The sequence below is a fragment of the Hermetia illucens genome, chromosome 4, assembly GCF_905115235.1.
Source record: "Hermetia illucens chromosome 4, iHerIll2.2.curated.20191125, whole genome shotgun sequence".
Taxonomy (NCBI): domain Eukaryota; kingdom Metazoa; phylum Arthropoda; class Insecta; order Diptera; family Stratiomyidae; genus Hermetia; species Hermetia illucens.
Window position 1 is genome coordinate 160475405 of NC_051852.1, and position 132125 is coordinate 160607529.

At 45.1% G+C, this 132125-nt stretch overlaps 3 protein-coding genes across 4 annotated transcripts; 1 reads left to right on the top strand and 2 right to left on the bottom strand.

Annotated features, from left to right (window-relative positions):
- The first annotated feature begins 820 nt into the window (after window positions 1-820).
- Window positions 821-9217, top strand: LOC119655797 (splicing factor YJU2). The gene is made up of 3 exons (XM_038061892.1): window positions 821-942; window positions 1000-1568; window positions 8693-9217. The coding sequence occupies exons 1-3, from the start codon at window positions 919-921 to the stop codon at window positions 9150-9152; spliced, it is 1053 nt and encodes a 350-aa protein (XP_037917820.1). The 5' UTR covers window positions 821-918; the 3' UTR covers window positions 9153-9217.
- Window positions 9218-9575: 358 nt separating this feature from the next.
- LOC119654141 (early endosome antigen 1-like) lies at window positions 9576-33805 on the bottom strand. The gene is made up of 17 exons (XM_038059305.1): window positions 33568-33805; window positions 33341-33480; window positions 33158-33196; window positions 28244-28526; window positions 28003-28175; window positions 27727-27946; window positions 27238-27356; window positions 26937-27179; window positions 26729-26869; window positions 22078-22214; window positions 21797-22023; window positions 21620-21741; window positions 21450-21556; window positions 16511-16613; window positions 16213-16452; window positions 15523-15725; window positions 9576-9973 (listed from the first exon to the last, which is right to left on the bottom strand). Exons 1-17 carry the CDS (start codon window positions 33599-33601, stop codon window positions 9781-9783), a joined length of 2724 nt encoding a protein of 907 aa, XP_037915233.1. The 5' UTR covers window positions 33602-33805; the 3' UTR covers window positions 9576-9780.
- A 14633-nt stretch (window positions 33806-48438) lies between these two features.
- LOC119654714 (phosphatidylinositol phosphatase PTPRQ) lies at window positions 48439-120498 on the bottom strand. Of its 2 annotated transcripts, none has more exons than XM_038060233.1 (22): window positions 119885-120498; window positions 94719-94860; window positions 94521-94656; window positions 87403-87506; window positions 87063-87332; window positions 86854-86994; window positions 86639-86794; window positions 82496-82765; window positions 68306-68736; window positions 68073-68235; window positions 67661-67984; window positions 67256-67600; window positions 67041-67192; window positions 61977-62121; window positions 61785-61895; window positions 61639-61716; window positions 61476-61581; window positions 60737-60942; window positions 60587-60657; window positions 54038-54172; window positions 53686-53966; window positions 48439-48844 (listed from the first exon to the last, which is right to left on the bottom strand). In XM_038060233.1, the coding sequence occupies exons 2-22, from the start codon at window positions 94837-94839 to the stop codon at window positions 48529-48531; spliced, it is 4062 nt and encodes a 1353-aa protein (XP_037916161.1). In that variant the 5' UTR covers window positions 94840-94860; window positions 119885-120498; the 3' UTR covers window positions 48439-48528. The 2 variants fall into 2 exon arrangements, with proteins under 2 accessions (XP_037916161.1, XP_037916160.1); XM_038060232.1 differs by having other exon boundaries at window positions 61785-61901.
- Window positions 120499-132125: the final 11627 nt, after the last annotated feature.

Sequence of the window (132125 nt, forward strand, 5' to 3'; positions counted from 1 at the left end):
AGGTTCTGAGTTGGATTCTGGGCGAGAATAACTTTGTGGTCGGACAGAAAATCCAAATAAATCTCTCAAATCTTTTGCCATGCCGCCTCAAACCTTTCCCCGCAGTCTTTTTTCTTGTCTGAGCTTGCACAGAGATTCTCGAATATCCTCGATTTTTAAAGCCCGAACGTCTTTAATCTTTTCCACCGTCTCCCTGATTTTTACTTTTTTTTTAATCTTTAGAAAAGAAGGAAACACGTGGTTGCTAATTTTTTAAAACGGTATATTTTCTATGCACTCCTTACATTCCACTACTATTACCTCCTACACTACCGAACTCCAACTGCTCCAATTCTGTATGGGAAGCCCCCATTACAGCTTGCTGACAACAAGGACGGCGCAGCACGCACCATCAACGACCTTGACTACATAAATTAATGACCTCAGGACCACGGAACTCGAATTAATAAATCAACTACCGTTAATCATAGAGCGATGGTGTTCCTCGAAACATTCAATTTTGCAGTTTGCATCATGACGGCATTGCGACATTCGACGCAATTATGTCATTAGCAATGTCGATGATGCACCGTCGGCATTAAATGTTGAGTGCTATTGGTGTCGATGCGGAAATCATCCGAAAATGATGCATCAATCACATAAGTGATATGAAGTCATTTAAACACCCTTTCAGGCTCTAGCGTGATTTAATTCTTCAATTTAGATAACATTGCCAATATATACTAACGAGCGGGGAACTCCCAAATCTTACCGGGTAGAGTCTCCGGTTCCTGTCTTTGCTAATATATTCACAATAGTTTTGGATAATGGAAGGGTTGGTTGTGTCAAATCAAAGCATTGGAAAACTTGACAGTCAGATGTCTGGCAGTTTTGTGGTTTCGTGGGTCACTTGCCAGTCGGTAAACAAACTTTGCGGAAATGTCGGAAAGAAAAGTCTTGAATGTAAGTATTTTCACTTAATTTTTCATGGTATCTATTCTGACTGTATTCTTCTTATAGAAATACTACCCCCCGGATTTCGATCCGTCGAAAATTCCCCGCATGAAACTGGCCAAAAATCGTCAATACACTGTACGTTTGATGGCTCCGTTCAACATGCGATGTGTAACTTGCGGCGAATATATCTACAAAGGGAAGAAATTCAATGCTCGAAAGGAGGATGTGGAGAATGAAACGTATCTAGGGATCCGTATCTACCGATTCTACATCAAATGCACTCGGTGCTTGCAGGAAATTTCATTCAAAACCGACCCGAAAAATACAGATTATGAGATCGAAGCGGGTGCTACGCGGAATTTTATGGCGTTGAAATTGGCTGAGGAGCAGGCTCGCAAGGAAGAGGAAGAGTTGAGGGAGGAGGAAGCTAACAATCCAATGAAACTTTTGGAGAATCGAACTCTGCAGTCTAGGAATGAAATAGAATTGCTTGAATCTTTGGAAGAGCTGAGGGATCTTAATAGAAGGCATCAAAGCGTGGATTATGAGACTATGTTGCAGCAATTTGATACAACAGAAACAGAGAGACAACGGGAGGAGCGATTGGAGAAAATGGATGAGGAGTATGTGAAGTAAGTTTCAATTGAATTTTTATACCATTAACAATAGAGTAGAAGATGGTCACTTTTCTACCGCATTTCTTAGACTTTCCTGATGCATTCCCAGCAAAATGCCGTAAAATTTCTTCCCCCTTAGCCTTTGCTCGTTCGGTAGCGGCGAAGGTTCATCTGGGTCGGTTTCGCCATTCCTCTCTGTTGTCGGTGTGTAGCCAAGACGTTTTCATATCACCACCTACGATTCCCATCAATTTCGTTTTTCAAATCGATCTTGGCGAGTTATAAATACCAGAGATATCATTACGCGAGCGAAAACCTCCCCCTCGGAACAATAGATAAACCCCCATCGTCCGCGGATGTCCTCATTTCGGATATGATCACATCGCGGTATGCCCTTGGTCAAGCCCAGTATCTTCGCATTCATAAAGGTACGACCCCATATACGCGATGCGACACCACATTCAGCCAAACTGCCGCGAAGTGCCATGTCTATATTGCACTAGCGCGGCAGCCAACTACAAACAAATGCATGTTTTGACATTTTAACAACTGGATACAAACCAAAACCGAAAAATCGTAGCAGTCAACTGAGTTCACTCTATGGAAATGACACGCGACCCTTCAAAATATTCTATGCCAGGCAACTCGGCCGCGTCGTGACGCTTTGCTGAATGTCACGTCGCGCAGTGTCGATTAGATATTTTGACGGACAGTGCAGTTTGTAGCCGCGTCGCATAATGTAGCGTAGATGGGGTAGTTCCTTAACGGCGAGGGAATGTTCATTATCTTTGATGACTGGCGAGCGACAGAACGAATGACGGGGCAGACGCTTTTGGATTGGAGACATTTATCGATGCCGTGATCGCAAAAAACTGGTTTTGGGGCACAACTTTGTACAGATTGCTCTGATACATGGAGAATTCGATATATTAGTTCCCTTTTTGCTAAGAACACTGATCTTAAGAGCTTCAATCACTCGGTCCTGACCAGGCCCCTATTTTTGATCATGATAGGTTCAGTTTCATTAGGATCGGTCGTCAAAACTCCTTTTTTTATCCAGATGTAGCCGCAGATCGCTGTACATGAGGCACCAAGTGGCCAAGGGGAACCTCCATAGTGGTGGCATCGGGAGACGCTGTAGTCACTTTGGTTTGCCGGCCGTGAGGCAGTAGGCGAATGCTCCAAAGGCCTAATTAGGGCGATCAGACCAGAGTCTACACGGGGACTCATCTGAAGTGGCAAATTGGTCAGAAAACCTTACCAGGGGTATACTGGTACCATGGGAACCGGGATAGCTCCTGGGCTCTCATACTTCGGGTGAACTCCCGTTGTATGTAAGTAAAGTTCGGTTATTTGCGGTTGGTCCCCCTAGCGGGAGTTTCATGGTGGTTATGGTTATGCTCAAGCGAGAAGAGACCTTCGGGCCTCGGCGTGGTGTTGCGTTTCAACTCCTTAGTGCGGTAGAGATTTAGGTAGGTCTTGCATCCACCAGTATGAATGCTAAGCCATGCACTTGGTATAGACTGGTACTGTTGTTGCTTGTCTCAGGGGGGCTCTGATTGTGGTCACAAAATCAATCCGTGTCTTAAGAAGACCGTGGGATTAAGTCGCAAGACAGGTGCTCACGTTAAACCCTCAAGGACTTAACTGCCTGGCATACACTGAACTCTGTTCTATGAATTGCGATAGAGCAGTTAAACTTTGTGTACGAGTTAATTTGACACTAGTTTAGTTCGTGCTTAAAGGGGGGAGCGTTTAAGTAGATTCGCGGTTTGTAGGTCGTGGGCCGGTACCGTTCTTATCATTAACACACCAAAAGTGTTCGTTTTTTTAATGTGCTTGTGTGGGCCTTTGATAAGTTTTGTTGTCGCGAGGATCTAGTGTATCTTAAACATCTTTGGGCGGTTTGAGCAAGAGTTCTCGTCTCGTTCCAAATTCGATAATCTTCACACGGCATTTACCAATCATCCTCTATCGATAAAAGGAAGAGGGAGAAGTTTGAGCAATTTTCGACGGCATTGCAATACCGAGTTTCACCATTGCATCATATTCCTTTCTAAGTAGGTCGGTATCAGTGGCCACGCCGGGAAGCTGCTTCGTTTTGATGTGTCGAATTTCTAAAACCGTGACTGTTAAAAAGAAGGGACATGAAAAGCAGAATCCAGCCGGCTGATATCTTCAGAGTCAGCCCGTAGCATTTACAAAGGATAGCAGCTCTCCTACCCTACAATCAATTTTTGAGGTTCCTAAAGGAGGCCAATTTCGCGTGCAAATCATCGCAATCTCGCGATCGGGATTTGTTAGAAAAGGAGCAGATCCTTGTTGAACTAGTCCGTGGTGAGCCTTACGCCTTCTAAAGTCAGGGGCTGATAAAGTGCATAGTGTAGTAGTGAGAATAGATTCCACCTTTCACAGTTGCCAGCGTGACGCCGCTAACTAAGCCCATTGAAAAACAGTCTGCTCATTCCTCTCTTATGGGTGACTTTCAGCGTGCCGTCCAGGTTGTTCGTCTAGGATGTTACCATGACTTTAGCACATTGTTGCCCAGCATATGGACGAAGTCTGACAGCACCGTATGATACAGCGTATTTAATATGCATACCCAGAGGGGAGTAGATTGGTGCATCGGGCTAATATCATCACGTCGTTGACATACGTTACCATCTTTACTCTACCTCCGTCAATACACTGTTCGCCTCCGCTAACAGCTCTGGTCGACTGGTTTATTGAGTTATCCTGGTTCTTGGCATGGATACTAACCATTGCATAAAAGACTTCTATAATCCTATTCTGGTTAGTCTTCTTAAATGCCTCGCTACGAACGTCGTTGAGATTGGTGTGCTGAGATTTGGAGAAGGGCAACCTCTCCATGATTGTCCTTGTGTCCATGTCCCGGACAGGTTCTACAGGTAAAGTATACTACCCTTTCTTGCTGTTTCTGGGCAGGACACGTGAAATGTTGACAAATGTTGCGTAAGAGGCGAGGGTCCTCAGAATGCTTACTTTTTCCAACTCGAGCGCAATTTCAATGATATAAGCTACACATTTTAAGACAAGTGAAGTGAGATGTTGGAACTATGGAGAGTACTCCTCTCCCTCTTGCCATACTAATGGCAATATGGTTTTGTATTCTGGAGGATCGAGTGGTAGCAGACGCAAATCTGGCGTCGGGTTGTTTCTGACGGCTACCGCAAGGCGCGTTTTGTTGACCTAGGTGCCGACTTCTGACAGGCTTCTGATTGCAAGGTCCCGGTCCAGATTAGGGAGCATTACAATTGTATAGTGCTGCGTACCAACGGAGACTTCCTATATAGTCGAGAAGGATGCTTTCTACTAATAATTATTTGCAGTGCAGAAAACGCTTCCTAAAAGTGATATTGTGATCGTAATGGGTGATCTGAATGCCAAGGTGGGCTCTGACAACACCCTGCTCGGACATGTGTTGGGGAAACGCGGTCTTGACGACCGTGGCGATAATGGTGAGAGGTTTGTTGTTTTCTGTAGTTTTTACTACCTCGTCTCATTGGTGAAACATTGTCCGGGCACAGAGCCTACCATAAGGATCGGATTGACCACTTAAGGGACGTGACGTGCTCGAACTCCAAAACCAAACGAAATCCCAGGAAGTTCAGTGTAGTGTGTGTGGTGGCAAAAGGAAATTTGCTATTGCGCTGATCAGGAAAGCGGAAGATGCAGAATGCAATGATTTCTTAAATGTAAACATGAAAGAGTTTGTATTTGGTCTCAAGTCATTCGATGGTGCTGTGAAAAACGCAGAGCCACAGATCTACTACTTCCACTTATATGGAAATCTTGGGAATCCGAGAACGATATTATTTCTTTTTGTTATTGGTGACTTTTGTGTTAACTTGTTCGGAGGACGTGCAGGAGTTCAGTGCACTATGACATTTTTCCTCAAACACATCGACTATGCTGATGTTTGCTCTGGTGTCATGGACTTCGGCAAATGGTTCTGAATTTGGAAAGAGAGGCAAGTATAGTTGGACTTAAGATGAACACCAACAAAACCAAGGTTCTCAATCTGAAGGATCATCGCACTCTCCCTGACTGCATTAATGGGCAGAGCGTCGAAGGGGATGCCTTACGAATTTGTATATCTAGGAAGCCTGTTTTCTTCCAACGATGATGGCACCGAACTGGATGTTGCCAGACGCATTAACAGCACTAGATTCCCTTTCGCTGTTTTGTCTAAAATCTGGAAATGTGGTTATCTTAACCACAATGTTCTGTGCTAGTATTCTTTCTGCGTCGCTATATCGGAGTAGCTAGGAAATGGAAAGTGACCCCCGCTGTTACTCAAAAGCTCCATGCCTTCGCCAACACCTGTCTGCCTCGTATCTTCGGAAGATACGAAGAACTTGGTCGGTGCACAGGCTTGGTACGCGTTGTGATCGGAAGGCAGAAGTGGCAGTGGCACTCTCCCAGGATTACCGACAAGTGAGGCGCTCCAATTGCAGTTGGCGTAGAATAGTAGAAAAGGAATACAGGCATCTCAGGATATCGTGAGGGTGGCTAAAATGTATTTCAGGCAACTAAGAGCGATGGTGCATAGATGTAGTTAACGCACTATACGCCACCATGGGTAGACGGCAACCATATATATAAGTATATATTAAAATGGCAAAATGCAGTTTACTATCGACTTCGATGTTCAGATTAATCTTGGCGAGTGAATTTTCATTAGCGCGGATTACGTGGCCTTATCATCTAAGACGTCTCTCTCGCAATTTTTCCACGATCGGTGCAACCCCATATCGATCGCGGATATCCTCATTTCAGATGTGATCAAAGCGTGCCATCCCGCTAATCCAACGCAACATCATCGTTTTCATTTCCGCAAGAGGCGGTTCATTACCTTTTACAGTCGGCCAACACTCAAAACCATAGAGGGCAACAGGGCGGACGACATTGGGATATATTTTAGATATAGTTGTGAATCGCCACTTCATCCAAGTTGCGCTAATGCATGAAGCAATAGTTTTCCATTAGCTGATAGCATGGACCCGGGATATTTAAATCGCTCAGTTCTGGGAAGGTCACTGCCACTGACAGTGATAGTGCCTGTTTCATTGGGATCGTTCGTCAGAAATTCAGTTTTATTCAGATTTAATCTGAGGTCGTCTTGCATGAGGCGATCATTCCATTTTTGGACAAGTTGCTCGAGATCATTTTTGCTTTTGGACGCTAGGAAAACATCATCTGTATAAAGCAGTGTGTAGGACGTTCCATAACAAGAATAAAGAGGAGTGGTGAGAGGGCGCTTCCTGGGTGAACATCAGCCAGAGACACGAAGCGGTTTTGATACACCCGCCACCCTTCGAACTATATTTTTCGGATCCTGGTAGAGTAATTGAACTCAGCGTAGGAGTTCTCCTGGCACTAAGTGTTATCGTAGATTATACTAGGTGAGTTTGCGTGGCACAGAGTCAAACGTTTTCTCTAGATGCAGAAATGCAATGTAAAGAGGGCGACCGTGAGAATCGGTTTTTCTCCATGAGTAATCACGTAGCGTGTGTTGCTTGACAAAACCGGCTTGGTTCACAGTTTTGAACAATTTCGCGGATACGGTTTACGAGAATGCTTTCATAAATCTTTATTGTATGGGAAAGTAACCGGATCGTGCGGTAATTTGAGCATTCTGGTGGACTATTTTCTTTTTCCATATTGGAACTGTAGTACTTTCTTGCCAGTCGGATGGTGTTCTACCTTCCCCAATAACTCGATTGAAGAATTTACTGAGCTACAGTGTTGGGTCCCAGCTCTTCGCTTTCCAGAGCTCAGATGCGATGTCATCAGATCCTGTGGCTTTCCCGGATTTCATTGGTTTTATTCCTTCCTCGATTTCAGTTGCGCTGACAAGTGGAATTGCTCCAATACCGGCAATGTATGTGGAAGTGGAGGATGAACAAATTCTTCAGTTGAAATTTGCTCGAAATATTCTAGCCATCTACCTCTTGCGGCTCGACGGTCGGTAAGCAAAGTGGTCGAAAGCCTGTACATTCGTGTCGGCTTTTGGCAAGTCGATACAGACCTCTCTTGCCATCCTGAAAGTCCAGTTTACCGTCAAGATCTTCGTAATAGAACGTTCGGGTAGCTGCGATCGCTTTCTTTGCTTCCTGGTTGGCATTCTTGTAAATTTGTAGTAGAGGAGGTCTTTCTTTTCACTTGGTTGATGAACCGCTTATTCGGTTTGGTGCCCCAAGAACTGCATAGGCCGCTTTGTGGATCACGTTTTCAATTTGGTTCCACAATTCTTCCACATTCATAATGGTTGGTAATCGTGTGAAATCATTTGATTATTCTCACGAAATCGCCACCATTCAATGTGTGGCGGACCAGTGCGTTCTTTACGCTGTTTTTTCGGTGACTTAATTTGCAGGACGGCAATGAACACGTCTTATGAGAATATACTCGATTTGCGTTTTACTCATTCCATTACAAAATGTAGGAAGATGAGACAATCGTTTGAAGAACCATGTGTTCATAAGTAGATGGTCATAGGTGCCTGCAAAATCCATTATACGCTCGGTACCCTCATTACGCGCTCCAAATCCCTTTCCCCCATGGCACCTGTTATTGTCTGTCCTTTCGCCCACATAACCATTAAGGTCCCCTGCAATGATGATATAGTTATCAGCAGCACGTTGCAGGTCTGCATCGAAAAGTTGCCAGAAGGAATCTTTCGTCGGCGCGGTGAAGAAGTGAATAGTGGGATCAGCTGATCTAATAGTGAGTTTCATAAGCCGGTCATCAAATCGCTCGACTTCTTTAATGGCTTTACGGAAACCCTGTGAGACGGCAATACCAACACCGTATTAAGGGGCGGGCTACCAAAATAGAGAAGTTTATAGCCATTTTTCCCGCGTTCGCGTTCTATGTAGCAGTTTTTGGCACCAAACCATCGGGTTTCTTGTAGAGCGCAAATATCAATGCGCTTTTTTCGAAGGACTTTTGCGAGTTCGTCGATGGTGAGTGATGGTGCAAATATTTAGCGTGCAGACACGTATTTCTTTTACTCGGATTAACTTACGTTCTGACGCCGTTAACGCGTATGATTAAGGTTTTTCTAGTTTTAATTTTTCATTCAATGCCTTAAATATTTTTTGTATATTCCACAGGACAATTGTGTTCAAAAATCCCGGCAACAGAGCAGCAAAACGAATTGTAGCCGAAGAAATAATAGAAGACGCTGATAATACCAAGGAAAAAGCAGAGCCCGAACCAAAAAAGCTCCTCCTCGGCCCGCCTCCTGCGCCAACGACAAAGAATTCCCTGAGTGTTGGAAGTTTCACGAGCAGTAAAAATTCGTTAAAAAACATCGTCCGAAAAAAGCCCAGTCAAACGCAGTCAATTCCAGCACAACAGAATGCCCTGAATGGGGCTTCAAGCAGCGGAGAAGTCCCAAACACGACTTCTGTCAGCCACGAAACATCTGCTTCATCCAGCTCGTGCTCAACCGAAAGTCAACATAAAGGTGCCGAAGAACCTAAAAGCGCATTGGTTACATCAAAACCAGCAGTGAATGGGGGCTTGCAACTCCTGGCTAATTATTCTGGTAGTTCAGATGACTCGGATTAGGTGATATTCGGGGTTTGTGTATTCGTAGCTTAGGTGTATGTAAATAAAATGCTTTCCAATGTGAATTTTTGCTCTTTTATTTCGAAACTAACAAGCCATAACTGATAAAGATTGTGTCAAGCTTCACAATAATTTCGCCTATAGCATGCTCATCGAATTACAGGAATCGAAGCAAGATTACAAAAGAAATATATACGAAAATATATAAGAACCGACACTTAACTACTTCAATAAGCTTCGAAATGACGACACGCACTCCTTTACCGCTCATCTACTTTCCACGTTAAATGTTTGTTAAAAATAAATAATTTCAAGACAATGTACTCAAAGCCAAATGGTTATAAAAGTGATCTGGGTTATTCTAAAATTTCATTTTCTCCATATTCGAGACTTTTCTGAAATGGAAAAAGGAAAGGCGCAGCATTAGAATGATTCCATTATGCATTTATTGTTTATAATATTGAAGTATAGTTTTCTTGTTGTACAAAACAGGGGAGTATAAATGTGCTACAAAATAACAAAGTATCTATAACTGACATCAGAATGCATACAAAGCAGAAATGTATCTTTTCTTTGGGTGGTGGGAAAATCACGCTGGGCAAATATTTATCAAGGATTCTAAGAAAGTTCACTTTCGAATTTTTTTCACTTCAATTTCTGTTCGTCGTTTTTTCCTGCGCTCAAAATCGTACAAGTCTCGTGTGGAGACGTTCTCTTCCTCCTTCGAAGCTTTTGGCGAATATCTAGCGCTAGCTGGACGAGTACTTTTCTCCGAGGTAGATGATTGCAGCTCTTCATCTAATCCAGCATCGTATTTACATCTGAAATAATTTCAGGCAGAGATTGACCGATAAGTTTGGTTTTTCCTTTTTCAATTTGACTCTCATTGCCGATTGGAAGAATTATTTGTTTTTGATATAAACAAGATTAGATAAGTTGCAAAGTTTGTAGGATTTGGTAATAAAATAGGGGATGACTTGCACCTTGCTCAGATGAGTAAAGATGCAAAAATAGAAGAGGAGAGTTCAAACTAGCCCAGAAAACCCCACCGTCATTATGAAGCTAATAAAAAGTAGTTTCCAAGGTGACTTTCTATTATAGTACTGTATTATTTGTATTGTCTAGTATTTTGAGAAAATTACTTTTTATTACCTTTATAGCGACGTATTCAGTCCGTATGCAAGAATCAATTCAATGATGCAAATATCAGGAAAATCAGTCAGAATTTATAGATAAATTACTGCGGAAGCTAGGATTCCAAGTTTGCTCGTAAACAAAGTGTTCGCTGGCTCTCGAATAGTCTTTAGACAGCTCGGGCTCGTCAATATTTTTGGGATTTAGATCTGTAAGAAATCTTCATGTTTTTATTATTTGGAATTCTAATTGATAGAAATGAGTTTAAGTAGAAAATAGTCACAATAAATTTGGATTCGAAAAATTAGGAGAGCTGTTTCATCTCTACCCTGAGAGCATTGTTGCCGGAAGTGGTTACCAAGTATTGTTTGGGCAGTGCACTGCAGGATAGACTGACGCGGAACATAGCTCCCTGAGGCCAACCTATCTCTCTCTTTGAGGATGAGCTGTCTCTCCTCTGGGACGGTGCGTGGCTTTTCAGGGGCCAAGCCTCTCGTCTACCAAGACCGTTAGTGAGTGGTGATAGCCACACCCTGTACGAGGTGACCCTACTATTAACAAAAGGCTACGGACTGGGGAATCGAAAAACACCTCCTCCAATCCAGGGTGTTATGCGAACCGTGCCCATTGGATAGTTTGCAGTCGGAGGTAACTGACTGTATTCGAACGGAGCCTCACTCATATCTGGTCGCCTCAGTGAGTAAGTTAAACCTAGGACTCCTAGAGCACAGGGTGGACAGCGATGCGCAGGAAAGCGCCATGTCGGAGGAGGAGGGTGACACTCCGACAGTGGAGAAAAGCTCCAAACAATAGCGGAGCCAATGGCCAGCACTAACATAGCCCAGATAAACCTCCACCATGCGAGAGCTGCATCTGCAGTGATTGCAAGGGCAAGTTCCAAGGAGAACATTGGAATAGTGCTGGCTTAGGAGCCCTGGGTGTACCGGGGGCAGATTCGCGGTCTGCAAGGAGGAGGCATGCAGGTAATTTGGAACTCCTCTTGTGAAAAACCAAGAGCTTGCATAATTCTTAAACGTAATTTAAAATACATATGTCTTTCAGAGTTCTCAACCGGGGACCTTGTGGCTATCCAAGTCTCATTGGAAGCCGGGAGGAGCACTCAAGAGGCAGTTGTAGCATCGGGATACTTCCCAGGAGACGAAATTCAGGCTCCACCGGAACAAGTCGCAAAACTGACGAAATATTGCGAGAAGAGGGCGTTACCACTTCTTCTCGGCTGCGATGCCAACGCTCACCACGAAGTCTGGGGAAGCAGCGACACCAATCGTAGAGGTGAGTACCTTTTTGAATTTATTCTTAGCAATAAGTTAGAAATATACAACGTAGGGAACACTCCAACATTTGTGACCAGCACCAGACAGGAGGTACTAGATATAACTCTAGGAAATACCCTAATGAACGGGATGGTCAGGAATTGGAGGGTCTCGGATGAACCGTCTATGTCTGATCACAGGATAATCAGATTCGACATTGAGGGTAACTCCGAAATAGAAAGAATAATAAGGAATTCCAGGAGAACGGATTGGGAATCCTACGCAACGCACTTGAGCAACAACATTGCCCACCTTCAAGGGGGCGGTGACATCAGGAGCGAACTGGAATTAGAAACGGTGGTGGAAAACCTCAACACAATCGTCATTGATGCATATGAGGCCAGCTCTCCGGCTAAGACAGTCAAGTCATCAAGGGATGTACCATGGTGGAACAAGAACCTAGCCAGAACGGGAACAGAGGCATGAAAACTCTTTAACCGGGCAAAACAAACCGGAGGCTGGCAGAGGTATAAGAATGCACTGACTGCTTATAGCAACGCGATCAGGGAAGCGAAATGGAACAGCTTCAGAGAATTCTGTGAAGGGATCGAACAGATCATAGAAGCAACCAGGCTGTACAAGGCTGTAGCCAAAGACGGGGGAATATCCTCTGTCTGCTAGACCAAAAATTACTCTGGAAGACGCATGTCGGAAACACTTGTTGGAAAGCCACGAGGGTTCTGATGACTTGTAGATCCGTATCAGGAAAAAAATGGGGTTGCAGTCCGAAGATACTACTTTGGATATATACTGCAGTAGCTAATCATTACCTTTGGTAAGCCAGGGAATCACATACGCTCCAAATACTGGCTTGCGTGTGTATCAGTGGGGCAATGCGGTCATGCCCAACGGCATCTCTGGAGGTCCTTCAGGGATCAACCCCTATCCATTTGCACATACAGATGCTGGCAAGGAGGGCAATATTCAGGATGGCCGGTAGTATCAGTGAGGCGAGGAGCTGCCTAATCGAAGGAAGATTGATATTCTTTCTAGGCGGTATCCCGAATTACTGATACCAAGGGATAACATGACAACGAGGTTTCACTTCGATAAGAAGTTTGAAACACGTTGGAGTAACAAGGCAAACTGGGAGCGTGGCTGCGACATACGGCTTAAACCAGCAACTCACTACTTGGTACACTGACGGATCCCTCAGAGCAGAAGGAGCGGGTGCCGGTGTCATTGGTCCAAGGAAAATGTACTTTGAGCCAGTGGGCAGGTACACTAGTATATTCCAGGCGGAAATATACGCCATAAACAAATGTGCCTCCTTTAATCTGCAAAGGAACTATAGGGGGCAGAACCTAGATATTCTCACCGATAGCCAAACAGCGATCAAGGTACTTAGGTCCAACCAGGTAAACTCTAAATTGGTATGGGAATGCCTTGAGAGACTGAATACACTCGGCTCGTCCAACAAGGTCTGAATACTTTGGGTTCCAGGCCATGCTGGATTGAAAGACAACGAGGCAGCGGACGAACTAGCCAAGAAGGGACCAGGGACGGAACCCTTCTGTGGAATCGAAAACGGTTTCATGACTATGAATCTAAGAAATGAAGAGGAATGGTTAAGGGAACTATACTGGGCGGGCCTACCAGGGATGGAGCAGTCCAGTGTGCTTATTGGGGGATACGAACCCATGTGCACAAAGGATTGCTTAAACCTCACCAAAAAGAACCTCCGAATCATAGTGGGAGTTCTCACTGATCATTGTCGGCTGAACTATCACCTAGGGAAGCTAGGGATATCTACGGACACTGCCTGCAGGTTCTGTGAGGAGGAGGACGAAACCTCTATGCATGTCTTGGGACAGTGTCCGGCACTTGTGCAAAGTAGGTCGATACATCTGGGAGAACACTTAATACCAGATGCAAAGCTGAATGATCTGGAAGTAGGGATCATACTAAAGTTCCTGATGGTTATAGGCCTGCTTGAGATACTACCATCAATAGGTACGCTATAACTAGTAAAAGGGGCACAATAGTTCTTTCAGGACGCGGTGCGACTTTCCTTTAACAGAATAATAATAATAGGGCAATCATCAGAGCTGCTTCACCTTAGCCCTGGGAGCATCTTGATCGAAAGGGCGTCCCATATATTGTACTTCCTTACATCCCTCAATCCTAAAATAAAATTAATTCTCCCTCATCTGACTTAAATCAGAACTAGACTGTTTTTATCCTGAACACAATCGACACTATTCGGTCACGCTGCTCCCAGAGTACAGGGTGGCCCAAGTCTGCTGAGTTGTCTCTGTCCTGGACCAACTCATCAGATTTCGCCCTAAACGAACTCATCAGTCCATATTTTGGAAAAATTGATTCCTGATCTGATCTGTAGGATCAAAGTATCACCAACGTGAGGGGGGGAGGGAGGGAGTCGTTAGTTCAGGGAACTCCTTCCCATTCGGTCTCCCACCCGATCGAGCTCAATTTTCTTCGTAATAAGAACAGCCCGAACATAATGGGCAACAGGAGATCGCGTCTTCCCAATCTTGTGCAGGTAGGACTGAAAACCTCCATGCCCGTTTAGAAGTTGGGTAAGGAAGTAATCAATCTCATTATGCGTTCGATTTAGCCGCGGGTCTAAATTGTTGATGAGCCACGCAGTCCATCTGCCACTTGGCTCATTTTGCCAAGGGAGTGGCCATTCGGTAAGGTTGCGTTCACGTTCTTCACGGGCAATAACCTCTTTTTATTTTTCGCCCTTAGGACTGTAGATAACATTATGCTCCTTAGCAAGGAGGACAACGAGGATCACTCTCCCGTGAACACCATTACGGCCGGTCCTGAGACAATACGATAAGCAGACGCCACTAGCAAAGCTCTCCATCTCTGCATTTGAACAAGACGCTTAGGAAGCACGTCTTTGTCAAGCAGAGCAGAATGGACTGCGTTGCTCCTACAAGAAGATGTCTCCTAGTAGATATAGGGCCCCCAACATTCGCCATTAGCAGACTCTAAGTCGAGACTCCAGTTGTAGCCCTGCCAGCTGCTGCTTTGATATGCCCGAAGAAGCTTATCTTCGAGTCGAGCATTAAAGATATTTAACAGCTGGTTTTGACTCTATAGCCAATTTGCCAATCGATATGGGACGCAGGGTCGGCATTTCGTTTCTGATCAAGATGACTACTTCGTTTTTTTTTCAGCGCAAGGCTGAAACCATGGGTAGTCATCCTTCCGCCTATCCGTCGCATCAATATGCCAAGTTTGCTTTGCGCCTGGTTCAACTGTGCGTCCGGCAACAAATGCCGCAATGTAATTCGCATAACCGACCAGGCGCGACTCTTCTGGCATGGGAGCGTTCCAGAGGTCCGTATGGAGCATTCCATAGGTCCGGGCTCTAGGATGGACCCCTGTGCCCTGAGCTTATAACACTCCCTCCATTGGTCGGCAATTTCTGCCGTCCACCAGTACATAGGAGGCTTGTCACAGCTGGGGCTTCTCCGGGGCATGGAAGCCACACGCGCTGCCGTTCTCAGGTTCACCACTGAGTTTATAACCCAAGGTGCGACTCTGCCTGTCCCAAGAGTTTCGACGTACTTCCCGACAATCCACACGCAGGGGGATCACCGGGTTGGTGCATGCCGACAAGTAGCGTCAATCACTTTGAAAGCGATGTACTGGTGATCACTAGCCAATAAGTCTTCTAGGACTTGCGACTCGTCTACCGATGGTGCCAGAGATTCCGACGCAAAAGTGAAGTCAGGGATACTTCCTTCACAGCCTGGGCCGCCGAAACATTGGCGTAGATCCGGTGCTTAAAGCTATGAACCCGGCTCTCGTCGTCATTTCCAGGATTCATTTTCCTTTGGAGTCTGGCTGAGACATGCCTCATATATCAAAATAGGAAAGGAGTACATAATAGAAAGGTTTAAATAAGTGCTTCATCAAATACTCACAGTAAATGCTTCAACTCAGCATTCTCATTTTCAAGTCTGGCTATCCGGTCTTCCTGCTTGACACGCAGTCGTTGATTTCGTTCATTGTTTTCCTCGAGCATTTTAATAATGTGCTCTTGCCGGTTGACCTCCAACTGCTTTGTGCCTAGAGTTGAGAACAGATTTTGTAGTTCCTCAGCTTTAGCTGATATTTCGTGGTTCATCTGAAAATAAGTCTACTTGATTTAAGAAGCCACTCTTCAACTTTACTCTCATCCTAAAGTTAATGGTTAATGCTATGTCAAAGGAAGTATCATCGAGAGTTTAACATAGCAAGTTGGAATCCTCTAAATAGGATCCAAGGTTTTCCGGCATATAATAACACCGGGCCGTCTTTATCATTAAGACGAACTAGGAATCCGGTTAGGGTACCGAATCTAGAGGGGTACCAACTTCTAGAAAAGCTTATCTGAATTAAAGTAGTTCTTGTCATCAACTATGACTAAAATCTTATCCATGGAGTAGGAAATAGCTAAAAAAAATAGAACTGGGTAAGGATTCACTATAACTGAAAATATATTTGAATAATTTGGTCAAATAATGTATATCAAGAATTTATTATATAAAAATATAAATATGACAGGACATTAAGTTCTTGAATGCTTTGCCATAGCATTAACCACTTCATTCAAAACTGTGTAGTCCATTTACCTGATTAACAAGAGAAGTTTTCTTGCTAATTTCCGAATAGAGATCATCCATTCGACAGCGGTTCGACGCTTCCTTCTCTTGGAGTGAATTTATCAATTCGCTTCGAATCCGAAGGAGTCGTTGGTTCATACAAATGGTCTCCTCTTGTTGCTTAATCTCGACATGGGCCTTCGCAAGCTCGGATTTCAGAGCATCGATTTCACGTTTTTTCTCACATTCCGATTCACGAAGGTTATTTATCTGTAATGGACGGCTTCCGTTATGCTCAGAAAACTAAAGAGGTCGAGGTTCACCTTACCTCATTTTGTAATTCCTTTGATGCATTTACCAAGTATTGCCCATTTGCGATTTTTCTTTCGAGCTCGTTGATAATTGCAACTTTTTTTGCTATGGCATTCTCCCTGAAAATATCATACGAAAAATATGAAATTTTCTTCTCTCAACAAATTTTGTGAATAAAAGGATCATTACGTATCTATCCACCCTGAAAAGGACGATGGTCTCTTTGCAAATCAGTTCCGACTTTGAAAGAGGCCGCAATTAATTCGGAGGCTACCATAATTAAAGACGCATTCGCACAATAATAACGTGCCTGGGCCGACGTGCCTAATGCGTATCGTAAGGCCCACCCTTGTGGATAATTATGTATAGCGGCTCCCCCTTGAAAACCATCTTGTCGTGGTGCGAGACCATATGGTAGTTTACTACTACACTAAGGGTGTCCAAAAACACATGAAGAATCCTCCACCAGATTCATGTTCCCCCACTGAGAAATCTGTGCTAAACAGGCCCTTCACTGCAGTGGAAAACCTGCACCCCGCGTCTACAGCGCGCCCAGCCAGAAAGGATAGTACAGCAACTCCCTTAAAAAGAGGACCTGGAACCAAAACCGCGAGAAGAAGGCTCGGCAGAAGGACACTTCAGCCGCAAAGAAGACGGGCCTACAGTTTTGCCTGTCAGAACCTTCTGCTCTGTCTCTACCTGGAAAAGCGGAAGAAAGGGAAGGGGGGTGGTGATGTGGACGCAACTGGTCTAATTCTGATATGTGGAAATAGGCGAAGTTTCTTTGGAATGAGGACATGGGTGTCGCTACACAGCCAAGTGTCGTGATATCCAGAGAAATCGGACGCAGGAAAGTTGAACTTCCGGCGGAAGGTGAGGATAAGCTGGTAACCCAGGTGGGATCCACACTGAATGACAACATAAATTTCAGTTGGCGTCGGTTTTCATCTAATATAACTACACTTATATCTACAAACCGAGATGGTTAGTCAAATCGCCCTGCAACATACCAAAGTATCTTCCTATCTACTGGCAAGAACTCAGGCAAAGTTGCAGGATTGACCTTATATATTTCTGGTTGAAGAGCCATGGGTTCGTTTTTACAAAATCTGTGGCATTGGATCAGTCAAAGGGACAAGGATCTTCTTCGATGGGAGTTCTTCGAGACAGAGGACCTGTGTTCTGATGTCATGGGGTAGGTAGGTAGGTATCAGTGGCCGTTCCGCTTTGGTGCGCCGTTTTGATGCCACAAACTCCTAAGACCGTGACTGTTGTTATAGGAACAGGGAAGCGGAGTCCAGCTGGCTCGGATCTTCAGAGCCAGCCCGTAGCATTCACGAAGGAAAGCAGCTCTCCGACCCTGCAGCTAGAAATCTCACTGAGGTCCCCAAAGAATGGTTTACCCAGTGTCCGCAGCCTGACTCGAGCCATGTCATAATTTTTAGAAGCAACCATGCTGAGACAAGGACCTTGTTGCGGTCAACTTACACTACAAGGTTAATGGTAAGAAGAGAAACGTCCCAGTTGCCTCTGCTTGGTTTCCCTGTGATTCTTTTTTTCCTCTACCGACGCAAGGACTAAGGGATCTAGTAGTGTATGCATAATCAAGTGGCCTTCAACTCTTAATAGGTTGTGATTCGAAAGCTCAGCATATTTGTTGGCGCAGTACCCAAAAGGAATTCTAGAGGAGGTCTGCTGTTCTGATGACCGCGAACGCAGGGTGCGCCCCCACGTTCGTGGACGAAGTTACTATGGATGGAAGTTACTTTGGATGTCCGCCCATCTAGAAAGCTAGGAGTTAGCTCACAGAAGCGTGGATGGAAATTGAGGATCTCGGAAAGTTTATATGCTAATATGTATCGCCATACGGAGTAGAAAGCTTTTCTTAGGTCAAGGAGATAGGCTATGGTGGGTGTCCTCTGGTTAATACCTAGAAGGATATCGGTCTTGAGGACAAAAAGTGTATGTTCAACCGAGTGCTTAGCTCGGTTGATGAATTGGAACTCGAGAAGAGTCTTGTTGGAATCACAGTGTTCGTCGATGAGGGATTTAATGATCCGTTCGAAAATGTTGGTGGAGTAAGATAAGATTGAGATAGACCTGTAGCTATCAGGAAGATGCAGTGGTGCGCTTGAAGATTGTGATTGGCTAGGATGTTCACCTTTTCGGAAGTGAAAATATTTTGCGGAAGGATAGTGGTTTGTTGGGTCGATTTGCCTAGACTAGGGCAAGTTTTCCTGGGTTCCCTGAAGGTATCAGGGTTCAGTTCTATGCTGGAGAGGCGTTTGTAGAGGTGATTGGTATAAAGGGTTAAGATTCTATCGCGGATTGACCTGTCAAGGGAAAGAATTTCGTCACGGAGAAGAGAGGATTGTGGAGAGAAACTATTTCCAAATAGTCTATTTCCAATAGCAGAAGGATATGCCTTAAAATACATTTATATTTCTTATCCTCAAGGATATCACTAAAGAGGAAAATTAGGTTACGGTAGTTTCGGGAACCAAATGGTATGAGTTCGTCACATATTTATTGAATTACTTTAGTGTATTGACGAACTGCCCAATCTATGGTATCGTTGGAAACTGTTTGTTGGAAGGGAGGAGGAGCGGTTCAAGTTTGATGAGCTCGGTTGATGAGTTTCCAGTTCGCCTTCCGGAAGTCGGATTGCTCTGTCGGCGAGTGAGGCATCTAAGACTATGGCATCGTAGTCACTGATACCGAGGAGTTTTTCTAAGAAGGGATAAGTATTGGGATTGGGATTGAGGGCTAGGTTGTTTCCGATTAGGAAGTGGTCAAGGTAGGAATGGTTGTGTTGTGGCGCAGCGGGGTTAACAACATTCGATTGACGGTGGCCACCACCATCGGTGTGAAGAGTTTCCCCGTTCTTGTTCAATCGTACTTCGAACCAGGACGGGTGCTTGGCGTTGAGGGCTCCACCTATAATTACGAAACAGGACTTGCCTGATTTCAGTTGTGCGGCGCAGGAGGATATGACGGATATCATGGGTACCAAAGGATTGTTCGGGGCAGTAGACGGTAGCAACGAAGGCCAAGGGCTATTGGGTTTCTAAGAATATAAGGGTAATCTCAATAGACTTGAAGCTACTGGGTGGAGGCAACAATTGTCTGGAAAATAATTTGTCAGAAATGAGGATGGCCGTACCACCGTAGGAGTTTCGGCCTTGAGGATTGGGCTGAGGATGTTCAGTTCGGAAAAAGTTGAAATTTGGCAAATTGGGCCTATGCTGATAGTGCAACCTGGTTTCATACAGGAGCACTATGTGAGAATTATGCTCGCCAAGAAATGGCTCGGCCGATGAGCGAGTTGATGTTCAACTCAATGATCCTAAATTCCATAGTTGGATGTTAAGATACCGACCATTGCGTTGAACATCTGCAGGAATTCCTGCGATTTCCTGGTGAACTCAAGGAAATCGGGGTTGAAGATGTTCGAGGAATTTATCTGTAGGGACGATGAGGAAGTTGCGTTTTTACTCCGCGCGGCATCTGCAAAGGACACGGGATTTGTGATCGTTCTGGGAGTTAGTGTAGGATGGGAAGGTGGTGCTCGTTTCTGAGCATTCCTTTTGGCCACAATTCGGACGAACATTGGGCAGTAACGGCAGTTTGCGGGGTGATCGTTGCCCCCGCAGTTCACGCACTTTGGTGCTTGCTCAGGCGTTTTGGAGCATTTGCTCGGACCATGAACCTGGTCACATTTCACACAGCAGTAAGAAAGGTGACAGTTCGTTGCCGCCTGACCCACTCGTTGGCAGCTTTTACACTGCAACATATGTTTGTTATTGAGTCTTTCGAATCGCACCAAGATATGTTGAATAGCCTTAATGCCGGTGATGTGCTGTTCAAAGAACGACGAGTCAAAACTGACCAACCGCAAATCCAGCTGGACGTTAATGGTCTTCGCCTAAGTCGTAACGATGACGATGGAGGCTCCTTGTGCCTTCAGGTCTTCTGGAATCTCAGCAGGTGAGAAGGAAGCATCAAGGCACCGCTGGTCGTCTCTTTTCATTACCGAGGAAGTTGGAAAATAATTTGCTTGTTCCTAGTTACCTCTTGCAGATATTGAGGGGCTGCCCAAGGAGCAACACCCTATTTTATGAGACCCGGGCAAGGCAACGGAGAAGGAAGGTCATATCGGTGGTGGCTAATTTTGTTCCGGATTTCTGGAACTGAATCATTAAATGAATACTTGAACACAGACTCCGTCATTCCTTCTTAACTAAATTGATTAGATCAAGATCGAATCCACCTTGTCGCATGATAGACTTAGAGATGAATTTTCTTTGAACAGCTTCGAAGCATTGCTAGCAAAGTTGTAATAAAATTTCAACGATTAGTCAGTTGATAGCCAATGTCGAAGGCCACGTACTAATTAGGAATCTGTAACCGTAGCGCAACCTCGCTTTTCTTAACGATTGTGAAGTGTGAACTGCGGGCAATAAGCAGATATATCGGAATATAGGTAAAGAAGACAGTTAAACGGCCATTCGTTAAGAGGAGGGTCGCACTCTCAATACACAGCAGCTATCCAGTCCTAGGAGGAACGTAGCGAGAGGTTGATGGACAGAGACATGCGACCGTGGTTTAGTAGAAGGCATGGTGACAGGATTGCTTTATACATAAACCCAGCTACACATTGGGAAGGCTATTTTAGTTCTCAACAGCACAAAAAGGAAAATCACGATCACCCTGATGTATTTACTGCCAAAGCGGGAAAGCCTGTCGGCAACGCTTCTTTGCTAGAGGGTGTTAACTATTTCCGGACATTAATTAAGACTATGAGCCGAAGTATAGCTAAATCATCTTGAATTACGGGTTATATGCTCCTAACCTGAATAGGTCTAGCCTGATGTAATGTGTCAAACGTCCTAGAACCAAAAGGGTGGTTTCAATCGACAGGTTATCTCAGAACAGATTTTTCAAAACATACTTACAGCCGACTCACATTATCCCTTAGGCAAGCATTTGTCGTATTCAAATGATTAATCTCATCACCTGCCTTCGCTAGCTCTAATTTCATGTCGTCTCTGCCGTAGGTCAACTGTAAACATTTAAGGTCCACGAGCTCATTTTAGTAAAAATACTCATTTAATTAAAGACATACCAAAGTTTTCGACATATCTTCCTTTTCCTTCTCTAGTGAGACTTTTTCCTTATTCAGTCGTTCAATAGTAGCTTTAAGGGTCTGAACTTCATTGTAAAGTTTAGTTTCGTAAGTCGTGCGATCTAGGGATAGTTTTAATTAGGGATCAGACCTGACTGAGAGAGTAAGTTCCAATACCTCCTCCACCTAACACTGTGGTTTCCTTATCAGCCATAGACTTCTTACTGAGCTCCCTCAACTTCATTATGATATTCTCCTTGTCAGCAAGATCTGATTCTAACTTTCTGCGTATTTCACATTCTTTGTCGTAAAGTTTCCTGGATTCCTGCTCCTTCCGAATAACGTCCAGAATGCCTTCTTTCTGTCGTTTGACTTCATCGATGATTGTTTCGTAACCTTTGTTTCTGATTGAATCGTGAAATGAGGTAAAAACTGAGTATGGGAATACGTTCACTTACCGCTTCCTCAACTCTTCCAAATCAATCTCAAGCTTATGCAAAATAGATTCTTTAGCAAGAAGATCATTCGATATGGCTAACGACTTCTTCTCTTCTTTACGATAGTGATCTTCCGTCCTTTTAAGATTGTCTTGAATCTACGGTAGTGTTAAGGGTAGTTAAATATTTATGGACTCGCTAGCTGTCAGTCAAATTCTTATTCATGTCCTTAAAAACGCATCTTCCCAAAGACTACAGAGTCTAGACTAGGTCCTATCACGAATTCTTCTATTATATTGTACGCCTCTGTGAGTTGGAGGTTGGGGGTTGTCAAATTCAATCAAAGTGTTCCCGTATTCTCATAAAAGGCGATTAAAGGGATTAAGGGGATAGCGACGCCTAGCATGCTTCAAACTCGTCCTGACTTTTCGATCACAACCTCTTGCGTTCGTCAACGGTTTATGAATAGATTTTGGAATGTGCAAACACTTCTCGACGACGGTGTCGAGGTTCCTCCAGAATTCCGGTTCAGGATGAGGAATATCTCAATAGTGCACAGTTACCCACAAACAGAAACTTCCGATGCAAAGGAAAAGGTAACTTCCTATAAGCAACTCAATGCAGTCGAGAAGAGATTTCTTAAAGGGGAGATTAGGAGCGTGATGGGAGATCTTAACGTCAGAGTGGGCTCCGATAACACCTTGCTCAAACATGTGATGGAAAACATAATTTTGGGGACCGGAATAATGATGGTAAGAGTTTCGTAGCTTTCTGCAGCTTCCAGTGCTGCATCATTGCCGTCTCGAGCGACATTATCACTTGATGATCGCCTGTCTTTGCTTGCGTATCGCGTCCGCATCTTCTCGGAGGGAGGGAGCTTTGATCTTCGAATATGAATACAGTTGGCTTACGAGACCCGGCTATCATTTAACAGTGTGAAAATTATCTCGGATGACAGACATATTGCACAGCTCGCCGGAGGGTGAGTAAGACGCCGCCGTCAAAATTGTTCTTCTCTCCGGTGAAAATGAGGTTGTTGGCCACATCCCGAAGAGATAAGATCTGGCTGACGATTAGAAACGGATCGAAGAGCGTAGGGAACTGAAGACTGTTATTGCCACTACGAGTGGTAGGAGAATTCATTATTATACTAATAAGCAAGCAGAAGTTGTCGCAATCAACTACGATTTCGTTACCGTATACCGCATTGCTGGTGGTCACACGCCACTCGATGATCGTGGGGAAGACCTCAGGAATAGTATCGACGGCAGAATGCAACTTTGTCGAACTCCGCTTTGGACCTCTAATTCCTCCATATGTCACTCTGAAAGCAACTGAGTAGTAGTTTCTCCGCAATGCATCTCCTACCTAGAGCACTTAGTTGACACTGCCAAAAGCATTCCTGAAATCCATGAAGAGCAAGTGAGGCGAAGATGCTATGTCTATGTCTATTCAGATGGAATTTTGCGAAGTTTAGGAGGTCACCAAAGGCGTAATACGGTTTCTGTTATAACATTCTTCAGTAATGCAGAAACTTTTATGACCCCCCCTCCATATTTAGGAAATGATAACCTCCGTTGTCATTATGCTCCGATCTCACCTTTCCCCGGGCTTCCACATTCTCTTTGTGAGATCCAATCACTTTCCCTAGAATTTCGGCTATGTGAGTTTCGCCGGCCATTCTTATCACCTGCTTCACTTCTTTGTGAGTTCAGTCCTCTTTTCTCTTGGGGGGTTTGCTGTCCTATCGATTCGTTTATTCATTCGCACAGCCTGCTTGGGAGTTGCTCCTTTTTCGTACTTTCAATGAATGCCATTTGTGTTGCTGGCCCACTTTTTTGGCTAATGCCTTCAGTTCTCTTTCATTCTGGACCATACATAAGCCAACCTGATGTTTCTTATCATGGCCCTTTTGTTCTGATCAACATTCTAGCGTTCCTTGATGAATTCACAGAGTTCCATGACATTGTAAATCCAGTGCGCTAAAAGCAGCATCTCACATCGCTCGTACCGTTAAGCGTCTTCTCAGTGAGGAATTTGCTACTCCCAAAAACCTCTCTTCAACCTCTTCTCAACTGTATTCGGTTTTACTTCTGGGGTATCCTTCTCATAAATACACAGGATACCTCTTTACATAACATTCTGGCCTGGTAGCCTTGTCTGGGATGAAATCTTTCCCTAAAGGCTCAGATGAGAAATATCAGGGCTTTTCCTCAGTCAAAACTTTCGTAAGGGTTTCCATTTGGTAACCCTTTGGCGACGCATCGATTTCTAATGTAATACACGGTAGCTACGACTTCTACCCAGTATTCGATAAGTTATCCGAAATACCCACTTTTTCAAAAAAATGTTGGCTGTTTCGTTGTCCAGCCAGGGAGAACCAACAGGTCTGTAAATTGGAAAAGTACAGGGAGCAACCGCACCAGGCGCGCAAGTTTTACCAACAAGCCAGCAGGATGAAGCCTTACACACCTCGATGCTCATTCTGCCGAGACAAAGAGGGAAATCTGATTTCCAACAGAAAGGACATATTAGGGTGATGGGTTGATGAAATGCTGAGCAATCAGCTCGTCGGGGAGTTTGAGGCCCCGCCAACTGAAGACGACGGACAAACACTGCTACCATCAAGTATAGAAGAAACAGTCCATGCAATTCATTGACTTAAAAATGAGCCTACGCCCAGGAGGCTTCACTCCAGGCATATCAGCAGATGGAACGATACGATCCCCTTTAAGTCCAATCAACTACTGGTCTATGCTGACGATATCGACATATCGACATCGATATCCGAAACGTACAAACTGCCTTCATCCAGATCGATCAGACGACGCGAGATCTTGGGCTGCACATCAATGAAGGCAAGACAAAATATATGGTGGCAATGTCAGCACCAAAAACCAACCAATTAACAATATCAAACCGCACTGGTCACAAGGAAGAATAAAGATAGGAGACTACAATTTTGAGACCGATAACAGCTACGACGATGAAATCCGCGCACGGTCGTTGGCAGCCAACAGAGCCTATTTCAGCTTAGAAGAACACTTCCGCTTGAAACGTCTCACCATAGGATCAAAGCTCCTACTGTACAAAACAATGATCTTGTGTCAGTCCTCATGTATTCCTCTTGATAACAAAAAATTGCGAACACATGACCGCGTTCGAGATAAAAATCCTCCGAAGAATTTTTGGCCCCCTACATGAGAATGGACGATTCCGTAGTCTACATAACGACGAAATCTACGAGTGATACCATGACCGTCAGGTGGATAAAATCGGGCTCAATAGGTTACGGTGGGCGGGTCACTTAATCCGTATGGATGTGGATGATCCAGCCCGAAAAGTCTATAAGACCAATATCTATGGTAGAAGAGAAGATGAGGCAGACCCTGCCTGAGATGAAGCGATGGCGTTGGCCAGGACGCCAGACAGGTTTTAGAATTGGTGATCCTCGGCGCAAAACCCGGTTGTCTGCTGTTCCTTATTAAGACAGGCCAAGCCCGGATACTGGTTGTTGAGCCGTTGATGATAATATGTAGTTCATACTCATGTTAGTTTTTTCAATAAAAATATTCGGAGCTAACAATACCTGTAACCTCTTTTGGTCATTTTGAGGTATGTTGAGCACCTTGTCGTATTGGGAGAGCCTGCAAAAAGACTGGGTTCAACAGACCCTTCGGTCCGTGGTAATGCGCGCAAAAAGGCTAAGATCAACACATCTGTAGTGGCAACCTTCGTTGTGTACTAGACTTGGTATAATGGCAGATGGCCAAAGCAGCGAGAGAGATTTCAACCAAGCCAATCCTTTCCATAGGTATACAATCACGAAAGCGGAAGAGAGGAGAACGTATGCAAAAGCTCCAGTCTCATTTTTGACTGATTACAATTTACCTCCGAATTCTTTCGGTTAAGCCCGATTGGCATGAAATTTGGGGTAGGAGTCGAAGGTGCAAAAAAGAAATAATTAGGTAGCGCTGATGTGCGCTTCCCCTGGGGAAGAGTGGCCCTTCTCATGGGCGGATTTCCGTCGTTTTTTTTTTTCGTCAAAGGTAGACTTCTCATCCACGGCAACGAGCCACTTAAAAGGTAACCTTTCGTCACGATACTAAGCCGCATAACATCTGGTGAAGTTCCCCTTTTGTGGATGAAATGGCTGGTCAGCGTAATATGCAAATACGAACTGTTGTCCCAAATAAAAGAGAAATTATCTCAGCCATCAATGCGCTCAAGCTGGCAAGGCGGCCAGTGAATGGAAGAAGAGGATTGCCATTAAAGTTTGGAAGAAGGGAACCCGTTTTAAGTGTGATAGTTAGAGGGGTATGTAGTTGCTTCATGCTTTCGGAAAGATGGTAACTAAAATTATTCTGGAACGCATTAAACATCTTAAAAGCTTAACCGATGGAGAACTGGCTGATTCCCACTCTAAATCCTCTTGCATTGACCACTTCAACACGCTGCGGATCACGTTGGAACAATGCGTGTAATTCTGAATCTGTATAGAAATATCAGGGGAGGCTACAATAGATCTGAGTTTTGGAATTACTGTCCCCTCCTATTTCTCTCTAACCAAGGCTACACAAAAAGGATAGACTAAAAGAATAGGTTACTGCTTTTGCCTTTTCAAGTCCCAATATGAAGGACTTTTATGTATAAAAAGTACAATATTTCTTACCCGCATGATCTCCCTTTCCTTCTCTGTAATCAGAGATTCTTTCTCAGCTAACTGCACTTTAAGAGCCTTAATCGTACTCGATTCCATCACCGCAATGTCTTTCAACTTCGAATCGGAAATCTCCAACTTTAGTTTGTGATCCTAGGGGAGGATTTGAAAAAGGAAATAGGTAATTTCCTAAATTTACAAAGGTTCTGCATTTACAAACCTCCAATTGTTTCTTCAAATTGGAAATTTCCAAGTCTTTCTCTTTCAGAGCCCGAAGTTGATCCTCTGTGGGAATGATCTCGCTATCACCACCATCGCTATGCTTCTTAGAAATAGCAGTCTGCAACTCCAAGATCACTTCAGTGAGAAGCTTTTTCTGTTCGTTCTCTTCATTGACGATCTTCTCTTCCATTGATTTTAAAATCAACAAAATTTGCTTTTGCAATGTAGTGCCGTCACCCACCTGGTGAGCAATTAAGGTAAAATTGTCGTAGCAACTAGAACATCTATAGTTTACTCACTTCTGGAACATCGGTGTTTTCAGATTGGATTTTATCAAAGTTGTCGACGAATTCTTGACATAATTTAAATCCGGCCTCATGAATAAGTAATAATTTAGGTCGAATTTGTTCTATGTCTACTGTCAAATAATATTTGAATTTATTAGTGAATGACACGCTACATTTGCAGGCCTAAGTTAATCAATGGTGCGACAATTCAATTTAGATCTAGGTATTGAAACGGGTTAGAGCCCTTAATTCGAGAGCGTAAAGGTACACTAGGACGCAATGTGGTCAATATTGGGCTCTCCCGTGATTATTACCCTGATTTGACTCAGGTACTTATTCACAGTTGAGTCGACTGGTATTCCTCATTCAGTCACGATACAAGTCCCTCTGATGCCAATGAGATTTGAACCCACGGCCTTCCGCTCCGACAGTTTAGTGCTCTAACCGCTAAGATCTTACCGAGTACTTAACAAAAAAAAAACAGTAAATTATACTACGAACCAGTAAGTGTCGACCCCTTCATCGGACTTGGAGAACGTCTCCTTTTAGCAGATCCAACAACTTGTAAAGTCTTTTCTCCATCTCGGATCAGAAGTTCACCAGCTTCTCCATCGACAAGGGCAATTAATTTGACTTCCTCAATCTTGTCATTCTTACCAGCACATTTGTTATATTTACTTTGTAAGTCTTGCAGCGCTTTATAATTTGTAAGAAAATCGGTCTGCAAATCGCTGGTATCACCTAAGTTGTCACGATTGGGAGAACATAAATACTCACTTGAAGATCAGTAAGTTTCTTCTTCTGCGAATTGAAGGCACGTTTCTTAGTGTTAAGTGTGGCTTCAGTAACGGTTTTCTCATTCTTCTTCAAGTAGGAAGGTAGTTCTCCAACACGATGATTTAAATGGCTCACATTACCTATGGTGGACACTGAAGGATGTTTCGGTGATCCTGGGGGTTGGTTGTGAAGTCAAAATAAAAAGTCAACACCAAACCGAACGTAATTTATGCAAACTTACTTAGTGGTTTCGGGGTAGTTGGTGTACTACTCACTGTACGGGGGGTATGGCGTGCTGGAGACACAGTAGATGCACTTGATGGACGTGGGGATTGTGTTCGCGAAGGCACTATTCGTGGAGTTTGGTTTTGCGTTCGAGCTGGGGTGCTCGGTGAAATTGAAGTCTTCTGTCGTGAAACTACACGTGATCCAACTTCCAGGCTTGTTTTCGACTTTTTCCGCAAGGAGAATCGCTTCTCCGGTGGTGGAGCCTTCACCGCATTTCGGCTTGATAAAGTACTTTTCTGTGAGGGTTGTGAAGGTAACATATCTCCTTCTTGAAAATGAGTCTTTGGATGTGGCAGATATGTGATGAGGTACCTTAGCTTCTTCCCTTTCCTACCCAAATAAGGAACTAACACTATATATTGACCCGAATATTGCCTGAACAGAAAATTTCTCCAGGGTAAAAAATTCGCACTAATTCAGGTCAAACTCCTAAGCAATGATCAAGAGGCTTCGAAGTCGACTTAGGGTTTCATACCAGGGCAGTAGTAACTCATCGGACGCTATACCTAAATGAAAATTTCTAGATCCACCCAAGCTTTGAACTGAAATATGGGCGGATCATGTTTTACGAATTCAATAATGGAGCGTTTACCGAACCGCGAAATGCTTGGGACACGCCTCTTTCAGAGCAGAGGTGATGCCGCATTTGATGAAATGTAACTGGCCTGGTGCGAAACTGTAATCCCCTTCGACGTCCCCTAATTATTAATACTTTGTGCTAAGCCCGAAAGGAGGAGTCTGCGGACAAAAAAGGTCAGGACGCCAGACAGCTTTTAAGAATATCGAATTGGTGGACCTCGTCGCAAAACTGGGTTGTCTGGAGTTGCTATCCCTTTTGAATCTGGAATATCACTGTACAATGATAGCAATCTTCCAAGGCTGCCAGTAATTGTAATACCACACTTTAGCGGTGATTAAACGCAATGGAAGTATTTTATTGACTTGTTCAAGGCTCTAGCAATCCTAGGATAGGACCGATACAGAAAATGCAGTATCTGCTGAGGTATTTGAAAAGAAATGGACTTTGGATGCGTTGAATTATGAAACAGCTATTTCTAGACTAGAGGAACGCATGTTCGAGGAAAGTGCAAAAGAATTGTCTAACCTTGAGGAATTATACGATTTTCTTTTGAAGAGGCATCAAGAACTGGCACGGTAAAATTACTAGCCGAACTGATGCATCAAGCAAATGCATCATTGGACACTAAAGAATCCTCTTCATTGGATACATGTGACGCTAATAGGCTACCCAAGATCCAGAAAAAAGGCAGAAATTGGAAATGGAGTCACGTCAGATCTAAGGATCGTGTAGCTGATTGCGCCTCAAGAAGCAACCCCCCATGGGAATTGCAAAACCATAAACTTTGGTGGACTGGCCCAGAATGGTTGACACAAACAATAGATGTCTCACCGATAGTAACAAGACCGTCAGTCACTATAGAAATCGTCAACACTCCTGCCACCTCCATAGCTGAGCCACAGATTTTAGAACACTACTCAGACTCTACTAATACCTGTGCCTCACTTTGGTGGCTTGTGGGAGGCCGGAGCCAAATCTACAAAGGGACACCTAAAACGGGTTTGTGACTAGGTGAATATATTTTCAACCTTCAAGGAGATTTCTACCATTGCCAACTCGAGGCATGCCTGAATTCGCGATCATTAACGCCGATTTCTAGCGACCCAACCGATTCTTGCACTTCCAGAGCCTGACAAGACGTCGCGGATTATACATGAGCGCTGGTAAATGCTCGCAGCGTATTCAAGATATTCACACCGGATCAGATGGACGAGTTCGAGCCGCAACAGTAAGGTACCGCGGTAGTCTACTCAAACAAACTGCCGTAACCAACCTGTGCCAATACCCGGTAGATATCCCTCCCGAAAACAATACAACAACAAAACTGGAAGTTACTTCGCACATCTCGAGAATTGTGAAGCAACCTTTCATAAGGAATTTCCCGGATTCGAAACCAGCAAGTTCATAAGGGCCGCAAGACATAAAACGAGAAGTGGATCCACCTACGAAGAATCAGTCCAAAAAAAGAATAATTGCTCCCTGTACCTGGGCTGCAGGTGACAACTTCAAAATTTTTAGACCACGCGGTAGTTTTCACGTTTAAAAACTGGAATTTCAAGTTAGAAGTGAATCTTCCTATGAAGGACATTCTGGAAGATGGAAACAATATACTCAATATGGGCATACGACCGACAAACCATACAATGTACTAGGGGTCAGGCAGCCAGTGGCTTTGTGTGAGCGGAAATAAACAACTGTTACACCCCACCAAGTCTGACACTGTTTGAATTCAAAGCAATGCTTGACAGTCTTGTTATCGACGCAAGGGGTCGTAGTCTAAGGGTAATTACCGCTAACTTCAATGCTTGGGCCCTCAAGTGGGATAGCAGAGAGACAAATGCAAGGAGTCGTAGTCTATTACAATTGAATACAATTCTGACTAACGAAGGTTATGTAAACACCTTTCAGAAAGGGGGGTCTACCTCAATCGTAGACCTCACTTTTGTCAGCTCTGCACTGGCGAGTGGTATGTCCTGTACTTCAGCGAGAATTACACCCACAGCGATCACCAGGCAATCTTCCTTGAGCTATGGGTGGAGCCACAGTGTGGGAAGAATGCTAGCATGTCAACAATACTGGGAAGCGATCAACTGCGTGTTCGTGGAGACGTGGAAAGTGCGGTTACGTACGCCATGTAGAGACGAAAGGTGAACGAGCTAAAGTGAGCTGACTTCACCCAGTGAAGGGGGGAGGGGTGTTTTTTTCTGGCTAGGAATTCCACAGGCTGGCGTGAGCAGGCTAGTGTCTTGCAACGATTCAACCTACCTCGCGTATTTTAAAGGTGATAGCAAGTAGAAACTGATACTAAAAGAACCCTTTGATTAATCGAACTTAACTCTCTCCAGCTTCGCATGAAATAAAGATTCTAGTGGGACTGGTCATGCCCTCCGCCGAAAACAGAAGTCATCAAGGACTTTCACGTTGTTCATTGTTGTCCATTTACGGTAGCATAATACACATAACTAAGCAACGGCCTACTCATAAGCCTACCCAGGAATGTAAAGTTGAAGTTGAAACTCGAGAAGGACCAAGCCTTCCATCTGGTTTCATAATGGTAGGGCCAGACCTAGCATTTTGCAATAGGTCACCACTGTCAGGTCTAATTTGGAGCATGAAGTTGCAAAGATTTACGCAGTCGAATCTCGAAAATCTTTTTGAGAGAACCTGGGCCAGTAGAGCGGCATTTTAATTGTCCCTTAAGAAGGGAGATTTGGAAATCCTAATAGGCTTTTAATGGGACAGTGCTTCCCAAATTAATGAATGGAAAATATTGAAGTGGTTTCCCCGCTATACTATAAGTAGTCGATGCGAAGAAGGGGAGGAGGGACCTTTCATTCTATATGCACCTCAGAGCTTAGAAGGAGACACTATTGCAAGTTTGGCCATTTTCTACTTTTGGAAGATGTTTCCACATTCGTAAAAGCCTCTCAAAAAAGTCCGCGAAGGACGCAGTCAGAGGAGTGTTAAGTAGGCGATTTTAGTGGATAGTACAGTGGAGTAAATCAACACAACTATGTGTTTATGTATATGGGGTGTGGGAGACCCATCGTTTTTGAGCGCTCATGCCGCAGTGGTCAGTGCACATGACGCATTGATATATCTTAGGATTTTCACTAAAGTTGAAGTATCTATCTCTGATGCGTTCGCAACATTCCGGTTCTTCATCCAGGTTAAGCACGTATCATCTTGTAGAATTCCTGTTCTGAAAATGTGCCTAGCTACAATCCCGTCATCGGCGCCTTTGAAAAGACGCCCCTACTTGAAAGCCAAAACTTAGAGAAAGGCAGTCATGCTTCTTGCAGGGTCGAAGGAATTTAGCCGGATCCAGTGGGGGCACCACCGTCCTAAAAACATTATTTATAGAACTATCGGAGTATGTGCTTTGTCTGCTCACCATGTTTGTTAAGGATACTGATTTGGACAAGTTAGCGAAGACTGCGGACTAAATTGCAGAAATAAACATCCATCTATCACCGCGACGGTGTACAACCTCCCACAGCGGCAGAGGTGGGTTATTCTAGTCGGAACTCTTACAACAGGTGATGAACCAGTTAAATGGATTAAGTATAGAGCGACTTCCGAGATGAACCTATGTTCAGTTCAACCGAAGAAAGCCCACTCTAAATTCCTTGGTTGGAAAGGGTGTACAGGATCAGCTGTAGTATCTAAATCGGCGATATTCTGGTAGATTCCTGGCATTCCTGATTATGAACACCAATCAAGGTCGCTGCCGAAAATGGTAAAACTAATTCATGCCTACGAACAGCAGGCATAGTTAGATCAGCTGAAAATATTTCGTGATGGTTTATTTTTATAGGTGCCACTTAAGTAGAGCAGCTAACGTCCAGGCGCCCCTACATCAACAATTAACTAGGCTGAAGAAAAAAGAAAAAAAAAAAGCCTTCACGGAAATGAAATACCAGCTAGTCGACTCGACGTTGCTGATGTACCCGTGTGGAGAGGCAATTCTCATGGTGATGCGTCAGATACGGCAAGGGATGGAGCTAAGTGAATGGCAAGGAGTGGGAACCATTAGATTCCCTCTCGAGAAAATTCACCCTTACATCCCTGCCGGTTTAAGAGAGCCGATATGACCCAGACGTTGCAGATCCGAGTGGTCGCTCTACAAAGAAACATCTTTTATAGAGAAACTATTAGGGTCATACCGTTCACTCTGAGAGCAAGATCGAAACTAAGGTCTACCTTCCCAAAACAAAGTTTATCCGACTTTGTGACTACTTTAGGTTCACCATTTATCTGCCACATCCGCCTGATTTTGAATCATACTTCTCTTGTTGGAATTTTGGAAGATTTTGACGCAGGACTCTGTGAAAAGTTGAATAATATATTAAAAAGATATCGATTCTAGTCTCTTGATGAGAAGCTGCAACTGAATATCAAAATAATTTCGAAATAAAAGGAAAATCAAGGGAAGGACATTTAAGGATAGGCAACTTGCAGGAACCTTACAGAATGTGGTGCTGGTGTAGAGGAAATTGTGGATGAGCCAATCGCAGAGTTTGATTGTTTCAACGATCCTGCCAAAGGTCTGGACTTCCAAGATGGTATTCCTTTGACTGGGCTCGACTTCTTAACATCACTGGGTTTGGCTGAGAATTGAAGAACGAATTACATATATATACAGGCACACATCCTTTGAAAATAATCCTTTTTTAAATCTAATAAAAGTATCTTACGATCTGAATTTGCTGCAGTAGATTTTTCTTCCATCTTTGTGCTTCACTCACAATTTTTTCACGAAAGGAAATGTATTGAAATACGTATCTAAAATACAATAGTTATTTTCGAAGCACAACAGAATTTGCACAAAAACAAAAAATATCGCATGGACGACAGAAAATTATTGTAATTATTTCGGTTCGATCAAAATGAAAATTTTGCAAAATATGCCTGCTATAATTTCGAGAGCTTATTGAGAAATACATTGAGAAAACGAGACTAGAGTGCTTTGAACACCAATTAAAATAAAATTTAAGTGGGCTTTGGAAAGATTCCAATTGCGATGTGTATATATTTATCCTTTCAAACTCTATTGAAATTAACCCTAGGTAACGAGGTAGGTACCAATGACCGCTCCAAGGAACCCAATTAGCGCTGTGATGCGCCGTTTTGATGCCCCAAACTCCTAAGACCGTGACTGCTATTATGAGAGCAGAGAGGTAAAGTCTAGCCGGCTCGGATGTTCAGAGCCAGTCCGTAGCATTCACAAAGGAAAGTAGGTCTCCCACCTTGCAGTCAGAAATCTCTCTGAGGTCCCCAAAGAATGGTTTGCCCAGTGTCCGTAGCCGGACTCTAGCTAGAACTGGGCAATCGCAGAGAAAGTGCATCAGGGTTTCCCTTCCTCCGCAGCTTCGGCAATGCGATTGTAGGGTATGCCGAGCCTAGCGGCATGGTCCCCTATGGACCAGTGCCCCGTGCAGACCGCCGTAATCTTGAATGCATTTGCACGCGTCTGGCACGGGAGCTCTTGTGATCGGGCTATATTATAAGCGGGCCAAATTCTCCTTGACTTGGCACAACTCGTAAGTCTTCGCCATCTATCTTTTGGCACTTCATCCATCCATACCAGTGTCCCCAAGCTAAAGGTGGCGTCCCCACCTAAACAGCTCTTCATCTCCAGGCTAGCGTTCACAACTTCTACGGACGATGTTCTAGAGTATATAAGGAGCAAAGTTGGTTTACTTTCTCCTCTGTCCTGCATTAAACTCACAAAAGACAACAACACCGACCGGATGATTGCATCTTTCAAGGTTACTTATCCACACGAAGTTGACGTCTTCGGCAACCCTTCTTTCTGGCCTGAAGGTGTATTCATCAAGCCATATAATCGCCCCAATTCGCGCGTAAATTTCAGGACAACCAGCCTGCCTCGCCGAGCTATATAACTGGATCCATGTTCATTGTCTGTTTGTTTTATCAGAACGTCAGGGGTTTAAGAACCAAGCTGGGGGCCTTCAATTTATCCGCGCTAGCTCAGCCACCATGCCATCTGTATCTCCGAAACCTGGCTGGACGATGCCATATTAAACTCCGAGCTCCCCGAAGGTTACTCCACTTTCCGCTGTGACAGGGACCGGCATGCTTCTCGTAAGTCCACCGACGGTGGGGTCCTAATTGCTATAAAAGATACGCCGAACTCGTCTTCTCTTCCGCTGGCTTTCCTTTTGATTGTGTTGCTCTTCGTGTCTCCCGGCCCAACTTTCTCCCGTTCATTGTTTCTTGTGTATATGTCCCCTGTGCTACCCCTTCTCACCTGTATAAAGAATTGTTTGACAGTTTGTCTGAACTCCTTACTGTCAGATTCCCTTCCCTCCCTTTCTTTCTTTGTGGAGATTTCAACCTCCCCATGCTGAACTGGCCTAATCATCCTAGCCTTCTAATTCCTTCCAACAACCTCTCTCATTCTTCCCTCCCACTTTCTTCCTTTATGTACACTTGCTCTGCCCTGAATTTCAAAACCCCAAAAACTCCTTGGGCCGCACTCTCGATCTCTTCCTTTCCAACCTACCCGAGCGCCACCTCTCTTTATTTTCTTGCACATCCCCGTATGTCAAAACCGACGCTCACCAACCCGCGGTTGAATTTGAAGCGGAGCTCCCTCGTTCAAAACCCAAAACCAAGCGTAAACCCACTAAGTTCAACTTTCGCAAAGCCAATTTTGACGGTCTGAACTCAGCTTCAGCGTCTGTCAACTGGGTACATATATTAAGCAATTCATTGTATGATCAAGCTCTTAACACCTTCTACAATATCCTCTCTGATCTCCTCTGCTGTTATGTCCATTCTTCCCCTCCCTACCTACGTTCGTACCAAACTTGGTTCACAACGGAACTTGATATTAACATTCGCTTGGAACAGACACTGCGGAAGAAGTTTCGGGCTTCTAAGAATGACGCCGACCTTGCTCACTTTAAGGCTATACGCTGTGAAGTCATTGGTCAGAAAAGCGCTTAAAAGGTACTTATTGATCGTTGAAACCGCCCTTGCCCGCGGTAACTTAAAACCCTTTTGGTCTCACGCTCGCAATTCTCGCAATCCAACTCAATCTCTCCCTTCTTCTATCAGCTTCGCTGACTCCACTGCCAACTCCCCACAACAATCCTGCGACCTTCTCTGCACCTACTTCTCTTCAGTGTTTTCTCCCTCGAGCCCTTCACCCTCTACACCTTTCATAACCACAGACTCCTCCGAATCTCTAGCCATTCCTCTCCTTACGCCTTCCTTGGTTGAGTTCGTCATTGGTAACCTTCACCCCAATGTCGGACCTGGCCCCGATGGGCTTCCTAATATCTTCCTCCTTAACTGTAGAAAATGCATTTCCCTCCCCCTGTGTATAATCTACAACAAAAGTCTAGATTAATGCTACTTTCCCCCTCTCTGGAAAGAGGCCCTTATCATTCCTATCCTCCCTTTCACTACTGACCTCCTTCAAACACCTGGGTGTAATATTCGACGACAAACTTCGTTTCAACTCCCATTTCGTTGACATCATCAATAGAGCTTCCAAAATGTCTGGTTTTATCCTACGTTCCTCCTCCAACTTTACCTCAATCTAGTCTTCCGTAACACTCTTCAATTCCCTTGTCAGAAACATCCTTGAATTTTGCTGTGTAGTCTGGTCCCCCTACCGCATCTGTGACTGCCGCGCTCTTGAAGCTGTATAACGCAAATTCACCTGGACCCTCTTTTACAAAAAGAACCTTCCACGGGTTGATTATCCGTCACGACTCCGAACCCTCAATCTCCCCTCCGTACAGCAACGCCGTACCTTCCTTGATATGTGTACTCTTTTCAAACTCTGCAATGGTCTGATGGACTGCTCCGCCAACTCGGATATTACTTCCCGTATCGCCTCGTCTCATAACACACGTAGTGCGGACATTTTTGATGTACCCTTCGCGTAGCTTTCAGCTACTTTCACTCTCCGATCCCGAGGTTTTGCTGGTCCTACAATGTCCTACAGCTTGGGTCCTTTGACTCTATGTCCCTCTCTAGCTTTAAGCGTAAAATATGCTATTTACTTGCTCCTCCCTCTGAAGATAAAATGTAGTAAAATGTAATAAGAAATTTGCTTTCTGTGTATTGTCCTCATTAAATAAATAAATAAATAAATCTAAGGCCCGCGGCTGCCAGGTAGACTCCGCCTCTGACAGCCGCCAAAGAAACACCAACTGTATTCACCGAAGGGCTGCCAAGAGCAAAGTCTCGCCTGGCCAATCCGTCAGCCCGCTCATTCCCCTTTTTTTCTGTCCCCAGGAACCCAGCGGAGGACGACCTTGGGCGTACCGCATAGACGATTCAGCGCGTCTCTGCAATGCCCCATCAACCTGGAAGATGTCGTCGCTGAGTACAAGGTCTTGATGGCCACTTGGCTGTCTGTCAGAATGGCTATGTTACGCTTGGGGCTCGAATCTCGCTTCAGCCATCGAGAGACTTCCAATATCGCCAGTACTTCCGCTTGGAATACACTGGCGAGACCTGGGAGACCATACGACTTGGATACACTGTGTGTTTCCGAGAAAACCCCCGCGCCGACTCCACAGGCCATCTTTGATCCATCGGTAAAGAATACTGAGTCATAACCCTGCAACACGCCGCCGGTCTTCCACCCAAATCCAACCAAATCAAGTGGATTCAATACTGTTGTGTGTTTGGTCAAAAAATCGGAAGTAATAATGTGTTACGATGGGAGTACGGCATTGCATCACCTTGGCATCAACATGGTCACCAAGGCTGTCAGCCAACCAAACTCCCATAACAGATTTGCCAGTCGTGAACAATAATATGAGGAACCGGACGGCACGTGCTGAAGCTAAACCGAATGCTATCAGTTCAGCGAGTTGAAGGCCGAGGTTCTTGGTTCTCAAATGTTACTAGTTGGACAGTATATAATCAAAACCTTCAGTGATTTGCCTTTATTTGGGTGGATATAAGGTCGACTTTTGAGGTTCTCGATGTCAGCAAACGATACCGGAAAATCTGAAATTTCAAATTTGAATTTTCAAATTTCGAAAGCGGCCAGGAAAATTATATAACAGACGGCATTGTATGTTGGTGTGTTATTTTGGTAGAAATTCACAAAACCCAAAAAGTTAAAGTTCTTCAAATTATCAAATTAACTTCACTTCGAAATTTACACCCAACATTTTACCCAAATCTCCCACAATCACTGATTCTTATTCAATAATTTTACTGCATGCAATGCTATATACTTTCCATGTTAACGTACAATTCAATGCATGTTGTCAAAGAGGTTTGGGGCAGAGGGTTCCGGACATGTCCTGGCATTCTGGTACTGTATAGCTGCAGCCGTGCGATTTTTGATTTTGCGTACAGTTATTAGCAGCCAGTGCAGATGGTTCGTAGGAAAATATTTCTCAGTAAGGGTACCAGGTTTTCCTGCTTCAGTAAGAAGTTATCGTTGGCCAGGAGCTTTTGACCATTTACAGCATGGATAAAATAAAAACAAAGGCTTTGGTTCGATAACAAGGGCCGGTATTAAGATCTGTTAGACCACAAAGGATTCTTCCCGTCGCCTTTGTCATCAAGTCTATTACTGTCCCATTTGGAGCTTTGAGATTTCAAAGGTCTTCATCCTATATATAGAGTAACGACATTGGGCCAAAGATGAACCTGTAGCAGCGATGGTATGGACATGAAAGCCATTTCTCTTTGTGAAAAACAAAACCTTATTAGAATTATAACTCACCATCCTCACCATCCGCTTTGCGTCTATAGCCAATGCTATATCACCGGCGTAACCCCCGCTGTGGACTCCTCTGAAATCGGAAGATTCAGTACATTATTGTACATAATGTTCCACAGTAGTGAGCCCAGTACAGAGCCCTGGTGGACACCCCCAGAGACAACGAGCTGTTTGGTATGTCGTCGAGACCCGGAACTTGGTTGTCACCTATTTTCCTGCAGATCTTCAGCAGCTCATCCGTGGTTACTGCGGGAATTTCCGTCAGATTCAAAGATCTCTGAAATATTTCAGTGCCCTTGCTGGGAGAATAACCTCTGGATGATTTTCAACAAGAGAGTAGGGCACGTGATCTGTGCGGATGACCAGCGCTCTCCCACGGATTTACATTCGCTTTCGAACATACCTCTTTAAAACATTCGCTATTGCTCCACTGGATGGCAAGCTTGAGGGTTTTTGTGGGCTTCCTTGTAAATATGTTCCTTTTGCCCTAGATTGCTTCTACCTACGACACTCTGAGCCATTCGTCTGGCTCGGTGGTAGGCTGGCTAAATCACTATTCCACCGGTAGTTGAGTTTTCTATTGGGGAATGGGCAACTCCTAGACATGGATGCATCGCATGCCTTGGCAATGCCTTGTGTGATAATTCTCTCCGTGGGATCGCCGGCCTTAGTAAGTTGGCTTAGCCACACATCCAAGAAGTTTCCCTCGTCTAACGCTTTTGCAGAGCAGCCTGATGCACTTCTCTGCTTTAGGTATTCTGTTTGCCTGGCCTGTGGCTTCCTCCTAACTTCAAAGAGGATTGCCAGGTGGTCGCTGTTAGTTTAGTCCTCGTTAACGTACGAGGACATAAGACGCACCAGTGCAGGGTTGGCAAAGGTCAGGTCCATGATTGAGGAAGACACCCCTTGCGAATGGCACTTGCATCACCTTCGTTGACCAAAACTAAATCCAACTGGAAAAAAGCCTCTAATAGTCTTCGCCCCTTGCAAATTTCGGCTTTTCTTTGGGATCTGTTTTCTCCCCCTGCGACCTATTATAGAGGACCCTCTGTTTAAATATCACACCTATTCTCTCAGAAACGGTTACTCCTTTTGGTACGAAATTTGGTAGAAAAATGGAACCTGTGAATCCCATTGCATGCCGTGAGTAACATAGTTCCACATTGAATTTAAGGGGGGAGGAGGTCCCAAACATGCAAAAGGGGATATACATTTTTTTCATCGAGCATAGTCGTGTGGGGTATCAAATGAAAGGTATCCGAAACCGATATTCGTTTTGACATTAGTTGGAAATGGGAGGAGTGCGAGGGTCTGAACTTCGGTCACCATTCCCACACTTTTGTATTCCGCTGCTCTTTAGGTATTCTTCTCAGTCAGCGTTTTGAGTGCATTCTTGATTTTTTGGAGTGGAAGTGGGGGGACAGGTGCTTGTGTAGATTGTGGCGTTGAGTAGCTTTACCATATATTGGACCTAGCGACTATTTATCTGCTCCATGTCTTCAATAAAATAGGCCCCTCCAAAATATGTTTCTGGGCTGGAATCCTGGTATCATTCTCTTCCGCAAGTAGCAAGTGGATCTCAAGCTCTTTCAGCAGATACAATTCATATCAATGTTATCGGGTTTTTGGTGTTGGTTCAGCTTCTGCAGGATTTTTTCTCCTAACGCTTCGAAACATTCTGAAGCCAATTCGCCTCTCTGGAGTTTTTCAATATCGAACCCTAATCTTGCTACTCCCATTATTTGCAATCTAGTATTGGTATCTTGCTCTGACGAGATAGTAGTTCCTATCGTAATTAGCCCCTTGTTATGAACTTACCTCAAGTATGCGAGATACAGCTCATACAGCTCATCTGGTTGAAAATCACCCCATCTGGTGAGGCCTATGTTTGCCTCTGAATCTTGCGATCAAAGAAACAGGTCGATGAGACTCTATAGGGCAGCTTTCCTCTCCGTTGTTTACATACATTGTGGAGGCTATGGACCCCAATAGTTCCATAGTGAACCACTAATTTTTTCATCTTTTCGTTGAGGTCACTGAGTACTACTTTCACTTCGTTCGAAGATCAACTACCAATTATTTTTTTGATTGGTCTGAAACCTGGATCCAGTTGCATTCCCTCAAGGGAAACCATGTGGCCTAAAAACTTCACTTGCTGTTGGAGGAATTTGCACTTTTCAACGTTAAGCACAAGACCGGCCTCAAGGAGACGGTGAAAAATGCATTCCAGATGTTTCAAAGGCTCAGGCTCGCAAAAAGAGGGGATCAAAACATCATCCAAATACACGAAACAAAAGTTAAGGGTTCACAAGACAGAGTGGATGAACCTCTGAAAAGTTTCCGCAGCATTGCCCAGACGAAAAGGCATCCGTGTGAACTCGAAGAGTCCGAAGGGTGTGCATAGGGCAGTTTTCGGAATATCTTCTGGAGCTGCAGGGATTTAATGGTACGCCTTGGCTAAGTCCAAGGTCGTGAAAATACGGCAGTTATCGAGGTTGTGCGCAAAGTCGTAGATGAGTAAGGTATGGGATAGTTGTCTAGAACGGTCTGAGCATTCAGACGTCTGTAATCGCCACAGGGTCTCCAATCCCCTTTTGACTTTGGAAACATGTGTAGTGGAGAAGACCAAGAGCTATTCGATGGTCTGCAAATACCCTACTTTAAAAGTGTGTCGAATTCTTTCTTAACAACAGCGATCTTCTGGGGTGGTAATGGACACACCTTAGAGAAGATATGAGAGCCAGTAGTGCGGATGTGGTGCTGCACATCATGCTTAGCTGGCTGGGAGAGACTACTTTTGGCAGTATTTTTGCAGAAGCGCGCAAATGCGAGGGTTGGCTATTTCTTAAAAAATGATTGAAAGACTAACAGTAGAGCAGGTGGAAAGTTTTTCTGAAGACCTGAGCGAAGTTTCGGGATCTATAAGAGACCTATTCTGCAGATCCACTAAGAATCCATAGTGACCTAGAAAGTCTGCGCCGAATATGGGACTACTGATATCCGTTACAACAAAACGTCATGAGAACCTTCGTCGAAGTCCTAGTCCTACGTCTACCTAGTGCTAGTGATTCCCCCATCTGCGACTGTGTCGACCAGGTTATGGCGACAGGAGATCATATATTGTTAAGCAGCGTGGAGCTGCGTTCTGGGTAGTCGCCGTTGGAGCTCCCAAGGAGTTTTTTGAAGCCAAGAACGTGCACCAGCTGGTACTCTTCTTTGATTATCGCCAAATGTGCGAGGATACCAGCAATTTGCAGAACTCATTGAGGTAGCCGACACGCGACTACTAGACCGCACTTTTGGGGTGGCAGACCGCGAGCGAGTTCGGTACCTACCTCACGAACGCAAAGCTCCCACTGTAACCGCAAGCTTAGAGACGGTAACCGCGAGGGATGCCACCGTCTGCTGAAGTTCGCGACACTTCACTGACCACGGGACGCGAATGCACCTCGTGTATTTTATCCGTGGTGTTTGCCAACACCTCCAAAGTTCCGGAGTCCGCACAGGCCAAGATGGCCTGGATACTCTCCGGAAATCGCTGCAACCGCAGCGAATTCAGAAGCTCATCTCCGACCTTATCACCGCCCAACTGTTTCATCTCACGCAGCAGTTGGCTCGTGGAACAGTCGTCTAAGGTGAGCTCTGCCAGCAAGTGATTCAGCTTTGCTGACTCCTTTACTGACAATGAGGGTGCTCTTTAATTTCGAGTAGGAGCACTCCTCTAGAACGTCGGCGACGAGTCCAATCGACTTCAGGTCCAGACCGAGGAGCACGTGATTAAATCTTTTGGCACCATCAGTGATCCACGCGACCTCAAACTGCAGTTGTCGGAACCAGACCTCCGGGTTACGCCGCCAAAACGGTGGCACTAGTATCGCCACTGCGGCCACGGGGGTGCGGCGGTTATATCGTGTTCTACGAATTATATAAAGGAACACTCAACATCTGCGAGTCGCTACGGTCACGCTGCTCCCAGGGCAGAGGTGAGGCAGCGTCTGACGATTTGCCTCTGCCCTGGTAAGAAACCGTAAAGCCGTCATTGCTTGACATTTTTGAAAAGTTTGGGTGCAAGCCCTAAGCGAGGAGTCCGTGGACCAGGAAAGAGGGAGTAAGTTGCTCCCCATTTGGTCCGGTCCACCATTAAGTTGATGCGGACTTAGGACCCCATCATTCTTAAAAAAAAATAAAACAAAATAGTTCAACGCGCAATGACGCGAAGCAAGACGCATTGTTCGTTGATTTTCCTGCACTTCCTATTGTCTGAATCGAGTTAATTCCCGGAAGTATTACTGATCATATTGGAGGTCGTCGGCTTTTCTTTGTAAGCTCAGTTGAGGACCTGCATCAGGTTTCCGCTGTGTGTCTGCGAATCAGGAATGACGGAGCGATCGCACTTAGCTTTTGTCGTCTGCAGGTCGGGAACGACGGCGCAAATTCCACGTTAATCTGCTTCTTATCACGTCGGGATCACTAATTTGGTTTGTCACCAATTTATAATTTTCTTAAAATAATTTATTTAACTGACATGAGTATTATTTAACATTTGACATTCTATTTTTTCAAAGCAATAAACAGATGCCGTGACGAGATCTATTTTTCTTGACAGACCCAGCCAGACTATTTATTCCACCTAGTCGCTCCGCGGCGCTACATGTGCGGTACAAAAAGAATAATAACTTAAATGCTCAAGCGTGACGAATTAAGTATGTAACGCTAACCTACGGAAATATCCGGCCTAGCCGGTTACATGTTATAAAGTGAAAAGGTGGTGCATGTCAGTGCTCATTTCCACCAAAGACATCTCCCGTGGTGAAGCGCGTCTGAATGCTTATTTGGACGAACTTTACCACTATTTCACCCGTTGGAAACTTTCCTTAAATCCCGACAAGTGTGAGACCATCGTCTTCCATGGAGACATGAGAATGACACCGAAGATGTGGAGTGACACCAGATCATTATGACTCACAATCCACGACCAGCCCATTCCCACTGTTAAAGAAGTCACCTACCTCGGGGTGACAATGAACTCCCGCCTCTCCCACGTACCTTACATAACGAAGACACTAGGCCGTGCAACTGGTGCCTTCCGGTCCCTGTATCCTATCCTTAAATACAACATCCCGACTCCAAAAAAAGTTAAGCTGTTTTGCTATAAACAGCTTATCCGCCCACTCCTCATCTTCGGCTTCATTTTCTGGTCTGATTGCTCCCCATCCCAAATGGAGCGACTCCGCCTCAGAGAGCGCAGGATCTTTCGCCACTGCGCCAACATCTTTAAGAACGAGGACCGCTCCAAGTACATTTCCAACCAGATCCTCTACGAATCCTGCCAAACCCCACGCATCGACGCCTTCCTTGCTCGTCTTGCCCTTAACTTCCTGACCAAGTGCCAAGCCCATCCCAATCCTCTTGTCGCCAATGCCATGCAGATCGAGATCGTTGAAGATAACCTTCTCCGGACTCATCTGTTCCCCCAGATCCTTTTATCACTCCAGTCCCTGAACCGTCTGTTCGATCCCCTAGGTAGAGTAGTCTTCTATACAGGCAATTTCTCCGACTCCCAATTTTTTAAACCTTCCCATCATTAGCACCCCTCCCAGCTTTTAATTCCCATCCCTCCCTCGCACGCCTCCCATCCTACTCCAGTCCTTTTTCCCTCCTAGTCCCATCCCGTTTTTATATATGCTCAATGAGTGGAGGTTTTTTTCGACTTTTTACTCGATTTGGGCCTGTGCAAGGACAGTGACCTAAGGCGGGAATGATGGAGAGGACTGTTTGGTTGCGAGGCATGTATTGTGGAGCCTAACTGGTAGAAGGAGGGACCTTAATTTAGGGAAGAAGTTAATGCTTGCAGATATTACATATAGTACAGGCTAATTAATGTCTAATGTCTTAATCTGGACTAAGTAAAGAAAAGTAATAAAAGGTGATCTACACCTGCGCGGGGATTGACTGCCGGAACATTGGACTTACGCAGTTAGCCCCTGTGACAGTCCGGGGAGGATCTTTGATAAAAGGAGGGGATGAAGGAGGGAGGGGAGGCATGATGGTTGAGAGGAGAATTACTGTCCAAGAGGAGAGCCAGCCCTGACACGTAGCACCTCTGCTTGCGTAACAATGCATTGCGTTTAGCGAGATTTTTTATCAGCGGGTTAGGGTGGGACTGCCACTTTTTCAGTCTGACGCGCGACAACTTGATCATATGCGGAATTAAGGGGCAAACCCCGGAAAGGTCGAACAGAAGAGAGTTTTGGTGAAATTTTAGGTTTGGCCTTCTGTATTTGGCCGTGCATTTCCTGAGTATCGTCCTTTCAAAGCGTTGGAGGGCTTTTGCTACGTTCGCTGACATGGTAGCCCATGCTGGAAAACCGTAGGTCAGGATTGGACGAATAAAAGTTTTTTATAAAACGTTGTGATGGCAGGGAACAGAGCCCGGGATGAGAGGAGGTTTTTTAAGGCAGCTGAGGCCTTAGAGGCATTGGCAATAGCAGATCTGACGTGAGGGTTGGATTTGAGTTTGCTGTTGAGGGAGATTCCCACGTATTTAATGTTCGATTTCGGCTTGAGTGTGTGGTTAGCAATGCGTAAATGCAGGTTTTTGCTTTCTGGCACTGTGCACCATTGGCACTTCCCACTAGGGTTTCTGAAGCAAATAACCTCAGACTTAAGGGAATTAACGGCAAGGGCCCACCGGTTGAAATAAGCGATGACCCTATTGGTTAGGATATTGAGAAAGAGGGAGGCTATCGAGGGCCTGTGACCTCGCATATAGGATGGTGTCATCAGCGAAGAGGATCTTTCCTGACGCGGGAGGACTATTGTCGTTAGGGGAAGAGGGCGGGAGAAGGGCTGCCTGAGTTGCCGCTGTCGTGAAGGATAAGTTTACGGGAGGGAGGGGAATATCGTGGAGGAAGATGTTAAAAAATTTGGGGCCTAGAATAGATCCCTGAGGGACTCCTGAGTCTACCGGGAAGTCGATGGAGCGTAGTCCATCGAAGCGCACGTGGCAAGTTCTGTTCGAGATGAAGTCTGCGAGGATTCTGAATAAGGGGAGGGGGCAATTGGACTGGATTAGTTTGTAGAGCAATCCCTCTTTCCAAACTGAATCAAACGCCTTTTCTAGGTCTAAGGCGCAGGCTATGGTGCAATGCCTGTTTTCCAGTTGATTGAGGATATGGTTTTGCAGGTACAAGATTGCCTGCTCGGTGGATTTGAGGTTTTCGAAGCCGAATTGATTAAGTGGAATGATAGTGGAGTAGTGTCTATTGAGGTGCCTTAGTAGGATATGTTCGAAAATTTTTCTAATATTGGAAAGAAGAGAGATAGGTCTCATATCTTTGAGATCGCCCGAGTACCCGTTCTTAGGGATAGGTATGAGGAGGGCAGTTTTCCAAGATACCGGAAAGTGGCCGTTGTTTAGGCAGTTGTTGAAGAGGATGGCGAGACGTTCACTGATGGTAGGTGCACACTTCCGCAGAACAAATTTACGGATGCCATCGGGGCCCGAAGATTTTTTATTGTTGCACCGGGAGATTGCAAGTTCGACTTCTTCTAGGGAGGCAAAGTCAGCCGGGCATCTGGGAGAATAGGGGCAAAGGTAAGACCCTTCTAAGCTCAACCTTTTATCGCTGACAGCACTGGTGACCACCAAGTTCCAGATGGGGTCCGCTGGCGATTTTGCTCTGAATAAGTGGCTGAAATAGTCAACGCAGGCGGATATTTTTTCCTCAGGGGAGTGACACTGGAGGTTGCCTCTTTTGATCGGGATTTGGTTGAAGTTAGTATATTTTTTTCTTCCGGTCAATCGATTAATTATTGAGAAAATTTGTGGCCCGGGTTTGAGGGATTTGAGGAGTTTCTTGTAAGATGCATTCAGTTCGGACCGAATAGCTCCATTGATTTTGCTGGACAGGTCTTTGATGATCTCGGAGAGGAGACGATAGTCAGCGTTGCAACAGTTCCGTAACCGGTGAAATAGGCGTTTCCTACGATGCAGAAGTCTGTTTCTATCGCGGACTAAGAGGAGGGTTGAGGGAGAAAGGCGCCCGTTTTTGTAGTAACCAGGTTCTTTAACTGGAGCGTGCTTGTCGATTGTAGTTTCGAAGGCAGAGTTCACTTTCCGGATGTATGTATGTAGCTCAATATTAGAGCGAATGCGCGATTTGTCCAGGGGAGGGCCCAGCACACTGGCTAAGTCGCGTTGGAAATCGTCCCAGTTTGTCAGATTGAAAGATCTGCATTTGTGCGGATGGTGGAGTGAAGGAAGAATTTGCTGTAGATGTAGAGAGAGGCTGAGGGCATGATGGTCCGAGTGGGCTGCTAAAGAGGAGCAGCTAGTGACACATGCTGAGAGATTGATCGAGATTATAAAGCCGTCTAGGAAAGAAGATCCACGTTAATGATGTCCGCGCTAAGGAATGGGCCTGACTGGAACCAATCGAACTGAGTCGCCCCAAGATACGTGCCTCGCGTTGATGTCACCGCCGAGGATGAAGGCGTCGAAACTGGTCGAGATTTCCCAGAGTTCGCCCAGAGTGGGAGGTAGGTGACGACCTGTGCCTCCCGGGAAGTAGAGAGAGCCGATTAGGACTCAGAGGACGCCACCACCTTTGACAGGAAATCTGACTACTACTAACAGGCAGTTTGATGCCAGTGCCGCCGATGGGATACTATTTGCCTTTAGTCCAGCTTTGACTAGTACCGCTGTGCCTCTGCCCGCGTCGTTGCGGAAAGTACTGTAACCGGGAGCATGTACTTTTACGTTGGGGGCTTCCCCCAGTCTGGTTTCGTTTAGAAGAGCGAGATTAGGATTGGAATCTTCTAAGAGCTTGTGGAGAGCGAAACGTTTGTCGTTAGAAATGAGCGAATTAGTGTTAACTGTGAGCACCTTCATTTTGGTAGTCTATCAATTTGAAGAGGAATTGTAGGTAGGCTTCGGGTTTGTCTTCAGGGGGAGACGGAGATAGTTGTGATAGAAGTCGGAAATTGTGTTCCACAATGAGGAGAAAGACATTGAATAGAGACCTGGCTTCCATGAAGAAGCCCCTTGGAATGAAAGAATGTGCAGGCGGTAAGGGGCTAAGGGTTTCGGGTCTTGCTCGACCCCTGGCCACTGCAGCAAAAGACGGGGTCAGTGAGGGAGGGGCGGTCCAGTTGGCATGAGGCAGAGTGTTAGGCTGCGAGACACGAACAGGCGAGGGTCTGTCAAGGTGGGGGAAGAACGAAGCAGATCGAGAGTGCGGGATGTTTTTTGCTCTTTCTTTGCGCTGGATAGATTCCAGCCTACGGGGGCACTTAGAGAAGGTGGCAGGGTGACCCAGTTGGCCACAGTTTGCACATTTGAGGGGTGCCGCAGACTCCTTTTCGGTGTTGTCTTCTACATTTGAACGGGAGCAATCCCTTGAGGCGTGTGGGCCCGCGCACTACACGCATCTGGGGTCGTATCCGCTGTTTGCGGATACGTGGCCAAATTGTTGGCAATTGAAACATTGGGTGACTTCCCCTTTTTGGGGCTTCTCCCAGCTAATCCGTTGATACAATTGGGTATTTTTTTGTTGTGACTATATTGGCCTCTAAGTCAGAGTTGAAGGTCACACGGAGGAGGCTCAGATTGGTGCCATTGGCTCGTGACCACGGGGTGGAAAGCCTAGTTACTCGGACAGGTGTGATCTGAACTCATGGGGGGAGATTCCTCTGAGGATGAGGGTTGGCTTTCTCTCCTCTTTCAGCGTGAAGGAATGGGTTTCCAATTTGGTGATCACAATTAAATGTATTAGTTTCTTGTGGATATTGGGACATAAAATATTAAATTTGCAACTAAAAATACATTTATTCATACGTATACACATAAATAACAAACTTTAATATAATACTTCAGTATAAATTGCCAAATCATACAGACAAAAACAAAAATCATTCTATTTTATCGAGACTACATAATACTTTCAGCACGATTAATACACTTTCCATTTCTGGTATTTAAAATGGAATTTTTATAATTATTTTCTATCGCTTCCGAAACTCCATTCTTTTTTTGGTGTTTTTTCGAAGATGACGGGTATTTCTTTTGAACCAGGTGATAGGCACACTTGTATAAAAATTGATATTGTTGAATTGTTTGGACCATTTTCATGCGCTGAAACCGTAACTGCTTTACTGTATCGTAAATGCTTATCCTATTTTCACTTTTAAGCCGCTGCATTATAATGTCTAGACCGATGAAGGTACCAGTTCGTCCAACACCAGCGCTGAAATTAAAAAAAAAATGGAAAAATTATAATTAATGCCTAATAATGGTTTATGGTGTTAAAACCAGATAAAATTGCAACGCAAGGGGAGGCTGCAAGTGCCGGTGGCTTCAACGTTTGGGCCCTCGGACGGGGTCGCTGAGAAATGCAAGGGGACGTAGTCTGTTAGGAGACATAATTCTGGCCAACGAGGGCAATGTAAACAGCTTCCTGAAAAAGGAGTTTAGCTAGGAAGATCTGACCTCTGGCAGGATAGCAAGGGCTACACCCACCCAGTGTCTATTTAACGCTAGAACGAGACGATGCGGGACTTTCCACGTCGACTGGAGGACTGGTTCTGGAGGACATTATCTTGTGCAGAGAGGAGCGGGTCTTGGTTGGGGATGACTTCAATGCTTGGACACTTGTATGGTCTCACTCAAACTCCAGAGGGAAACGAATTTTCGAAATAGCGGCCAGAACAGTACTTATACTTTTAAACACCGGATCCACCCCAACGTCCGCCCACTTTAGCGTCGGAATCACTGGTGTCGCTGGTGGACGGGTGGCGAGCTCTAGAAGCTTTTCCGCCAAGCGACCATCAATATATCACCATCGAAGTGATTGACATAAAATCTCGGTATGTGCCACTCCGGCGCTTGTTCTGTGAGTAGAACGTTGCGAAAGTGAACACCGAGAGGTTTGTCAAAACTCTTGGAACACGCAGAAGGGGACTCCTGGAGGTGATGGCACTGAAGGTCAGTTAAGAACCTGATAATGATGGCCTGTAGACCTTTCCATGCCCAGGAGAGGATCGAGCTGTGGCAAACTTTCAATGTATTGGTGGATGGTGGAAATTGCAGAGCTCCGGAAGGAGTGCCACAAAGTCCGCAGCTTGACAGAACTTCTAAACAACCGGGAGGAGGCATGTCCATAATCACAGAGTACAGATCAGTCAAAAGAAAACTCCGCAGCACAGTAAACAAGATCAAAGCTCGCTGCTGGCAGGACTTGTTTGACGAAGTGAATGGGGACCCGTGGGGACTCAGTTACAAACTGGTAATGCGAAAAATCAGGGCCTTGCGGAAACGCTGTTCGCTGATGGCCAAACAGATGGACCGCATTATACGGGTACTATTTCCTGCGCACCCCGTACGGCATGATGACGGTAGTGCGGAGGGCACCGAGGACTGTGCACTTTTCTCTATAAAAGAGTTGGAATAGGCAGTCCTCTCTATCAAAAACAAGAAGGCGCTGGGATCTAACGGCATCTCAGCTGAGGTATTTAAACTGATGCCGGAACATGGTCCAGAAGTACTGCTCGGCTCATTCAATGGTTGCCTGAAAGAGGGCATTTTCTCTTCTCATTGGAAGGCTTGTGCTGACTAGCAAAGAGAAAGGGGGCCCTGAGTATCCATCTTCATACCGCCCACTTCGTATCTTTGACACTGTTGGAAAAGTGCTCGAAAAGTTCATCAGAAGTACACTCGCTGAAGCGATACGTGCTGTCGGAGACTTATCCCCATGGTAGTTCGGTTTTACAGCGGGGAGATCCACAGTTGATGCTGTATTGTAGGTTCGTCGAGCGGAGGCATACAGCCGATTTCAACGGGTAGAGACTCTCGTGACGCTTGACCTCAGAAATGCCTTTAATTCTGTAAAATGGAAAGGCATTCTAGGCACACTAGATAATGCTTTCCACGTGGCCAACTGTCTCTTACGGATATTGAGGAATTATCTGATGAACCGCTCCCTGCTCTATGAGATGCTACAGGGCCAGAGGAGGATGGAGGTCACCTCGGGGGTAGCGCAGGGATCCCTCCTATGACGGGATCTCTAGAATGTTTCCTCCGATAGTCGCGACTGGTCGGTTATGCAGATGATGTCGCGGCCCTTGTTGCTGGACGCACTGTCGAACAGGCGCAAAGCAGACTTAGTACATTGATGCGATGGGTAAGCAAACTAGTCATCCTGACTAAAAGAAGAATTTCGACCCTGAATCGAGTCAAAACCAACATAAAGTACTTTGGACTGACTCGTGACTTAAAAATGAGCTTTTTCGAGCAAATCAAAGCAGCAGCGGGCAAGGCTGCAGCTAGAGTTTCAGCCTTAAGTCGGTTAATAGCAAATATTGGGGACCTTACGTCTAGCTGGCGACCTCTGCTGAAGAGTTCATTGCAGTCTGTTATGCCCTATGCCGCAGAGATATGGGCCTACACCCTTGGCAAGGAGGCATATCATAAGCGTCTTGCGCAAGTACAGAGACGGGGCGCTTTGCGGGTGGCATCTTCTTACCGTGCTGTGTCTGAACCGACCATGATGGTGATCCTTATTGCATTTCTTACTAAAGAGGGTAAAGCTATATACAAGCGCAAAGGTTAAGAGTCAAGGGAAATGGTTGCTTGAGAAGGACGGCAACGTACTCTAGATGATTGGCAATCCTCTTGGCAAAATGAGACTAGAGGCTGATGAACTGCTCAGCAGCAACTTGGGAGCATGGCTGAATCGGAAGCATGGTGAGACTGACAATTTCCTTACCCAGTTCTTAATTGAGCATGGAGGTTTTCAGTCTTACCTGCAGAATATTAGAAAGAGACAATCTCCTGAATATGTGTTTTGCATTGCATCAGACCTTTTTTTATGGGGAAAGTGGAATGGTATCGTTCAGCAACGCTGCTTATCCACAGGGGATCTCTCTCTAGACAACATTGTTGAGGAGCTCTGACAGGTGGAATCATGTTGCGCATTACGTTTGAGTTTTTCTCGTTGCAAAGAAGATAGAGCTTGACCGGTGGAGGGGCCAGATGGCAGGGGGTTCCTTGAACTAATAGTTCCCTTCCTCCTCTCCCCTCCGTTGATGAAAGGAATTCCATGAATTAAAGGCTCCCAGTACGGATTTCGTAAAGCCAGATTAATCATTAATGCCATCAAAGTGGACGAAAAATACTATTCGTAGAAAGGTACCAGGTACCAGTAATATTGCGTAAAGGCGACCCTGAATGTGATAAATGCATTCAGTTCGGCCGACTCGGTTCTAATACGGAAATCCCTGGCGACGATTGATATGAACTTTCAAGGAATGGAACAGTTCAAGGGTGCTCATGGGGAGATACGAACCCAAACCCTCGAAAAATTGTTTAAACCTCATCAAGAAGAACCTGCGGATCCATCGGAGTTAAATTGTCGCTTCGCGGCAGTCAGGTCCCATCCCCTAAATGGCTGACTTGCGGCTGGTGTGGCACGTCCCACCATCTTACTGGAACCACACCCCATGCTAGTCTTCTTCATCGGTTTCCGGAGAGAAATAGTCAGTCAGCATACTCCGATAGCGCAAACCATTGGCCATGACGGCGCGTCCTTGGTCATTTTCGAAAAAATGGGCCAATAACGCCACTAGACCACAAATCACACAAAATAGTGACGAGTTGTGAACACGTTGGTTTCTCCATAATTTCATTTGGCTGTTCTGAACGCCAAATATGGCAATTTTGCTTATTGACGTAGCCACCAAGATGAAAATGGGCCTCATCTGAAAGAAAACGACTTTTCTGCAGAAATGGGGATCCTCATCTAAGCGATCTTGTGCCCATAAAGCGAAGTTCAAAAGTGAAAGGCGTAAATCCGAGGTCCTTATGTAAAATGCGATGCATAGTGGTGTACCGAGTTTGCAATTGTTGCGAACAATGTCGAATTGAAGTTCGCCGAATTTCACGCAAACTTTCAGCAAACCGGGTGCCATGGAGCCTCGGGTATAAGGTAGTTTCCACAAAACTTGGTGCCCATCGGTCGACCTGTTCTATGGAAGTAGCGAACATGTAAGAAATCGTTCAGGCCCTTCCTCCTGTTAATCTCATCCGAACTGACGCTATCGATGAAGGAGTGAGTGCTGAGGAATGCCCACTCTTCACTGCAAAGGAACTAGAGGAGCCGTTCCTGTTCATGAAGTTCAAAATTCATCAGGACCGGACGGTATTCCCAGTGAAGTGTTGAAACTCTTATGTAAATATAATCCGGACTAGCTACTCAGCCTATTCAACGCATATTTGACAGCGCGTGAGGGGTGACGAGAGGGTTCCCACATTGCTCTTTATTCAGGTTGGTGAAACCACGGTTTTGTCGAAGCCGGCGGTGAAATACCTCGGTATCATGAAATGAGCTTCTTTGACCTGCGGCTAGAATGTTTGCAATTTGCCGGCAGATGTTTAGCCGGTAGTCTGTCTGAGACGGGAGTCCCGCACTTTGTGCGTAAATGCATTTCACTTTCCTACCCCAAAAAACCTCTTCTAGATGATATGGAAAGCCACCATAGAGTCTGGATGTAGACTGTTATGCCAAACAGAAACGAATTTATCAACTCACTCAAACGGAGTAAACCCCCCGGTCTTGACAGATTCTTCCTGGATGTCTTTTGTGCAACATTTGCACTCTGTGCAGGTTTACTATTTCCACTTATTCGTGTTATGAATTTGAGGTCTTTCCCAATGAGTAACATTCCTCTGTCCTCTGTCCTCTATCCTCTGTCCTCTGTCTTCTGTCCTCTGTCCTCTGTCCTCTGTCCTCTGTCCTCTGTCCTCTGTCCTCTGTCCTCTGTCCTCTGCCCTCTGTCCTCTGTCCTCTGTCCTCTGTCCTCTGTCCTCTGTCCTCTGTCCTCTGTCCTCTGTCCTCTGTCCTCTGTCCTCTGTCCTCTGTCCTCTGTCCTCTGTCCTCTGTCCTCTGTCCTCTGTCCTCTGTCCTCTGTCCTCTGTCCTCTGTCCTCTGTCCTCTGTCCTCTGTCCTCTGTCCTCTGTCCTTTGTCCTCTGTCCTCTGCCCTCTGCCCTCTGCCCTCTGCTCGTATTAAGAGCAGAAATATATATTTTCTTACCTGCAATGTACGATAACAGGTGAATGTCGTGGAATTTTCTCATGTTTCACTTTCCGCACAAACTCTATTAAATGAGTGACATCATCAGGACAGTCATGGTCTGGCCATTTGCGGAACAAATAATGAACAACAGTGCGACTAACACAATCACTAGAATGCTCGACTAGAAGTTCACGTCTTACGTAATTTTCAAAATGTGTTTCTTTCTTACAGGTCGCCTTTATATTAAGACCGATACGCATTTCTTTATTTATGAAGGGGAAATATTGGTGGCATTTTACCTGGAATTAAAGAAAAAAGAGCGATTAGTAGTAATAAGGTAAGGTTGCATTTTATAGTTAGTTTTCCTTACTGTTTCGCCTTCTCGGAACTGTGTGACCATAACTATCAACCGCACGTTATACTGAATGATCATCCTCCAGAAGTCTACAAAAGTTTCCGGTTTGGGACCTTGGGTAGCAATGTACTCTTTACGTCGTTTATAACCCTTGAAAAATAAAAACACATTTTCAATTAATCATTGAAGCCATATTGTTGATTGATAGTAATTTAGAAATATAACAAAGGAGGTTGCACTATTTCAATATTAGTGGATAGGTTGTTCGGTTGGATAGGTTCTGAAAATGAGACCTGTTATTCTTTTGTGACACACATTTTGAGCCCTTACTCCCTTATGTTTTCCCAATTATCAAATAAAAGATCAGTTTCGAAAAGTACTAATTGAGTCCTTTCATTTGATATCCTACATGACCTTATTCTGTGAAAATAATTTGTACTCATCTCTGCATTAAGAGCCCCCCTTAAACACAATGCAAAATAATGCCACTCGTCGGATGCAGAGTGACTCACAGACCATATGTTATCACCAAATTTCGTGACAATAGCGTCAGTCGTTTCCAAGTAAAGCGGGTGAAACTAACAGACAGGCAGACGGACAAACAGGCGGACAAGCCCACAGACGGATTGCTTGGCCACCGTGGCATCTAAACCGAGTACATCGCTTCCTGGACGTGCAGAAGGATGGGACCAAAGAAGAACGGTGGGCGTCAAACACCGTAGTGAAATCAACCGCATACGAGCTTAAGGGAGGCTACCTACTACCGAGAGCCGGATACGTTTAGTAGATGCTTAACGATTATAAGATCTCCTCCAATATCCAAGACGGAAAAAGACCTGGGCCAAAGAAACCCGGTTAATATCTCAAAATATGCGGAAAGAAGAATGGAAGCTGTGGAACAAAAGTCTGGCCTGGAAGATTCATCTATGTTTACTCGTGGATGGGCAGGGAAAAAATAGGGTTCGGGAAAGGAAAGATGAGTGTCCAGGAAATCAGGAGGTTCCCAAAAAAGAAAAAGGCGTGTCACCTGTTCTGAGGAAGGGGCCTAAAATCTCGGTAGGCGGGGCGTCAAAAAAAGAAGGAGATTACGAGGAAAGCACTGCCGTGCGTGCTCAAAAGCATGAGATACCAATATAGTACAAGGACCTAGATGAGATCACTTGTAAAGCGGAAATCTGCACTGACTGTACGACTTGCAAGAAGCATCCATTGTAAGGGTTAGGAAGGCGTATGAAGGTACTCAGACGGCGACCACTCGCGTATCAACAGAGGCAGTGCACAATCTGTTAGATGTCGGGAAGGTCCGTAATGGATGGGTAGTCTGTCGCCTTAGAGAGCAAATATGGTTGAAGAGATGTTTGAAGTGTCTCTTGTTCGGTCATCTGGCGAGTTTGATCGTCTGACCGATGCAGACGTTTTGAGGAAACAGGTCACATTGCTCGGGAATATAACAAGGATTTCAAATGCATGTTGTGCGGTGAAACCGAGATGTAGTGGGAAAATGACGTTGATCCAAATCAGCCTCAATCATTGTAGGGTCGTTCAAGACATGCTCAGTGTCTTTGGAAGTTTTCCACCTCCGGAAAAAAGGACGGACGGGCAGACAGACATTGAATTCTAATTAGGCTTTTTTTATACAAAACCTTAAAAAGACAAGCGCTGGATCCAAGCTCAACATTGGCCTACTGCGGAGATTAAAACTTACCAAGTTCCTTGATCAGAAGAAGACAGTGACTAACAAAAGTACATTTGAGGCCAATAGACGTCAGGAAGGAGTTGTTAAATGGTATCAGCACTATATGATGGAAGGCGTGGAACCGAAAAGATCCTTAAGAAGGCTCAAGGTACTCCTTAACCTTCACCAGCCTAATCAAAGAAGAGGAAAGCAGCGGAGATCAGCACGCAAAAGGGGAACGCTCGCAATGCAGTTGTAAGGTAGGAGAAGGCTCGCTATTAGCTATGCCAGTACGGTGAAAGGCATTGACTGGCTATACTGCCGAAATTATTGCCAGAGCAAACACTTACTCATGAGGAGCAGGAAATCATCGAGGACCTTGTCATCATACAAATGTCTAAAGGTTGGAGTGTAAAGTTCATGTTCACCGGTATACCCTTTCCACAAACTTTTATGCTGGTAGACTGCGCGACGGAGGACACGGCGAAATACCTTGGTATCATAGTCCCTAAATTACCAGACCAGAAGGAAACAGAACTATCAATATGTCCTGGAGAAGATATACCAAGAGCATACATGGTGAAATTCTACTTTCCCAAAACCACAGCGATGGAGACGAACGGCCTACTAGGTTTCTTAATTGCTCAAAAAAAAAATTTGCACACACGGTTGTGAGGAGTTTTTACAAGTAAGGTGGCCTTACATGTCTCATTAACTAGATATATGACAAGGAGAACAGGTATTTTGGAAAACAAAACTTACCGAGATACCCGAAGGAATCGCAAAGGACATACAGACCGCAAGGGCAGGATCGAGCAGCGAAGTGGATCTGATCCCCACTAAGGAGGAGCAGCTGAACGACCTAGACCAGGATTTTCTAGACTCAAGGAAAACAGCTAGACAGAGAGCCATGTTAGAAAAGGAGGACGATACTCCGACATTCGAGGGAAGCTTCAAGGATTGATGGAATCCAGGACGCAGTCATGGCATCGGGCTACTCACAAACTGGAATGTGTCGCCACTTTTTCTCAGCTGCAATAGAGAGCACACCAACATGCGTGACCAGCACCAACCAGATATATCTCTAAGGAAACTCTTCTGAATGGTCTGGCAAAGAGTTGGACGGTATTGGATAAACCCTCTTATGTCAGATCATAGAATAAAAAGACCCTACATGGAGGGCAACTCTGAAGTAGAAGATATCATAAGGAATTCCAGGAGGGCAGATAGGGACTCTTATATGTATAAGGCACCGGAGCAGTAACATGGCATACAAATGGGAGCGACATTAGGAGCGAACTGCAACTGGAAACAACGGTGGAAAATTTCAACAGAAGCGTCATTAACGCATATGCCTACTCGGTTAAAACAGTCAATTAGAAACAGCAATCTAAAAGTCCGAAAACCCTTTACCCGGGCGGAATAGATTGAGAACTGGCCAAGGTAAAAAAAGGCACTGACAACGTATAGTAACGCGATCAGGAAATTTTGTCTAGGGTTTGAACAAACAACATAAGCATCAGGACATACCAAGCTACAGCCAAATATAGGGCAATGAACCTTTGCCTTTCTGAAAAGGGAAGATGGGACATCTAATTCTTAAAACTCTTCTCCTGAGGCCGTATCCCACGGCTAGAGATAATAACATTCTGCCTGATACCCTTATAGCAGACAGAAGGAGGGAGAAGGACAATTGCAAACTAGCAAAAGAGGAGCGCTAGGAAGCTAGAGTGAGTGGAAGCCTTTAGACCACGAAATGACCCGGAGAACGACTTCAGAGAGTGGAGCATGGAGGCGGACAAAAGTGGTCTTCATTCCGATAGCGGGCAAAACGGATTTTTTCCCCCTAAAACCTTCAGACCAATTTATCTGGCATCGTTTGAACTCACAACAGTGTGGAAAGTCTTAGACTACTACACTACAACTAACGGTCTAAGGGGTAATACCCTATATCCGTGTCGACATGGTTACTGGGAAATAGAACCTTGTGCATTTTTGAACGTAGAAGGACCGTGCTTAGCGAATTTGAATACTTAGCGAATTTGATGGAAAACTACCTCTCAGAGAGTACTCTCTAGTACGGGACGGATGAGGGCCCCAAAGAGTACATTGTCATAGCCGGGGTACCACAGGGATCGGTACTTGGTCCCCTGTTGTGGAATATCATGTATAATGGGGTGCTTGCTCTTCCCGTCCCAGAGGGGACTACGATTGTCGGCTTTGCTGATGACCTAGCTGTGGTTGTTGCAGCAAAACACCCAGAAGATGTGGAGGTTTACGCAACGGAAACAGTGAGAGCGGTAAAGTCCTGGCTAGAAAAGGCCGGGCTAACCTTGGCGGACGCGAAAACGGAAGCGGTCTTAATAACGAAACGCAGGAAAAATAACACTGTGAAAGTGGAGGTCGGTGGACATACGGTCGTATCAAAGCCGGCTATCAAATACCTGGGGGTAATAATTGACACCAAATTGAGTTTTAGGGAACACCTAGAGTATGCATGCCAAAAGGCAGCCAGTGCCACCACGGCACTTGCAAAAATGTTGCCAAATATTGGTGGACCGAAACATTGCCAGAGGTTGGTGCTAGCCGGAGTTGTGCGCTCCATCCTGCTCTACTCGTCGCCTGTGAGTAGTGCAGAGGCACTTGCAAACTCTCAGGGACGGAAGTAGATGAACTAGGTTTACCGGCGGATGGTTTTGAGGGTTTGCAGTGTTTTTAGAACCACATCAGATGAGCCAGTATTGGTGATGGCAGGCATGATCCCGGTTGACATTCTGGCCAAAGAAATGAGTGTACTATACAATGCAAGACATATGGAGGGGCATGCACAGCGTAGAAATGCGGCAAGGTCAAAGTCGCTTGATCTCTAGCAACGCAGATGGGACGAGTCTACGAAAGGTCGGTGGACGCACAGGCTCATTCCCAACATTAGGGTGTGGCTTGAGCGAAAACATGGGGAGACCAACTACCACATTAACCAGTTCCTCACGGGACACAGTGGTTGCTACAGGCAGTATCTGCACCGCTTTGGGTTGGATGATTCTCCGAACTCTCCCAGATGCGATAGCATACCGGAGGATCCAGAGCATGTGATGTTTCACTGCCCACGATTTGCGATGGAGAGAAGGAGCTTGAACCAGGTGCTGGGCAGGAGCGGGACCCCGGGGAGCTTGGTTACTGAGATGCTGGAGTCCGAGGAGAAGTGGCTTTCGGTTGGCTCTGCAATCATCCAAATGCAGGAGGAGTTGCTGAAGGAACAAAGAAAGCTGCAAATAGGAGAAGGATGGGTGCCTAAGAGCAAACCTACTCCGCGAAGTAATACCTCAATGGTGGTCCCGCGGGGCTGGGGCTGGAGAGATCGGGGGTGGTTTTTAGTGGGTGTGAATCCCACACGCGCCCGCTGTAGTTCCGCCGTTCGGGCGGCGGAGCCGCAACACATTGTACGCAAAGATAAGGGATGCCCTAATTCATAAGGGAGTCGGGAACACTCATGCCTTCTGGATGGGCAGGGTGTTAGAAAGCAACCAACTAGAAGTACCGGAAGGTAAAAACTCTATTGTCATGAACACTACTCAAGGTTCTGTACAGGGCGGGGTATTATCACCATAATGTGGAGTATAGTAGTTGACGAGCTCTTAGGAAAGTTAAAAAAATACTGGAACACAGGTACAGGAATACGCTAACGACATTGTACTACCTGGTACACTGACGGGTTCCACACACTAGAGATTGCGGATGCCGTGGACATTGGTCGTAAGGAAACGTATTTTAAACCAATAGGTAGGCACACTAGTATACTTCAGGCGGATATATACGCCATAGATAGACTTGCTTTCTTCAGCCTCCGAAAGAATTTAGGACTGACCGACCATCAAGCGTCTATTAACGCATTTGGGTATAACCACATGAACTGTAAACTGTAATGGGAATGCCTTAACAGACTGACAGGCCATATTGGGTTAGAAGGCAATAACGCAGGAAAGCGGCAGGGAGACCGCTATACGAACCGGAACGTCAAGAGTACGACGCTGAAAACTGAAGAAAACGACTGAGGGAACTGCATTGGGCGAACCTATCAGGAATGAAATATTTCAGGATTCCTATGCGGGGATACCAACCTAAACACTTGCAGGATTTTTTGTACCTCGCCAAGAAAAGCCTTAGGATCATAGTAGGAATTGTCACTAGTCATTGCAAACTAAATTATCACCTGCGAAAGCTTGAGATAGCTGCGGACATTGTCTGCAGCTTCTGTGAAGAGAGTGATGAAACCTTTATACATGTTCTTGGACAAAGTGTGACTCTCATGCGAAGTAGGTTAATACCTGGGAGAATACTTAATACCAGATACCACGCTGAAGCACCTGAAAGTGGGAAACATTTGAAATTTCAATCGGTTATAGGTTTGACTGACATGTGATATGCTCCTCAGCTCGTCCACACCTCCCGTCAACTTAATTCGAGATAGCTTAAAAATACCAGTGTGGTACAATTATTGTTGTCATGGACCATCAGATACAAGCGAAAAGTCCTAGCCAGGGCCGTAGAGAGAAAATCCGGACCCGGGGAAAATCGTACAAAAAAATGGGACCGGGTTGAAAATTATACAGGTATAGGGTGAAAATTATGAGGGCACAGAGATTTTTACTGTGGGCTCCTGAGATAACTTCAGGGCTGGGGGGAATCCCTTTCCACCCCTCTCTAGTGTGCCAGTTAGAGAATGACAGTAGCTCCTGACAACTCGTGCAACCTTGAATCTAGTGCTTCCTTTTAGTGCTGAAATTATCAATTTCCGGGTGGAATTATCAATTTTCAGATGGAAGAACAATCCACTGTCGTGACCTAATATCTATTATAGAATACTCTTTATTTCAAACAACAAAACTTACATTTATGAAGGATGCATTTATATAATCCGCTCCATCTGAATCGCAATCTAAAATAACCCGATTTTTATCATCTACAAAAAAAGAAGAAATAAAAAAATAGATTATTCTGTCGTATTTATCATTATATGATAATATTTTTGTCATACATACATGGAAAAATATTACTATATCGATTTTTCGTTTCATTTGAAGTGGACGCCACATTTGATAAATTCAATTCATTTGAAATAGCCGTTAGTTCCTTAAATTCCCGATTAAGTTTGTCACTTTTAACAATCTCCTCATAATAATTAAGGAAATTCTTTGATGTAATATCGCCAGTATGTTCCTCAACACCAATGAATGGTTCACCATGCCTGAAATTGCGGAGTTATTTAAGAAGTAGATTATATATAAAATAAGATAATCGTAAATTGAGATTTGTAAAATAAAGATATTTCAATATTTCAGTCAGTGCTTTACTTGAGCAACATCTACTATCTGACCATGTTTGATCCGAACAGGTTCATTTAGGCCTCGCGCGTAAATCGAATGGGTAATTTTTTTTTCTGGGCTGGTACCACTTTCTTTGACTTTCATCTGAAGTTTGGGAGGGATACGTCCATTAGTGCGGGTTTAACTGCCATTTGTTTATGACGTTTACAATTTTGTAGTCATTGTAATTCCTACAGATGTTGTGTTTTTGAATTAACATAAGGGAGCAAATACCAACTTGTAACCACTTCGGTCACGCTGCTCCCAGGGCAGAGGTGAGGCAGCATCTGCCCTGAATGAAACCACAAGTCATTGACCAATGAGTTTTTTGAAATTTGAAATGGAATGATGGCTACTGTTGCTTTTTAACCAGTCCGGGTCAAATTTGACCAGGTTGTAAATATTATAATCTTACCAAACGATCTTCTTCGTTATCCAAAGATACAAAAATCCAAGGAAGAACGCAATCAGCAGACAACTTATGATCATAAGCAACACGAATTGTACTTCAACCTTAGAATCTGAAAGTTAAAACAATATATGCCGCCTACTTTCAAATTTCTTGAAAAATGCCAAACCTGTTCTGAAATATAGGCAGTTCCCATCGGCATATCCACTGCTCGTGAAAAGTCTCACAACGAGAACATACTCAACACCTTAAAGATAATGCAGAGTTTCTAATAATTTGATTTCTTGTAACTAATATATATATGTACACGCCTACCTGGTTTGAGTGGTCCGTTGCAATAGTCCTGTTGGGATCGGCTACTAGAACAGTCTTCCCCTCCAACGACATACTGAATTATTGACATTGTCCTCGTATGATCGGCGTTAACTAAAACTTAAATATTTATTTTGAAATGTATGCGGTGCTAAAAGTGTAATCCATGCATATTTATATTTAATTGTTCCTCACCTGGCGTTGGTGACCAACGTTTTGGTGTAGTTTGGTACTGTTTGATACATGCATCCTTTTGGACATCGGCCCAACTGGGAACATCTGGCCATTCCTTCTCACTATCTATCAATGCCATCTTCGGAGATGGATCACTTTGGCAACCCTGGAAACACAAATTTCGTTCAATTTCATGACGTCAATTAAATTGTTAAAAAAATCGTAGAGCTTCCTTGAAAGCGTTATCCACTATCAGGAACAACTTGAATTATAAAAGGAGCAGTTTCGGAAGATTTTCAATGGTGGAAGTGTAATCCTTGAAGCTCTACAAAGTGATGAGCTGAGACCCAAGACTCTGGTTCAATGAGTTTTTCAATCGCGTTAGTGAAGAGGGTAAAACAGAGGATTGAAACCTGGAAAAAGGAAGGAAGTCCGACAGAATGTTCAAATTACCGGCCTTTCCACTTAGTGACGGAGTTTACACTTGGTGACCGTGCATCAGGCCAACTGCTGCGTGAACTGAAGCAAATAGTTAGTGACATAGTCGGCACCGAACTGGTAAAGTCTTTGTGGCTGCAGAGGCTTCTGGAGAGCCTATCCGAGCATGTTCGGATTCGGGGTCTCTGGGCACATTCGCCGCCACCGCAGACAAAACCTACAAGGTCTACGCGCGAACCGTGGTTGGCGAGGGGTCTCCTGATGATGACTCAGCTACAGAAAACGGCTGGAGCATTAACAACCACCGTTTCTGAGTTGACAGAGGCAGTCGGTGCCTTGCGTTGGGCAAGTAGGACTAGATCACGGTCTAGGTTCGCCTCCCGAAAAACGCGATCGGCTTCGGCAAGCACCGGGGAATGCTAGTGCTACCGTAGATTCGCCGAAAAGCCTACGAAATATACCTATGCCTGCACTTTCTTATGAAAAAGCTAGCGACGACAATCCGAAATGCAGCACCACATCGCCTCACAATTGATAATCCCTTGAGCCGGCACAAGTACCTACTCCAGACAAGCGCTTAAATATCGGTTCTTTTCGAATCCCGGAATCATAATACAACACTATAATCGCTAAAGCTCGTGGCAGCAAGTTCTTCGTCGATCCGGACGTGGGTGTTTGTAGACCTGCACACCATTGTTCTGTCTTCGCCACTTCACATGGTCCCTAAATTCAATGGCGATTGGAGACCTTGTGGCGATTATAGACGTCTAAATACCTTGACGTCTATTGCAAACTGCCATATTTTCCCGATCTTGGTCTTAGGCAAGGCATATTGTTTAATTCCTGTCGCTCCCGAAGACATTCCGAAAAAGGCAATAGCTAGGACTTTTGGAAAGCGCAAACCTTTCAGAGATTCATCCACTCTTCCACTTCCGTTGCGTTTATTTGGATGATGACACGAGCAGAACACGTCTTCCTCTGAGTCCAAGCATTTAAAGCACCCTGAGTACATTTTTCAACGTCTCCTTGTACGGTCATGTTTTCCTCAAGGCTGCCCACCGATCCTTAACGCCTACTTATCTTGCCCAACGACCATAGACTCCCATCTAAGAGGATGGTTCCCAGACGCTGTCCAGGCGCTTGAGGCCACTAGGTAATAGCTGGACTTCTGGCATTACTTCAGCAAAATGCATCCCTAGCCACATTCATCGATGCCTCAGACATCTGTCGGGAGTGGAGTCCACTCTTTCGGGTGCCGGCAATTATAATCACCGACTGAATGCAATTTGAGTTCTCCTAGCATAATGGTCCAAGACGACCCTTTTTGATCGCAAATCTTCTTTCTCGTTCTACTTGGTCTCAGGAAAGCCAATCGCCAGAAATTTACTGCAAGTCCCGTAGAGCTGCCATACAGGGAGAAACTGCGTCCCTAACGACCCTATACTCAACATTAGGTCGGGACTTTATTACCGGTTTATTGCGTCTGCTCAAGGACGTTGTCCGAAACCTGAAGCCGCTACCACCCATCAACCTTTCGAAAAGCATGGCAGACGTGTCCAAATATCTTGACTTCTGTACGTTTGTATTAACTAGGATGGACGCCTCCCATTGCAACTACCTTAGGAGGATCCTTCGAAGTGCTCGAGCGAAACCCACACCACTTTAACCTCAACGTCGGAGGCACGACCAAGAGTCTTTCCCTGACCCGGCTAAAGCTTTTCTTCCCGGAAGAAAGTGTAGTTTGGTGGGTGCTTTCAACTGAAGGTGGAGTGTTGTGAGCGTGCGAGCAACTTGTGTGTCGAACGCGCCATGCCATGATTTCAAAAAACAATAAATATAAAAGGGCAGGAGGTCTGCCCTTGGAGTCAGTCAAGTTCGTATCAGACGTCCAAACGGATTGGACGTATTTAAGTGCGCTGTGGCGGTGAATTAAATTATGAAAGAAACGAAGTTACCAAAAGTGAAGCTAAGGAAAAAAAACCAAAAGACGTCATGTCCGAACGCCAAGTCGACGATAGGTCCCTGTCACCCCAAAGGCCGGATACCGATCCCGAAAGGATCCACCCCGAAGGGGGATAATGAGAGCGAAGCTCCATTGAGCCCCGAAGGCAGCCCAGGAACTGCCCCCGAGGATAGCGAATCCGACACGGCTTCGAAATCTCTGAAGTCGAAGTCGCCACCCCCCAGAGATAAGTGCACGAGTTCACAACAGCGCTAAAACATGACTAGTCGATACGACCGGCCCGCTGCGCAACCAACATGCCACCAAACATCGCTCCACAAATCCCATCACAAGAACTGCGAAGAACGGCCCGCCAGCTCATGCAAATATCCGAGCCCGGAATCCACCCAGGCACAGCCAGCGTAACACAAGCTACGACCCCAATCCTTCCAATTACAACTGAGGCGAAAGTCGATTACAATCCTGCCCCGCAACCCCAACAGCCAGCTGCCAATAATTCTGAAGCCACCCAACCATCTGGAACAAACCACAAATAGATAAGCAAAGAAAAATTTCCTCCCTTAATTATTCGGGCAGACCTCACGACAAACCAATCCATCACAAGCAAAATCCATTCCCCAATCCCCAACCACATCGCTCTCAAGAAAACTTACATCCACTCCACCCAAGTTTTCACCACATCCCAAGCAGACTATGAATCCGGCAAATCCATTGTCAAAGAAGGTAACCAACACTTGTTCGCTTACACCCCATCGCACCTCAAAACCATCAATCTACTCATATGTGGGCTAGACTTTACGTATTTCCCTGAGAAAATCCTCAACGAACTACACTGTCTTGGCATCTCCGAAACCACCAGCATCCGTCAATACGAAACCAGCTCATCACGTCGGAACTCTAAGCCCCTTCACCTATTCCTTGTTACGTTTGGCCCCAAGTTTCAACAATCTTTCCTCTCGAAAGTCAGAGCGATGTTCCACTGCATCTTAAAATTTGAGGCAGTCTAACCTCATGAAATTACGCAGTGCCAGAACTGCCAGCGCATAGGACACGCTGCATCGAACATTCCTCTCCTTCCTATGCCAATTGTCCCCAAGCAATGTCCACTAGAGTGGTATTACTGAACGTGAATTCAGTTGTTAGTCGACAAAAACGACACCAACTGGCCAACTTCCCTCCGTCCACAAACCAAATCTACTCATTCTCACCGAATCGAAACTAAACCCAAAACATAAGCTTTTCGTCGATTTCTACTGGCCGTGTTGACCGGCAAGGCGGGGGCACCGCCACATTGGTAGCAAATCCCCTGGGGCCCAGGGAATCTGACAATTGCCCCATTGCTTGCGCTAACAGTCGTCTCCATCACCACCTCCTCCTCCATCACATTCCTAGGTAGCTTCTACTGTCTCGATCAAAACCTTAATCCTCCTGACATCTCTAACCTAGCACAACACCTCAAATCCCTCCCAATTAGTCACAATAAGCGTTTCTCCCTCGTACTAGGGGGCGACTCAAACACCAAAGGCAACACATTGCATAACACCAAGATACCACCCCCTCCAGCTGATCCTCCTCCCCACAAACTAACCCACCTTCCACAAGCAATATATCCACTTATTCATCGACCCATTCCTGGTGAGCAACCACCTTCTTCTTTACCCCAGTTCCCCTACCTCCCCCTAAGACCTACATATTCCAAGCCTGAATGACCATGACGGAGTTGTCCTTCACTTTAACATCTCTGATCGTATTCCCAAAACAAAATCCATACTCCTTCCCAACTCCATTGCCACTAACTGACAACTCTTCAACCACAACCCTGTGAACCAAATACTTCACAGAAAAGTACTAACCGAGACCTTTCATTTGATATCCCACACGACTATATCCGGTGGATAAAAAATTTAAATTCCCCTTTTGCATGTATGGAGTACCCCCTTTAAACTCCACCTAAATTTATGTCACTTGCTGGATGCGTGAGATTTCATAGTTCTCATCTGTCCACCGAATTTTGATCGGATCGGTTTAGCCGTTTTGAAGAAAAGTGCAAGTGACAGACAGACAGACAGACAGTGAATGGATTTTAATAAGGTTTTGTTTTACACAAAACCTTAAAAACACACACACACACACAGTTTCCCGGTCTCAAGCTATGTAAACCAATTATCGATAAATAAATTGAATGTGTTACAAAAAAAAACCACTGAATGAGTCAAGTTTAATCTAGTTCTTGAGTGAGAACATAACGTGTCAGTTATAAATAGGCTTCGAATTGTATCAGTTGTTCTATAATTAATTGTGCGTGATGTTGTATGTATTAAGTGCGAATCAAACGTTTCAATTAGAGTTATAGAAGGGGTTTTTGTCTAGTACTACGCAATCCACGGGAATACCTACAAACTGTGTAATTCAAACGGATGTTGTGAATTACATGAACGATTTTCCAATTACGGAAGTTTCGGGGTTTCAAGTAAAGAGGCTTAGGAAGTCCCAGGTTTTTACGTAAAGCAGTCCGAGTAAGGAAATCTCGGTATCCAAGGGGGCATCTACGAAAAGCAACTAACATATTTGGAATGGCGCATAGGACGAAAAACTAACCGAATGAAGGAGAAATTCTTGTGGACTCTGTCTGTCTTTCTACTTAATTTAATAAGGGATAAAGTAACAACCAAATTTTACTGTACCTTTTCCGAAATCAACAGAGAAATATATAGAATCCTGCCCATATCAGAGTTCAGTATATCCGTTGAAAGTCGTGCATAAGCCGATTCTGTTGGATTTGGTGCAGAAAAAACATCTACGTCACCATTATAAGATACATTTGGCTTCGGTGGAACTACAATATAAGAATAGATCGGATCAAACCATTGATGATAGCCATAAAAATTATTATACAAACTTCCAGATGGCGAGATGAAAGTTAATTTCGACTCAAGACTATTTACAGCCTCGTCCACTAAAACAGAAATACTAGTCGTGTAATTATACTCCGGTTTCAAACGGTCCTGAACCCATTCAAATGTTTCGTTTGAGTCCTCATCTGAACTGTTAACAGATAACGACCATGGGATATATTCTGTATCGAAACCAACTCGTTCACCAATAAATGCTCCTTCAAATGCAACAACTGGTCCATGAGTGTAGCATGGCAGTGACCACTGAATTGTTACGTTTGCTTTATAAGTCTCTGAGAGCTCAGGACCCTCGATTGATCCTACAGAAAATTGTTTCACAGGATCAGAACCTGAAATTTAAATGGTACATTAAATGGTGTAAATTATTCAAGAGCTTGTTATTAACTTACGAGAGGAGTGAGTAACAATCGTTACCGCATTGGAGAACTCCCCCACTCCAATTTCATTACTAGCCGCTACTTGGACACTGTACTCAAAGTAAGGGGACGCCTCCAGGAAGGTCCACTCCGTTTTCGTAGCTTCAACGTTCTGGTTGAGTTGTACAATTTTGATTGTATCGCATCTCTTTGGTATTTTGTATTTAGGTCCAATGGTCTGTATATACAATCTGTATAAAGCCAAATTACCGTTCCTGTATCTGGGCGCCTGCCATTTGATATTGAAGGCGGTGGATGATAGTGAACGCAAGGTGATATTTTGTGGCGGACCAGGGTCTTCATGGATTTAAAAGAAAATTATGTAGTACATCATATTCTTAAAACTTCTAGGAATTCGGATACCCATCCCACCCATTCAACTTACAATCGGGTGTTGTTAGTAGAGAACCAGCTTTTGATGCTGACCATCCATCGATGTTATAAACTGAAACCTTACAAATATACTGTGTTGCAGGTGATAATGGCTCCAGTACACCTGTAAAAGGCATATGACTGCCCTGAGTCACTGGCAAAGTCACCTCAGCATGCTAGAAAATCATCATTCATCTTATGAATCTCTCGCAATTACGAGTATATCCTAAATTCTTTTATACGAACCCTAATCGGAGCATCCGTGTCACTATCGCATGTGAATTGCACAAATAGCATTTGGCAATTGTTCTTTTCATCTTTATTTACAAACCGAATCGAGATACTTCTGTTGTAGACCTTCGGATCAAATTCTGCATCCTTTGTATCCACAACGGTTGCTCCTGTAGTAGCACTGAATACGACCGTCTCTCCGTCAGGACTTTCTTTATTTAAGGTTACAGGTGTAATGCTCACAGTGTATGTCATGCAAGAGTATAATCCATCAATATATAAAGATCTATCCTTGACCACGGTTTCAAATTTATACGATATTTCTTCATTCTGAATCAACACTTTATAATTTACAACACAAAGGTTCGCAAAATCTGGCTCCGCCCATTCGATACCCATTTCCTTTGGATATGCTTTTACATTTTCGTCGCGAATCCCTGACGGACCTGAAAAGCAATCATTACTATATGCATATATACCATTTGTAAGTCAAATTAACGTTCTTACAAATGAAATTAAGACTCTTACAAATGAAATTAACGCTTCAACAAATGAAATTAACGTTTTAGGAAGTAGAAATAATGATGATTCAACACAAATTAACTATTTTCGATCTGTTGAGTGAAATTGATGGTCTGCCAAATGAAAATAACGCAAATAAAATACTAATTAACGATTACAAAAATAAGATTGATATTCTTGTAGATAACAACAACAATATTTTTCCAAATTCAAAAAAAAATGTTTCAGATTTTTGGTTGAGAATAGGTCCGTTAAAGAGATGATCACTTTTGGCTTCCCGCACTCCCCACCTTTCCAACAAATGTTAAAACTAATACCGGCTTCGGAAAGTACTAATCGATACCTTTCATTTGATACCCCACATGAATATATTTGGCGAAAAAAAATGTACGCCCCCTTTTTACATATACGGTGACCCCCTCCTTACATTCGACGTAAAAGAATGTAACTCACTGTATGCGTTCACAGTTTATTTATTTATTTATTTAATTAACGGACAACAAACAGAGAGAATTCCAATTAATTATTGTCCTCAGGAGGAGGAGGAGAAAGCAAAAAACTTATCCTACGTTTAAAACTACTTAAAGTAGGGAAGTTAAAAGGACCAAGCTGTTTTGCATTATAATTCCGGCAAAGCCTGGGAATCGGGGAATGAAAATAGACTTCGAGCTCCGCGAAGGGCACGTTGAAAATATCTGCGTTACGTGTGTTATAAGACGCAGGACGGTAGGTGATCTCGTCAGCGGCGGAGCAGTCCATCAGGCCCGAGGAAAGTTTAAAGAATGTGCATAGATCCAGATAGGATCTACGCTGTTGTATGAAGGGAAGGTTTAGAAAGCGGAGGCGGGAGGGGTAATCCACACGAGGGAGACTTTTCTTAAAGAAGAGAGAACGGGTGAATTTACGTTGCACATTTTCAAGGGCAAGACAATCACAGTTACGAGTGGGTGACCAGATCACGGAGCAATACTCGAGGGTATTCCTCACAAGGGAATTGAAGAGAGCTAAGGAGGGTTGGATGGAGTCAAAATCAGAGGAGGAGCGAAGAATAAAGCCTGACAATTTTGCTGCTCGATTGATGACATCGAGGCAATGGGTGTCAAAGCGGAGCTTATTGTCGAAGTTGACTCCGAGGTCTTGAGTGGAATTTAAGCAGGATAAGGAATGTCCGTTAAGCGAGTAGGAGAAAGAAGTGGGTGAGGATTTTAGGGAGTAGCACATAGAGTGACACTTTCTGACGTTTAGCGCTAAACCGTTTTTTTTTTTTTTTTTTTTTTTTTTTTTTAATGGATGGAGGTGGAAATCTTAGAAAGACGCTGCTGCGCCAGGTTGCAGCAGTGTGTGGGATTCACACCCACTAAAACCACCCCCACTCTTCCGCCCCTCCCCGCGGGACCACCGTGAAGTATTACTTCGCGGGGAAGGCTCTGGTTCGTTATACCAGCTCGTCCATGTCACGTCTCCGTCGCGCCGCCTTCCGAGCTCGATCCAACTCCAGGAGTTTTGTCTGCACCACGGCTACTGCCTCATTTACCGCCATCCAGTTTTCCTCCGACTTCAACATCTCTTCCACCAGGTTGGAGGGCTCGATGTCCGCCCCTAAGATGCTGTTCAACCTCCTTTTCTGCTGTAGAAATCTGGGACAATAGAACATAACGTGCTCCGGGTCCTCGAGTGTAGCACCGCATTCAGGACAGTTGGGAGACTCGTCCAACTCGAAGCGATGCAAGTACTTCCTATAGCCACCGTGTCCCGTAAGGAACTGTGTCAGGTGGTAATTCAATTCTCCGTGCTTTCGGTTGACCCATTTCTCGATGCACGGGATCAATGTATGGGTCCACCTGCCCTTGTCGGAGTTATCCCATCGTTGTTGCCACTTGCCACACAACTCTCTCCTGATGGCTTTTCGGAAATCCGCATTCACCTCGGCTGGATTTGCCTTCCGTTTTTCGTAGAGCCAGTGTGCCTCGCTCGCTAGAAGATCTATAGGGATCATTCCTGCGATAACACACACTGCCTCCGTCGACGCCGTCCTAAATGCGCTGCACACTCTTAGCGCAATTGGCCGGTATGCCGAACATATCTTCCTTCGGTTGACCGCGTGGTTCAACGCTCCCGCCCAGACAGGGGCCGCGTATAGCAGGATCGACCTCACCACTCCCGCGATGAGTAGCCTGCGACTATACTTCGGCCCTCCCACGTTAGGCATCATCCTTGCAAGGGATGAGCTGGCATTTGCTGCCTTTTCTCGCGCATAATCCAAGTGTCCCTTGAAACTCAGCTTGGCATCGATCATCACCCCCAGGTATTTGACAACCGATTTTGAGACGACCTCACGATTACCAACCCGGATGGTAACCGTGTTGTTCTTCCTACGGTTGGTAATGAGGACCGCCTCCGTCTTTTCGTCCGCCAGGTCCAGCTTGGCCATTCGTAACCATGACTTGATGGTATGAATGGCTTCATTTGCATAAAGCTCCACGTCCTCGGGATGCTTTGCAATTGCAATTACCGCCAAGTCGTCCGCAAAACCAATCAGCGTTGTCTCCTTCGGCACGCGAAGGCCAAGCACTCCGTCGTACATTATGTTCCACAGCAGCGGTCCCAATACAGAACCTTGAGGCACACCTGCTGTCACAATGTACTCCTTCGGCCCGTCGTCCGTCTCGTACCAGAGAAGTCTATCCGAAAAGTAACTCTCGATGAGCCGAGCCAAGTAGCTAGGAACACCCAGTTTGGCCAAAACGCCCTTAATCCAGCCCCAGTTGGCTGAGTTAAAAGCATTTTTGACGTCCAGCGTCACCAGAGCACAGCATTTGCCCATGGCCATCGCATTTCGAGCCAATCCCACGACCGTTGCTACTGCATCGACCGTAGAACGGGCTCGCCGAAACCCATATTGCCGCTCTGAAAGACCACCCGCAAGCTCGATGAACGGGAGCAGCCTGTTGTATATCACCCTCTCCAACATCTTCCCCATGGTGTCTAAGAGACAAATAGGGCGATATGAAGAGGGCACGCCGGGTGGTTTTCGAGGCTTCGGTAGCAAGACCAGTTTCTGCCTCTTCCACTGGGCGGGAAACACTCCTTCCGCCATGCACGATTCGAATGTGCTTGCGAACCACCTTGGTCTGGCCTTGACTGCCACCTTCAGAGCCCTGTTCGGAATTCCGTCCAATCCCGGAGCCTTGCTGTCCCCAATACGTCTGCAGATTTCCCAAAGTTCCTCTTCAGTAACATCAGGGATCGAGAAGACGTCCTGCTGAGCTGCCAGTTGGGGTTCTCTTTCGTCCTGCTCCTGCTGCGGGAAAAGAGTTGTAATTATTTGCAACAAGAGCCGTGGGCATGTCACCTGAGGTGATTTTCGCCCGCGGATCTTCTTCATTACAACTTGGTAGGCTGTACCCCACGGATTCTTATTAGCCTCCATGCAGAGCTTCTGGTAGCATTCCCGCTTGCTTCTCCGAATGGCCTTCTTAAGGTTGCTTCGCAGATCCCTGTATTCCTCCTCACGCTCCTGGTGCTCCGGCCTTCCTCTTGTCCTGTGGGAAAGTCTCCTCGCTCGGAGACAAGAGGATCTCAAGGCAGCGATCTCCGAGTTCCACCAGTAGTTTGGCCTCTTGCCGTGGTGCAAACGTCGTCGTGGCATCGTAGCGTCGCATGCTTCGGTTACACGCTGAGACAGCTGTGTGACCCTTTCCACCGCTGTTCCATCCGGATCATGGGCTCCCTCCAATGCGGCCAGGAATGTCTCCTCGTCGAAAGCTCCGATAGACCAGCCAACCGCCTTAGCCTTTCCACCTCCAGAGCGTCGTTGACTGCTTCCCCGGTTCCCAATGTGGAGGAAGATGGCCTGGTGGTCACTGTGGGTGTAGTGTTCACTCACTTGCCAAGCCATCCCCCTCACCAGTGAAGTGCTAACAAATGTTAGGTCAACGATCGAACCCGACCCTCTTCCTCGAAAGGTGGGCACGCATCCAACGTTGGCCAGCACGATGTCCAGCTCCGCAAATGACTCCAACAGAATTTGACCTCTGGTGTTCTTCGATCGGCTTCCCCACTCCAGGGCCCACGCGTTGAAATCGCCCGCAATGATTTTAGGGCTGCGGCCTCTAGCATCCAACACCAGACTGTCTAACATCTCCTCATATTGTGCTAAGGTTGCACTAGGAGGAGCGTAGCAGCTGTAAATATGGACACCGTTGACCTTCGTCCTTATAAAACCGGCTGCCGGGGGGGCCATGACTTCCTGAATGGCCTGTCTTCCGCACGCCCAGATTGCGGCGTTGCCAGACGCATCCACCGCCCAAGTCGCACCGCCGTAGTTTCTGTATGGCTCGCAAATAACCGCGACATCGACATTCGACTCTCGAATGGTTTGCGAGAGCAGGTCCTGAGCTGCCTCACAGTGATTGAGATTGATTTGTATCAATCTCATTTTCCTGTGCGGTTCAGCTCCCTCCTATATACCGGACATCTGCTGCTTCCCGCAATATGCCGGCCGTCCACGCCCTCTTTCCCACTACATAACATACACCGTGGATCTCCGGTGCAATCTTTGATGAGGTGGCCCTCTTCCCCACACTTCCTGCAACTCCTCGACCTATCATGCTGGCTAGTGCATGCCGCCGCAAAATGGCCGAAATCGAGGCATCTGAAGCATCTCTTTAGAGAGATTTGTTCCCTGAGCCTGCACACGACCCAACCTACTCTTACCTTGCCCGCGGTAATCAACTTAATAGCTGATTCCGCCGGCAAACTAATAATAGCGGTCTGTGTGCCACCATATGCCTTCTTCATCCTTTTTATGGCACTCTGGTCTATATCGCCAAGGTTGAACTGCTGCTTTAGCGCAGCACAGATGTCCTCCCGTGAGGTGACTTCATCTAGGTCCTTGCACTCAACCACTATCTCCTGTTTCCGAGCTCTTACCTCAGCTTCCTCTCCAAGTACACTTTCCACCTTCCCGCGGAAGTTATCGGCCGACTTGTCGGCGGATTTACTTAACTCCAGCATCAGATCCCCTTTCTGTGTTCGCCTAATACGGCTCACATTATCCCCCAAATCCTTCAATTCCGGGTCTGACTTCACCTTTCGGAGGATGTCGGCATAGGACATATTTCCCTTCTTGGAAATAATTATTATTTCCGGGCGGAGCTTCTTTTTGTCCTTTTTCCTCTTGTTGCTCACCTTAGTCCATTGTTCGGGCCTCCGGGCGTTGGTTTCTTCCACTTTTGTAGGTGTTGTGGCTGCAATCGTGAGATTACCGACTTTCGCGGGTACTCTCGCCGACTCCGCCTTCTTTGGTGAAGAGGCTTTTTTCTTCTTCGGGGCTTGCTGTGGTCCAAGAGGCTCGCTGGTACCGTCTCTAGCCCGTTTTCCTGTCTTCCCGCCTGCTTTATCACGGGGAGGCGTCACCTGCGTTTCCCTTGTGACCTTGCCAACTGACGCTTGGGAATTCTTTTCTTCAAGTGCCCTGATATAAGACAATTTAATGCCTCTTATCAAGGCTCGAATATTTTGATGGATATTCCGCCTCTCCTTGATGAACTCACACAGTTCATTTATTCGTTCCCCAAGTGTAACGAACGCCATTCCGGTATGTTCCCGTTTGCTTTCGCGCCTTGCGCCACAAGGAATGATCTCGATTAAGGGACTATTCGTATTTCTTTCAGAGTCCCGCGACGAATCTCGACTACCAAAAAGAACCATTGTTCTCGGTGGTGATCTCCCAAGCTTCGAACTCCTCCTAAAGGGATCCGGTGTGGACCTAATTTCCACTCCACCATTATCTCTTGTAGCATTAGATGCCACGGTAGCCAAGTTTCCCACTACTGAGGCACTGCGGTCGTTGGATATCGACGGCCGGGAGCCCGCTTGCTCACTCCCAAAAACCGCCGGCACTGGGTTTCCGAAGCCCTGCACCGTAAAAAAACTACTTTTCTCCTCTTCCATATTTGGTTTAATTTCTGGGTGTCCTTCCCATAGCCAATTTTTATCCACGGGTGGGCGTTTACTTCCCACCTACCCGGCCTGCGCATAAGCATGCCCATACACGCACATCTCCGGATGCGTGCATATGCATGCCCATGACACATTCGCCGAGCATTCCCTTATCCGCACGAAGGGACGCGCCTGATGGGAGATTTGGCAACTCCGCACAGGAGCGCTAAACCGTTAGTCGAGCACCAACGAACCAGAGTGTCCAGGTTATTCTGAAGGAAAACACAGTCCATAGGCGACGATATAGCGGAAAACAGCTTAAGGTCGTCTGCATAGAGCAAACAGGGACAAGTAAGGAGGGGAGGAAGGTCGTTAATAAAAAATAAAAATAGCAAAGGACCCAGAATAGACCCCTGTGGGACGCCAGAAGAGGGGGAGAAGGAGCGGGAAGTACAGCCGTCAAAAGAGACGCGGCAGGATCGGTTGGAAAGGTAAGAGGCAAGCCATAAAACAAGTGGTATGGGAACGTTTAGGAACGAGAGTTTGGATAGAAGTATCTTGTGATTTACAGTGTCGAAGGCTTTCGCGAAGTCAGTGTAAATGGTATGCACTTCTTGCCGTGAATTTAGACATTTGGCAACAAAGTTGGTAAAATCAAGCAGGTTGGAAGCAGTGGACCTACGTTTAACGAAGCCGTGCTGTTCTTTCACTATGTGATGGCCAAAGTGGGCGGACAACCAGTCGCTGACATATCTTTCCAGGATTTTGGAACAGGAGGAGAGGAGGGAAATGGGACGGTAATTCTCGGCAAGCGAACGATCGCCACTTTTGTAAATGGAGATAATGAGAGCCTCTTTCCACAAGCTGGGAAAATGATTCTCTTCAAGGCTTTTGTTGAAAATAAGAGATAGGGGAAGGGAGATGGACTTACCAGTTTTAAGCAAAAAGAGGTTTGGAAGACCATCGTGGCCAGGTCCGACCTTGGCATCAAGTTCGCCAATGAGGTATTCGACAAGGATAGGGTTAAGTAGGGGAATGGTAGGCGATGCGGGGCAGGCTACATCTACTATCGGGAGGGATTCGGAGGAAAGGGGAGGAACATAGACTGACGAAAAGTAGCGGCAGAGTAAATCACAAGATAGTTGAGGGGAGTTAGCTGAGAAGCCAGAGAATTTAATGGACGGAGGGGATAACTGGGCAGGGCAGCGGGAGTTGCGAATGTGGGACCAGAAAGGTTTCAAATTTCCGCGCTTTAATGAGTCTTCCACGCTGGACAAATATTCGTGTCTGGACTTACGTATTAAAGATTTGACCGAGGAACGAAGGGATTTGAAAAAAACTAAGTCAGCAACGTTTCTAGAAGACAGGAACTTCTTTCTCGCAGTCTGTTTTTGACGTAGTTTTTTGTGAATTTTAGTGGTGAACCAGACGGGGTAAGAGCGTAAGCACTTAGGAGAGGAGGGAACGTAACAAGGAAGAAGATAAGATAAAATGGTATTGAAAGTGTTGAGTGCTTGGTCACATGTAAATGGAGAGAGCAGGGGGACCCAATTGATTGACGCCAGGGCTGAGTTCAAACCTTCGAAGGTCGCCTTACGAAAGTTAAACTTGGTAGGCTTGCGAGCGACAGGAGAGTGGAGTCGGGATATCTGAACATCGAACTCGAGAGCAGGATGATGGGCGTCAGGGGCAACGTAAGACGGAGCATGAAGGGATTGGAAAAGATAACGTACAGGAAGGTTAGAGAGGACAAGGTCAAGAGTGCGATCTAAATGGTTTCTAGAAAGGTTAAATTGGAGGGCCCCACAGGTGTACATGAAAGTGGATAGAGGAAGGGAAGGGTGGGTCGAGTTATTAGGGAGGGAGGGAAGGCCAGGTGTAACGGGCCAGGAGAGCATAGGAAGATTAAAGTCACCACAGAGGATGAAAGGAAGTGAGGGAAACAAAACGGTTAGGGCCTCTGATAATCTGTCGAAGAAATCCTCGTACAGAGAAGGCGGGCTTAGGCAGGGAAAATATACACACGATATGATAAAGGGACATACGTTTGGCGGAACGACACGTATGGTAACAGAATCGTAGATGGAGGAGGAGGGAGACTTAACAGCTATTAGGGCACCTCCGCCAGTTGTCTTGCCAAACGCAACGCAGTCTATGTCACAACGAAAGACAGAATAACCTTCGAGGAGCTCAGAATCTAAAATCCTGTCATCCAGCCAGGTTTCAGAAATGCAGATGACATGATGTTGGAATGCTAAGGCAGACAGTTTGAAATCCGACAGCTTGGTCCTTAGACCCCTTACATTTTGATAAAATAGCCTATAGTTATTGGAATCATTCAGTTCGGCGAGGCAGGCGGGCGGGCCGGAAATTTTCACGAAGCTTAGACCTCTGAAAAGGCTTAACGAAGACCCCCTGTGGCCAAAAGGAGGATTGGACGATAGTATCGAAGTCATGGGGATATGTCACTTTGAAGGAAGCTATCACTCGGTCAGGAGAGCCATCCTTCGTCAGCTTCGCACAGAAAAGAGGTGACAAAGTTGAGTTGCTTTCGCTTCTGATATAGGCCAGAATTTCGTCGGGCGTAGTGGAGTACGCTAGCCTTGACACGAACAGCTGTTTCGGTGGTGAGGCGACGTTCAATTGGGGGCCGCTCGGACGACATGAGGTCGGAAGGGCCTGCGGTTCAGCGGTGGCGGGCGTCGATGATACACAGGAGGAAGCGTGCGGTGGTGCTAATGTAGCGACTGTAGGATAAATGCCAGAACTTCGTAGCGCATCCGATGTTGCGTAGGGAACTTGTCCCTCGGATGGAGGATTTTTCAGTAGGCTAACGGACGTCATCGGGTTGATACCATCTTTTATGGACACGCTGGAATTAAGCGAGGCAGATAGAGGCAGAGAATTAGAATTAGTCGACCGGGGCGACTTAGGTATGGCGCCAGTTTTGTTGGCTGCAGTCGCCGGCGAGGTATAAGCAGAGCCAGTCAGCGGCATCCCAGGAGCTGAGACTACGTTGGTGCTCGATAAAGCAGCAGCTTGCGGGGGCAGAATTGTCGGCGATTTTGAAACTGCAAGTTGACTCGATGCCAGAGTCGCCGTGTGTTGATGCAGCAGCTGAATTGCATCCGATAACGCTTTGACACCAAATTTGGTGTCAATCGCTATAACCGTCTCCAAGAAAAATACGTGTGACGGACAGACAGACAAACAGATGAATCTGTGAGGAGTGGCCAGATCTCCCATCAGGTGCGACCCCAGCTGGCGAATTGGGGCATACCTATTGATGTGTAAATATGTGGCCATGCACTTTTTGACTGTGCATAGGCTAGTGTTTGCTCATCTCTGGTGCGCTAGGGGAAAGATACCCTGAACATAAAACTACTATGGAAGACGTGAGAAGGAGGAAACTTACGGTGCAGGGGCTCGGAACCCCAGCACCGGCGGCTTTTGGGAGCGAGCATGCGAGCTCCCGGTCGTCGATATTCCTCGACCGCACTGCGTCAGTGGTGGACAACTTGGCCACCTTGGCATCTATATAGTGTTATAGATTTGGAAAAAGAGGTGTTCGAGCGAAGTACCACTCTACCAAGAACACCAGTAGCAAAATCGAAGAAGGATGAGTCGAAAACAGATCGCCGGACGACAAAAACGGCAACAACACCGACCGCACAAGAGGAGCAACAGAAGGAGGTACTCCGGGACCAGGAAAAAGACCCATGCGGAAGACGTTTGTCAATATTGAGATCTCCACCAATGCCAAACATCAAAAAGGATAAAACGCAAGGAAGGTCAATGAGCGCCAAATGTGAAGGACTATTTAAAAGTTTTAATCCGGTTAGGACTCATGGAGAGCAGAGCCCTGAACCAGAGAAAATACCCTTCACACAGCTTGGTTCAAAAATAGTTGAGCTGCCCATGTTTATCAAGGACAAGCACAACGTGCGCGAAGCTATAACAAATATGGTGAGAGCTATTATGTTAGAATTTTCTACAACGAATCTCAGCAGGAGGAACGAAGTTCCAAGGACAAGCCGAAACCTGCTGCCTCAACAATCTCTCAGGCGATTCAAGCGACACTTAATCGTATTGCAGTTAGCCTGACACCAAATAAGAGAGTGAAGGAAAAGGATGTGGTCCTCTGGAAATCAGCAGGCGCCTAAGAGGAAACAGGTCATGCAAATAGTTCTGAAAAAAGGAACTAAAAACACCGAAAAGAGAAAGCAGGTCCTCCAAGTTCGAGGTCCGGCAATCGAATCGGCAAAATCCAAGGGGAATGAAAACGGTGGACGGACTAAGGTAGTTAACAAAAAGGCGAAGAGAAAGGCAAAAGTGCGAATTCGCCCAGAAGCGATTATGACCTCCAGCAAGGGAAATGTGTCCTATGCGGAGATACTGAAGAAGGTCAAAGTTGACCCCGATCTAAAAGATCTAGGCGGAAATGTCAGCAAGATTCGAAGGACCCAGAAGGGTGACCTCATGTTTGAGCTGAAAGAAAACCAGCTTGGGCAAAACTGATGACTTCCGAACTCAATTGATGAGAATGTCACAAACATGAGCTCCATATACAGTGTAAAGATCGCGATGAAAGAACATCCAAAGGGGAAATTGGCATTGCCTTGATGTAACAGTTCAAGTTGGAGGAAATTGCCGAGTAGTCCATTGTGAGCTTGCGAAAAGCCTACAGCAATACTCAAACTGGGAAGGTTCGAATCGGATGGGTTGTTTGTCGGAAATTGTTATTATTAGCGAACCTTATAGAAACCTTCACGGTGGCGTATGGGTTACAGATTCGACTGGTGTAGCGGCGATATGGGCATGCGATCGACAAGTCACACAATGTATTGGGAGTCAGACATACAGCGGCTTTGTGCGGGCGGAAATAAACGGGGTATATATGTACAGCTGTTACACCCCACCAAGTCTGACACTATCCTAATTCGAGGAAATGCTTGACAGTCTTCTTCTCAACGCAAGGGGTCGCAGTCCAAGGGTGATTGCTGGTGACTTCAATGCTTGGGTCCGTGAGTGGGGTAGCAAAGAGACAAATGCAAGGGACCGCAGTCTATTAGACGCTTTTGCACAATTGGATATAATTCTGGCCAACTATCCTTCGTTGTACACACCTTTCAGAAAGGGGCGTCTGCCTCAATCGTAGACCTAACTTTTGTCAGCCCTGCACTGGCACGTGGTATGTCATGTGCGTCAGCAAGGACTACACCCACAGCGAACCACCACCAGAAGACCATCATGCCCGAAACCGAGAAAGATGTCAGGCTGATCTGCTACAGCTCTGGATGAGCAGACCTCCATAGTGGCTATATCAATAAAGCAGGCACCTCTGCGGAAAGAGCTGTCCATATGGCCCAATGCATCGCCAAAGTGTGTGACGCGTCCATGCCTAGGAGGTGCTCATTTCCCAGTAAAAGACCAAACTACTGGTGGAATACTGAACTGGCCAACCTGTCACCGAGCCAAAAGAGCGGCTCAGAGGGCGGTAGGTAGAATCGATCAAGGGAAAAGAGAGCGCGCCTATAAGGAAGCCCGCAAAAACCTCAAGCTCGCCATACAACGGAGCAAGAGGGAATGCCTTAAGGAGCTCTATTCGAAAGCGGACGTAAAGCCGTGAGGGAGCGCCTATAGAATCGTGATGGGGCGATTCAGAGCCCGATCATCTCCACAGATCACGTGCCCTTCACTCTTGTTAAAAATTATCGATAAGTTATTCCCCCTGCAAGAGGAGGGCAATGTGACAGCAATACCGCCAATTACCAGTGACGAGCTGCTAGAGATCTTTACTAGAATAGGAGATAACAAAGCTTCAGGTCTGGATGGCGTGCCAAATAGGACCCTTAAGCTTGCCGCGAAATCCAGACCGGAGATGTTCGCTGAGTTATTCGAAGCGTGCATGTCCGAACGGATATTTCCTGCATTATGGAAGCGACAGCCTAAGGCTGGCAAACCTCCAGGTGAGCCAACCTCCTACAGACCTATTTGTCTCTGTCGAGTAATCTATAATAGATTACTCCCGGTTGTTGGGAGCCAGGGAGGCCCCTCAGATCCGCAGTATGGGTTTCGTAAAGTCAGATCAACCATTGATGCCACCAAAATTGTTACTGACTTGGCCACGAAATGCATTCAATTCGGACACTTGGAACCTAATATTGGAATCTCTGGTGAAGATTCGTATTCTAGCCTACCTTGCAGTTATTGTCAACAGCTATTTACAAGAACGGAGGTTTTGCTATGACACTGATGACGGACCTCAGGAGTACGTTGTCTCTGTGGGACGATGAACGTGGGAGGGCCACGTCATGCTTTCCGATCCTGCTCTATGCAGCTCCAGCTTGGAGAAAGGCATTGCAGATTACATTTAACGCTAACAAACTGAGTTCAGTCTACAGAAGAACAGCCCTAAGGGTGTGCTCGGCATTCAGGACTGTCTCAGATGATGCAGCATTCGTCATCTCTGGAACGATGCCCATTGACATCTTGGCAGATGAGAGGTGCTTGTACCAGAAAAACTGGTTTGACGAATGCTAGCATGTGAGGAAGACTGGGATATAGTCAACTCCATGGTCGCATCTATCCAGAGCAAACTGCGAAAGGTGGAGGAGACTAGCGCGGTTACGTATGCCGCGTAGAGATGAAAGGTGACCAAGCTAGAGTGAGCTGACTCCGCCTCATGATGTAATACCTTAGGTGGTTCCACGGGGGCTTTGGTTTACACAAAACCTTAAAAATTGGAGCAATCTGACGGCGAAACATTTCCCAATCCCAACCGAATCAGGTCCTGGAGTCTATGTTCTTGTAAATGATTTGCCAAGCCTTCGCGTGCGTGTCCCTTTATTTTCGAAGAACCTTTTAAATTTGGTTCAGCATTGCAGAGTATGGAGCCAAAAATAAGATCAACAAAGTGGCAGAGCGTATAACTTCAGTGACTTTTCGGCCCTTGTGGATTTTTGCGTTATCCATAATCACCAATGCCTCCTGCTAAGATGGATCAAGCATCTCCGATAATTCCCTGATGAAGCAGCAAAGTCTTTCGTCATTGCAGGTTTCTTCCGTTAATATTTTATGATGGATAATTTCATTTTCTGTCATGTTTGCTAACATCTTCTCAACAACTCGATTGCATAGTCCTTTCTAAACTCAATAGTTCGCGGAGCGTTAACCCTATCTGACTCGAAGTGCGCAAGCTTTAGGATGATGCCAAGTTTTGCCAATCCTTTGTTGACCGTCGACATACTTACGTTGAACACTTTTAGAGAAAGTTGGCGCCTAATTTCCTTGATGGAAATTGGTGAATTTCTTTTCACCCACGGTTCAAGTTGGGCTAACGCTTCATCTGTCAGTTTTTTCTGGCGACAACCACCCCGTTTCTGTTCCACTGGCTGCCTCATATTTGATGTTGGCCGTAGTTACTGCCCCCTTTATACTCATTATTGCAATTTATCTAATCGTTTACAACAAATTATATATTTTAACTTAATTTTTAACCTTCATTTTTTAGTTTCATTTGTTGAAGCGTTAATTTCATTTGTTAAACTGCTAATTTCATTTGTTGAAGCGTTAATTTCATTTGTTAAAGTACTAATTCCATTTGCTGAAGCGTTAACTTCATTTTTTAAAGCGTTAACTTCATTTGTTAAAACGTTAATTTAATTTATTGAAGCGTTAATTTCATTTGTTGGAGCGTTAATTTCATTTGTAAGAGCGTTAACTTCGCAACAAACTTACGATCATATGGCATTGTAACGTTCCTTCTTGTCCACTCCCCTATAACATCATTAAGGGATACAGCAGCAATTTCAATCTCATATCGGGCGCAAGGCAACAGATTTTCAAAGGTGAATGTCTCTTCAGTCACATTAAAACTTTCATCACTGTCTACCATCCCAATTATGTAGTGTTTCACGCAAAGGTGATTGTCTTTTGGTGGACTCCAGACTAGCGTTACATTTGTAGACAGAAGAGAGCTTTCCCGAAAATCAACAACAGGACCAGGATCTGGAAAATGAAGGGTATTGTAAAATATAAGTGAAATTAATTCCATTGATATATTAGTAATTTTAAAGAGTTATATCTGTTTGAAACGCAAAAAGATTTTTTTTTTAAGATTTTCCTTAAAAATATAGGTTTTGTGCAAAACATGAAGGGCACGTTCGGTATGCCGTCCAGGCCTGCAGCTTTGTTATCACCTATTCTCCCGCAGATCTCCGCGAGCTGTCCGTGGTCACTCCAGGATTCGCCGTCAAATTCAGAGATTTCCGAAGTGTTCCCCTCTCTTGCTGATGAAATAACCCCTGGATGATTTTCAACAAGAGAGTAAGGCACATGATCTGTGGGATGACCTCTCAACCGTCCTATCACAATTCTTTAGGCGCTCCCCCAGGGATTTACATCGCCTTCCAAGTAGAGCTCCTTAAATCATTTCCTCTTGCTCTGCTGAATGGCAAGCTTGAGGTTTTAGCGGGCTATCTTTCCTTCCGTTCGTCTGGCTCGGTGGCAGGCTGATCGAAGGCTGGCCAACTCACTATTCCACCATTAATTGGGGACTGGGTACGCCAGAGTGGGGGATTTTTACCCTCTAAAACCACCCCGACTCCACCCTACTCCGTGGAACCATCTTTAGGTATTACATCACGGAGCGGAGTTAGCTTACTGTAGCCAGGTCTCCTTTTGTCTACCCGCAGGTTTCGCAGCCGTGCCTTCCTCACTTCCTCTGCATTTCTCAGTTTATCCTGGATTACTGCAATCATGGAATTGATCGCATTCTAATCCTCCTGGCAAACTACCATTCTCCGGATAAAATTTCCCGGTAATAGCACTTCACTTCGAGTTTCCTCTAGGTTCCTCCTTTCTTCCACGAAGCCAGGACATTGGACGAATACGTGCGCTGAGTCCTCTGGGACCTCGTCGCAGTTTGGACAATTAGGTGAGGTGTCGAACTTAAACCTGTACAGGTATTGACGGTATCCTCCTTGATCGTTGAGCAACTGAGTGCTGCTTGATCTCCCCATGTTTTCTCTCCAGCCACTCCCCGATGAAAGGGATCAACCTGTAAGTTCAACGACCCTTTTCTGACTGGTCCCATCGTTGTTGCCATCTGCATATGAATCTCTCCCTTTCCTCTTTTTCACCTGCGATAAGGGAGAGATGGACCTGGTGTTATAAATGTTCATCATCTCGGTTGCCAGGATGTCAATCGGCATCATTCCCGTGATGACAAACGCTGCATCATTTGAGACGGTCCTGAAGGCAGAACACATCCTTAAGGCTGTTTTTCTTCAGACCGTACTCAGTTTATGTGTATTGCCTAAAACATGCAGCGCTTTTCCCCAAACTAGGACTGCATACAACAAGATGTCTGCGCCTCCTGAAACAGATTGCTACCACTCTGTTTCCTCATCACCAAGACAGCAGAAGACAAATAGTGGCCCAGGTCAACGAGTGACTGATAACTTCAGTTACCAAGGAGGAGCTACGGAAAATATGTGATAGGATCGGTGATAATAAGGCTCCAGGTTTGGATGGCATCCCTAACCGAGCAGTGAAGACCAGGCCCGACCTTTTTGCCAACATCTTCGAGGGGTACCTAAAAGAAGGAATATTCTCTGCCCAATGAAAGAGACAAAAGTTAGTGTTGCTTCCCAAACCAGAGAGATATCCAGCATCATATCGTCCAATCTGCCTTTTGGATACAATGGGGAAGAGAAGAGAGTCGTATATAACAGACTCCTACCCATCATGGAAAGCGGCAATGGCCTGTCACAGCGCCAGTAATGGTTTCAACGCGTTCATTCTACAGTGAATGCAATATGCATGGTGGTGAGCCTGACAAAAGGCGCATTAAATTCTGATGGATGCTGTGCCGTGGAAACGCTAAATGTCGAAAACGCATTCAATTCCGCCAACTGGGGGCGAATTAAAAGGGCATTGGCTGACATGAGTGCTCCCGGATATTTGGCGTGTTTAGTGGAGAATTACCTCTCAGAGAGAACTCTCTGACACGAAATGGATGAGGTTCCCAAAGAATACATCGCCACAACGAGGGTACCACGAGGCTCAGTACTGGGTCCCTTGCTGTAGAATATCATGCATAATGGAGTACTTGTGCTTCCCGTCTAGAGACTACGATAGGCGGGGTACCACCGGGCTCACTACTGGGTCTCTTGCTGTGGAATGTCGTGTATAATGGAGTGCTTGTGCTTCCCGTCTCAGAGGAGACTACGATAGACTGTAGTTGTTACATCAATGATGGCCTGGCTGTAGTTGTTACATCAAAACACACACCCAAGGAATGAGAAGGTTTACGCGACGAAGACGGTGAACACGGTGAAGACCTGGCAGGGAAAGGCCCGACTGGCCCTGGCGTATGAGAAAACGGAACGGGTCTCGATAACCAAGCGTGAAGGTGAAAGTCGGTGCGTATATAGTCATCTCTAAGCCGACTATCAAGTACCTGGAGGTGATTATTGACGCCAAACTATTCTTTAGGGAGCACCTAGAGCACTCATGTCAAAAGGCAGCTGGTGCCGCATCTGCACTTGCAAGAATGTTGCCCAATCTCGGTAGGCCGAAACACTGTAGAAGATTGCTCTACGCGTCACCTCCGTGGGCGGAGGTGGTCGCAGACTCTCAAAGATGGAAGCCAGTGACGCCCTTGAGGGTGTGCAGTACCTTTAGATGAAGCGGGGCAGGCATGATTCCAGTCGACATTCTGGCGAAGAAAATGAGTGTACTATACGTTTTAAGACATATGGAGGGGCATACGGAACGAAGGAATGCGGGAAAATCAAAGTCGTATGATCTGGCAACGCAGATGGGACGAGTCTTCGAAGGGTCAGTGGGCGAATAGGCTTGTTGCAAATATTAGGGTATAATTAGGACGATAAAACGGAGAAACCTACTACCACCACCTACGACAAATACGGATTTTTGCTGATTCTAGCAAACACAAAATTGAAATAAAAGTCGAGTCGAGGATAGGAAAAGTGTCTGTTTTATTTTTTACACTGGACAGGTAGGTCATTAGTTGGCGATATATCCGGTCAAAGTCTACATATCTTTACAGTTGCCAGCCCCTTCTAGACCAGGACCAACGCTTACCCAGCCGAAGACCGCAGCCCTCCATTAACCAGCGGCCGGACCTCTCCCAAGGACAGCCATTACTTTAGCCCAGTACCGAGCCCAGAAAGCAGGAGCGGCGACCTAGGGGAGGCCGAAGGGTGTGGCAACGGCTGCAGAGGCGCATTCAGCATTTACTCCAGGAGAATACGACGAGCCCGGAAATCAAACAGCAGATCGGACTGGACTTTCGAGAACAGAAATTAGAAAAAGCGGAACGAGGAGTTTATCGAGCAACCAATCGTCGCACTTGACGTCTCTGGATCCCGAGACCCTACACGAAATAGATGTAGCCATCCGAGCCCTGCTGAATTACTGTCCAAGGTTTGCGATGTAAAGAAGGAGCCTGAACTAAGCGTTAGGAAGGAACTTAGACCAGGAAAATATAGTTGCGGAAATGCTGAAGTCAAAAGAGAACTGGCTTAAGGTTTCCTCCGCAATTTTAAAAATACAAAGTGAGGTGATGAAGGAAAGAAGGAGGAGAAGAGCTGAAAAGACGCGAATCGTGAGTGCCTAAATGCAAACCTACCCCGCGAAGTAATATCTAAATGGTGGTCCCGCAGGGGCTGGAGAGACCGGGGGTGGTTTGTAGTGGGTGCGAATCCCACACGCTCCCGCTCTAGCTTCGTGGTTTGCGCGACAGACAGGCAGACAGACAGACATTAAAAATGAAAAAAAAAGTTTCAAACAGATATAACCTCTTAAGTCATTCCTTTAACACCTAATTTCACATGACTGCCGAAGATGCCTTACCTAAAATCTCTGTCGAAAATTCATGAATGGAAGAACTATTGGAGTGATCTCCATTCACACTAATTTTCAACACATAATTTTCGCATCCTTCTAAATTGTCTATAGTAAGCTGCCGGGGGCGTGTACTGGATACATTGTAAATGGTAGTGCACAGATCTGGAAAAGACAATGGCAATCAATCTGATAATATACCCATAAAGAGTTTATAAAATTACCTGCATTCGTCGAGTAACAGTCTTCGGTCATCAAGAAAAGATAGTAAACTTCAACACAAGTTGGGTATTTCGGCTCCTCCCATGTAATCAACACCGAGTTCTCAGTAACATTACACTCCACCGATTTTGCCGGGCCCGTATCTGAAAGATATCAATTAGGCATTTATTGTAACTTAGGGTCTCCTTCAAATAGAGTTATGAATCCCCACCTACATTCTCCGTTGCTACGCTTTCCGACTTGTTACCCAGGACTTGTCCATTTATGTCAGTCAGGCTCATTGTCACGTTGTATATTGAACAAGGTAACAGATTGTCGACGGTTAAATCCTCGGTATATCCGGGATTTCGGCTTGTTTCCTTAAATCCTCCATCGCCGACCACTTCAACTTTTATCTCTTTGACACAGTTCCGGCTCGTTATATTCCAAATCAAATAGATTGAATCGAAAAATGGAATTGGGTTGTATTCAAATGTGGGAGCTGCAGAACAAAATAAGATATTCGATGAGAGACTTGCGATTTGGTAATGCAATCTATAAAGAAATTGTACCTTCATAAGTTGTAGTGGCGTATTGAAAGTGGTTGGAGATACTTTCATCTAGAAATTTAACTTTGGCAGTAACTGAATAGGTAGTACATGGCTGCAGGTCCTTGCTAAATAAAAATATACAACATTGAGCATCATCAAAAATAGGATCAAAGATGTTTGCAACAAAGGAGGAGGGAGAACAGTAAGGAATCGTAAGAGGCACGAACTGGAACTAGAGACACTGATGGGAGACCTTAACATAGCTATCATTAGCTATCACCTACGGTTGAGATAGTCACTTCATCAAGAGACGTACCTTGGTGGAACAGGAACCTAGTAAGCCTCATAAGAGAGTTCCGAAAACACTTAAACCGGGCGAAAAAAAACTGGCGACTAGCCAAGATATAAAAATGTATTGACAGCAATGCCTGAAATAGCTTCAGGCAATTCTGTAAAGTAATTGAAAAAAAACACTAACGCATCCAGGCTACACAAGGTTCTAGCCAAGGATCGAGCAACATCCTCTGTCTATGTTTCTAAAAAAGGGAGACGGGCATTTACCGTGGCAAAGTTCGAAGCCGACTAGGTTTGTTCAGCTGAGTTCCCACAGTACTCCCCCCTGAGTAAGGAAGTCCGCGGATAGTGGATAAGTTTGGGAGATATGTTTTGGATGTGTGTTGATTGGAGTCCATCGAATTGCCCCGTCGCTTGGAATCCTATCAGTTGGTACGGTTGTTCATATGTTGCTTCCTTCGAATACTGTAGCCTCGAGGAATGCAGGCTTGAGGCGTTCCATAGAAATGTTGATTTCCTATCCATTGAAGTCAATTTTATATACGGCTTGGGATATTCTGCTCAGGATCTTATAAGGTCCGGAGTATGGTTGTACTATCGATTTGCAGACCGAGTCCACTCGAAGAAAACGTGAGCGCAGGTTTCCAAACTCGTCCTTCGAAAAGCTTTACGTTGAAAATGATGTGCAGCTTGCACGGGTCGAAGTATTCGCGTGTTGTTTCTCGATAAATGCGTTCTTCTCTTCGGACACTATGAACCCCCCTGGATCCTCTGATGTCATCCTTGTAACTATTCCATGATATAAGCAAAACCATTGGGAATCCATCCTTCGACACTGGATTCTGGTCGTGGCGCCTTATGGAGACCTTAAAAGACCGATGCCAGCGTTCCGACATTCCACTGGGGGATGATAAATGGTGGTGCGGCTTCTTTCACACTCTATTCGCTTTGTTAGGGCTTGGGAAAACGTGGACCCAAATTGTGACCTCTGATCCGTAGTCACTATGCGTGGAGCGCAGAACCTGAAAATCCAGCTCGAATAAAAAACTGCTGCAACGGATGAGGCCGTTTGCTCCGGGAGTGGTACTGCTTCAAGTCATCTTGAGTACCTGTCCATCATGGTCAGACAATATCTGAAACCATTAGATGATATCATTGGGCCGACTATGTCTAAGTGGACGTGTTGAAATCTGCCATCTGGTACTGTGAACGGTTGAATCAGGTTAACTGCGTGTTTTCTGATTTTGGAGCGCTGGCAGGGTACGCAGCAATAGGCCCAACTATAAATGTCCTTGCGCATTCTAACCCAAACTATGCGTTTGCTTTGTGAGTTGCCCGTTCCCTAAGATATGACGGTCGTAGAAAATATCGAAGATGTGTCTGCGCAAGGCTCTCTCGGTCGAGCTAGTCTCAGGAAAGTGTCGCACACTTTCTTTCTCCGATCCCCGCATGGTAGGCTTTCGAGCTTCAGAAACGTTCTGTTTGATTCCAGATGCTATTAAACTTGGAGTTCAGGATCCTCTTGTTGTTCCCTGGTAAATTCCCCAGCATTGATTGCGGCAGGCAAGCTGATTGTTTCTATCCGCGATAACGCATCAGTCACTTTATTTTTGTTACCCTGAATATGTTTTATATTGTTGGTGGACTCCAAGATGAAGCTTGGAATGTGTAGGGAAAGCGCTTGTGAAGCGTATGGGCTCGGAAATCTCTGCCCTCCAGGGAATGTTCGGAGCTCTCTATCATAAGGGCTGTAACGTTTTTTCGTACCAGAAAACTTGCGTTGGAAGAACGCCAGTGGTAGCCACCCATTGTCTTACAGCTGTTGTAGGACTGAACCAATCGCCGTCTTCGATGCATCCTGTGCTGTGTGATGAAGTTTATGGTCTGCTTGTTGACCTCTCCCGCAGTCGCTAAATCGTCCTGGGGCGAGGTATTTGAAGCTACCAGTATCGACTGTATTCCTTCTGGTAGACGCTCTAACCACAAAGATCCCAAAAACGCCTCCGAGAATCTATTACCTACAATACATTTCATATTACGCAGGAGTTGCATTGGACGCTGGGCCATGTATGAGTTCCCGAGTCTGCACCCCATCTCTTGCGTCAATTGCCGCTAGAAGACATTACTTGATGATAGCATAGTTCCCTGCAGTTGGGAGATTTTCAACGATGTCTCTGGATTGGACTCTTTTTACCCTAAACCTTTCAGACCACATTGCCTGACATCCTTTGTACTGAAAACAGGGGAGAAAGTTTTGGACACATGCTTACCAAATAGGAGGATTATCCGAAACTGCCCCACATCAGCTGTGGCCGTTTTAGGATATTGCATGAAGAAATGCAGAGTTCCGTAATCCGCAAGGAAGTCAGGGAGTGGGGCACTATCACCGCTAATGTGGATTATAGTAGTGGTTGAACTTCTGGGAGTACAAACAAATACTGGAATAAAGGTCCACGGTTACGCTGACACCTTATATGACAGAATTCAATCGGAATTGAGATTTAGCAGGGATGAGCAGGAATCCAGCAGAGACTATAATAGAAGCATTCACTAGGAAGCTTGATTATTTCACGGTAATTAGACTTTAGGACAGGAAGTTAAATAGGAAACAGAGGTCAAGTAATTAGAAATTACACTACACCTAAAGCTACTCTGGAAGCCGCACGTGGGGTAAATGTATAGGAAAGGTATAAGGGCTTTAATGTTTCTCAGGAAGGGAACGGGATGCACCACAGGAAAGCTATAAGGGCTGGATATACACTGCGATAGTAACGCCTATGATTACCTAGAAGACGGTAATCTTGGTAGACAGAACCAAACTCGATCAAACAGTCAGGGAGTTACATAAGCTTCAAAGATTGGCTTGTATGTGTATTACTAGGGCAATGAGAACATGCCATATTCCTTTTCATCTTCACATACAGATGCAGGCAAATAGGACAACCTTCAGGATGTTTGGAAGTATCAGCGAGGTGGAAGACTGTCTGAATTGAAGGAAAGTTGATATTCTTTCTAGCCGGTATCCCGAAATATTTATATTGAGGACTAACCGGACAATGGGCGGCCTGGTTTGATTATGCTTCAGATGGTTCGTGGTGACCGCTTTCGGGCGGGCCAAGAGTGTATACGGCCGGGCTGTAGTCTCATCGAACTGACGAGGATTGGCTTTTCTGCTGGTCATGTGTTAGGGGCAAGTAGATTTGGTGGCGGATGCGCTGAAGCAACAGCCCGGGGATCGTCCTTCCTGCACTGGAGAAGGTGCTAATAGGACCCCAAGCCAAGGTGGAACAGTATACGGCGAGGGCTGCGTGGGCACCTTCAATTCCAAATAAGACCCTTACCCTGGGGGCCGGGCTAGCCAAGGTGGACATTCTTCCCAGACTACTCGTGGGACCAAGACATGGACTCAATTATTAAAAAAAAACAAACCGACGATAGAAGAATAGGTGGTGATGCCAGGCGCATCGTTGGAGGACGAGCTTCTGGCATCTAGCCAGGAGACAGTAGCCGTCGAGGGCAGCACCCTCGATGCCAGCAGTAGCACCGCTGTGCTAAAACTAACCGCAGGAGCCTCCCTGAACGAGGCGGCAGACGGACTAGTGCTTTCCAGGCTGAAATCCACTGCCGTCAAGCTGGGTGTAGCGAGTACCAGACATAGTACTCTTTACCCGAAACTCAAAATCAAAAACCAATAAGAACGTCGTTTACCGCAAACCGGTTAAGAAGCGAAGGTCCAGTGGTGTCCTGCTCAAGCGCCAGTACCAGAAGGCAATGTATATTCTCAACAAAATTGCTAAGAATAAGGAAGCCATTACTGTCGACGAGCGGGATGAAAAAACCTCGCTAAATACAAGGCGATTATTTTGGAGTATAACAGCAAACGCCTGGCAGACGAGCAAGAAACGAAGCCCACCGCTCTCAAACGTAACCGATCTGGTCATTGAGCATCTTCTGGATACCAAAGACAACACACGGGATCCATATCCTGCTTTGATTCCTCTCCGGTGATCCGTGGGTTCCACGCTATAGCTTGCGAAGGCCAATTCTCCAGGGACTTTCTCGGTTTCTGCGTCGCTAAAATCAGCGACGCCTGGACGAGGCGTAAAGCTCAAAGTCATCCCCTAAGATGAAATTACCAGGAGATTGGTCGTTCGAATGTGGTTGCCGAAAATCTTCATGGATAAGGACAAGTTCGTCCAATCCCTGCGTCTTGAAAACCCCAGGATTACCGTGGACGGCAGGGTTGTTATCAAAGAAGAGAAACCCCAGACAAACAGCCAATCTTTTCTGCTCCATATAAACGGTGGGTGTCTGAAGGCGTTGAAAAAGTTTGCCTATAAAGTGCGGTTCGGAGTCAGGAACGCAAAGGTGAAAGTGTTCTGCTCTGCAAGATCGGACGACGGCCTGGATCCAATCGACGCCGTCAACGAGCTGTTGGAGGAGATGAGGATCGACGGTCCGATGGGAACTGACGAACCCCACACGCAAGCAGATCATGCTGAGGGTAACGCAAATAAATCTGCAGCACTCGAAGTGTTAGAGGAAGACATCGACATCGCACTAATACAGGAGCCTCGAGTCGAAGGCGACCGAACCATCAAAGGGCTCCAAAGTAAATATTTCCATTTATTCCACAGCACAGGAGATGCTGATCAGGACAGACCTAGAGCATGTCTCCTCGCGGAGAAGAGTCTACACGTTTTTGTATGTCTGGACCTGAGTTCCAGCGACCAAGTTATGGTCAAACTGGAGCGGGCGGGGGCAGAGAACGTGTCTATTTTCTCGGTTTACATGACTCAAGACCGATTAGCTCCACCACAAAAACTACAACATTTTACGAGCACCATAGCAACAAGAAAGGCCAACCTATTGATAGGCTGCGACACCAATGCAAGGCATACGCTTTGGAGCAGCTCGGAAATCAACGAAAGTGATGAATCATTCTTTGATTTTATTATTGCTACAAACCTATCGGTGTGTAACAGGGGCAGTACAGTGACGGCCGGGAGGAGGTCTTTGATATTACCCTATTATCCAACAATAGGATTCTTAGAGTAGTGAACTGGAGAGTGTCTGACCAGAGATCCTTCTCAGATCATAGTATATATCTCGCTACAGAGATCCTCAAACCCATCAGAGACCCCAGGAGGATCTACTGGTGGAAGTTTAATCAAGTAATTAAGAACAAGCTCTCCGCTGCGCAACTTGGCAAGATTGGCACCACAGACGAACGAGGAGGTTGGAGCTGCTGGTTCAGAAGCACTTTCCCGCCAGCTAGGAGAACTATGTGTCAGAGCCTTGCTTGAAGGGTTTGATAAGATCGGCTGGGCTATAAACAGCTTCTCCGCATATAAATTTCCGGGTCCAGATGGCATAATGCCAGTCAAGCTACAAAAGCAGCAGGAAAGAGTTGTTCCGTGATTTGTCGACCTTTAACATACGTACCATAGTTTGTAGACGCGCACAAATGGTTTTCATACCGAAAGCACGGAGTCTGCGAAGGGCTTTCGACCAATCAGCCTCACCACATGGATATCCACTTAAGAGCAATTATGGAGAGAACGCCTATCTCTAAGTCCCAGCATGCTTACCTCAAAGGCAAATCCACAGAAACCGCTGATTGGCATGGTTGAGCGGCCACTGCAGTACAAGCAGTAGCAGCAGGAGCATCAATGCCATCAAGGAAGTCTTGACCCGTATAGGATTGGATGGGTATCTTACGCATTAGATTATATTCATGCTAAGAACCTGCATGATCCAGTCGGATCTGGGAGACAACCACTTGATCAGAGCTGTGAACAAAGGCACGCCTCAAGGTGGCACCATCTCTCTGGTGCTCTGGTTAATAGTGATTGACGAAATTTTACAAATATTGGACAGCCGCAGGGTAAAGGTAGTGGCGTATGCCGACGACTTGGTAATATTAGTGTCAGGGATGTTTCCGTCTTATGATCGACATCATGAAAGGAACGTTGCGAAAGGTGTGCCTGGGGGCTGCATGATGGGAACTCAGCATAAACCCAACCAAAACGGAACTGATGCTATTCACTACCAAGACAAGGGTACCTGAATCCCACCTATCAAGGCTGAATAAAAAAAGAATGGTTTTTTCCTCCAATGTAAAGTATCTGGGCGTAATCCTGTATCCAAAACTAAATTTGAGATTGAATATAGAACTGAGCGTTAAAAAGGCCTATATAGCCTTCTATGCCTGGAAGAAAACCTTTGCAAAGAAATGGGGTCTCCGGCCAAGGATGGTTCTCTGTTCATTCACTCTGTGATGTTTACAGCTGTGGTGCGTTACATCCTACGGCTCTGTTGTATGGTGGCAGGCTATGAGCAAAAAATATAATAGAACGAAGCTTAATAGGAGGTGCTACTAGGGCTCTGCAGTCCTGCCCGGCAGATGCTCTCAATGTACTCCTGCATCTCCTTCCCCTAGACCTCCACATTAAATACGTTTAAGCGTGCAGTACCGTCAGCCTACGTGAGTCTAGATGCTGAATAGCGAAGCCCTACGGCCACAGAAATATCCTAGATGAAGTACCTCGGAAAATCTGGGCATTCCCCATGGACTATACCCAAGCTGAACTTCACGAGGGGTTTTGCACTGTTGATGATAACGGTTTTTATGGGTCTACATTTTCCAAGATTTGAAATAAAAATTCTAATTTTAAAATGAAAAATGTTGAATTTGAAATAATAAATTCTGAAATTGGTTTGGAAAATTCTGAATTTGGATTGGCAAATTCTGAAATTAATTTGGAAAATTCTGAATTTGGTCAGAAAAATTCTGACTTTGGCTTGCAAAATCTATAATCGTACATAAACATGATGTGACATACCAATAGAGGCTCTCCCGCAACATTCGTGACTCTATAGTTGGTAAATTACATGTTACTTCGGTTAAATTATAATCTTCATATTCAGTCTCAAATTCGATGTAAGTTGGATAAGATGTAAAATTTAACGTTATATTATCTAGAATGGATAAAAATTAATTATCTCATGTTGAAAATGAAGAAATCAATTTTCTACATTACCTTCTGCTCCTTCTTCACTAAAGCACACATGACTAGAAATATTTACTATCACCAGAAAATAACAAATCAGGAAAAGATTTTGGATCATGTTGCATTTCCATTGTTTAATCCAAACATCCATCTTTTTCGGTTAATCATAACGCTGTGAATAAAATAAATGTTGGTCATCAATTTCTTTCCAGATACTTATACATATGTGTACAGTTGAGGTCAAAATAATGGTAAAGATTAATATGTATAATTTTTTACGTTGCTTACTCTGTTCTGTTTTCTGCTTTAGAAATTGTAATGTCGACAATTGAAGGTTGGAGGAATTTGCGCTTTTCCACGCTGAAAACCAGACCGACCTCAAGTAGACGTTACAAATGCTCTCCAGGGGCATTTAATGTTCAGATACTGAAGAGGAGGTGTCCAGAACATCATCCATGTAAACGAAACAAACGTTTAGGTTTCATCGAACACAGTCCAAAAGTCATCTTGGTGAACTCGAAGAGTCCAAAAGGCGCGTATTGCCGTTTTCGGATGGTCTCCAGGGGCGACAGGGCTTGGTTGGTAGGCCTTGGTTAGATCCAAGGTAGAAAAATACGGTTACCAGTGAAGGAAAGCGCAAAGACATGGATGACCGGTTTGAGATATCTGTCCGAAATAGTCTGAGTGTTTCATCATCAACATCAGCGGCGCAGCAACCGGTATCCGGTCTAGGCCTGCCTTAATAAGGAACATCAGACATCCCGGTTTTGCGCCGAGGACCACCAATTCAATATCCCTAAAAGCTGTCTGGCCTCCTGAGCTAGGTCATCGCTCCTTCTCAGGTAGGGTCTACCTCGTCTTCTTTGAGTGAGTGTTTAGGCGTCTTCAATCACCAGAAGGTCTCCATTCACCGTTTTGTTTAGGGACCATGTGGAGTGGCGAAACCCAATAGCTGTCTGAGGGTCTCCATATACCCTGCTTGAGGATCTCTTCAAACTCTTTTCGCGCAACAGCATGGTTCCGTGGTGGTGTAGATATGTTGCGGTATTTTTAAATAACTGAACGGACGCGTGGGTCAGCAACGTCTTCAAAAATAATGCATGGAGTGTCAGACAGGCACGTGGAGATCTTCCAAGCAGATGTTAAGTTGGTTGTGGGATCAATGAGGGACCTGCGTTGCAGATCTACTAACAAACCATAGTGGCTCAGGAAGACCGCATGCAAAATGGGAGTGCTAACGTCCGCTATAATGAAACGCCACGAATACTTGTATTGACGTCCCAAAATCAGGTCCACTTGCCTGTAGCCATAGATGAATTTGCTGCCGCCAATTTTAAAGCCTGACGCGTTAATTGATGACACTTGCATACAGGGAGAACCGAAACCTCTAGGCCTATATCAATCAAATAGTTGCGTCCGCTCTGGGGGTCCTAAACGAAAAGATGATGCGGTATTGTACTTCGGGTAGCTGTCGCCAGGGCTACCGACAGGTTTACCTTTTGGTTGCAAAGGCGCAAGTGCTGGTACATTTTGTGGCTTTTTCTGCGAAGGTTCGGTGGTATCAGCATAGCCCGCTACCTGTCGAAGGTCCTGACAACCTGCCACCCAAGCGCCTATTTAGACGAGCGGACCTCGACCTGTTTCGCGAGCTTCTTCCCGGATAGAGAGCAACAACGATGTCAACTAGTTTTGCTACGATGATTGCCAATGTGGCCATTGAATGTTGTTGTTGCGGAAGTTTACCAGGCGCGTCGCTCGACACTTCACCAAACATGGGTCACTAGTGCACCTCACGGATTTTGTCGGCAGTTACCGCCAGCATGTCCACCATAGTCCGCATGCGCAAAATGATCCAAGCACGAGTGCCTTTTGGAAGCCGCTGAAACCACAAAGATTCGAGCATGGCCGGTCCCACCGTGTCTCCAGCCAGCTGCTTTATTTCTCTAAGCAGTTGACTGGGTGTCCGGTTGTCCAGGGTGAGTTCTGTCAGCAGTAAATGCTATTTTAATAGTTTGTACGAGCTCTTCAATGGATTCTTCATCCAGCCCGACCAGCCAGTGATGTCAGGTGTGACACGGACCAGTGCAAATTGCACCTCAAGCTGACGAAACCATTCCTCCGGGTTCTTGCACCACATGGCGACGGCGGTCACGGGTTCTGCAGGCCCTGTTGCACCCTTTTGCTCTGTAGCCATCGCTATAGTGAAGTTTAATGGAGCACGCACTAAAACAACCATAGAAGCGACACCAAAAGAACCGAAGCAAAAACTGCGACAGTTGAGCGCCGGAATGGAGCACACTACCAAAAACTTGGCGCCGGCTCTTGCGACGAGCGTACTCCGCTACTGGCAAATATACGTAGCAGTAGATTTTATTATAGCGGCGGTCTCCGCAGTATTAATTGAGACCTTTCAGGTGATACCCCACATGGTTATATTTGGTGAAAACAAATCCCCCTTTGGCATGTATGGGCACCCCTACTTAAACTCAGGAGTGGTGTTATTCACTGCAAGCAAGGGGATTCACAGTTCCCACCTTCCAACCGAATTTCGAATCAATAGGCGTAACGTTTCAGAGGAAGTGGATGTGACAAGCAAATATTGAATCGGCTCTAATAAAGTTTCGTTTCACACAAAACCCTATTAAAAAAGAACCGAAAGTGGAGATAGTTCAAGAAAAGAACCCATTACTACCAAAAGGGCATATGGGCTCAAGGCTAAAGTTTGCGAATGAGCACCTGGATTGGTCCACTGAGAAAAAGAGACATATTTTATTGACAGATGAATTTATAATTATGCTATTTGGTGCAAAAGACACCAACAAACTCTATCTACAGCCGAAAATACACAACAAAAACTAGTAAAGATGGAGGATCAACACACCCTTCGGATCATTTTGGACCAGTGCGCATAGTTTAGATATTCGCTGCGCCTGCCCTCCATCGATTTCGAGAAAGCTTTTGATAGCGTGAACGGGAGGGGCATTCCAGAGAAACTAATAACTATTATCAGAGCGACATATGATGGTCCAAAATGTCATATGCTGCACTGGGGTAAAATCTCGAAGGATTAGGGGGTCCAAAACCTAGTCGGGAGATTTTCATCCTCACCGACATTATTTCTTCTTGTTATCAGTGGCGTTCTCCATGCTGCCTTGTTCGGAGGACGTGGGGGAATTCAGTAGATGATGACATCTTTCCTCAAACACATCGACTACGCTGATAACATGTGCTTGCTCTCTCACCGGGTTATGGACCTTGGCTAAATGGCTCTGGATCTAGAAAGGAAAGTAGAGTTAGACTAAAGATAAACACATTAACGGGCAGAGCATCGAAGGCAATTTGTATATCTAGAAAGCGTAGTTTCTGCCGACGTAGCACCGAACTGGACGACGCCTGACTTATTAACAGCGGTAGATTCCCCTTCGCTTCCCTATCTAATATCTGCAAATGCAATTATCTAAACACCAGGATCAGGTTAAGACTGTTCTGTGCTAGTGTTCTTTCCGTGTTGCTATATGAGAGTAGTACATGGAAAGTAAACTCCACTGTTACTCAAAAGCTTCAAGCTTTCGTCAATACCTGTCTGCGTTGTATCATCGGAGTGCACTGGCCAAACACTGCCTTAAACGAAGCACTTGGTCGGCGCACAGGCCGGTCACTCGTACGCATTGTGATAGGAAGGCAGAAGTGGCAGTGGATAGGTCACACTTTAAGGAGGGGCGACAATTGTATTGTGCGCTATGCCATGCACTGGAATCCACTCTACCAAGATTGTCGACGATTGGATCGCCCCAAGGGGAGCGGGTATGAACGTCTCGAGAAGTCGTCAGGGAGCTGGAGCGCATTTTGGGTAATCGCGGGCGATGGTGCGTAGGTATGGTTGATGCGCTATACCCCACCAAGGGGTGAATGGCAACTACATATATCTAGTATTATGATTTGGACGTTTTTCACTTTATGCTGTTGAACAGATATATTGCATCAAGCCAACCATGGATCATAATCTGTATGTTCAAATTTGGAGGATATTTTGCTATCAAATGTCCGAGAAGGAATGCTGAGGCCTCGGATCTTCCATCAGAATAATAACCCATACATACAAAGAGGTGGCAGTGGGATTTGCATCATGATTTGACGTTGGATACCAGTCGACTCAGCTGTGAATGAGTACCTGAGTCAAATCAGGGTAATAATCTCGGGCGACCGCAATGCTAACCACATTGCCTCCTACAGTGTACTGTAGTGTACCGTTACGGTCTTGAATGAAGTGCTCTAACACACTTCAAGGCCCTGATCCAATATGGATTGTTGCGCCAACGATTATTATTATTATTATATTGAACCAGGCTGTGTGAGAGACCCAAAAAATCAAGGGAAGCCGTGAGTTCATCCGAATCCTAATATCACGGCGAAACATATCTCCTATTCACAATAGACTTCTATTTTCTTCTTCTACAGCTTGATGTCATCTTTAGTGCATCAAGAGTGTCAGCTCGCAATTAGCACGTGGGTCATATTTGATTGCAATACCACCTCTAGCATGAAAAGGGGTTCAGTGCCATGCAAAACCAAAGGGAACTCAACGAATCCTCCATAGAAGATGCCTTTCCGTATACGAATAGGTTCTGAGGTTTTGGTACCCCCAGATGAACGCACTGATAAGGTGGTACACAGCCTTTCCATGATTATCGTCAAATGCTTCATTAGCTTGGAATCAATGCGATAAAAACGTAGAACAACGATTAGACAAGTGTGCGAGACACTGTCAAAAACCTGTGTTGCTCTTCGCAACCCCTTGACCTAACTCAGCAGCCCCTCTGCTCCTCGGACAAAATACTGTGGGTCTCGAGGTACGCATTGACCCTTCCACAAATAACGGACGTTATGAATCTATAGAGAGTTGACAAGCAAGTAATCGGTCTTGTATTTGCGGGATTCTGCACCGTGTCCTTTTTTAGGGACAAGGTAGGTAATTCCCGTAGTAAGGAAAAATGAAAATTCCTCAAGCCGATTAATGATCTGGTTTATGCTGTGTGCCAGCCGACCGTTTATACTGGTAAATTTTTTATATCAGAATTTTTGCACCTGCTGTTTGCACCGGCTGTTTATGGCACTTCGAACCTCCTCTTCGGTAACATCCGCAATATTAATGCCTGACGTAGTGACCACTTCAATATTCTTTCGCTTCCGTCATCAAAAACTACACTGTCTGGACGCCCTGTTGGGATTCGTTGAGAGATCTGAATAAGTTCCGCTGGTTCTTCGCGTAGGTTGCATTCTGAACACGTCTGGAGTGACTTTTACCATATCGTCGTAACCAACTACAACAGAAAGTTTCTGCTTTAGTATATCCAGAATTTCAACTACGGGTGTGTCACTGGGGATCATACACTTCCAGTACCCTCTGCACTTTATCCTTCACCCGCCTGTTGGCATTGCCAGAGCTGATTTGAGTCAGCCTAGCAATGTCCTGCCTTAGTAAGTCATGCCGACGTTCCACACGAATATTCCATGGTGAGTCTCTTCGGTCACTCAGACCAGTAACGCGAAAGCAAATCTTCTGACCGTGCAATCTGACAGGTGCAATTACATCACAATACACAAGTGATTGAAGTTGCAGCAGTGACATATCAGCGCACAGTCGAAATGCAATCTCATCATTAATTTGAGACAGAATTCTCGGAGTTGCTGGAGATGCACAGAGTGAATGGCTGGTCTATGCAAAGGATCCATTTCTGAAAGAAGACTTCAGTCGCACGGTGAAAGAGAGTGCTTCGGCGAGTACTGAAACTGTTGTTTGCAGTGTGACGTGTTTTTATTGAGTTTTCTCTCATGAGTTTATTGTTAGCAGTCATACTTTGTCAAAATAAAAACCGACAAGTATTGATGCTATTACTTCCTTATGCAAATGGTAATAGAATATTCCTTTCAACTTCATTCTTATGAAATTCGAAAGTTCCTGCGGGTGTAGTCATGGACACAATTCATAATAAATATTCGCAAGTCTTGACAATTGTGAGTTATCACTATCGACTTTCTTATCATAAAACTGGAAATTATTTTGTAAATAGAATGGATCGTAAATCATCCCAGTGAGTTGCTTACAAATTGTGATAGCTAATACTTCACTTTTTCTTAGTAGGAAATACCACAAGAATGAAAAATTAAGTAAACTGTTGGCATTTATGGAACTATTAATTGTCAGATGTTCATTAAAAGCGTTGAACAAATGATAATTACTATGCGTTTATTTTTCTGAGCAATGAGTTATAATATGGAAGGAAGATAACCCTTCGCTCTACCATTTCTGTTATGGGTAGACGGTCTCGAGGGAAAAAATGCCAGTTTGAATTTTTCATTTGGTAGATAGTGTGCGGGAGTTTATCAAAGGAAATAATGCGTTTTAATTGTATTAAAATGTGTTAAGAATTCTTGACATATTTGATAATAATGAGATTTCCGTCCGACCTGCCGCAACAAGGACTTTGCCTCTGCCATTGCAAATAACTTGATGCTCATGCGTAGGCCGGGTAGATGAGAGCAAACGTTGCATCTATCCGATATTCAGTTCGATGTAGTATTGACATTTCAATTCTTAGGGAGTAGTCATTTGGCGCGAAAGGAACAACTTTCAACTACTATACCATAATTTTGTTAACAATAATAGGATTTATACCAAACTTAAGACGGGTTCGCAGTAAATTTTCAAAATATGATAATTTACTATTATTAACTTTATTTGATCAGATATCCTAATGGAGAATATTTTGAGATGTATGTGCACGGTCCCCCAGGGGGGGGGGTCCTTGAAGTATTTTTGAAGTCCCCGTATTCCTCTCCTTTGCAACCAAAATTCATACATATCCGTTTCGAAAGACACTAACAGAGACCTTTCATTTGATACCCCAAATAGCTATTTTCGGTGAGGAAACAATTTTGCATAGGGAAAGGTAGCCACCCAGCGAGTTATCGCCGGTGTCTAGCCTACTTTAAGATGGCAGCCAGAATGGAGACTGCCAAAAATAGAGAAACAACCGCAGTTTCCCATCTCAAGCAGACAGTAGTACAATTGTCACCAAACTTCACAAGCCCCGGAGTTTCTTTCGGTCAAGCCAATGGTAAGACTCTCCTAAAAACGGCTGTTCAAGCCCATTAACGCTTTCCGCGAATTGATTGAAACGTTTACTTCAGCCCCCATCAATGAACAGCGCCAATTCGATGCCAGCAAACAAATAACTCTGCGGGGAGACCGTCATGCCCAGCAGTTGTACTCCATTTGAGTGCATTGATGGCCGAAATGATTTGTCTTCTGCTTGGAGGAACAGTCCACATCCGTATTTTACGGTGATTAGCCATTTCATCTACAAGAAGAGGAACTTCACAGGATGCAATACAGTTAAGAACCCTGGTGAAGTGTTCTTTCCACCTCTTCAGTTGTTCTTCATCGTGGATGAGAAGTCGGCCGTAGTCAGCCAGATCTCATGACGCACTTTCGGGACGTGGCGGACAACTACCGGAGAAAAGAGCATTTTTGATGGCGGCCCAATGTTCATCGACATTCTCAGACACGTTACTCAGTACATCTGCCGTTCGATCAGCAAGATAACTCTCTTGTTACGCACATCGAGAAGACAACTCCTAGATCGTCAATCAGTTGAAACCCAACTGACCTTATGGCAGGCTCTGTGCCCGAACAGTGTGCCACCGATGACGAGGCGGTGGAAGTTACAGAAATCCACGTACCTCCCACCATTACCGTTAACGTCGCCAATACCGTGCTTCCCCATCACATGTCTTTGGAATTCACACCATCCATCAAGATCACAATGGCACCTTTTGGAAACCCCCCTGAACCGCGTTTAGAGTGCACTTTGCGATAGTCGTCAAAAGCAACCCGACAACGGATACGCATCTGTTACCACTTGGTTTTCCAGAGTAGAAAAGTGCATTGCCGTAAGAGGGAAAGGAGTAGTCTCCAGATTTTTTTTCGCTGAGGCCCAAAATGTCCAGTCCATATCGCTGAAATTCCCGCTCAAGCTGGTGAAAGCGAGCATTCTGAGGAATCTTGCTACCGTTGTCGAGGAGCGTGCTCCAATCATAGTCCGTTTTCGATAGCCAAAGATCGTTGCCGTGAGGTCAAGCCCTATCCGAGGCGTTATTGACGTTTCGGTAGCAACAGAGTTTCAAAATTTGCAGGCTGCTAGCCCACTCGAACAGCGCTGCATACAAGGTTGTAATGAAGATGATTTGTGAGCGAAAATGACGCCGGATGATGTGCCCGCAAATTTTGTTCAAAATAGTAGCGTTCCTTCAAACAATACGAAGAAGCACATGGTTAATAGGCGCTTTTAAATCGTACACGAAGGGAGGAGTGTTTCTCACCCAGTGGGAGACAATGATCGGTTCTGTTACGGATGCCTGGAAAATAATCTGATGTACCCTCTTCATATTGCCTTATGGGTGAAGATATTGGAAAGGGTAATATATATAGTGGTTAAAGGGTTGTATAGGTCGCAGAGCGAATCGTGGATTAGTACCCACGATGGAGCATAAAACCTGGGAAACACTTGCCGGACCAACACCAACAGCCCTACTACCAAAGACTACCTCCACCTCCAAGTGGTGACCGCTGGGAGCTCTTTCTTATCGAAAAGCTGCAGACGGAGAAGGATGAAGGCGAGTCTCCTGCTACCCAACCCCCAACTGGTCCCCCAGGTTGGGGGTTGGGTAGGGCTGACAACACGGAAAACAACTTGTTACGAAGCCACAACAGGAGCCTCGGACTGGAGGATTTTACAACGACAAACCCGGCAATAACGATTTCCGCTTTCTCTCATGGAATGTGTGCTCCCTGTACAGAGGTGGAGCTGCCCGATACCCTGTCCTAATATAGGGCTGATATAACAGCATTGCAGGGGATGCGTTGGACAGCGACTGGTTTCCTGGAGAAGAGTCACTACACCATATATTATAGCGGCCATCCAGTAAACCATGTGCTCGGAGTAGATTTCTTAGTTAGCTTAGCTTAGTCAGCTTTGAAAACATAAGCGAACGGCTATACACTCTGCGCTTGCGAGGCAAGTTTAGAAACATAAGTCCCATTAACGTTCACACCGCTACAGAGGAGACTGCAGAGTCGGAGAAGGATACCTTCTACGAGGCAGTAGAACGAACCCTCGAAGCCTGTCCCATATATGATATCAAAATCATACTTGGGGATTTTAACAGCCAAGTAGGGAAGGAACCCGTATTCAGGCGATACGTTGACTCCCATAGCTTACATCAAAATTCAAATGATAACGGACTATTCAATTAGCAGTGTCACACGAAATGGTTGTTGGAAGTACCTGGTTTGCGCGGAAAACGATCCACAAACAAACGTGGGCCTCTCCAGACGGGACCACTTTCAACCAAATGAACCACATGCTGATTGAACGCCACCCCCTCTCAGCCTTGAAGAATGCCAGAACATATAGGGGGGAAAATTAGGCTCGGAGCACTATCTCGTTGGTATGGTGCTCCGAGCTCGAATAACAACACCACCTACAATCCCCTCTGACAATTAGGTCAGAGTTAACACTAAAGCCGTCCACAACACAGCCCACCTATAAGAGGGAAATGGATGCCGCAATGACTGCAGTCAACAGAGATCCTGGAAATGAAGCATCAACAAATGATCTTCACAATCACCTGAAGAACGTTATCATAAATATGGCCACAAACATACTTGACCCCAGCCGCAAAAAGAGTCGGAACTGCTGGTTTGACGATGAATGTCAGCTAGCAACGGAACGGAAGACGGAAAAAGAAAGCGTGGGAGAACCAACAGGTCCGTGAACTTGAAAAGAACAGGGAGCAACCGCACCAGACGCGCAAGTTATACCAACAAGTCAGCAGGATGAAGCCTTATACACTTCAATGTTCATCCTGCCGAGACAAAGAGGGAAATCTGATTTCCGACAGAATATGATGGGTTGAGTACTTTAATGAACTACTGAAGAACCAGAACATCGGGAGTTGGACGTCCCGCCAACTGAAGACGACGGACAAATACTGCCCCCACCAAATATAGAAGAAACAGTTCGTGCAATTCATCGGCTTAAAAATCATAAGTCGGCAGGAGCCGATGGAGTTACAGCCGAATAGGTTAAATATGGAGGTAACCAATTACATCAAGTGGATTATCAACTTGTGTTCAAAGTGTGGGACAGTGAATCAATGCCTGACGACTGGCAAAAAGGCATTATCTGTCTCATACATAAAACGGGAGATAACACACAGTGCAGCAATTATAGAAGTATCACGTTGCTAAGTACCATCTATAAGATATTCTCCACTATCTTGCTAAGCTGGATAGCCCCATACGCCCAGAACATCATTGGCCCATACCAAAGAGGCTTCACTCCAGGCAAATCAGCAACAGATCAGATTTTCTCTCTGCGGCAAGCGATGGAAAAACTGTTGGAATATGGACATCAGTTGCACCATCTCTTCATCGACTTTAAAGCCGCCTATGATAGCATAGCCAGGGTAAAACAGTACACGGCCATGAGAGAATTCGGTATCCCGACGAAATTGATAACACTGACTAGGCTAACCCTGACCAATGTGTGAGCCCAAATAAAAGCAGCAGGATCACTCTCAAGACCATTCGACATCAACAATGGTCTACGACAAGGGGATGCCCTATCATGCATCCTTAACCTGGCCCTCGAGAAAGTGATCCGTGATGCTGAGGTAAATGCAAGAGGTATGATCCTCTTCATGTCCACCCAACTATTGGCCTATGCTGACCATATCGACATCATGGGAAGAACCACTCGAGACGTACCTCCAGATCATCCAGATCGAACAAGCGGCGATTGAGGCGATATCTTGGGCTGTACATCAATGAAGGCAAGACAAAATATATGGGGGTAACGTCAGCACCGAAAACCAACCAACCGACAACATAAAACCGCACTGGTCAAACGGGGAGAATAAAGATAGGAGACTACAACTTTGAGAGCGTTGATAATTTCTTCTATCTAGGGTCGAAAATCACAACCGATAACAGCGTCGACGATGAAATCCGCGCACGGTTGTTGGTAGCCAACAGAGCCTGTTCCGCTCGAAACGTCTCACCAAAGGGTCAAAGCTCTAACTGTACAAGACAATGATCTTGCCAGTCCTCATGTATTCCTCGAAAACCTGAGTTCTTAGCAAGAAAAATTGCGAACTCTTGGCCGCGTTCGAGAGAAGAATCCTCCGAAGAATTTTTGTCCTCCTACATGAGGATACACACATGTGTCCGGATAGCTGAGTGGTTAGAGCATAAGGCTGTCGTACGGAAGGTCGCGGTTCAAATCTCACTGGTGGCAGTGGAATTTGTATCGTGATTTGACGTCGGACACCAGTCGACTCAGCTGTGAATGAGTACCTGAGTCAAATCAGGGTAATAATCTCGGGCGAGCGCAATGCTGACCACATTGCCTCCTAGTGTACCGTTACGGTCTTGAATGAAGTGCTCTAACACACTTCAAGGCCCTGATCCAACATGGATTGTTGTGCCAACGATTATTATTACATGGGGATGGACGATTTCGTAGCCTACATAATGACGAAATCTATGAGCGATACCATGACCGTCAGGTTGTGGATAAAATCCGGCTCAATAGGTTACGGTGGGCGTGTCACTTACTCCGTATAGAAGAGGATGATCCAGCCCCCAAAATTGGCGGACCTCAGCGCAAAACCGGGATGTCTGGAGTTCCTTATTAAGGCAGGCCTAGACCGGATACCGGCTATTGCCCCGTTGATGATGATAAGAACCGAAGTCACTCAGATGAATGCATTTAGTGTTTTTGCTTTCCAGAGAATTCTCTTTTGCCCTTATCAATTTTGGCTTAAACCAGCAACTGATTACTTGGTACACTGACGGATCCCTCACAGCAGAGGGAGCGGGTGCCGGTGTCATTGGTCCAAGGAAAATGTACTTTGAGCCAATGGGCAGGTACACTAGCATATTCCAGGCGGAAATTTACGCCATAGACAAATGTGCCTCCTTTAATCTGCAAAGGAACTACAGGGGGCAGAACATAGCTATTCTCACCGATAGCCAAGCAGCGATCAAGGCACTTAGGTCCAACCAGGTGAACTCTAAACTGGTATGGGAATGCCTTGAGAGACTGAATACACTCGGCTCGTCCAACAAGGTCTGGATACTTTGGGTTCCAGGCCATGCTGGGTTGGAAGGCAATGAGGCAGCGGATGAACTAGCCAAGAAGGGAGCAGGGATGCCTTTATACGGGCCAGAACCCTTCTGTGGAATCGGAAACGGTTTCATGGCTATGAATCTAAGAAACGAAGAAAAACGGTTGAGGGAACTATATTGGGCGGGCCTACCAGGGATGGAGCAGTCCAGGGTGCTTATTGGGGGATACGAACCCATGCGCACAAAGGATTGCTTAAACCTCACCAAAAAGAACCTCCGAATCATAGTGGGAATTCTCACTGGTCATTGTCGGCTGAACTACCACCTAGGGAAGCTAGGGATATCTACGGACACTGCCTGCAGGTTCTGTGAGGAGGAGGACGAAACCTCTATGCACGTCCTGGGACAGTGTCCAGCACTTGTGCAAAGTAGGTCGATACATCTGGGAGAACACTTAATACCAGATGCAAAGCTGAAACTTCTGGAAGTGGGGAAGATACTAAAGTTCCTAACGGTTACTGGCCTGCTTGAGATACTATGATCAACAGGTACACTATAACCAGTAAAAGGGGCACAATAGTTCTTCAAGGACGCGGTGCGATTTTCCCTTAACAGAATAATAATAATAATATCAATTTTCAAACCGGCGTCCATTCATATTTTACCATTGGTTTCGAAATTGTCATTGAAAGGAATGGTCATATGTTCAGAAGGAAATCTTACTGATAAAGGTGATGCAGTTGTGCAAACCAAAACAGAGTTTAAAATTTAAAGAAGATAAAACACAAATAAGCAAAGAAAGTGAAACGGTATCACCATGTGTTCCCAAATTAGTTCAAATATCACTCAGAGCCCAGTAAACGTAGATTGGTACATACATGCAAGTATATCTACCAGATATTTCCAGGACACACTCAGTACGCTTGGATGCACATCTATCAATGTGTTCGAATTAAACTACAGCATATGGAATAGATTCAAAATAAGTAGACCCCGTCAAATAGTATCTCTGTATATGTATCCAAGCAATGCAGTGATCCAAATCTGAAGAATTGATTATCTATTTACCACTAAAAAATAAACAGATTTTTTCGTTTCCTAAACAAGCTCAAAAATACATATGTACAAATATACACAATAAATGAATGGGTTCTTCGGCGCAATGGCCTCTTTATGAGGTTGCTTTAGATTAATGATACCAATAGCGTCCAATTGCTGGTTAAGATATTTACGACTTCTTGTTTATTCTAATTGTAAGTGAGGAAAAATAACATTGGTCCAAATGATATGGAAGAGTTGCTCAATGGAGTCTATGTTGTAATACTACAAACATATATGCGAACACATGTATGTACGATATGTGTAATAATATTCTTCGTTATCTTAACTCGTGCATATATTGCCATAATTCATTGCTGCGATAATATTATCTTTGTTTCCATTTCTATAATTTGCACTTTGTATAGACGTTGCTTGATTTTTCAAATTATAAAATTTTTACAAGTTTACTATGGATTTTCATGCTTTTCCTTTGTTTTGAATGTTTTCCTCCTTTTGAAAAGGGTGAGGATAGTATACCAGACGCCCTTGATACATACATATATACTGTTCCAAGTGTAAATTTCGATCTCCCCCAACAAACATAAGGTAAGGATCACCTCTTGGCAGCATATTACCCGATACATTGAGCCATTCATCAAACACATATAATCTAAAATTAAGCTGCTGACGGACAAAGACAGGTTCCGCACCTTTTGGTCAATTAATCCACGTCGATATATTGAACACTTGAAGATTACAAATGAATTAACTGCCAAATATTTCTACAATAGAACTCTTAACTTCCCATAGAGGATTATCTAAACTCTGTCGAAAAATTAATTCCAAAACGATAAGTCCATTAATTGCCATGAAATACGCCAACAATTATTTCTCATTGTCATATCTTCTATGGCCGGTGATCTTTTGTTTTGGGGAAATTTTGTTAATAATAAACTGGCTTTATTCCGCACACCATAATACATACATATAAATTTTGATAAATTAATAAATGTTATGCAATAGACAAGTACAAGTAGTGCACCAGCATTAATCACGGAATGCAATGTGTTTAATAAACAAATGGTCACTGGCTTTCATTATGATTTATCTCTGCATGAAACACCATGTAGCTATCATAAAGCAACATATGTACATATGTATATTTGTGCATGTTATGAGCGGAATAATGAAAGAAATTGATAAGAAGTTGCGAACACTGACTGTAGGTTGGATAAGCTTTTATTTGTCTATGATTAATAGAACGGACTAGAAACTTAACTTCGTTTTTATGCCATGACTCATCATATAAATAAAGATTTTTGTATCTACTGTATATTCTAGCAATGCTAACATCACCCTACTCATCTTCCATCTTTTATGAGCGATTAGATGCATGTATAATCTTATTTGTTCTCTGAAAAAGTTACCCCGAAATAGCATTTGATTCTAAAAAACAATGCCCCTTGAAGTTGGGATCTCCTTAGATATAACTCTAAAATCGGTTCAAGTAGCCAACTTAATGCCTTCAGTTCAAGGAACCCCCTGCCATCCGGCTCCTCGACTGTTCGAACTCTATCTTCTTTGCAACGAGAAGGACCCGAACGTAATGGACAACACGGCTCCACCTGTCAACACTCCTCAGCATCTCCTCGAAAATGTGGTCTGGAGAGAGACCCTCTGTGCTGAAATAGAGCTGCTGACGAAATGAAGGTAAGACCAAAAACATCCATGCCCACTTAAGTACTGGGTAAAGAAATAGTCAGTCTCATCATGCTTCCGCCACGCACCCAAGCTGCCGACGAGCCGTGCAGTCCATCTGTCTCTAGTTTCATTTTACCAAAAGAGTTGCCACTCGTCTAGGGTGCGTTGCCGCTCTTCACGAGCAACAACCTCCCTTAGCTCATCTCCCTTGCACCTGTATATGACTTGACGCTCCTTAGCAAGAAGGGCAGGGGGATTATTCCGAACCAGCGCGATACGCAGACGCCACACACGCAGCTCCCCGTCTTTGTCCTTGCGCGAGGCACTTATGATATACCTCCTTGCCAAGAGCGTCAGCCCATACCTCTGAACCGAAGATCAGGACAGACAACGTTGAACTCATCACGAGACGTCACCTGCTAGACGTAGGACCGCTAATATTTGCCATTAGCTGTAGCCTTGTTCGCTGCTGCTTTGATTTGCTCGGAAAAGCTCATATTTGAGTCAAGAGTCAGCCCGAGGCGTTTATGACCTCAAGCGTTATAAGGAGCACCACCCATAGAGTTCGGCGGCTGTGCGCGTCCGCTCGTCGAACGGCATCTACAACTTGCATGACAGCATCTCCCTGCTCTAAAACCGAACTGCTGTGGAGATAAGTCTCCAGCAGCGTATATCACTTCAGCGAGTCTACTTCTGATGAGCTTTTAGAGCACTTTTCCAGGAGTGTCAAGCATACAAAGTGGGCGGTTTGAAGACGGCAACTCGGGGTTACCTTTCCCTTTGCTAATCAGCGCAAGTCTCGCCAACTTCCAATGAGCAGGGAAAATGTCCTCTTTCAGGCAAGCGTTGAATACACCGAACAGTAGGCCTGGCTGATGCTGGAATACCATTTTGTATACCTCTGCTGGAATACCATCGGGTGCTGGCGACTTCTTGCTTTTCATAGAGAGGGCTGCCTGTTCCAATTCGTTGATAGAGAAAAGTGGATAGTCCTCCTCCTGTACGGGGTACGCAGGAAATAGTACCCATACAACGCGGTCCATCTGCTCGGCCTTAAGTGAACAGTTTCCGGTTTTTCAGGTTACCAGTTTGTAACCGAGTCCCCATGGGTCCCCATTCACCTCGTCGACCAGATCCTGCCAGCAGCGAGCTTTGCTCCTGTTTATTGCGCTGCGGAATATTCTTTTAACTGATTTGTACTCTGTCATTATGGTACATGCCTCCTCCCGGGCGCTTAGACGTTGAACCTGTGACACTCCTTACGGCGCTCTATAATAACATAGATATTGGTATGGAGGCCACTTGAGTTGTGATCACCGTGCAGAAGCAGCTAATTTTTTTCAGCTCAGCAGGTTTGGTAGTTTCTGAGAATGGATCTGTGAAAGAATCATTTCAGATTACTTATTAGTCCCCGCACTCCCAGCATTTCCAAAAATGCCAAAAGTAAGACCAGCTGATCAAGACCTTTCATTTGATGTCTGACATTTTTTTTGAGTAAATGTTTATTACATTGGAAGCTTCAAGTACATTTCAATTCTTAAAAATAGTATATTATCAACATATTCCCATGCCATTGCCGGGAATTTTCTGTTTATTTATTTAAAGAGCAAATTTTTAGGGAGTGGGGACCAATATTTTCTTTGTAAAAACAGAGCCAAGAGGTCAATTCTTTTCAGTCTCTTGAATTTCCGATGAGACAAAATGCTCTTAGCCATTGCCTTGGGGTGACTCTTCAGTCTGACTAAGCATAACACTCAATTTCTCCGACTATTGTCCTGGCCCCTAAGTCTTAATGTGGATCGGCGTTGCGAAAATACCACCAACAAGGCGTGTAGATAAAATACAGTACAGGACCGAGTACACTCCCTTGCTGCATACCTGCTCTGAACTTATGTTGTTCACTAAGAATATCCTTGTATTTCATCTGCAATCTCCGCTTTGTTTAATATGATATTAACAGATTATGGAAACAACCAGGAAGTAGATGTTTGATTTTATTAATAAGACCAGTGTGCCAAAACTTGTCAAATGCTTGACCCACATCTAAAAATACTGTTGTGCAATACCTTCTCTTCTGCCTTGAGTCCATTGTTTATTTCTGATAGAATCCGGTCAACTTTGTTACATCGATATAATTTTCCTAACCGTTTTCGGGGTTTGGAGATTCAAATTTGAGTCGTCAAGTTTCGGCCACGGGTTTATCGTTGTGGCTGTCCTGCTCCGTTTTGCCACACAACATGGCGACGAAGTGTCAGGGTGAGACTTGGATTCGGCGAGAAAGAAGGGAACAAGTGCGGAGTATGTTGTGCACGTTTTTTTGGAGGTTGGGAAGTCGAAAATTGTAAAAATGGGAGATAGTTGGTCGTCCGGATAGAGAATTGACGAATAGAAAGCTCCGCCGGATCAAAGCCACATAAATATGAAAAGTGGATCGCGATTGTGTCAGACATATTCCGTTTTCCCATCGAGTATGGAAGCAAGCGTCGTCATTTCCATCATTGTTTCCGGATTATTGGTGATAAGTTGTGCGTTGCGAGCAAATAAATTCACCTCCCGCAGGAGACCGCCCTTACCACTTTGCAAAGTGTCCGGCAATTTCCAATCGTAAACTCAAGAAAAATCGGGAAATTCAACTCTCATAAGAGATAAATCCGAGATTTTGATTCTACATGACAGCCTTTGTCGCCGTTACGTTAGTCACCCTTTTAGTGATCGTGTCTGGCGCAGGAGTCGATGTATGTCTCAATAGCGCCTTGACCGCTTGCTACGAACTGTAAGGAGGCGGTACCTGCGCAAGATAAGGATGCTCATCCATGGAATCCACCACGACTCTGCCCGCTGTCGAAAGTGAAGGCACCACGTCAACCATATGAAAGATCAAGTTCCCCGATGAATAAATGAAAGGACTAAACTATTGTAAGTATGTAATTTTGCAATGCAGGAACTTTGCAGTCTTCCAGATTACTCATTGAGGAAGCTATCCCCACACCTGGCAGTTAGGCATAAAGTGCAAATCCACTTAATGAGAAGAAGGAGAAACTTCAGGTCCAATACGGATAACCGGCGGGAGTCATCTGGCTTAGTGATTGGGTCGGGCTCCCGTAATGGACAGCACAGCGGCGAAACCGCTAGCCGTGGGGCGGTTCGGCATCTAGGTGCCACGACGACCAGGAGCATTGCTGCATAGGCAGCGGGTTGAAGTGGACTGAAGAAATTAACCTCTTCATCATCTACTACTACTACGAAATAACGGCGGAGGCGGGTACAACATCTTACCGCTCCTTGTTGCACCAGAGATTCGTCAAGCATTTGCAATTCGAGCACGAGACTGCGTAACGAGTCGCAGACCAGTGCCGCTTTATAGCTCGCAGCGACACAATCCCGACCGCTATCAGGCAACGTGTTCGACTTAAGGCCATCACAGAAACTGGTGGCCGAGAGTAGATGCGGCGTCAACAACACCACACCGCACTACAACAGTTTCAGTACTTGCCGAGGTACTCTTCTCTATCGTCCAACTGAGGTTTCCACTGAGGTTCGGGACGAATTCCAAACACCGTGTATAGAGTTCTCGGAAATGGGTCCTTTGCATAGGCCAGGTATTCCCAAGCTCTATGCACCTCCAGCGACTCCGAGAATTCTATCTCAAATTAATGATTAGATTGCATCTCGACTATGTGCTCATATGTCGCTGCTCAAACTCAAACGGAAGAAAAAACAAAGATCGTAGTTTACACTTAAAACTAAAGTACGAAGAGAATTCCACGAGACCAAGCTGTAGTACATTATAACTCCGACATAGTCTCCTGATTGGGAAATGGAAACAGATTTCGAACTCCGCGAAGGGCACACCGAAAATATCAGCGTTACGCCTGTTTAATGACGCGTTACGAAGAACGATATCAGCAGAGGCAGAGCAGTCCATTAGGCCGGTAGTGAGTTTGAAATGGGTGCAAAGCTCGAGGAAGATTCTACGTTGTTGGAGGTAAGGCAGACGAAAAGTACGGTGGCGGGCGGGATAGTCAACATGGGGGAGGTTCATCTTGAAGAAGAGCAACCGGGTGAATTTGCGCTATATCTACTCTAGGGCAATACAATCACATTTACGGAAGGGGAACCAAATCACGGAACAATACTCAAAGATACTTCTCACGAGGGAGGTAAAAAGCATGATGGAGTGTTGGACCGAAGTGAAACCAGTACAGGAACGCAGTATGGAACCTGACATTTTGGAAGCGAGGTTGGTGATATCAAAATAGCGGCTGTCAAAATGGAATTTATCGTCGCCAGGTCGAGGAGAGAGTTCAGATAGGACAGAGAGCAACCACCAAGAGAGTAGGAGAAAGGGGTGGGAGAGGTTTTAAGCGAGTAACACATCGCGTGGCATTTGCTGACATTAAAAGTCAACTTATTAACTGTGCACCAATGGACCAAAGTATCCAGATTTGCCTGCAGGGAAACGCAATCTATTGGGGACGAAACAAAAGCAAACAAACTTGAGGTTATCGGCGTATAATAAGCGAGGACAAGTGAGGACAGAGGGGAGGGCTTTCAAAAAAATAAAAGAGGTCCTAGAATTGATTTTTGTGGCACAACCGAGGAGGGGGAAAAAGAACTAAAGGTGCAACCAACAAAGGAAACGCTACAGGATCGGAAGTAGGGGAAGGAGAGTAATGTTAAGAGAGACGAGTTTAGACAATAGTATCTCGTAGTTAACGGAATCGAAGGGTCTTAGAAAAGTCTGTGCAAATGACGTAGACTTCCTGTCGAGTGTTGAGGCATTTGGCCACAAAGTTGGTAAAGTCCAGAATGTTGGTAGTAGTGGTTCGGCGAAGAAACGTGACTAGGATGTAGATCAGACAAACTGGAATAAAATGAGAGGGCGGCTTAGTCGCAGGCTAATGTTGAGGGAATGGGGGCCCAGTTGATTGATGCCAGAGCAAAGTTCAAAGCTTCAAAGTTGCCCTTACGAAAGTTCAGCTCAGAGGGCATGCGCATCGTATTGGAGTTGCGGCGTGACAATTGTACGAACTCAAGAGCAGGAGGATGGGCATCAGGAGCAACATAGGGAAGAGCATGAAAAGATTTAGAAAGGAGCCGTTCAGGCATGTTGGAAAAGACTAGATTCAGATTGCTATTTAGATGATTTGTGGTGCGGTTGAACTGATGAGCAGTATGAGGTAGGACTTCATGAAAGTGAATAAACGGATAAATGGATGAGAGGAACAATTTGGAAGTTGTGGGGGGCCGGGGATGTTAGGCCAAGAGAGCATAGGAAGGATAAGGTCGTCGCAGATAATGAAGGGAAGAGAGAGGAAAGATATAGTAAGGACTTCTGAAAGACTATCGAAGAAAATTCATCGTACAGATATGACAGACTGATGCAAGGAAAGTATACGCAACACACAATAATAGGACCGGCGTTGAGAATGAAAACACGTAAGGTGATACAATCACAGGGGGTAGAAGATGAAGAAAAGATGGATTCGGTTCATAGGGGGGGGGGGACTTAACCGCCATTAAGGCACCTGCACCAGCTAACTTACCTGAAGCTACGCGATCTATGTCGCAGCGAAAGACAGAGAACCCATCGAGGAGCTCAGAGTTTAAAATCCTATCATCCAACCACGTTTCCGTGATACAGATAAGATGGCGTTGGAAAGCCAGGACAGAAAGATTGAAACACAACAGCTTGGTACGTAGGCCTCTCACCAAAACGAGGGTTGTAAGATGGCATCGAAATCATGTGGATGCGCCACTTTGAAGGATGCAATTACGCGGTAGGAAAAGCCATCCTTCGTCATTTTCACGCACGAAAGAGGCGGCGATTGTACCTAAATCCCTCGAGTCTTCCTTCGATGTCTTGGGTCTCTCACATAGTCTGGTTCAAACCATACAGAAGTACTCCATTCTGCATACATGCTTGATGTTGCGGGAAGTTCTCGACGGATTCTTTACAATCATCACTTTAGACAGGAAAATCATTTCGACCTGTACGAGTCTGAAATCAAAGCATGTCTCATGCAGTACAATATTGCCTTCTGTATTCAAAAATTCACAAAGGACATTCAACTAATACCAAACTGTATGATAGATAAGATATAGGGGAGACCGAACAAGTGCCGTTGTACCAGCCAAACGCATGAACGGAGCTGATGTGAGCAACATATCCACCACTGCTTGAGTAATCTGTAGTACGCGTCATGATGAGGTATCCTTGCAAAATGTAGGAATATTGCATGCTCGTGAGAGGATGTGCAGAGCCCCTAAAACGGATGAGTTGGCCACGAGCTGCAGACTGGAATGAGTACAGACCCTTCTGGAAGTACACTATCCAGGAGAACGGGTGAGAGAAGTGGTAAGGGGAGAGTTGACGATTCTTGCATCCCCTTCAGCACGCAAGTGCTGCAAGATGAACTGGAACATTGAGAAGGCAGTTGTTACCTATGAAAAGGTGAGAGCTGCCTTACTGTCCTTTGAGCATTTCTAAGAACCTGGCATGGATGCCATCTATCCAGCAATGCTAAAGAAGGGTATGAAGAACTTAGAAAGATTGAAAAAAAAATATTTTTCTAGCATGTCTTCATATCGCCAGCCTGGAAAAGATGACTATTCTAATCCAAAGAACTTTAGACTGATCAGCTTGACTTCATTCTTGCTGAAAGATTTGGAGAGCCTGTTTGAGCGTCACATTCGTGAGAAGGCACTTAGGTCGCACACACTTAATGAAAACCAACGTGCTTACCAGCGTAGAAAGTCCTGTGAGTCTGCTCTTCATTCTTTGGTTACAGAGATAGATAGAGGATGCAACTTTGAATGTTGAGTATGCAATGGAGGTGTTCGTGGACATTGAAAAGACGTTTGACTGTGCGCCTTTTCAAAAACTGTGATGACGCCAAAGCGCATGATGTTGATGATGCTTTAATTAAGTGAATCCATGGTATGCTAACGCAGAGATACCTAGCAGCAAAAGCAACAAAAGGCTGCCCCCAAAGAGGTGTGCTGTCGCCATTTCTGTGGAGTATGCTGATCGACTTACTACTATGCGAACTGCAAAATTTGCCAATAAACGCTCAAGTTTATGCTGATGACGTGGTTGTCCTTGCTGTTGATCTTGTTCTGGGAGCAGTGTGTAGAAATATACAACGTGCCGTTGATTTGGTTGGCAGCCATGCCTCAGGCATGGACTTTCAGTTAGTCCGAATAAAACCTTAATGGTAGTATTTACAAAAAGGAGAAAACTGAATAGATTTGGTCTCTCAGAGATGAAGGGTACAGCCCTTAAACTCTCCCAAGAAGTGAAATATCTGGAAGTGACTCTAGATAAAAAGCTTCTTTGGAACAAACGTGTAGAGGTAAAGTTGAAACGAGCTCTCGCAGCTTATGGGCTGTGCAGACGGACCTTTGCCTCGACATGAGGACTTAGGCGTCAGGTAGTAATGTGAATATATGTTGTTATCATTAGGCCGATGTTCGCTTATGCATCCACAGTGTGGTGGGTATGGTGAAACCAAAAATTTTCGCTGTAAACTTGCCACACTGCAAAGAACTGTGTGCCTGGGTATCACCGGGGCCATGAGCACCACATCCGGCGAGCTCAGAATGCATTACTCAATTTGCAGCCCTTGGATTTGTTTATTCAGAGCGCAGCAATGAGAGCGGCTCATAGACTAATTCGATTAGATCTATAGGAGAACAATGGACTTGGGGGGCACATTGCATTGGAAGAGTCATTGGGAGAACTGAATCTACTTTCGATTCTCAGATCCCCAAACATCAGTTTGGTAGAAGATATGATGTTATCTTGAAACGAAGAGAAAACTGGGACGAACCAGAAGAATACTGATGTCTTCTACACCAATGGCTCAAAAACAGAAAATGGTTCTGGAGAAGTGAACCTCTCGAATAAAAACGAGAAGTGGGCTCTTCCTTTGAGACAACATACAACGGCCTTTAAGGCTGAAGTGTTTGCGATCCTAAGGGCGGCAACCTGGATGATTGACGAGCGGTTGAAGGGCAGATACATCGCAATCTGTAGCGATAGTCAAGTTGCATTGAGGGCATTGAGTAGTACTTTGATCACTTGAAAAATCATTCAGAAATGTAGAAAGCAACCATTTAAATCAGTATTCTATTTTTAGATTCAATGCGGTGGATTTACTCTAGCTACCTGGTCATTGTGATGGAGCGAAAAATGAAATCTCGGGTGCCTTAGCAAAGGAGGCTTCAACTTTCACCATGCCCGGACCGGAACCAGCAATTGAGGTGTTGGTAGCATTGACTGATGCTACTATCAAAAGCTGGGAACGAGCTTCCCATAATGACAGGTGGCGAAGCCTTAATGCTGCTAGACCCATCAAATTTTTCCTGTCAGAAACAAACAAACATACTGCGAAATTTATCCTGTCGAAAAGCAGGAAAACTTGCAGAAGTATTGTAGGCATTCTGACTGACTCACTAGCTCCAAGATGCTACCTGTCCATCCTGTAATGAAGAAACGGAATCCACGGAACGTTTTCAGATCAGATTTTTGGTGCTGATGTGCTTCAACTGCAGCGGGTAGCATCACATCCATTAACCGAAATCCTGCGATACATGAGCGAATCCGGGATATTCCGTTAGATGGGGGAATCCAGTACAATGGACCACTAAGGTTTTAGTGCTTGGGGGCTTTGCTGCTCCCCCACCTCAAACACACACACGCGGCGTGATAAGGTATCCTTGCAAAATGCAAGTATATTGCATGCTCGCGAAACTTGTCCAATGCAATCGATTGCCTTGCTACTTCGATCAACCCTGACGAAGGTCAAGACAACCTCACCAACCAGAAAGAGTCACATCCATATATCCCATCAATCGCAGGTATTGGCAGTAAGTAAGGATATTTTTTTTTTATGGATGGAGGTGGAAATCTTAGAAAGACGCTGCTGCGCCAGGTTGCAGCAGTGTGTGTGATTCACACCCACTAAAACCACCCCCACTTTTCCGCCCCTCCCCGCGGGACCACCGTGAAGTATTACTTCGCGGGGGAGGCTCTGGTTTGCTATACCAGCTCGTCTCCGTCGCGCCGCCTTCCGAGCTCGATCCAACTCCAGGAGTTTTGTCTGCACCACGGCTACTGCCTCATTTACCGCCGTCCAGTTTTCCTCCGACTTCAACATCTCTTCCACCAGGTTCGAGGGCTCGATGTCCGCCCCTAAGATGCTGTTCAACCTCCTTTTCTGCTGCAGAAATCTGGGACAATGGAACATAACGTGCTCCGGGTCCTCGGGTGTAGCACCGCATTCAGAACAGTTGGGAGACTCTTCCAACTCGAAGCGATGCAAGTACTTCCTATAGCCACCGTGTCCCGTAAGGAACTGTGCCAGGTGGTAATTCAATTCTCCGTGCTTTCGGTTGACCCATTTCTCGATACACGGAATCAATGTATGGGTCCACCTGCCCTTGTCGGAGTTATCCCATCGTTGTTGCCACTTGCGACACAACTCTCTCCTGATGGCTTTTCGGAAATCCGCATTCACCTCGGCTGGATTTGCCTTCCGTTTTTCGTAGAGCCAGTGTGCCTCGCTCGCTAGAAGATCTATAGGGATCATTCCTGCGATAACACACACTGCCTCCGTCGACGCCGTCCTAAATGCGCTGCACACCCTTAGCGCAATTGGCCGGTATGCCGAACGTATCTTCCTCCGGTTGACAGCGTGGTTCAACGCTCCCGCCCAGACAGGGGCCGCGTATAGCGGGATCGACCGCACCACTCCCGCGATGAGTAGCCTGCGACTATACTTCGGCCCTCCCACGTTAGGCATCATCCTTGCAAGGGATGAGCTAGTAAGGATGTACCAGATCAATCTTTAAATTCGACCTAACTTTATCTGAACGACCAACAGAGCAGGCTCGTAATAGGCAAGTAATATTAAGACAATTCCGTGGGATTGAAAAACCGAATAAGAGAAAGTACGATTATTTTTATTCCACTAATGTTTTCTACAGAACTAGAAATTGTGCCCGAAATCTCGAAGGAATTCCTAACGGCATATCAATTCAAAAAAATAACTCTCTCTACAATCTTTTGATAATAAAAGTTATCTTTTAACTGAAATATATCAATAGAATAAAAATATAGACTCAAAGAAGTCATACTGCTAGAAGCCTTCTTTACAATTTGCCATAAAAGGAGGAAGGGAATCATAACCCTCTATCCTCCCCTATTTTTTTAAGAAAAAAAATTTAAATTTAAATCTTAATTATTTAGGAGACTTACAGAGTTTTCCAATGCTAGATTACATTCTATATCCACATCTAATGTTGGTAAGCGCACTTTTATCACTTTACTCTTGCCTATATACTCGGTACGTGTACTATGCACTAATAAAAACGATCAGCATAATCACTCTATTGACAATGAACACTCTCAAAATTGCACAAGATCACTTTCAAAACGCACGCCAGCCTCACAATCGGAAGTAACTATCTCGAATTTCAGTCAGACGTGCAACGGAGCCGAGCAACGCATAATTATTTAGCGTAATATGCAATTGCCAACGACGATAGTAGGCATCCGGTTGTGATAATTCCCAAGTACACTTATACAAGCCGCAGATATCAGAAGGCTATTTCTAAAGATATTTTCAAAATCCGCGAAATCATCAAAAAGTCCACACTCCGAAATTTAGCAGCAATCAAGATAGAGATATTAGATAGATTCTTGGAAGCAGTCAGGAAACACTACTCCCGTCCTTGTAACAGCACCGAGGCTTCCCAACAAACTGAAACGATGGAACCGATTGACGATCCCCCGATTATCACTCTATGTAAACCAAATATTTATCGCTTAGATCCCACAACTATCGCCACCCCCCGACAATTGTAGAATAAAGTACGATACGAGGAGTATGACTTAGTTGAAAGTACTTGGCAAGTTAATACACTCACAACAACAATATTTTGCCATATGCTTCCGATAATACAATTCAATTTGATAAGACTATCACAGAAATTAACCCCCATTTACGCCTCGGAAATGGGACAGTGCTGGGCCTCATGGCTAGTTTGAAAAATTGAGTGATTCTAAATGCGCTTATCATGTTATCAGAAGAGATTCTATCACGGTCTTAAAGATTTTATCAATCAATATTTGAAATGAATTATTCAATGCAGGTGTAAGGCTCTAATTGGTAGATATAACAGGTGGATATTGGCATTACATACTATGCCATCTGGGATTCCATTTGGCTTAGAAATTTATACTCGAGACCTTTGTATACATCTATATCAAGCGATACTCCCTACGCAACGTATCGTATAGAAACTCTTCAGCTCCTTGAAAAATTAGGACGTTCCTTCTTATTCAAACGTCGTAATTTGACCCCAAGGCAGGATTCTTATACGAAATCGGTTAGCCTGAGTATCTACCTTGAAAGTATAATTCCACGGTCCTCTCTCGTCATGAGGATTACCAGGTGTACTCCTAATTAATTTCCGTCTTTTTTTCGATGGATGGCGTTCTATGCTTTGTGTGGCTGTTGGTCACACATACCTGTCATTTTGTTTAGTTGTTGTTGAGTGTCTAAACTGCGTTCACGTTTTCCCAAAAATACCTCCAGCAAGTTTTTATTGCGCGTCAAAAATGTCGGCGTTCATACCGAATTTCGAGCATATGCGCATGCATTGCTTTTCATGTTCAATCAAGGAAAAAAGTGTCCTAGAGCCACTGCGCACTTGTGGAAGTTTATGGCGATCGTGCATTAACACTTCGAACATGTGAAACGTGGTTTCGACAATTCAAAAATGGAGATTTCGACCTGAACAACGCCGCACGCTCCGGCAAACGAAAATCCTTTGATGACGCCGAATTGCAAGCATTATTGGATGAAGACAACATACAAACGCAAAGACAGCTTGCAGATACGTTGGGAGTTCAACAGCAAGCAATTTCGAAGCGTCTGCCAGCCATGAGAAAAATTCAGAAGTGTGGAAAATGAGTGCCGCATGAACTGACCAAGAGACAAATAGAGAACCGAAAAGTGACGTGTGAAATTCTGCTTCAACGGGGCAAAAGAAAGTCTTTTCTCCATCATATTGTTACGGGCGATGAAAAGTGGATTATCTTGGAGAACCCTAAACGCAACAAATCGTGGGTGAATCCAGGTGAAGCTAGACATCGACGGCATGACCAAAGCGTTACGGTCGGAAAGTCACGCTGTATGTGTGGTGGGACCAGACCGGCGTGATCTACTTTGAACTACTGAAACCTAGTGAAACTGTGAAGGCCATTCGCTACAAACAACAAATGAAAGATTTAAACCGAGCGATTCCGAAGAACCGACCAGAATATCAAGAAAGACGGAAGAAGGTGATTTTGCTCCACGAAAATGCACCATCGCATAAGTCGAAAGTCGTTCGGGACACGCTAGAAAAACTCAAGTGGGAGGTGTTTAACCATGCAGCTTACTCACCAGACCTGGCCCCATCGGATTACCACCTCTTTGCCTAGTTGGACCACGCACTTTCTGAGAAGCGCTTCCACTCCTACGAAAATTTGCGGAAATGGGCCACTGAGTGGTTCACCTCCAAAGACAGTCAATTCTACTGGCGTGGTATTCAGAAATTACCAGAAAGATGGGAAAAGATGTAGAAAGTGATGGAAAATATTTCGAATTAAATAACTATTACGGTTCCCTTGGAATTATGTGTTTTATTCACAAAAAAACCGGAAATTAATTAGGAGTTCACCTGATACAATCAAAATTCCGCCGCCTCGCGGTACTTCTTTATACTGAGCGCAGACTTAGTAGTCATGCCAGTGGGATCGTGGTTCATTTAATACCTCTGCCGCAATTAATAATATGGCCCACAATTTGTAAAGTGCAACCCCACGCATTGCCAAAGGAGCTAAACCTAAACACTACCATCATAGAACTTACACAAGGGGCCAAAAAACCGATCCGATACCACAATTCATCCCGTTTCTATGGTACCAAAAAACCTTCAATGAAAGTTGGTGACAAGAGCTTCTTCGGGTATATGGGGACAGCACTCCCCAATATCTTTCCTGTAATCGGGTCAGCGCGGAAGATCGCAACCAGGGCTTTGCTCTAGTCACATACATAAGACGTTACACAGTTACAGCGGTTTCCATCAAACCTTACCAGAGAAACCAATCTTGTGTAAATTTCCATTCAGGCCACCTACCTCGTCGACCAATCAATCGTTTATTAGATTGCTTCCTTCCTTTATCCACTTTCATGAACACCTTTGCTGCTCTACAATATAACCTTTCCAGAAAACACTTAATTCATACTCTTGATCTTGTCCTCTCTAACCTTCCTGCGCATTGCTCTTTCCAATCCCCTCATGTCCATTCTTACGTTCATCTTGACGCCCATCACCCTGCTCTCGAGTTTGATGTTCCGATCAGACGACTCCACTCTCTGTTTTGCACAAATTCTCCAAGTTTAACTTATGCGAAGCATATTTCGAAAGTCTAACTTCAGCCCTGGCGGCAGTCACCTGGGCTCGCCTCCTCTCTCCAACTTTTGACCAAGCACGTTCTACAGCACTTTATCTGATCTTCTTCCTTGTAATGTCTCCTCTCCTCCTAAGTCCCTGTGCTTTTATCTTTAGTTCGCAAGTCCAGAAAGGGGTATCTGTCCAGTATTAAAGACTTACTGGAACGGGGAAACCTCAAACCTTCTGGTCCCACATTGTATTCTGCGGCTCCTCTGCTTAATCCTCCCAACTTCTCTTGTTCCAAAATCTTGGAAAGGTGTGTCAGCGACTGGTTGTCTACCTACTTTGGCCATCTCATAGTAAAAGAGCAACACGGCTTTGTCAAGCATTTCACAGAGCTCTATTCTCTGTTCCACCCCTCCTTGCTTGTCCCTATTCACCCTATGCTGACGAACTTAAGCTGTTTTCCGCTATGTCGTTACCTATGGACTGTGTCTCCCTTCAATCAAACCTAGGTACTCTGGTTCGCTGGTGCTCTGCTAAAGTGTCACTCTATGTGCTATTCGCGCAAATCCTTACCCACTTCCTTTTCCTAGTCTCTTGGCGGATATTCTTTATCAAATCGAAACTACACTCTAACCTTCGGAGTCACTTTCGACAATAACCTCCGCTTCGACACCCACTGAATCAAAATCACCAACTGGAATGCAAAATTGTCGGGCATAATACTTTGTTCCTCCTCTTCCATCCAACTCTCCTTAGTTCCCTTCAACTCCCTCATGATCTGGTCAACGTTCCGTAACTGTAATTGTCTTGCCCTTGAAAAAATGCAACACAAATTCATCCGTTCCCTCTTCTTTAAAAAAAACTTTCTTCGTGTAGACCACTCTTCCCGACTCCTCTTTCTGAACCTTTCCTTCCTATCTGGATTTATGTGTCGCGTACTCACCCTTCGGAGTTGCATCCTTTATCTTTGAAACCTTTTGATAGGTAACAACCGCTTTCGCAGTGTTCCAGGTCCCCTTTGTGGCGCTTGCGTGTTGAAGGGGTTGCAAGAACCGTCAACTCTCCCCCTACCCCTTCTCTTACCGTTCTCCCGGATGGTGTACTTCCAGGAGAGTCTGTACTGATTTCAGTCTGGAGTTCGTGAAAGTACCATGGAGTTTTCTAAGAGAGTCCAACTTGGCTGACTCATCCCTTTTACGGATTCTGCACAGCCTTGCAGGTTCTCTTTCGTCTTCCAGTTCCTCACACTATGCTCTAAAGGAGTCTGGTTTCCAACACCTAACGAACCTCTTATGTTCACGTTGTTGATTCCGGAAGTTTAACCAGCCTTCATTCTTATTGGTTTTGCAAGCACGGTTCAGAAGTCGCCTGGTTGATTTCCTGAGTTTTTGCAGTTCCTGGTTCCACGAAGGAACCGTTTTACCGCTATGGCCTCAGGAAATAGGACAAATCTCTTCATAGTACTCTAAGAGTCTGCAGTTCAGAGTTTCCAATTCCTCTTCAAACGCCAAAGGAGTCCTTAGTCGCCTAGGGAACTGTTGCCAGGAAGTTCCGTCTTTGTATTGCAGACTATTCGCCCGCAATAGTCAGATTGAATTCTAGGTATCGGTTATCTGACAGTGAGACCTCGTCTAGCACCCGCCAGTGTGTAATCAACTTTTGAAATACAGATAAATAGATCAATTACTTCACTTCTTCGCAGTCCCACGTACATAGGGGCGCAGCCTACGTTTGCTGTCATGAAACCAGTTGAAGTGATGAAATCAAATAGTTTCTCTACAAATATGTTGAGCATCCGCATCGCAATCTATTAGGAGTTCGAGAGCACTTGATTCTGTATACGCTACCAGATCCCTTAGTTCTTGCGTCGGTGGAGGATGCAAAGAATCATAGAGTAAATAAGCGGAGGAAACTATGATGTTTTTCCACCCACCATTAATCTGATATTGTACGATGACCGTAACTAAGTCCTGAGAACAGAACTGTCTCAGCATGGTTGCCTCTAACCGTCCTGATATCAGGAAACAGGCTCTCGGTCTTACGGATCTTTCATCGTAGAAGATCCTAACCCCATTTACTGATCCAGATTCTATTAAATTAAAACCAAGGCTCTTGCACCAAAAAAATGTAGGTGCAGTCCTGCAGCTTTGTCAGCTTCGCTGCCAGCAGATAAGAGGAGACTTTGGCATGCTACATGTATTCCTCGGGGACTTGGGTTCTTAGCAAGAAGAATTGCGAACTCTTGGCCGCGATCGAGAGAAGAATCCTCCGAAGAATTTTTGGCTTCCTACATGAGGATGGACGATTCCGTAGCCTACATAACGACGAAATCTATGAGCGATACCGTGACCGTCCGGTTGTGGATAAAATCCGGCTCAATAAGTTACGGTGGGCGGGTCACTTAATCCGTATGGATGAGGATGATCCCACCCGGAAAGTCTATAAGGGCAATATCTATGGTAGAAAAAGAAGACGAGGCAAACCCTGCCTAAGATGGAGCGATGGCGTAGGCCAGGACGCCAGACATCTTTTAGGGATATCGAATTGGTGGACATCGGCGCAAAACTGGGATGTCTGAAGTTCCTTATTAAGGCCTAGATCGGATACCGGTTGTTGCGCCGTTGATGATGACGATGACCTTGACTGGTTTGCATAGATTCGATCACTCGAACTGGCATCAAGTCAGTTCCGTTCACGTCTTCCTTTCTTCCGCCTGGTCCGTGAAAGGTGTCGGAGAAGTTACTAGGAGATAAGATTCACTCTGTAGTCTCTTCACCAGTGCGTGTTCTATCAAAATGAGAGGTCTAAGAACGAAAGTGTTGCACTCCAATCTGGCTTACCAGCACATTATCTATATTTCTGAAATGTCTGGATAATAGAATTTTGGATTCTGAGTTCCCCGAACGCTACTCGGTATTTCACTATGACAAAAATCTTTGATTTTATTATTCACATCACCAACCTTCCCTTCCCTACTAACCGTGGGGGGCTTTTAGGGTGGAAAACTAGAGGGTGTCTAACCAGAGATCTTTTTCAGATCATTGTTGGATACTTTTCAGTCTAGATCTCGATGTAGAGGTCTCCAATCTGTCCAAAAACCCCAGGAGGTTCAACTAGAAGAAGTTTGGTTAAGGTATCATGAACAAACTCTCCGGTGCGCAAGTTGGCAACATTGACACGACAGCCGAACAGGGTCCAAAGGTCGGGGCTTTGCCAAAGGCAATACTGCCGAAAACCAGGACTTGTCAGAACATTGACAGTGCCCCCGAATCTGCAAGGGTCAGTAAGATTCTGGCCGAGGAACATAGGTATCCATTATTTCTTAAAAAGTCAGAATCTTTTGGTGAGACGCACTTCCACCCCCCCCCCCCCCCCCTTTGATACTATTCTATTTAACATATAAGTGTTTCCTGTTCACCCCTTGGTGGAGTATTGGGCATCCACAGATTCTACTTCAGTTTCACTATCATCACACTTAACGCTGTGCAATTGATAAACTCCCAGTAGCGACACAAATACAAGGCGAACACAGAGCAGCGAGATTGGGAGGCTGACGCTCTACCCCCTCAACCATCGCGCCGTCCAATATGATAAGTACCTTCTTCTCCTATATCTATATACTCTTATCCATTTTGGTTCACTACTGAATTCCATAGAAAGCTATGCCTGAAACACTCTGCAAGAAAGAAATTGAAGTCTTCCGGAAGTCGTGCTGATCTCACACACTTCGAAGCTCTACAAACTCCAGTACGTCCGGATGACTTAAGTGATAAGAGCGCTGGACTGTCGTAGCTGAAGGCCGCGGTTCAAATCTCACTGGTGGCAGAAGGATTAGTTAGCGTGACTGGATGCCGCATACCAGTCGACTCAGCTGTGAATGAGTACCTGAGTCAAATCAGGATAATAATCTCGGGTGAGCGCAATGCTAATCACATTGCCTCCTATAGTATACTATAGTGTACCAATACGGTTTAGGATGTTGCGTTATTAAACTCCAATAAAATCATAACAAAGTCAAGAAAGGAATATCTAGCTAGTACGGCAGTCTGTTCCAAACTTCATATACTTTCTGGCTTTCCCGCTGGCTCACTCCAATTATCATATTACTTACTATGTAATTACTTTTCTTTGGTGTTATTCCTCTTCTTCTTCTTCTTCCCTTTCTCAACTGGATGTAGCTTGCACCTCATCTTCTGCAATACCGATCCATTCCTTCGTCGAGTATGTCAACATTGACAACATTGACTCCAATCTTTTTCCCGGTCTTTACAACCTCCTCCAATCTACTATCGAACCGGACCGCTTTCCGCGCAAACCAGGTACTTCCAACAACCATTTCGTCTGACATCCGCAGTCCGTTTTCATTTGTATTTTGGTGTAAACTATGGGAGCCAACGTATCGCCTGAATACGAGCTCCTTCCCTACTTGGCTGTTAAAATCCCCAAGTATGACTTTAATATCATATCTGGGACATGGTTCGAGGGTTTATTCTACTGCCTCGTAGCAGTTATCCTTCTCCGACTCTGCAGTCTCCTCTGTAGGGGCGTGAACGTTAATGAGGCTTATATTTCTAAACTTGCCTCGCAAGCGCAGAGTGCATAGCCGTTCACTTATGTTTCCAAAGCCGATAACAGCAAGTTTCATTTTTTGGCTGACTAAGAAACCTACTCCAAGCACATGGTTTACTGGATGGCCACTATAATATATGGTGTAGTGGCTCTTCTCCAGGAAACCGGTCCCTGTCCAACGCATCTCCTGTAACGCTGTTATATCAGCCCTATATTGGGACAGGGTATCGGCTAGCTGCTCATCAGCTTCATCTCTGTACAGGGAGCGCACATTCCATGAGAAAATGCGCAAATCGTTATTCCGTTGACGTTGCCGGGTTCGTCGTTGCATAATCCATCCTGTCCGAGGCTCCTGTTGTGGCTCCGTAACAAGTTGTTTTCCGTGTAGGGTTGTCAGCCCTACCAAACCCCCAACCTGGAGGACCAGTTGATACAATTTGTCCCGTTTTTAGGCGCAGGAGACTCGCCTTCATCCTTCTCCGTCTGCAGCTTTTCGTTAAGAAAGAGCTCCCAGCGGTCACCACGTGGATGTGAAAATGGGGGAAAATTAGGAATTTAGCTGAAAAAAGTTTTAATTAACATGAATTATTCAAATAGTACCGATTTCATCTAAATATTCTTTCTGTTTTAGAATGTATTCAACTCATTAGTTCGTGGAAATAGTGAGACAATTCCATGCTGCATGGGTTAATATTTTGTACACAGCTTGGTCGCTATCATTTAATTGTCGCTGACGCGTTCTACATTTCAGGCACCACATAAAAATATATCGAGTAATGATAACCTTATACAATATCGTATAAAAAACAACAAATAGACAGCTGAAAACAATACATAAATACTCTCATTGGATACTCTAATAAATTTCGGTATGGTAACTTTATCAGTAAAGGAGATTGCTTGTTTTCACGATAGATTAGAACAGGCACCTTCCTAATGTCGTGTTAAAACATATTCTAGTGACTAACTTCCACACCACTTGACTGCAGCCATTGGCAATATAAGCTCTCATCCACCTGAACTTGTGTAAAGTGGACGCAACAATGAGCCTATTGTTTGAGCACATACGAGTACATATATGTAAACACACATCGCATACCCCTTATCAACATTACGGGCTGCTTACATTATACGGAACTGTGACTAGATAAGCCATTGCCTAGTTATGGAGTTTTTGGCAATCGGGAGCCATCAGAAAAGTTAGTGTCCTTTATCACAATAAAACCGGGGTAACAATTTACACGGTAATGTGATAAAGTTTGAGCTGCCACTTATCCACTAATGATATCCATAGCGATTATCTGCTGTGGAAAATACCAGTTCACGGTCATAATGGATTATCGTAGTAAGTGGAAAAGGGAACATAATTACAATGATATATTGCATTTTCCTTTATTGGGAAATAGGTATTTTTCACTTGAAGTCACACAACTGTAGTTCGGGAACCAACTGCCTCCTTCGTCAATGTGCTCGCTATGAGTAAGACAGAGACCTGTGCTTCTAATCTTGATAATAACTAAAAGAAGATAAAAATCTCCACAAACGCCATTCAGAGAAAAAAAATTAAAGTGTGGGACCGGACTGGGAGTAGCCTCATCCAACTGACGAGGATCTGTTTGCCTACTGACCATATGTTAGGGGCAAGTAGATCTGGTGGGGGATGAGCCGAAGCAATAGCCCGGTAATGGTTCTCCCTGTATTGGAGAAGGTGCTAATACGACCCCAAACCAAGGCGGAGCAGCATACACCGCGGGCCGCGTGGCCAATGGGGAGCTTGGTCTTTGGTATGCGAACTATAAATACATTGGACACCTTCAGTTTCAAATAAGACGCTTACCCTGATGGCCGAGCTAGCCAGGGTGGACATTCTTCCCGGACAACTCATGGGACCAAGACATGGACTCAATTTAAAAACAAAACAAAGAATTAGAATAGGTGTTGGTATAGGATAGTGTCTCCACGGCTGTGCTGAAACCAACCGCAAGCACTTTCAGGGGCGAAGCGGCAGACGGACTAGTAGTTTCCAGCCTGGAATCCACTGCCGTGAAGCTGGGTACAACGAGTACCAGACATAGTACTCCTAACTCGAAACACTCGGCATTGGGGATCCCTCAAAAGTAAACCACCGGCTAAGAAGCGAATGTCCACTGGTGTTCTGCTCAAGAGCCAATACCAGAAGATGCATACTCTCAGCAAAATTGCTAAAAATAAGGAAACCGATACTGTCGAGCGGGATGAAAAAGATCTTGCTAAATACCACGCAATTGTTAGGGAATACAACAGCAAACGCCTGGCAGACAAGCAGAAGGAAAAGCCCATCGGTTTCAAACGCAATCAATCTCAAGTCGAGGTCGAACAAGATCACAAACGGAACAGAGTGGGCAAGAGCTGTGACGCTAAGCAACATCTAGAGAAAAGCACGCAGCAACAGCCAGCCGACGAGCTACGAACTCCAAAACCCTTCAGCGACGTGACCATGGACGACTGGGTTGTTATCAAGGAGGAGGAACCCCAGAAAAAAGCCAACCTTTTCTGCGCCGTATAAACGGAGAGTGCCTGGAGCATTTTCTATGTGAATGTCCCGCTCATGGACGCATCAGATATTAGATCTTTGGTGCTGAAACGCTCCGTTTGCAACGCATTCACTAACGGAAATCCAGCGATACAGTAACGAATTTTATAGAATAGGGTTTTTTGTGAACTCAGACGTAACTCCTGTCAAACTATCATCTTTTTTATTCAGTATTGTTTGGCAAATCATCATGGTAAGACTAACGCTGCAGAAGAACTACTCTCTGGTAGCGAACGGATAAAGGCTTCAAAGAGTACGTCGTCACAGCGAGGGTAGCACAGGACTCGGTTCTGAGTCCCTTACTGTGGAATGTCATGTATAATGGGGTGCGTCCCAGGAGACGCTACAATTAGCGGCTTTACGGATGATATGGCTGTACTTGTTACAGCAAAACACCCAGAAGATTTGAAGGGTTACGCGATGAGGATAGTCAGAGCAGTAAAACTCTGGCTAGAAAGACTAGGGTTGACCCTGGCGAATGAGAAAACAGACGCGATCTTAATAATTTAACATAAAAACAAGAACACTCTGAAGGTTCATGGCGTAACAGTTGGGCTGAAAAGTTGGTAGGCTAACACAAAAATTATTTTTCTGTTATTTAATATAATTGCCTTCGAGGGTGATTCCACGATTATAACGGTCGTACGATTTTTCGATACCATTTTTATTGAACGATTTGTCTTTAGCCTCAAAATAGGCCACAGTTCCAGCGATTATCTCATCATCGGCGCTACATTTTTTTCCAGCGAGTATTCTGAACAAGTCTGAAAAGAGAAAAAAGTCGCTGGGGGCCAGATCTGGAGAGGACGGTGAATGCGGAAGCAATTCGAAATCCGATTTATGCAATTTTGCCATCATTTCCATTAACTTGTGACACGGTGCATTGTCTTGATGATGAGCAGCGGTTTCTTTTCTTTCAAATTTGGCTGTTTCATCCTACAAACCCTCCAATAACGTGATGTAATAGTCGCTGTATGTGAAATAATAGAGTCATGTTTCGTCCATTGTCAAAGATCGACGCATAAATTCGGTTTCAAACACCTCAGAAGCCTCAACAATCTCGATCAACTTCACTTTGCGGCCATATAAAATTATTTTACCGATTTTTTTGATGTTTTCGTCGGCAGCAGACTCTTTGGGGCGTCCACTGCGTGCATGGTCTTCGGTGCTCATTTTGCCTCGTTTCAACTTAGTAAATCACTTTTCAACGGTTTTTTACCGATTAAATTATTTGAAATAATAAAAACTTGCTTTTTCTATTCGCTTGTGTTATTTATTGGTCTTGCAAATAACGGTATTTCGGGAACCACTTGTTCCCTTCATCAGTGCTAACAAGAAAAAGCAGAGCTAGAAAAGGCAAGTTTTTATTATTTCAAATAATTTAACCGCTAAAAATACCGCCTAATTTCACTCAGTCCGAATAATGCTTATCAAACCAAGCCTTGGCTTCAACGGTATTTTTTTTCGCCAAAAAGTAATGCTTTATTAACACACGAAATTCCTTTTTATCCATTTTTTTCAAACTAACAAAAGTTGCTCATCGATTTCGTCGTTATGTAGGCTAAGGAATTGTCCATCCTCATGTAGGGGGACAACAATTCTTCGGATAATTCTTCTGTCGAACGCGGTCAAGAGTTGGCAATTTTTCTTGCTAAGAACCCAAGTCTGCGAGGAATACATAAGGGCTGGCAAGATCACAGCCTTGTACAGTAAAAGCTTTGACCCTATGGTGAGATGTTTCGAGCGAAACAGTTTTTGTAAGCTGAAATAAACTCTGTTGGCAGCTAACAATATTTTTTTAATGATGATGCCAAAGCTCAGGGGATGCCCTTTGGTGCTATAAAGCGACTGCACAGCCTTGGCGAGGAGAAAGGAAATTAGGGGTTGGAATGAAAAAGGGGTCCAG

Coding starts and splice junctions, on each gene's coding strand:
- LOC119655797 (XM_038061892.1), top strand. CDS start 919: ATGTCGGAAAGAAAAGTCTTGAAT. Junction 943..999: donor CGGAAAGAAAAGTCTTGAAT/GTAAGTATTTTC, acceptor TTCTTCTTATAG/AAATACTACCCCCCGGATTT. Junction 1,569..8,692: donor ATGGATGAGGAGTATGTGAA/GTAAGTTTCAAT, acceptor TATATTCCACAG/GACAATTGTGTTCAAAAATC.
- LOC119654141 (XM_038059305.1), bottom strand. CDS start 33,601: ATGGAAGAAAAATCTACTGCAGCAAATTCAGATC. Junction 21,557..21,619: donor AAGATATGTCGAAAACTTTG/GTATGTCTTTAA, acceptor AAATGTTTACAG/TTGACCTACGGCAGAGACGA. Junction 16,453..16,510: donor CAAAGGAATTACAAAATGAG/GTAAGGTGAACC, acceptor CGTCCATTACAG/ATAAATAACCTTCGTGAATC.
- LOC119654714 (XM_038060232.1), bottom strand. CDS start 94,839: ATGGATGTTTGGATTAAACAATGGAAATGCAACATGATCCAAAATCTT. Junction 94,657..94,718: donor TAGTGAAGAAGGAGCAGAAG/GTAATGTAGAAA, acceptor TATCCATTCTAG/ATAATATAACGTTAAATTTT. Junction 67,985..68,072: donor TCTACTAACAACACCCGATT/GTAAGTTGAATG, acceptor AAATCCATGAAG/ACCCTGGTCCGCCACAAAAT.